Source organism: Coregonus clupeaformis, chromosome 12 (assembly GCF_020615455.1).
Source record: "Coregonus clupeaformis isolate EN_2021a chromosome 12, ASM2061545v1, whole genome shotgun sequence".
NCBI lineage: Eukaryota > Metazoa > Chordata > Actinopteri > Salmoniformes > Salmonidae > Coregonus > Coregonus clupeaformis.
The window spans coordinates 45,149,609-45,293,787 of NC_059203.1; the positions used below are offsets into that span (position 1 = coordinate 45,149,609).

General features: G+C 43.8%; 2 protein-coding genes across 3 annotated transcripts; one reads left to right on the forward strand and one right to left on the reverse strand.

Annotated features, from left to right (window-relative positions):
• Positions 1-11,719: 11,719 nt before the first annotated feature.
• Positions 11,720-95,530, reverse strand: LOC121578280 (contactin-3). Its single transcript, XM_041892537.2, has 23 exons — positions 95,003-95,530; positions 84,769-84,905; positions 67,019-67,154; positions 54,768-54,943; positions 52,052-52,150; positions 49,733-49,936; positions 49,117-49,219; positions 38,425-38,609; positions 37,983-38,119; positions 37,353-37,482; positions 36,582-36,732; positions 35,948-36,075; positions 34,638-34,813; positions 32,245-32,362; positions 27,675-27,833; positions 27,431-27,580; positions 26,646-26,716; positions 26,020-26,254; positions 24,912-25,021; positions 13,993-14,179; positions 13,723-13,835; positions 13,096-13,261; positions 11,720-12,581 (listed from the first exon to the last, which is right to left on the reverse strand). The coding sequence occupies exons 2-23, from the start codon at positions 84,821-84,823 to the stop codon at positions 12,475-12,477; spliced, it is 3,096 nt and encodes a 1,031-aa protein (XP_041748471.2). The 5' UTR covers positions 84,824-84,905; positions 95,003-95,530; the 3' UTR covers positions 11,720-12,474.
• LOC121578283 lies at positions 60,010-65,215 on the forward strand. 2 transcript variants are annotated; one of them, XM_045223886.1, is made up of 10 exons: positions 60,010-60,069; positions 60,322-60,468; positions 60,589-60,734; positions 60,843-60,980; positions 61,105-61,189; positions 61,280-61,391; positions 61,480-61,703; positions 61,795-61,966; positions 62,101-62,228; positions 62,355-65,215. In XM_045223886.1, exon 10 carries the CDS (start codon positions 62,686-62,688, stop codon positions 63,655-63,657), a length of 972 nt encoding a protein of 323 aa, XP_045079821.1. In that variant the 5' UTR covers positions 60,010-60,069; positions 60,322-60,468; positions 60,589-60,734; positions 60,843-60,980; positions 61,105-61,189; positions 61,280-61,391; positions 61,480-61,703; positions 61,795-61,966; positions 62,101-62,228; positions 62,355-62,685; the 3' UTR covers positions 63,658-65,215. The 2 variants fall into 2 exon arrangements, with proteins under 2 accessions (XP_045079821.1, XP_045079820.1); XM_045223885.1 differs by lacking the exons at positions 60,010-60,069; positions 60,322-60,468; positions 60,589-60,734 and having other exon boundaries at positions 62,355-63,643.
• Positions 95,531-144,179: the final 48,649 nt, after the last annotated feature.

Genomic DNA, 144,179 nt, shown 5'->3' on the forward strand with positions numbered 1-144,179 from the left:
TCCCACTTTGTAACACAACAAAATGTGAAGAAGAAAAATCAAGAGGGGTCAAAACGTATTGATACCCACTGTATAGGCATCTGTGAAGGTTCCTGTCAAAATGCCACTCAACCTAGTCACAAGGACAAACAGAGAAAAAGCCTGGGCTTACAAGAGACATGGATAAGATCACTGAGCCACAGTTATTGCAAAGAACTACATAAAATGAGCAGTCTGCTAGAATCATTTGGTTCCATCAGGTCTGCAGAGCAATGAGGTATTCAGTACCTTCCACACTTATTCACCTTAGACATGTCTTTGGACTGTTTGATTGAGTTAGGTCTTTGCATGTCATTGTTAAGGACAGGAGATTCAAGATAATCCACTTTCAAAGTGCAGTGAAATGCTTCTTTCCTCTGCCACCAAGCTACAGACGGTTCAGATCAAGACAAATATTTGTTTATTTTCTTTAAGATTATAATTTTGCAATGTCCTTGTTTCCTCTCTGCTTAAAAATATATGTAAATATATGTATAAAAGTGTTGCATGCTGTATAACTGCCCCATTGCCTTTATCCATTGAGTATCGCACTTAGAACATCATATTTTCAGAACATTAATTAAGGACTGGCACATATTCACATAAGGACACAGTCACATAAATAACTAACGTTAGATCATTAAATAATAATTTGAATGTCAGATTTGACCCCTGTTAAGTTTTAATCTATTTGGATATGTGTGAAATAACTGTAAAACAAAATTGTATAATAATTTTTGCAGTAATTCTCAACCTCATCGATGTAGCCTAGTTATGGTGAAGGAAATTCATACTGCATTATATTGATTTATTAGTGCCTGGATGCTGTAAGCGGGAAAGGGAATCAGGAGTCTTGTGGAAGGCAATCTCAGATATAATTATCCTGTTAGGAAGTCACACCGTTCTCACTATGTTAAACTGCCTACACACGTCAATAGAAATCACAAGCTTATGCACAGAAAAAGTGTTCACTGAAAGAGGATGATGGTATTCAACTAGGGACACACATTATTATTTTATACATCGGAATCAAACTACTGGCTGTGGAACTGTTTTACTTGTTGTAATTGTATTACCATTACCTGCCACTGCAGCGTGAAGATTGATACCTTTACATATAAAATGTATGTCATTCAAATCAACCTCATTGTCTTTAATATGTCTTACATAAATGCTTTATTGTACTTTATCTGTGCTTTATCGGTCTTAGGCATACCTAACTGAGGCATACCTAATTGAGATCCATAACTGGGTTCCATGTTTATTCCATTCTTCATTTCCCACAAATAAAGATGGTTTCCAAAAGCCGGGCCCAATTGATGTCTACAGTTTAGCCAGTGATTGATGGAGCTAGCCTCTGATAGTTCACGTCTCATATTGTTGTCTGGCGATACGGAGCACATTCCCTATTAGTAAACCTGTGTGATTAATTGCAAAACCTCCCTCCTGTCTCCCCTCCCTTGTCATGTGTTGAAAAGGTGCCCTCCTAATTAGTAAAGCCTGATGGAGTGTCCATCCTCCCAGGGTCAAAACCAAGGATTCATATTCAGCCATTTGTGTCAGGAAAATTGGCTATTCATACTAGAGGAGAAATGCAGTGAACTCAGAAGCCACACTGAAATAGAGGATGAAGATATTCAGTAATGAGGCTGTCCTTGCACATGGAGTCCCACAGGTTGGATGATTTCATATGTGGAGGGATCATAGCATTTCTTCATCATCTACGGTATGACTAGCTAGGGGTGTTGGAAAATGGAATAATTCCATGTTCACTGAGACTACATTCTCAATCATGCATGAACCAGATTTGTAATTTAGCTAGTTTAAGTTATAACTAAATAATATCTCCTAGCTAGTGTTTTAACAACCTATCTACAGTACATGGCAATATGCTGGGAAAGTCCCGCCAACTTCCTGGATCATGTCTCGTATGACTTTTGAATGGGCTTCGAGATTATATAATCAAATTGAAAACGCGGTCATTTGAGATATATGTGAAATTCTATTCATATTTGTGGATTATTTGACTATACCTGATGTCTTTCATGAAGGTTTCTGATTGTGTTGTCTTTTTCATAATCGAAAACCTTAATAAAGGCATTGGGTGGAAGTAAATTAATCCATGAATGTGAATATCATTTTACATATGTCTTTAAAAGGACTTTCCCAGCATATTACTCTTAGATAATGTAAGCAGACTTGTGATCTATGAGAACATTTTAGATACATGATGCTAAAAATGCTAGCTAGTTAGCTAAGTTAAGTTAGTCAGCTAGATAACAAAGTTGGCTCCAAATCAGGATTTTTTTTTTAAATGACTCAATTTAGCAAGACAAAACTACTTTATAGTCACTTTCTCAAACAGCTCTCCAATTCTTAGTTCTTTAGTTGACAGTTCCTCCATTGCACAATCATGTCTATTGGCACCAAAATCAAAACAATCTTTGAAATTCGAGCCCCCTCAGACAGTGTGTGATGACATCACAGCTCCATCACTATTGGTCGATAGACCAATCAATCAATAAAAAATGTTTGAAATAGACAAAACAATCAAGCACTATCCACACATGTGCCCTAAAAAGTACCAAACAGTACCATGAGAGATTCTATGTGTACCTCAGAAGGTACTACATTATGTATACCTTTTACATTTTCATACCCCCTGGAACAGTCCTGTGTCCTAACTGTACCCTTATTTTTTGAGAGAGTAGGAGCAAACAATTTCAGCCTTTTCGGTGTAACTTTTAGATATTATTTCAAGACCAAATGAGTATCAATCAAGACTTAAGTTAGTTTTTTTTCCAACACTAAATGTTGTGCTTTTCATTAATCTAAATGCATAACATTATGCTAAAACAGAATAATTCTAAATAAATTGCTTATGCAATAAGCGAAAGCTAAAGTTAAAGCCGTGAACATGTACTGTATGTCTGAAGAAACGAGATGCCCACTTTACTTTACTGACAGTGCTTACCAATAGAAGCAGTGGTTGGCATTCAGATGCTGCGTTGGCCACTATCTGACGAGCTTGGCATTTCTACTTAATTAGGAAAATGCACAGTGCCTACCCCTAATTACACAGTATTGAGAGGAAGCACAGGCTGCCAATATTAATGACCTGATTCCAAGCCCAGTTCAAAATCGTCTGGAATCTCCCAAAGCCCTCGAAATGTCACAGGGAAAACAATGCACCAAATTCAATTATTCTCAATCGCGTACAAGCATTTTTTGGAACTGTGGTTAAATGTACCTACAGTATATCAGAACAGCAATGACCAAATACCTAAATACATTTTCAGAATGTCAGATCAATTTCTAACCTTTGTACATCTATTGCATATATTAGACCCACTATTAAGACATGTTAAATACAATTGTCATCAATGAATACCAAATTCACTCACTGTAAAGTGTTTTGTTCACAGAATATCAACACGTTGATCTAATCAGAAGAGAAAATACTGAAAATATGTTCACTGTTTCCGGCAATCAGTAAATACAACTGCACAAAATTGCAAATGGCTTCATCAGGTACAACATAGGGAAAGATCTAGGCAACCGGAACTGTCCATTTTTTTTTCATTTAAATGTTTACATTGCGGACATTCAGAGATTCAGAGAATGAAGTTGAATTACTTCTAAGTAACTTTGGTTGCTCCTAAGTCATCATCTCAACAATTTTGAGTTTCCATTACAGAGCATTGCTTTGGTGTGGATTGAGGTCTATAGAGTACATTCATTTCAGTTACAGTTGAAGTCGGAAGTTTACATACACTTAGGGTCGAGTCATTAAAACTAGTTTTTCAACCACTCCACAAATGTCTTGTGAACAAACTATAGTTTTGGCAAGTCGGTTAGGACATCTACTTTGTGCATGACACAAGTAATTGTTTACAGACAGATAATTTCACTTATAATTCACTGTATCACAATTCCAGTGGGTCAGAAGTTTACATACACTATGTTGACTTTGCCTTTAAACAGCTTGGAAAATTCCAGAAAATGATGTCATGGCTTTAGAAGCTTCTGATAGGCTAATTGACATAATTTGAGTCAATTGGAGGTGTACCTGTGGATGTCAAGGCCTACCTTCAAACTCAATGCCTCTTTGCTTGACATCATGGGAAAATCAAAAGAAATCAGCCAAGACCTCAGATTAATAAAACTGTAGACCTCCACAAGTCTGGTTCATCCTTGGGAGCAATTTCCAAACGCCTGAAGGTACCACGTTCATCTGTACAAACAATAGTTCGCAAGTATAAACACCATGGGACCACGCAGCCGTCATACCGCTCAGGAAGGAGACGCGTTCTGCCTCCTAGAGATTAACGTACTTTGGTACGAAAAGTGCAAATCAACCCCAGAACAACAGCAAAGGACCTTGTGAAGATTCTGGAGGAAACAGGTACAAAAGTATCTATATCCACAGTAAAACGAGTCCTATATCGACATAACCTGAAAGGCCGCTCAGCAAGGAAGAAGCCACTGCTACAAAACCGCCATAAAATAGCCAGACTACGGTTTGCAACTGCACATGGGGACTAAGATCATACTTTTTGGAGAAATGTCCTCTGGTCTGATGAAACAAAAATAGAACTGTTTGGCCATGATGACCATTGTTATGGAGGAAAAAGGGGTCCTTGCAAGCCGAAGAACACCATCCCAACCGTGAAGCACGGGGTGGCAGCATCATGCTGTGGGGGTGCTTTGCTGCAGGAGGGACTGGTGCACTTCACAAAATAGATGGCATCATGAGGAAGGAAAATTATGTGGATATATTGAAGCAACATCTCAAGACATCAGTCAGGAAGTTAAAGCTTTGTCGCAAATAGGCCTTCCAAATGGACAATGACCCCAAGCATACTTCCAAAGTTGTGGCAAAATGGCTTAAGGACAACAAAGTAGAGGTATTGGAGTGGCCATCACAAAGCCCTGACCTCAATCCTATAGAACATTTGTGGGCAGAACTGAAAAAGCGTGTGCGAGCAAGGAGGCCTACAAACCTGACTCAGGAATGGGCCAAAATTCACCCAACTTATTGTGGTAAGCTTGTGGTAGGCTACCCGAAACGTTTGACCCAAGTTAAACAATTTAAAGGCAATGTTACCAAATACTAATTGAGTGTATGTAAACTTCTGACCCACTGGGAATGTGATGAAAGAAATAAAAGCTGAAATAAATCATTCTCTCTATTATTATTTTTACATTTCACATTCTTAAAATAAAGTGGTGATCATAACTGACCTAAGACAGGGAATTGTTACTAGGATTAAATGTCAGGAATTGTGAAAAACTGAGTTTAAATGTATTTGGCTAAGGCGTATGTAAACTTCCGACTTCAACTGTATGTTCCTCCACTGTATGTATTCACCTTTCCTTATTTCTATTGGGGATTGTGTTTCTGCTTGCCGATGGAAAGTCTACTAACCTCTGACCAGACCAGCCTTTATATTGAATACATGGAATTACATTGTGATGATAGCGATGAATGCATCCTGCACACAATGTGCTTATTTCCATTTTCTTTTTGATTTGATGTATATGAAATTGTCTGGTGACATTTGCATAAAAGGAGGATATTTCCCACAATTCTGCACCTTTGATAGTTGTATTTCATCATAATTTAGGGACTGCAAAGAAAATATATTGATCTACTGGAATTTACAAAATAAAGACTGACTTTCTGTTTTGTCAGCTTAGACTATGTTTGTATTCATCTTTTTGCAGTGTTCTTTTGATGAATATATTTGCAATTTTGACAGTATCATTTAGTATTGATGAATGTATTTATGTTTTGAAGACAAATGCATTTACTGTTTTGCAAAAGGCCACAGAGTTCTGTGTTAAGAACACTGTTTTGAAAATCGACAACATTGTTCCAAGAAATGCTTGTACGCGATTGAGAAAAACTGATGATGTTCAGCGTCCATTTGTTGAGTGTTTTTCTTTTGTGGTTTAGATGGAGACCAACAAGGAAATATGTAATCACGTGAAGAGATTAAAACGTAATGACATATACTGTATATAGCTAGTTTGCATTCCACTTGCTTGTATCTCATTTTACATTACATTTAAGTCATTTAGCAGACGCTCTTATCCAGAGTGACTTACAGTTAAGTGAGGGCATACATTTTCATACTGGCCCCCCGTGGGAATCGAACCCACAACCCTGGCGTTGCAAACACCATGCTCTACCAACTGAGCTACATCCCTGCCGGCCATTCCATCCCCTACCCTGGACGACGCTGGCTAATTGTGCGCTGTCCCATGGGTCTCCCGGTCGCGGCCAGCTACGACAGAGTCTGGATTCTAACCAAGATCTCTAGTGGCACAGCTAGCACTGCAATGCAGTGCCTCACACCACTGCCCCACTCTGGAGACTATCTCCACGCTATGTCCATTAGGTTAGGATAATCGAACAAAGAAAATTGATAATGCATACAGTGTCTGGTGAATTGCATTGGTTCATATTTATAATTAAGAGATTAAGGAATATATTGGGCATGTGTGTGTGTGTGTGGTGAGCTAGTTAATATGGCAGCAATGAAAGCTATTGAACACTGTACTCCCTCTCTGATGGTGAAAAGTGATTACATTCAAAAGCACTACTTTGTTCTACAAACTGCTATGGCAAAAGTAATCCTACTTGGATCCCACTGACTAAAAAGCCTTGCTTATCACTGATGTGTGAATCCCTGGAGCACAGCTTCCCCAAGATGTATTGAATTTTGCAATCCCTGAATTAGATTACATGAGGGAACTGCCTTCGACCCAATTAGGCATTACTATGTGTTACCCATGCATGTAAAGAAAAACACTGCATAACACAGCACTTACATATCGGTAATTCTATCACCCATCTGAAATTGTGCCAAGATATCAAATTGATTTACAATGGCTATGTTAACAGCACTGAGTGGGGCTGCTGAAGACGATCAAAGCTCAAATGGGTGCCAAATAATAAATCCCTGCTGTTTTCATACTAAACGTCCCTTATGATGAATATTAAAAGGTCAAATAGTGCTGGAAAACCATTAATTGTCTTATGTGGAAGTTGAAAAGACCATACTCTAAGTCACATGTGTAGTGCTTTAAAGAAAGAAGGGGATCTTGAATGCAAACAACTTGCTGCAGTAAACATTTGAACAGTTTATTAAGTTACAATTTTAGAAAATTCAACACAAACTCACAAAACAATGATTCACATGCACAATTTTAGTATAGAAGACAAAACAGTTCGTTTTCAATATGAAAACGCAGTTCTATAGGTCAGTTATCTCATGGAGATCATGGATTAAATGTCAGTATTAAAATCAAGGGCCACAAGTTGTATAAAATATCAGCAGGTTGTCTTTATAGGCCAGCTTTAAAAATATATATGCAAGCTATTTACATTAGACCAAGTACATTTGTCAGAACTAAAGCAAATATTTGAGTAACCAAAATCAAGTTGAATCATTTTAAATCAAACTCAGGTTGACCTGATGGCTAACATAATGTTCTTAGATTGCATTTAGTAATAATGAACAAAGTACAAGGCCAAAAAAGGTACAGCATTTTCCCTCTATTTTACAGTCAGCAGGGCGTAACAAGGAACAAGTACTTAGAACTATAGCTACGTAAATTATAGGATAGTCTGGCCAAGTTTGATAAAGGACTAATTTGTAAATCCACATACTCTAGCAATGCGTGAGGGATGTTTACTGGTAAGTATACACTATTCTACTAACCAGCATACATAAATAATGATCAGGTGATGGGTACAGGAATGAGGATAAGCTCTACGAGTTACACTATTTGAATTATACACTGTGTTAGGTTTTATCCTTGAAATGAATTGACAATGCACTGTACTTTTTTTTACAGTAGTATTATAACACAGGCTTAGTCCACAGACAGTTTGACACCTAAAAAGCCATTGTTCATCATTTGGAGAAAAAGAAAAGGCTATCACTGCTATATCGATGCATCTCTTCAGCGTAGGATGGGAGTTTTCAAAAAAGAGCTGAAGAGTCAAAAATACAAAGGAAAATGACAACATCCCTTTCTTAACCAACACATGACCTTTAAACCTGGAATCCATAATGATGAAACTGCCACGTCCGTTTGCTATATTACAAGAACAAAGTTACTTCAAACAACGAACACAGTTTTTTCATTGCACCTCATTGCACGCGCAATAGAACAGCAGAGTATGTGTAGCGATATATTTTTTTACCACGATGCTGGATGCTCCTCTCCTCCGTTTCAACAACAAAACAATAACAAATGTAATGGGGGCGAACAGGGGTGCTGATCATTTTCATATGAATGTCAGTAAGGGAATTGGAGCAGTTTGAATCCGTTAAAAGTACTTAGTAGCGGGATGTTACCTAAAACAACAGTTTCTCATAGTAGCTCTTGTAAAAAAACATGTACTATATATTACATTGTGTTCTTATGATTTTGACTTTGAGTGGGGAAGGACATCGCCAACATCTCCAACTGTACCCAACAAAAACATGCGCAACAGGAAGCCCCGGCATCAGTCAATCAAGCAGCTGAATTGTGACAGCTGCAATAACGGGGCAGGAAAATCAATATCCTATTGACTGGGCTGCAGCAGTCTAATCAAAGAGCACAGGCCTTTATGAAACCACTGAAGGAGCAGATAGGACAGGCTGATTGTGTCCGCTGTTTGGGCTTTACGGGCCTCTGGGGCCTGCACACCTGTTCTGGTGGCTGAGCAGAGACACAGTCACACAGTCACCTTGGATCACTTCCTTGTGCTTTCATTCGACTTTGGGAAATGAGTGCAAACGCAGACGACGGGGAAAGTCTCACAACAACGTAATCATAGCTCAGCCAGCCCTAATCAGTCCCAAGTTCAGTGAAGGCACGGTTCTTTATAGCAGTAGTCGAGTGTTTACTACAAGTCCAAACTTACACCAGTGGCCTCAGAATGATGGCTTATGATGGAGGACCCATCGGACAACATGAACAGGAACCAGTTTCTCACTCAGCATCAGGCTAATAGAAGTACTTTAATATAGTATTTTAGCAGTCACTGTATCTAGTCTAGCAGCTCAGGATGTACTTTATTGTGCGCAGAGAGGGACATTATGACAGCAGCCAATCTTTTCCTCTATTTCCAGTCAAAGCTCCTTTAACATGACATCATTTATTTAGATGCTTTAGTAGCTGCTAAATTGTGCTGCAGATCCAATCATACATTTATTATTCCCAGGATCTCTCCGGACCATAAACATATATAGACCAAACATCCACACTTCATACAGTCTGACCCATCCCTAGTTCTGTAAAGCTTTCAACCCTTTTTTTAATTTATATCAGGTGTTCCAGTATACCATTAAAATTGGAATCATCAACTTATTTCCATTAATGGGGTTCACATTCACACCACTCAGTTACTCAGTTTCTTCCCCTCTGCTAATTAATTTCCAAAAACTGATCCAGAAAGAATGGATATGTCCCTCAATTTGTAATAGGGCCCCGTGTAGCTCAGTTGGTAGAGCATGGTGCTTGCAACACCAGGGTTGTGGGTTTGTTTCCCACGGGGGGCCAGTATGAAATTGTATGCACTCACTAACTGTAAGTCGCTCTGGATAAGAGCATCTGCTAAATGACTAAAAAAGGTAACATGAAAGATATGCATGTGCAGTGAAGGCACTCATATGTCCTGTACTCAAACATGTATACTTTATATATATTTTGCAGACTGGTGATCTGAATTCTGGATAATGGGTAAGGTCATAAATTATGGACTTATTTAGCATTTAGAGGTCATTTGAATGCAGAAAATTACAAGTGGGATTTGCTTGACACAGCAACACCACATGATTCTATTCCTCTGGAACCTTAACATTTCACAGAATTCAGTGTGATTTTCATCAATTATTTAGAGGAGCTTGAGATACAGACAAAAATGCCAAGTCCCATCAGCTTGTTGTAGAGAAGGGGTCTAAAGCTCAATAGCCAACAGCTCTGTAAGATGCCTAATACCATTTCACTATGCAGAGATGAGTGGGCTAGAGGCACAGGTAACCAATAAGGTATCCAGCCCTGGTCCTGATGAGTTAACGCAGCTCAAACACAAAGCATACAAGGTACTGTTCTAGCTTCAGTCACAAAATCACTTAATAAAATATTACAGTGAGGGAAAAAAGTATTTGATCCCCTGCTGATTTTGTATGTTTGCCCACTGACAAAGACATGATCAGTCTATAATTTTAATGGTAGGTTTATTTGAACAGTGAGAGACAGAATAACAACAACAAAATTCAGAAAAACGCATGTCAAAAATGTTATAAATTGATTTGCATTTTAATGAGGGAAATAAGTATTTGACCCCTCTGCAAAACATGACTTAGTACTTGGTGGCAAAACCCTTGTTGGCAATCACAGAGGTCAGACGTTTCTTGTAGTTGGCCACCAGGTTTGCACACATCTCAGGAGGGGATTTTGTTCCACTCCTCTTTGCAGATCTTCTCCAAGTCATTAAGGTTTCGAGGCTGACGTTGGCAACTCGAACCTTCAGCTCCCTCCACAGATTTTCTATGGGATTAAGGTCTGGAGACTGGCTAGGCCACTCCAGGACCTTAATGTGCTTCTTCTTGAGCCACTCCTTTGTTGCCTTGGCCGTGTGTTTTGGGTCATTGTCATGCTGGAATACCCATCCACGACCCATTTTCAATGCCCTGGCTGAGGGAAGGAGGTTCTCACCCAAGATTTGACGGTACATGGCCCCGTCCATCGTCCCTTTGATGCAGTGAAGTTGTCCTGTCCCTTTAGCAGAAAAACACCCCCAAAGCATAATGTTTCCACCTCCATGTTTGACGGTGGGGATGGTGTTCTTGGGGTCATAGGCAGCATTCCTCCTCCTCCAAACACGGCGAATTGAGTTGATGCCAAAGAGCTCGATTTTGGTCTCATCTGACCACAACACGTTCACCCAGTTCTCCTCTGAATCATTCAGATGTTCATTGGCAAACTTCAGATGGCCCTGTATATGTGCTTTCTTGAGCAGGGGGACCTTGCGGGCGCTGCAGGATTTCAGTCCTTCACGGCGTAGTGTGTTACCAATTGTTTTCTTGGTGACTATGGTCCCAGCTGCCTTGAGATCATTGACAAGATCCTCCCGTGTAGTTCTGGGCTGATTCCTCACCGTTCTCATGATCATTGCAACTCCACGAGGTGAGATCTTGCATGGAGTCCAGGCCGAGGGAGATTGACAGTTATTTTGTGTTTCTTCCATTTGCGAATAATCACACCAACTGTTGTCACCTTCTCACCAAGCTGCTTGGCGATGGTCTTGTAGCCCATTCCAGCCTTGTGTAGGTCTACAATCTTGTCCCTGACATCCTTGGAGAGCTCGTTGGTCTTGGCCATGGTGGAGAGTTTGGAATTTGATTGATTGATTGCTTCTGTGGACAGGTGTCTTTTATACAGGTAACAAGCTGAGATTAGGAGCACTCCCTTTAAGAGTGTGCTCCTAATCACAGCTCGTTACCTGTATAAAAGACACCTGGGAGCCAGAAATCTTTCTGATTGAGAGGGGGTCAAATACTTATTTCCCTCATTAAAGTGCAAATCAATTTATAATTGTTTTTCTGGATTTTTTTGTTGTTATTCTGTCTCTCACTGTTCAAATAAACCTACCATTAAAATCATAGACTGATCATTTCTTTGTCAGTGGGCAAACGTACAAAATCAGCAGGGGATCAAATACTTTTTTCCCTCACTGTATATGATACGGCCCACCATGTAAAACTGGTTTAATCTGCTATAGTGGCCAATTTACAGTAAGTCTGGGAATGTTGTCAGTTACATAACTTAGTTAGTATTTTTTTTACCTAACTAATAATATAATAATAATCCAAGATGCCATCTACAGTTAGCTACTATATTAAAGGACATCTGACCCATATAAACCAAAACACATCTCTCCATTGAGCAGCTCTACAATTACAAATGTATGTGAACATACCATACCTCCACCTGGTAAAAAAAATTTTAAACCTCAGATTACCTCTGAAAACCCAATAAATGAATGAAATAAATATAATGAAACCTTTTTTTGTCAACTACTTTGGTATCTACATGGATTTAAGGCATTCGTATTCTTCAAGGATCAGTGTCAAACATATAGAATGTAGACATCACTACTCCCAAATGGAAGTATATTCCGTTGGCAAAACAATAACACTTACAGCATGACGGCACTTGAGACATGAGAGGAAAAACGGTCAAATATAATGCACACAAATTCATGTTGTCTATTAGTCCATCATTGAAATCCTCAATGCATGGCCCATTTCAAATTCCTGTTCTGTCCAGCACTGCCACAGAGGGTTTCACCCGTTGCCCCTTCCAACTGAGGGTGAATGCAGGAGCAGGCTCCTAGAGGAGAAGGAGAGAGAGAAGGGCCGGTAGGAGGGCTGTAACTGTGACCAGACATCACCAGGAGGAGCTGAGAAGGACGAGAGCACTGACGAGGACTGCAGAGAGATGAGACAGCGACAGCAGACTAAGCCGAGACGCTCCCGAGCCCTGTGCGCCCATGCCTGAAACCACAAACCACCAGTCAGAGAAGCTCTACAAGAACTTAAAATTCCACTTTTCAAAAAAAGCAAAAAGCGGGGCATTTTCTGTCTCTATCTGCAAAATATGCTGACAAGTCGTCGTAAATCAAAGGGTAACTGTGAATTACATAGTGCTTTCCATATCTCCATTATTAATGACTTTCAACAGGATAGGCCATTAAAGTATACAGAGATGATAAGGCTTATATCACATTAGAGAGCAGATCTCTTTAGAGAAAACTGAACCGCGTTTCAATTTTGCACAGCAGAGGGGGGGCATTCTACTATTTTACACGCAGCCGAGCTGTGCAGTCAACAAGGAATAATAACCCAATGGCAGAGATGGATTGCACCATACATGCATTTTTTAAAAAGATTGCATTTCTTGCACCCGAAATAAGTCTATTACACATGGTTCTGTTTGGCTGATTGAATCATCACTAAAACTTTATCAATGGACACAGGAAAGAGCAGAGAGAGGAAATGGTAAGCTTACTTAATTTGTGGATGTGGATGGGTTCGCTGCCCACACCTTCACCGCCATCACTCAGGGCCTTGATCTGGATCAGGTAGTTGTCGTTGGGAGACAGTGTCAGCTCCATCCTGGTTTTGTTTGTTATGATGCTGTTTACCTCATTATACCGGTGTCTTCTCAACATCACCTAGAAACAGCAATGCAAAACCCAAAATACAAAAATGTAGTAGAAACACAGTAACTTTGCAAAACACACAACCTCAAAATGAAAGATTGGCTAAAATGAGTGGTGAGGAGTGGGGGAATTCAAACTAGGAGAGTGACTAGATTTTGCTGATTGGATGATAAGATGGATCCTAATGCTTTGTGACAGTACAGTGCGGCTGGCTGATTGAAGCTGTGGATATTCTGTCCCTGTGGACAACCCTACAAATATGAGCCACTAATTATCAATATGGCTGAGTTGACCAGAGGTGATGGTATTGAATACACTTCCTTCATTACACACCCCACCAACCTCCTACTTCCTGCTTCTTCCTTTTTTCAAATCAAACAACCCACACAAAGCAGCACTAATTGAAAGATTGCGTTTGAAATGGTTGTGTTGTATTGGACAAAAGAATAGAGTCACAGTGACATGAGACGTACAAGATAACCGATGACCTCTGCCTCCGTCTCCATGGCTATGACAGGATCCCAGTGCAGAGTGAGCAGAGAGCCAATCATGGTCCACTCTACGTTCAGAGGAGGCTGGCCAGGTGCTGAGAGAGCAAAGTGATGAGGAAAGAGAGAGTAAAAGAGAGATGTTCCTATACAGTAATATGTGTATACTTGAAAAAAGAAAAAGAGTTTCTGTTCTGCTTACATTTTGAAGTTAAATCTACAATAGATACAAAACCTCTGACGAGATCCACTCACGTGGCTTCTTGGTGGTGGCATTGATGGGTGTAGACTGTGGCCCTGTCCCAGCAGTGTTAAAGGTACTCACAGCCAGGTAATACTGTGTGTTGGCTTTCAGTCCAGTCATGTTGACTGCTGAGTAGTTAGCAGAGATTCTCACTTTGCCCACTGTGTCAGGCTTGGTGTCATCTTCCCAATACACCACCTGTTTACCAATGGAAAGAAAACAACAAGAGATTGAGACATCAGACAGGAACAATTAAATCCTAGCCATGGGGACTTTTATTAACTCGCACAAGTGATTCATTTCATCACATTATTAGAACTCGCTCCTCCTCATCTAATCTGTAATTCCATTTGGTGTGCAGTAGGGGACTGGCTTCCCACTGAATAATAAATTTTTCAATATCTAGGTCCTCAATTGCTGATACACCATCCTCTCTACCGTATGGTCATTCTACAAAGGCAACAATAGTAACCCAAAAAGTAGACTATGATAAAGTATAGGGACATTCTGTCAATAATATGTTTTGGATCCACTCTTTTTGGTTCAAGAAAATGTATTCCCCTCACGAATTTGTACTTTCAATGATTAAAATACAGTTTCTGTACTTAGAAATTAACACATCCAGCGACAGTATGGATAAATATTGTATTCTCTTTAACACGAGGCACAGTGCTTAATTACTTCCCTTGAGGGTATTAACTTTCAATTAACGGTGCAGGTGAAGAGATATTTGATTAAGCAAATGAAATAATCCAATGCTAGTTTAGGGTCATATACAGTGGGGAGAACAAGTATTTGATACACTGCTGATTTTGCAGGTTTTCCTACTTACAAAGCATGTAGAGGTCTGTAATTTTTATCATAGGTACACTTCAACTGTGAGAGACGGAATCTAAAACAAAAATCCAGAAAATAACATTGTATGATTTTTAAGCAATAATTTGCATTTTATTGCATGACATAAGTATTTGATCACCTACCAACCAGTAAGAATTTCGGCTCTGCCAATTTCGGCTCTCAGTTTGCCAATGACCATCTGGATGATCCAAAGGAGGAATGGGAGAAGGTCATGTGGTCTGATGAGACAAAAATAGAGCTTTTTGGTCTAAACTCCACTCGCCGTGTTTGAAGGAAGAAGAAGGATGAGTACAACCCCAAGAACACCATCCCAACCGTGAAGCATGGAGGTGGAAACATCATTCTTTGGGGATGCTTTTCTGCAAAGGGGACAGGACCACTGCACCGTATTGAGGGGAGGATGGATGGGGCCATGTATCGCGAGATCTTGGCCAACAACCTCCTTCCCTCAGTAAGAGCATTGAAGATGGGTCGTGGCTGGGTCTTTCAGCATGACAACAACCCGAAACACACAGCCAGGGCAACTAAGGAGTGGCTCCGTAAGAAGCATCTCAAGGTCCTGGAGTGGCCTAGCCAGTCTCCAGACCTGAACCCAATAGAACATCTTTGGAGGGAGCTGAAAGTCCGTATTGCCCAGCGACAGCCCCGAAACCTGAAGGATCTGGAGAAGGTCTGTATGGAGGAGTGGGCCAAAATCCCTGCTGCAGTGTGTGCAAACCTGGTCAAGACCTACAGGAAACGTGTGATCTCTGTAATTGCAAACAAAGGTTTCTGTACCAAATATTAAGTTCTGCTTTTCTGATGTATTAAATACTTATGTCATGCAATAAAATGCAAATTAATTACTTAAAAATCATACAATGTGATTTTCTGGATTTTTGTTTTAGATTCCGTCTCTCACAGTTGAAGTGTACCTATGATAAAAATTACAGACCTCTACATGCTTTGTAAGTAGGAAAACCTGCAAAATCGGCAGTGTATCAAATACTTGTTCTCCCCACTGTACAATATTAAAGTTTCTGGTATTAAGTGACATAACAGTTAAGTCAATACATAATTAGAGAGAAAATGTGAAGTCTGCCGTTGGGACACACAATCCTATATTCCTGGTATTAGCTATGAAACTAAATGAAGCTATTAGATACTATTTTTCACCCCAAAACAATACACTGTTCTGGAGTTAAAAACTAGCTCCATACTGTAGATGATGGGCCTATTATTGTGGCTATCAGTTTAGACCTATCCTGCCTGTTTGGCTACTAAAACAAACACTAATGCATCTGTCTGTGGTATCTTTCAGAATCCTATGACATCCACTGTACCCAACGCCTAAGGTTGAAGATGCATAACAACAGCTTTCCTCCTTAAAAGCCCCTCTCTCTCAAATCCTTTTTGGTGACATGATAGCACTATTGCATCTACACAATATAGCCATCGCCATGGCAACCACGGGTTTTGTGCCGAGGGGCAGGGGTGAGAGTGATTGAAAGAGCACTGGGAAAAATGTATTCTTAAATGGATGGATGATAGCTTTCCTCATCAGGTTTCAGAAGCTGCTGGTGGTGGTCTTTAGAGCAGCAGTGTCTAAAGCGTAAATCATAGTCCGCAGACGCTGAGACGCGATAGTCCGGTGTCCCATTGTGACATAGCTAAGCGGCTCTGACACCACCTTCCGAGGGAGACGCACAGCTGAACGGGCACCTCCCCACAATTCCCAACCAACGCGGCTCTGGTACGCATCCTCTATTCATTTGAATGTGTTGACACTAGTTGGAGAAACTGCTTGAGTTGAGTTGAGAATTCGAAAAGTATGAAAGCCAACAGTCCAATATTCTAGAACACTGCTGTGTGTACGCATACTTGTTTTGGACTATGATAAACCCTTAAGCAACACCCACTCTCCAAGGGTGTCTCAGGGGGAGTGGGATATACAAAAAAACACTTTCCCTTTCACCACACACAGTACAGGTTACACACATGTACATTTGTGAAACAAGACAAATATAACCTTTAACCAAAGTAATATATATGTACAGGTAACTGCCAAAATAAAGGAAACACCAACATAAAGCTTCTTAATAGGGTGTTGGGCCACCATGAGCCAGAACAGCTTCAATGCACCTTGGCATAGATTCTACAAGTGTCTGGAACTCTATTGGAGGAGTGCGACACCAGAAATTCCATAATTTGGTGTTTTGTTGATGGTGGTGGAAAAAGCTGTCTTAGGCGCCGCTCCAGAATCTCCCATAAGTGTTCAATTGGGTTGAGATCTGGTGAGAGACGGCCATGGCATATGGTTTACATTGTTTTCATGCTCATCAAATAATTCAGTGACTACTCATGCCCTGTGGATGGGGGCATTGTCATCCTATGAGGGCATAGCCATGGCCTGCCCAGCATTTTTATTCATGACCCTATGCATGATGTGACGCTAATTCCTTAATTAACTCAGGAACCACACCTGTGTGGAAGCACCTGCTGTCAATATACTTTGTATCCCTCATACACTCAAGTGTTTACATTACTTTGGCAGTTACGTGTAGGTACAGGTACAGGAGTCAACATAATATTATTTACAAGATGTTGTCAATGTTACAGAACTGTCACGGATCCTCCTCCTTGCTCGGCAGGCTTCAGCGTTCGTCGTCACCGGAGTACTAGCTGCTACCGATCTATGTTTCTGTGTTCTACTTGTTTTGTCTTCATTGTACACACCTGGTTCCCATTATGTCTATGATTTGTTCCCTATTTAACCCTCTGGCTCCCACTGTGTTGTGTGCGTGTTTGTTCATTGTTTGGTGTTATCGACTGGTGAGCGGGATTGTCCTCCCTGCGTGGAGTTTATGTTCACTTGTTATTTACGAGTAAAGTACGTTGTCTACTAGCTCTGGGCCCTGCGCCTGACTCCGTCCTACCGCTACACACTGACGCCTGACAGAAACACGCACCTCAAATGGAGTCAACAGGTACATTAATTCCTTCCGGATCAGTGGAGGAAAGCATCCAACAGCAGGCGACCATGATACAGACTCTCGGCACAGCAATGGAGCGCGTGTTGAACACCATGGAGCGATGGGAGAGAGGGGGTTTTCCTACACCTCCTCCAACTACACAGCAACCCACACCGCTGTCCAACCCTTCGTCACCTGGGTCCAGTGGGATTCGGCTCTCGCTCCTGAGGGCATATGATGGTACAGCTGCCGGGTGCTAGGGTTTTCTGCTCCAGGTAGAGCTCTACCTGGCTACCATCCACCCGGCTCCCTCGGGATACGAGAGTGTGTCCGCCCTCATCTCCTGTCTGTCGGAGAGCGCTCGAGTGGGACAACGCCGAGTGGGGAGGAATAGACGCGGCGTCTGTGCGCTATGAAGATTTCACCCGCCGCTTCCGGGCGGTATTCGATCATCTACCGGAGGGGAGAGCGGCGGGGGAACGTCTGTTCCACCTCAGACAGGGGAAGAGGAGCGCACAGGACTTCGCACTGGACTTCAGGACCCTGGCTGCCAGCGCGGGATGGAATGAGAGGGCCCTGATTGACCACTACCGATGCAGCCTACGGGAGGACGTTCGTCGGGAGCTGGCCTGCAGGGACACCACCCTTAACCTGGACCAGCTGGTGGATATGTCGATAAGGCTGGATAACCTGTTGGCGACCCGCGGACGTCCGGATCAGGGTCCATCCATTCCATCCTCCAGCACCTCCGACCCTACACCGATGGAGCTCAGAGGTGCTGCTCTCAGGGAGACCGGAAGGGGGGCCGTCGCCTGCACCAACTGTGGCCGGAGAGTACACACTGGTGGTCGGTGCTGGGGAGGGTCCTCAGGGAGTCGAGGCAGCAGGCAGAGCACTGTTGGACCGTCCCAGGTGAGCAGGCACCCGACTCACCCAGAGCTCCCTGTTGCGCACTTGTGTATTGACATCGAATTTCCGGAGTTTTCCCCGCATTCCCAGCATAAGGCGCTCGTAGATTCAGGCGCAGCTGGGAACTTTATTGATCGTAAGTTTTCCCGTAGTTTAGGGATTCCTATTGTTCCTGTTGATGTGCCCTTCCCTGTACATGCCTTAGATAGTCGCCCTTTAGGGTCAGGCCTGATTAGGGAGGTCACAGCTCCACTCTGGATGAAAAGGAGGGTCATGAGGAGAGAATTAGTCTCTTTCTGATTGATTCTCCTGCGTTTCCAGTAGTGTTGGGGCTTCCCTGGTTAACCTCTCATGACCCCACGATTTCATGGCAACAGAGGGCTCTCAAGGGATGGTCACGTCAGTGCTCGGGGAGGTGTGTAGGTGTTTCCATAGGTGCAACTACGGTGGAAAGTCCAAACCAGGTCTCCACTATGCACATTCCCCCCGAATATGCCGATTTGGCTCTCGCCTTCTGTAAAAAGAAGGCGACTCAATTACCACCCCATCGACAGGGGGATTGTGCGATAAATCTCCAGGTAGGCGCTGCACTTCCCCGGAGTCACGTGTATCCTCTGTCACAGGAAGAGACGGTTGCTATGGAAACATATGTCTCAGAATCTCTGGGACAGGGATACATTCGGCCTTCCACTTCACCTGTCTCCTCAAGTTTATTTTTTGTGAAGAAGAAGGATGGAGGTTTACGCCCTTGCATTGACTACCGTGGTCTCAATCAGATCACTGTTAAGTACAGTTATCCACTACCTCTCATTGCTAGTATGACGGAGTCATTGCACGGGGCGCGCTTCTTCACTAAATTGGATCTCAGGAGCGCATACAACCTGGTGCGTATCTGGGAGGGAGATGAGTGGAAGACGGCATTTAGTACCACATCTGGGCACTATGAGTACCTCGTCATGCCGTACGGATTGTTGAATGCTCCATCAGTCTTCCAATCCTTTGTTGATGAGATTTTCAGGGACCTGCACGGACAGGGTGTAGTGGTGTATATAGATGACATTCTCATATACTCCGCTACACGAGCCGAGCATGTGTCCCTGGTGCGCAAGGTGCTTGGTCGACTGTTGGAACATGACCTGTATGTCAAGACGGAGAAATGTCTGTTCTTTCAAAAGTCTGTCTCCTTCCTAGGGCACCACCTGTCCGCGTCAGGGGTGGAGATGGAGATTGACCGCATTTTGGCCGTGTGTAATTGGCCGACTCCAACCACGGTTAAGGAGGTGCAGCAATTCTTAGGGTTTGCCAACTACTACCGGAGGTTTATCCGGGGCTTTGGTCAGGTAGCGGCTCCCATTACCTCCTTGCTGAAGGGGGGACCGGTGCGAATGCAGTGGTCAGCTGAGGCGGACAGGGCTTTTGGTCACCTGAAGGACCTGTTTACCTCGGCTCCAGTGCTGGCTCATCCGGATCCCTCCTTGGCATTCACAGTAGAGGTGGACGCGTCCCAGGCTGGGATAGGAGCTGTACTGTCTCAGCGCTCGGGTACACCACCAAAGCTCCGCCCCTGTGCTTTCTTTTCGAAGAAGCTCAGCCCGGCGGAGCGCAACTATGATGTGGGGGACCGGGAGCTGTTAGCTGTGGTTAAGGCTCTGAAAGCGTGGAGGCATTGGCTTGAGGGGGCTAAACACCCTTTCCTCATTTTGACTGACCACCGCAATCTCGAGTACATCCGGGCGGCGAGGAGACTGAACCCTCGCCAGGCAAGGTGGGCCATGTTTTTCACCCGTTTTGTGTTCACCCTTTCTTACAGACCAGGTTCCCATAACGCTAAGGCAGACGCTCTGTCCCGACTGTATGACACAGAGGAGAGGTCGATGGAGCCCACTCCCATATTTCCGGCTTCGTGTCTGGTGGCACCGGTGGTGTGGGAGGTTGATGCGGACATCGAGCGGGCATTACATACAGAGCCCACTCCCCCCCAGTGTCCAGAGGGTCGTATGTACGCAATCGATTGATCTATTGGGCTCACACGTCACCCACCTCTGGTCATCCTGGCATCGGTCGGACAGTGCGCTGTCTTAGTGGGAAGTACTGGTGGCCCATTTTGCTAAGGACGTGAGGGTTTATGTTTCCTCCTGCTCGGTGTGCGCCCAGTGTAAGGCACCTAGACACCTGCCCAGAGGGAAATTAAAACCCCTACCCATTCCACAACAGCCGTGGTCCCACCTATCGGTGGATTTCGTTACAGACCTTCTCCCGTCACAAGGGAACACCACGATCCTGGTCGTTGTGGATCGGTTTTCTAAGTCCTGCCGTCTCATTCCTCTGCCCGGTCTCCCGGTCTCCCTACAGACTGCGGAGGCCCTATTTACACACGTCTTCCGGCACTACGGGGTACCTGAGGATATAGTGTCTGATCGGGGTTCCCAGTTCACCTCAAGGGTCTGGAGGGCGTTCATGGAACGTCTTTGGGTCTCGGTCAGCCTGACCTCAGGGTTTCACCCCGAGAGTAATGGGCAGGTGGAAAGAGTAAACCAGGATGTGGGTAGGTTTCTGCAGTCCTATTGCCAGGACCGGCCGGGGGAGTGGTCGGTTTTCATCCCCTGGGCAGAGATGGCCCAAAACGCCCTCCGCCACTCCTCCACTAACCTTTCTCCATTTCAGTGTGTATTAGTTTATCAGCCGGTCCTGGCACCATGGCATCAGAGCCAGATCGAGGCACCTGCGGTGGAGACCTGGAACGCTGCCCATGTACGCCTGCAACGGGCCATCAGGCGACAAAAGGCAAGCTCTGACCGCCACCACAGTGAGGCCCCGGTGTATGCACCGGGGACCGGGTCTGGCTCTCGACCCGAAACCTGCCCCTTCGCCTGCCCTGCCGGAAGCTGGGGTCGGCGGTTTGTGGGGCCATTTAAAGTCCTGAGGAGATTGAACAAGGTTTGTTATAGGTTACAGCTTCCTCCTGAGTATCGTATTAACCCCTCATTCCATGTGCCTCTCCTTAGGCCGGTGGTAGCTGGTCCACTCCAGGAGTCGGAGGTACGGGAGGTTCCTCAGCCCCCACTGGACATCGAGGGGGCACCGGCGTACTCGGTCCGTTCCATCCTGGATTCGAGGCGTCGGGTGGGGGGCCTGCAGTATCTCGTGGAGTGGGAGGGGTACAGTCCGGAGGAACGGTGCTAGGTCCCTAGGAGGGACATCCTCGATCCCTCCATGTTGAGGGATTTCCACAGTCGTCATCCGACTCGCCCTGCACCGCGTCCTCCTGGCCGTCCCCGAGGCCGATGTCGGCGCACGGCTGGAGCCGCGCGTCAAGGGGGGGTACTGTCACGGATTCAGCCAAGGCTGCTCCTCCTCCTTGCTCGTGCAGGCTTCGGCGTTCGTCGTCACCGGAGTACTAGCTGCTACTGATCTATGTTTCTGTGTTCTACTTGTTTTGTCTTCATTGTACACACCTGGTTCCCATTATGTCTATGATTTGTTCCCTATTTCACGACCCATTTGTTCCCTAGACTCCTGAGTGGCACAGTGGTCTAAGGCACTGCATCGCAGTGCTAACTGTGCCACTAGAGATCCTGGTTCGAATCCAGGCTCTGTCGCAGCCGGCCGCGACCAGGAGACTCATGGGCGGCGCACAATTGGCCCAGCGTCGTCCAGGGTAGGGGAGGGAATGGCCGGCAGGGATGTAGCTCAGTTGATAGAGCATGGCGTTTGCAACGCCAGGGTTGTGGGTTCAATTCCCACGGGGGGCCAGTATAAAAAAAATATGTATTCACTAACTGTAAGTCGCTCTGGATAAGAGTGTCTGCTAAATGACTAAAATGTAAATGTAAATGTTACCCTCTGGCTCCCACTGTGTTGTGTGCGTGTTTGTTCATTGTTTGGTGTTATCGACTGGTGAGCGGGATTGTCCTCCGTGTGGAGTTTATGTTCACTTGTTATTTACGAGTAAAGTACGTTGTCTACTAGCTCTGTGTCCTGCGCCTGACTCCGTCCTACCGCTACACACTGACGCCTGACAAGAACTTCTCTTGATATCTTATTCAGTGAGATGTTACAGTACACAGCACTCCAGGGAATATTTCAAGAACCGTGTCTTAAAATAGTTTAAATAAAACGACTGATTTACATATAAACACTAGAAATGGCATCAGAATGTGTCTGGTCGTGTCCGAAATCTGTCTTGCCTACTACTTACTAAAACTACATACAGTGAGGGAAAAAAGTATTTGATCCCCTGCTGATTTTGTACGTTTTCCCACTGACAAAGACATGATCAGTCTATAATTTTAATGGTAGGTTTATTTGAACAGTGAGAGACAGAATAACAACAAAAAAATCCAGAAAAACGCATGTCAAAAATGTTATGAATTGATTTGCATTTTAATGAGGGAAATAAGTATTTGACCCCTCTGCAAAACATGACTTAGTACTTGGTGGCAAAACCCTTGTTGGCAATCACAGAGGTCAGACGTTTCTTGTAGTTGGCCACCAGGTTTGCACACATCTCAGGAGGGATTTTGTTCCACTCCTCTTTGCAGATCTTCTCCAAGTCATTAAGGTTTCGAGGCTGACGTTTGGCAACTCGAATCTTCAGCTCCCTCCACAGATTTTCTATGGGATTAAGGTCTGGAGACTGGCTAGGCCACTCCAGGACCTTAATGTGCTTCTTCTTGAGCCACTCCTTTGTTGCCTTGGCCGTGTGTTTTGGGTCATTGTCATGCTGGAATACCCATCCACGACCCATTTTCAATGCCCTGGCTGAGGGAAGGAGGTTCTCACCCAAGATTTGACGGTACATGGCCCCGTCCATCGTCCCTTTGATGCGCTGAAGTTGTCCTGTCCCCTTAGCAGAAAAACACCCCCAAAGCATAATGTTTCCACCTCCATGTTTGACGGTGGGGATGGTGTTCTTGGGGTCATAGGCAGCATTCCTCCTCCTCCAAACACGGCGAGTTGAGTTGATGCCAAAGAGCTCCATTTTGGTCTCATCTGACCACAACACTTTCACCCAGTTCTCCTCTGAATCATTCAGATGTTCATTGACAAACTTCAGACGGCCCTGTATATGTGCTTTCTTGAGCAGGGGGACCTTGCGGGCGCTGCAGGATTTGAGTCCTTCACGGCGTAGTGTGTTACCAATTGTTTTCTTGGTGACTATGGTCCCAGCTGCCTTGAGATCATTGACAAGATCCTCCCGTGTAGTTTTGGGCTGATTCCTCACCGTTCTCATGATCATTGCAACTCCACGAGGTGAGATCTTGCATGGAGCCCCAGGCCGAGGGAGATTGACAGTTCTTTTTTGTTTCTTCCATTTGCGAATAATCACACCAACTGTTGTCACCTTCTCACCAAGCTGCTTGGCGATGGTCTTGTAGCCCATTCCAGCCTTGTGTAGGTCTACAATCTTGTCCCTGACATCCTTGGAGAGCTCTTTGGTCTTGGCCATGGTGGAGAGTTTGGAATCTGATTGATTGATTGCTTCTGTGGACAGGTGTCTTTTATACAGGTAACAAGATGAGATTAGGAGCACTCCCTTTAAGAGTGTGCTCCTAATCTCAGCTTGTTACCTGTATAAAAGACACCTGGGAGCCAGAAATCTTTCTGATTGAGAGGGGTCAAATAGTTATTTCCCTCATTAAAATGCAAATCAATTTATAACATTTTTGACATGCGTTTTTCTGGATTTTTTTGTTGTTATTCTGTCTCTCACTGTTCAAATAAACCTACCATTAAAATTATAGACTGATCATTTCTTTGTCAGTGGGCAAACGTACAAAATCAGCAGGGGATAAAATACATTTTTCCCTCACTGTACTGTGTACTATTCATACTACATACTATTTAGAACATACTGTTTCGTAAAAACAAATGCAGTAAGCAACAAATATCAACATACAAGGCTCATCCCGAGAATACGTCTTTTAATTTCCACCATTTGTTAATTTGGTATAGTGCGTCATCTTATCTCATTATCAGCTGTTGAGTCTGGAAAGACGATTCTCTTCCTCAAAAGTGTGCAGCAAATTCTACTAAATGAAAAGCCAAAATGAGTATAACCTGGCATTTAAAGCATACTTGATTATCGGAATAAATATAATTTAAACCATTTTATTTTCGCATACCTTAAATGCCTACTAATTAGAATGCAAGAATGGTTATTCGGACACGGCCTATGTGTTGTTTTATTGAGCAAATTGAGAGAATCCTACCTCATAACCAAGCACTCTTTCAGGGGTGGCGGGGAGGGCTTCCCAGATCACTTCAATTTGAGCTGCAGACACACTCCTGCCCCAAACCCTCTTAGGAGCCTCACTTGGGACTGTAGAGATAGAGAGCAGGTGAGAACCTCTCACGCAACACCATCAAACACACTAATAGGAAGCAGAAGCAGGCAGAGAATAGACCTGTAGTTTCACTGGAGAGAGCTATATTGCTTGGGCTTGGTTTTTAATGGGATCTGTGACTGACATAAGGGAAGACTATCTTCACGGCAAATTCAATTAACACAGTCCCTCACTGACAGCCCAGTGTAGTAAGTGTCAGCTAGGATTTCCTGTAATCTACCTCTGCAATAACAATAACTAATATCAAGTTGAAACTCCCAGCTTGAGAGGGGGAAAAGTGTCTGAACCAACTTATTTCATGATTACTATTCAAGGTCGTGCCTCCAGAATAAAAAAGATTGAGATTCTTCTTTGCCTTGATGACAGCTTTAGCTACCTGCAGATTCATACTACAGCTATGACAATGTTTGTATTGCTAGTAGTATAAATTGGGATTATGCAGGTTCATTGTTTAGCTAGCTAGCTATCTAGCTACATGTCTAAATAAAAGACTCCACTACACCTGATGATTACATGACTAATCAAGTTAGCCAGGTGTGTCTGGGGGTGATCTATTGTATTTCATGAACATTTGTACATGTCTAGACAATAGCAACCCATCCACTTAGCTAGATGTGGCTGGGGGGTGGTTATAGCATTTATTTCACATGACCCATCAATTTATACAAGTGTGTCTGGGTAAGCGTCATTTAATAATTATACTTTCTGTTTTTGATATTGCTACTATGCAAGTAACCATTTCACTGTACTGTTTACACCTTCTGTATCCTGTGCATGTGACAAATACATTTTATTTGATATAGTGTGTGTTTACCATAGAAGGAAACTAATATCAAGTTGAAACTCCCAGCTTGAGAGGGGGAAAAGTGTCTGAACCAACTTATTTCATGATTACTATTCAAGGTCATGCCACCAGAATAAAAAAGATGAAGGGCTGTTTGAGCGTGATTCCCCTGGCTGCCATCGCCTTTACCTTCCTCTGCGGAGAACACTGTGGCTATGGAACTGAAGGGCCCCTCCCCGCGGTTGTTGTATGCCCCAACCTTCACATCGAACGGCGAGAAGGCCGGGATGGTGTCGTTGCGGAAGACGTATCGGGCCACCCCAGGCGTGGAGATGACCGCTCGCGTCCAAGTGACAGCACCCAGCGGCCGGAAGGCGATGATGTAACCAAAGCCCTCTCCATTCTGCAGTTCCTCAGGCACGGGCTGGGAGCGAAACACAAAACTATAGTGATATTAAAACGCATACAGACAAAGACACTGACACCCCTGCCTTTGTCCTCAAGCACCCGCCAAAGACGGCTTCAACATGAGCTGCAATGATTAGATGCAGTGTTTTCCCCCCTACACCACAACCCACAGATCCTTTTCTCCCTGCATTGGTACATCATTGTGGATGAAGTGGGCTTCAAAGAAACAATCTCTTTCCCTGAGTTGAATCACGTTGGGATGGAGAAATGGCACTCCGAGGCCAGACCCCAGAAGGGAGGGGCTGGCTCTAGTGTAGATCATAAAATTGCTCCATTCAATTCTGCACAATTAAGCAAAACCATTACCAGGCTATGGAGAGAACAGTAAAACCTGACGGATGACTTACCTCCCAAGTTATCACTAATTCAGATTTTGTGCCGCCTCCGCCTCCAACATCAGTGGGAGCTGCATCAGGCACTGTAAGACAAAGCCCAAAGGAGAACAATTATAAGGAGGTTGTTAAATAAAGTTTTAAAAAATACAATAAAAAAAAAATAAGGCAGTTAACATAGCTGAACTACAGGTTTATAAGTCTAGCCTCATGACACAGTTTTAAAATGCATTCACAATATTGTTTTTTATTTTACACTCCACAACTTATTTGTTATTTTTATTTCATATTCTTTTATATTGTATTTGTTTGTGATTTCTTTTGGTATTCTTTCTTAAAACGACATTGTTGCTTAAGGGCTTGTAAGTAAGCATTTTACTGTAAGGTCTACACCTGTTGTATACGGCGCATGTGACAAATAAAATGTGATTTGATTCTCCCTTGATACTAGCGACCCGACATGTTTTGGAGTATATCGTCCTACTCAAATACCAAGTGTCACAATGAATAAACAACTTATTTTTTTATTTAGCTGTTAAGTTTAATAGTCAGAAAACACAATTTTACTTGACAACTGTTTTGTGCATAGCACTGCACAAAAGATTTGCGGACCACTCATGTGCATCCTGATGTGTATTTACCCAAAGTAAATGGTCCATCACATTTAATCTGTCACATCAGCAACTGGTTCAAGCAGCATTTAATGTTAGATGTCAGGGGTCTGTGTATTTCACTTTGTGTGTGTGTTTGTGTGTGTGTCTGCATATGTATTCTAGAGAGAGTAGAGGAGTGAAACTCACTGGCATCCTCTGTCCTGGTCTTGGCTGAGGCTGGACTAGGCTCTCCCATGCCCACACTGTTGCGGGCCACCACCCGGAACTCATACTCCACCCAGGCATTCAGACCCACTACAGTGGCTGTCAACGTGTTGCCATTGATCTCCTCAGGAACTGGAAGTGGAAAGGAGAGCGTTCAACATTACCATATACATAAGCATGGCTAAGGTGTGCTCTGTTCGTACTGTATGCTAGGTGTATTAGCTACCTGTGTCCACAGCTTGCCAGCCCACAGTGAAGGGTGTCCTGACCTGGATGATGTAGCCGGTGATAGGGCTGCCGTTGTCCCTACCAGGTTTCCAGGAGAGCTGGGCCGTGCTATCTGTGATCTCCTCCACCACTACAGTGTCCGGGGGCCCGGGGGGACCTGACTCAATCAGACAATTAGCAAAGTGAGCCTCCACAACACCCTCACACCACCACCCCCCCATTCCCAACTCATTATGCTCTTGCCTTTACTGCTGTCCCATTACATATCAAGGCCATCACACTCCATCTAATTAAGGGCTGTGTCCTTGGTCCGGCTTCACAGAAGCCTTTAATTCAGACGTGTGATATGTGAGGCTGAGAAGTGATTAAGAACACAGGATCACTAACACCGAACAGGGACATGGGAGGGGACAATTTGTGAAGAGAGAAAGCGCAAGAGAAAGAGAGATAGAGATTGAGAGAGAGATAGTTAGTGAGTGACACATAGATACAGTGAGTGAGACAGAGAGATATTGAGTGAGCGATAGACAGTGAGTGAGAGAGAGACAGTGAGTGAGAGAGATACAGCATGATTGAGAAGCACAGAATATATGTGACTCGTTTCAGGAAGCTAGGCATTTGTCGCACGTCACTACTTCACATGAGAGGCATTTGAACACATACAGTACCAGTCAAAAGTTTGGACACACCTACTCATTCAAGGGTTTTTCTTTATTTTTACTATTTCTTACATTGTAGAATAATAGTGAAGACATCAAAACTATGAAATAACACACATGGAATCATGGAGTAACCAAAAAGGTCTTAAACAAATCAAAATATATTTTATATTTGAGATTCTTCAAATAGCCACACTTTGCCTTGATGACAGCTTTAGCTACCTGCAGATTCATACTACAGCTATGACAATGTTTGTATTGCTAGTAGTATAATTTGGGATTATGCAGGTTCATTGTTTATCTAGCTAGCTATCTAGCTACATGTAAAAAAAAAAAAGACTCCACTACACCTGATGATTACATGACTGATCAAGTTAGCCAGGTGTGTCTGGGGGTGATCTATTGTATTTCATGAACATGTGTACATGTCTAGACAATAGTGACCCATCCACTTAGCTAGATGTAGCTGGGGGGTGGTTATATTATTTATTTCACATGACCTATCAATTTATACAAGTGTGTCTGGGTAAGCGTTATTTAATAATTATACTTTCTGCTTTTGATATTGCTACTATGCAAGTAACCATTTCACTGTACCGTTTACACCTTCTGTATCCTGTGCATGTGAAAAATACATTTTATTTGATACAGTGAGGGAAAAAAGTTATTTAATCCCCTGCAGATTTTGTACGTTTGCCCACTGACAAAGACATGACCAGTCTATAATTTTAATGGTAGGTTTATTTGAACAGTGAGAGACAGAATAACAACAAAAAAATCCAGAAAAATGCATGTCAAAAATGTTATAAATTGATTTGCATTTTAATGAGGGAAATAAGTATTTGACCCCTCTGCAAAACATGACTTAGTACTTGGTGGCAAAACCCTTGTTGGCAATCAGAGAGGTCTCCAGGTTTGCACACATCTCAGGAGGGATTTTGTCCCACTCCTCTTTGCAGATCTTCTCCACGTCATTAAGGTTTTGAGGCTGACGTTTGGCAACTCGAACCTTCAGCTCCCTCCACAGATTTTCTATGGGATTAAGGTCTGGAGACTGGCTAGGCCACTCCAGGACCTTAATGTGCTTCTTCTTGAGCCACTCCTTTGTTGCCTTGGCCGTGTATTTTGGGTCATTGTCATGCTGGAATACCCATCCACGACCCATGTTCAATGCCCTGGCTGAGGGAAGGAGGTTCTCACCCAATATTTGACGGTACATGGCCCCGTCCATCGTCCCTTTGATGCGGTGAAGTTGTCCTGTCCCCTTAGCAGAAAAACACCCCCAAAGCATAATGTTTCCACCTCCATGTTTGACGGTGGGGATGGAGTTCTTGGGGTCATAGGCAGCATTCCTCCTCCTCCAAACATGGCGAGTTGAGTTGATGGCAAAGAGCTCGATTTTGGTCTCATCTGACCACAACACTTTCACCCAGTTCTCCTCTGAATCATTCAGATGTTCATTGGCAAGCTTCAGACGGGCCTGTATATGTGCTTTCTTGAGCAGGGGGACCTTGCGGGCGCTGCAGGATTTCAGTCCTTCACGGCGTAGTGTGTTACCAATTGTTTTCTTGGTGATTATGGTCCCAGCTGCCTTGAGATCATTGACAAGATCCTCCCTTGTAGATCTGGGCTGATTCCTCACCATTCTCATGATCATTGCAACTCCACGAGGTGAGATCTTGCATGGAGCCCCAGGCCGAGGGAGATTGACAGTTATTTTGTGTTTCTTCCATTTGCGAATAATCGCACCAACTGTTGTCACCTTCTCACCAAGCTGCTTGGCGATGGTCTTGAAGCCTATTCCAGCCTTGTGTAGGTCTACAATCTTGTCCCTGACATCCTTGGAGAGCTCTTTGGTCTTGGCCATGGTGGAGAGTTTGGAATCTGATTGATTGATTGCTTCTGTGGACAGGTGTCTTTTATACAGGTAACAAATTGAGATTAGGAGCACTCCCTTTAAGAGTGTGCTCCTAATCTCAGCTCGTTACCTGTATAAAAGACACCTGGGAGCCAGAAATCTTTCTGATTGAGAGGGGGTCAAATACTTATTTCCCTCAATAAAATGCAAATCAATTTATAAAAAATTTTTACATGCATTTTTCTGGATTTTTTTGTTGTTATTCTGTCTCTCACTGTTCAAATAAACCTATCATTAAAATTATAGACTGTTCATGTCTTTGTCAGTGGTCAAACGTACAAAATCAGCAGGGGATCAAATACTTTTTTCCCTCACTGTATAGTGTGTGTTTACCATAGAAGGCAATGTGAAGAACAACATGACCTGCACCAAAGTCAGATTAGGATATAGGCCAAGTACTAGTTAGTGTATTTTTACCTGGAGTTTCCTTATTGTAGGCTACTACTTTCACCACTTTTAGTCTTGAAATCTTCGGTTGTTTACTACACTACTCACTCTGTTTAGCATATGCCCTCACATGTGAATCCTTAAAGAGATAGGTGGGGCTAAGGCTTAAGAGGGTGTGAATGATGTTGAATGGGTGTAGACAAAGAAGAACTCTCCAGTAGGTGTATAAAGAAATTAATGGGCCATTTTCTCAAAAGTGTGGTTACAAGTTTATCCACTTTCAAAGCAGAATTACTTTCACATTGTTCTGTAACTGCAGTTTATGATATAACATTTTCGAGCTCTGAGTGTCTACTTTTATCCAATGTAAAAAATATCATTAAAAATGTTGCTACATAGGACCAAATCCAGGTGGTGGGTCACATATATGCTCCAAAGATGATGTTGTTCGCTCTACTGTTTCATTATACAGATGCTTCTATGTTTTTTGTCAATGTGTAAATGAGTCAATTAAAACCATTCTCTGTAACAAACAATGGCTTTCCAAAACACCCGGGACAGCTATTACAGGGTGTTATGGGCATGCAATGTATGCCAATGTAAATCACTAGAGATATGCTACAATGATGAGATATGATACACTGCGCCTAACACATATCAACTACCGCTGTGGAAGCTGCAGTCACAAATGTACCAGTGTCACATTGCGTGCCATTTTTTAATTTAGCAATGCCAAATATTGTCTTTCAAAAACATGTCATAAAAATGCAATGTTCTCATTACACCAACACCTTCCATTGTTACATTTGTATACCATGTCATGTCATGAAATGTAAAAACAATATGTGTAAGATCATTATGTCTGCAGAGTTCTCACCAAACTGAATACATCGTCCTATTTGGCATTATGGTTATATTTGACATTTAGCAGATGCTCTTATCCAGAGTGACTTACAGGAGCAATTAGGGTTAAGTGCCTTGCTCAAGGGTACATCGACATATTTTTCACCTAGTCGGCTCGGGATTCGCACCAGCGACCTTTCGGTTACTGGCCCAATGCTCTTAACCGCTAGGCTACCTGCCGCCACATAGGTAGCTTGGCAGCAAGTTTTATTAACCATTATTACTCACATAGGCCTATAAAATTATAGTCTGGTTGCCAGTCTGTTTAGATTACATTCCACTGCTTGTACTCCATGCATGGCATGTGCCACATTTTGAGCACATGACATGGAGTACAATGACTGGAATGTAAGCTAAACAGACTGGTACCCAGACTAATAACATTAAGTATGCCATCTAGATTGCAATTTCAGCACCAATTTATTGCATTAATTTTAATTCTGTCAAAGTGCTTACAATACTTTATATTGCAAGCTCTAAGATCAAACATTCACAGCCAGAACTATATTGTATTTTGACACTCAAACTTTTCTAAAGAAGCTAAAATGTAATCACTTCTGAGAAATAAGTCCCTGTACAAATGTGAATCTCATAGCCTGCTAAATGGCATATTATTATTATTATCATCATTCATAGCCAGAGTGAACTGAACATGAATTCCATAGAGGCACCCTTACAACCTTAACAGTTGGTTCTCTTACCTTTCACAACCAAGATGGCTGAAGCAGACAAGCTTTCCACGTCGGTGTTGATAACACAGACATACTTTCCCCCGTGATTCAGCTGGATGTTACGAATCATCATATCTCCTGAGATGCTCTACAAGGGAAAACAATAACACACAAGAAAAGCTGGTGTAAGATCAAGAAATAAAAAGGAAATACACTCTGAACTGTTTCATAATTCTCTCTGAGCAACTGCATGTGTGATCCTACTGTAGGTTGATTAATAAATACATGTATTACATTGGAGCAATAGCATGTGCAACTACCTTCTTTTTCTTTCCAAGTGTGACTGTAGCTTTAAAATTGAGAAAGCTCTGTGCATGGAGCTGCATGTGGTCCCCTCAGGTCACAGAGTCTTGTGACACACGGAAACCAGCAAGAACGTGAGCTGTGTTCTAAACAAACAGTCCTGTTGGCTATCCTTCAGGCACTGCATGCTCCCCTACTCAGCCTCGCACAGGACCACCAAAACAAACACACAACGGCTAATTGGCAAGATGATCCTAATTATTCAAGAATTACATAAGCAGGGATGAGAAATTAGTACGACTTACAGACTAAGAGCTAATATTGTTCTAAATAAAACAGTATGCTCTTTCACGCCATGGGGAAACTAAAGCTGATAAACTATTGAAAAACCTAAAGAGGAGTGAGGGGATGAAATAGCTTCAGTTAATCTTCCCATCTGCCATGGAGGCTTAAGTACAGTTACAGAAGTCAATGTGGAAGAGCTATCACATTTAAATGTCTTCATATTTTAAAGTGAGTGATATGGGAACATCTTTATATGCAGTTAACTATTAGGCACATAGCAATGCTACCCATCACTCTATCCGGGGAGTGGGACTCATATTCTAAAAATCCAGAGCCAATGTTCACTTAGTGAAGTGGTCTGTCACACATACATGGCATGTCATCCTTCAGGACTCCTTTTAAAATAGAGTGTGTTTGTCTGGAGAGGATTCACCTAAGGGCTAAGCAGGTTAGACACACTCAAGCTACGCCAAATTTCATCAACTCACTGGGCAGTGACCACAGCTCGGCTAGGCTCGGTTGCAATTGGGCATGAACGCCCCGAGGATCCTCACCTCTCGGGGGCAAAGACAAAGCAGAGCAGAGCGGCACTTATGTGTGGCTGAGGGACGGCATGGCACTCCTCTCTTCTGACAGGCTAACATGCTCATGCCATGTCTGCCTCTGACATGCCAGCCAGCAGCTGTCTGACTGGAGAGCGAGGGGTTAAATTCCATGCCTTGCCAGGCAGGAAGCTATGAGGCAGATCTGGCTTAATTATGTTAATTAATTCATCAGACGCTGTTGAGAGGAGCTGGTAATCTCCCTGGGCATGGGGATATGGAATATGTGAAAACTGTATCTCATTATTTGTGTGTCCACATGTCAATGTCATTTGTAATTGCCATTTGTCTATCCACGCAGGAGTGAACTTAGCATGACCACAACGTGGGAGGGGTTCAACTCTGATATCAACGTAAACTTTGATCCATGAATTTAGTTTATTCAGCTATATCCGTACAATGAACCATGGGTGAATAATGGATCCATAAAACAGTGATAAATGATTCTCTAAAACAATTTGGCAGAGACGAGCGCAGAACAAATGACTGTGCTCGTCTATCAAAAGGAACACATATTTTAGACAAAGAGTAGTCTCTTATCGTTAATTGAAGGCATGAGGAATTCAAATGAACATTTTACTGGTGCCAAGGCTTGCCCTTGGTTAATGCCAGCCAACTCATTACAAATTATTTCAGGGCACAAGACTCATAAATAGGTATGCAAATTCAATTACGGCAAAGAGAGATGATAACAAAATGATCTCCCTTGAGGTGGAGAAATTAGAAGTTTGAGGGATGAAAAGTATAAAGACTTTTAATTCATCAGGCTTCTTCTACCATTGAAACAGCTTAAAGATTAGTAGGATCTCCTATGAAATACTGTGGCTTTCACCTTTATATTGTCTTACGAATAAGATCGCAATTCTTATGGGCTGTCCGATAGACAGGGAGTTAAAAGGTAAATGGAAGAGTCATTGAAAAATAGGAAATATAACTTCAAGCAATGGAAGTTAAATACAGCCTATTGAAGCTTCGCTTCAATGCTAAAACTGCTGCTAAGATTTGATCCCAACACATGCTTCATTAGTACTTTTCTTGTATACACGTTTAATAAAGTAGCCTACAGTGTGAAGGTAGGGCTTTTAGAGGTTTTTAGGAAGTAGCTAACCTATTACACAGAGATTATACAGAGTTTCCAAACGAAGCATATTATTTTGCAGTCTGCCACACTGTGTGAAACAATTAATCCTAGAATAGCCTCACAGCAGTTGTCCACTGCTCCTGATGACTCACCCCTCCTACTCTGTCGAAATGGTCAGCGTCCCCGTGGAAGTCTATGAGCTGCCCGTTGAAGGCCCAGGAGAAAGAGACATCCAGGGCTGGATCGCTGGCTGTCTGGCAGGGCAGCACAATACTCTCGCCAACAATGATCTCCATGTTAGCAGGCCTCTGGGTGATTCTGGTGGGCTCTGTCCAGACAATGACAGCTTAGTATGCATCTTAATACTCTCTGGGTGGGAACCATTACGCTCAAACAACCCTAGTGTTTAGATTATAACTATATCATACTATCACTACGACAAGGATCATCATAGCTACATGTGTCTTGGTTCTAGCACTTAACTTTAAAAAAAAATCTGGTTGACACTTCGTATTTGCATGGTCAACTTGGGGGGAAATGTTTGAAGTAGGATTATGCAAGCAGAATGCATTCCCAATGGTGGCTGTAGAGAATTGGATGCAGTGGAGTATGGGAGCCTTGTAAGAGAAAGGTCAGGATAATTAAATTCCATTAGATTAAAGGGATCAGCTGTTGGCGTAAAACTTTAAATTAGCGATTGAGAAAAACAAGGGAGGTGGAGACAGACGTTTACAACACATGTACCAGATAACTGCATCAACACGTTAAGTCTCCGCATCCATAAGTAATTACCTTTACTTAATTGCAGTACAATAACTTCTTGCCTATTTAAGCACCATTTCAATTGCTTTAATTAGAAAATAACAACCTTGACCGTGTTAAGTTGTACAGACAAAATAGTAACGATCACTTTCATTAGGTGTTAGGCTGGAATTATTAGTACGATTATCAGCACAAGTAAGTACATACAAATATCAGACAGTACACTCAAAAAAATGCTGGGTTGTTTGGATGACCCAACTACTGGGTTGCAGGCATTGGGCCACTTAATTAGGTTGTTTTCTTTAAGAAGAGTAAGATTGGGTTGTTGATGCTGGGTTAATAATGCTGGGTAATTGAGATATGACCCAGTGGGTCAGATCAGAAAACTGGAGGCGTGGCTTAGTAGGGGTGTGGGTTTCAGATAGTTATTTTTGCCCACCTGTGAAAGTAAATGTAATTCATGTTAATCTGTTCTGTTGTATTGTTGTCACGTTAAGGTTGAATACTGACAGTTTTGTAGCTTCATTGAAGCTTTTTGAAGTGTGGGCTGCAGGTAGCCTAGTGGTTAGAGCATTAGGCCAGTATCCGAAATGTTGCTGGTTTGAATACCCGAGCCTGCAAGATGAAAAATCTGTCGATATACCCTAGTTTTGGGGCGATGGCTCAGGGCTTATTGGGAGAATATGTTATGATAGCTCACCTGTGATGAACAGCCTTCCAGTGGTGCTTGCAGTCCCAAACTGATTCTTAGCGATGCACGTGTAGCTTCCCGCATCCCTCCTGGTCACATTAGCAATCTTCAGTGTCCCGTTGGGAAGCAGAGTAATCCTGGGGGATGAGTAACAGAGATTCAGAGCTTTTGCTTGGGTAGAGAACAGAAGTGCCGTGTCTAAATCCAGTCCAAGTGCTAGGATGCATCATCACCTTCATTTCAACACCATTTACATGTTTCCTTCTATTCCAACAGAGGAAAGCCCAACTGTAATTTTAGAAAATGGACTTTGCATTTTTCCATTTCCTATGAAGATTGGTGTCCTAATGTCAATCATTCCACCCAGGCTTGTCATTCAAGCGATTGTTATCTGCATGTGCATTTTTGTATTTGAACATAATAAGACTGAATGACTGAAATGTAAGTCTTCGCATATACTAACCATTCAATATGCACAAACGCTGCATACTACATTGACTATCTACTGTATATATACATTTTTGCAGGGCTTTGTTTTCTTCTCATTTGCCTGTCCTCCTATTCATCCACACATGCAAATATTATAATAACACATAACTACACTTTGTGAATGGAAGAGAATTCATCCTGGGTTCCATACTACCTTTCGTTTCTCTGCAGGATCTCATTGCCTTTCTTCCACAGGCTAATTGCCCGGGGCGAGGCTTGGGGCTTGCACTCCAAAGCCACGTTACTGCCTGAGCAAGCTTTTAGCAGGGCCTTCAGTGGATTCTTGGAGAAACTGGGAGGTGATGCTAGAGAAGACACAGGGGGTGAAAAACGTGAAGAAGACAACTTGAACCAACTCCCAGATCAACTGTGCTGAGCTGAGCTGAGATTGACTCTCATTCCCTCCCTCCTTCCCCTACCCTCTGGCATAAAAGCCACGATCTCCATAGGATCTGCTCCAAGGCTTCAGCAATGAAGCCATAGCCCCCCTAAAGACCAGTCCTCACTACACAGTATGGGATTCTCTAAACTTTGGGCTTCATCTGTCATCATCACATTTGTCAGCCATCATCGGAGACCCCCAGTGTCATTAAATATCAAGACAGAATTGGATTTCTCATCCAGTAGGTCAGATAGAACTCATCAAAGCTCTCCAAATAAATCGATATGTAATCTACATGAGAAAGCCCTCTGATGCCACTATGCAACGTATTTGTAGTATCAAAATCAATATAATGATTGAAACTAAAATGAGACACTCCATCAGATTCATATTTTCTTCTTTGGAGCCGAAGTGGCATTAAATGAGGCAGCAGAGTGATTTTTGAAAAGGGCAATCGCAGGATGCTAGTTTTACCTTTAAGAATATGATCAAACAGACAGCAAGATAGACACACATAAAAAGCGGAGAGGAAAGCAATCTTACCTAACACCATTAGCTCAGCGCTGGAATAAATAATGCCATGTTTGTTTTCCGCCACACACTGATACATCCCGGTGTCTGACAGGTTTAATGCTGCTATGGAGAGAGCCCCGTTTTCAATTTGTACCCGGCCCTGTGGATGAGAAAGCAGACAGATCTGCATACGTATTGCTGGAGCAGTCGAATATGTCCACAGGCGTAAATGCAATTACTTGTACACTATGAAGAGACGAAGAGAGCAAGAGACGAGAAGAAAATACATTTTATAGCCCTCTGTTGCAGTATGTATGCTCAGATTGGGGCTAACAAATGCTGACCTGCAGCTTCAATGAAAATAAAAAAAGCAATGTTGACAATACCAGTAGAACACTAATAAGCAATTTATTTTCCATGGCCATCCAGTTGGAAAAGCCACTAAGACAGGTCTGATTTTTTTTGCTGATGTCTTGCTCAGCCTGAATTTTAACCCCATCAGCTGTTCAGAGAGCCTGTACCACGGCACACTATGGTGGAGATGTTGATGTGATGTGTCTGTGGGACAGGTCCCTCAGATCGGATCCATCACAGTGCTGTGAAGGGGGGAGGAACGCTCTGCATGCTCAGAGCTGGTGGTTGCCAGGGCTCCATACATACCTCTGCCATTAGGTTGTCTCCATTCTTCAGCCAGCTGTAGGAGGGCTTGGGCTTCCCGTTAGCCTTACACTCCCAGAACAGGTTCTCCTCAATGGACAGGGCCCCGTCGATCATTGTCTGGAGCCAATGGGGTTTCGCTATGAAAAGAGGGAATATGCAAATGTCAGGGACATAATGACAATAAAAAAGCCAACTGAGTCAAGACTGAAAATGAATTGTTATCATGGACCACTGAAATAATATCAGCATTGAATGAATATTCCATCTTTTCACACAATTACTATGCTAATCTCACTGAGCGTTCTAAACTGCCAGGTTTTCTATCAGACGACCAAGGCCACAGCCAGTATTCCGACTCCAAGCCTACATTAAAAAATGTGGATATCTATTACAACAGCACATTGACTCATAAGTCTCTCTGGACTTTAAACGGATCACTTACCATGGAAGGAGATACGACCTCGTGCAGCGTTTTTGCCTCTGCTATTTTCTGCCACACACTCGTACGTCCCTGTGTCTTCCTGCTGGAAATTTGGAATTTCAAGGACTGCGTTGGAGTTCTTCATCTTAACCTTACTGGGAAATGGGACGCCACTGGTTCTCCTCCAACTTATTTCTGGGACTGGGCTGCAACATTAGGAAAGAAAAAAAGCCCTAATGACGACGACTGTCTGAGGTGGAAAAAATTTGATTAACTGTACAGAAGCTTTAACTGTGTAATGGAATTCCATTCTTCTCTAAGGAGGAGGCTGCCAAAGCCTTTAGAATTACTGTAACCATACAAATCTGTCTCTCATCCACTTTCACTGTCTCAAATTTCTGTGGCTTTGCTTTCCTGGGAGATATATGAAAGGACGTTTGATTTTCACATCCTTACGATGTGATATTGCTTTCTGTAGCCCCTTGGGAATCTGTGATATTTGTTTGTTTATCCCCATTAGCTTTTGCAGAGGCAGCACCTATTCTTCCTGGGGTCCACAAAAAAACACAAAACATGACAAGTAACGAAACACTGATAAACTGACAGACAAGAGCAGTCACACACATTTTAAATACAATGATATACAAACAATTCAAAAAGACAAAACAAAAAAATGTGTGTGTTAGATTGTGTCTGTGTGTGCGTGTGTTTGTGTGTCACCTCACAGTCCCCGCCATTCCATTAGATGTTGTCACACCCTGGCTCTGGGTCTCTAGATGTTGAGCCAGGGTGTGTTCATTCTGTTGTGTTTATTTCTATGTTGGCTAGAGTGACTCCCAATCAGAGGCAACGAGTGTCAGCTGTCGTTGGTTGTCTCTGATTGGGAGCCATATTTAAACTGTCTGTTTTCCCTTTGTGTTTGTGGGTTTTTGTTCCGTGTTCGGTCATTGTTACCGTGGACTTCACGAGTCATTTCTTGTTTTGTTGATTGTGTTCTATTATCACTAAAGATAATAAAGTTAAACATGTTCGTTCATCACGCTGCGCCTTGGTCTGTTCAATACGACGATCGTGACAGAAGAACCCACCATACAAGGACCAAGCAGCGTGTCCAGGAGCAGGCAGCCTGGACATGGGAGGAGATATTGGACGGGAAAGGATCCTGGACTTGGAAGGAGATACAGGCCGGGATGGATCGGCGTCCGTGGGAAGAGACGGTGGAGGCGCGCCGTAGAGAGGAGCAGCGGCGCCAAAGGTGTCAACGTCGGACAGGCGAGAGGCAACCCCAGAAAATGTTTAGGGGGGGGGCACACGGCATGGACGACGGGGCTGACGGAGGCAGAAAAGGGGCGGATTCAGAAGGCCACCAGGTTACGGGTACACCGCCCTGTACGTCCTGTGCGGATGCCTCACACAGAGTGTGTGAGGGTAGGCATTCAGCCAGGACGGGTTGTGGCCGCTCTTCCTCCAGGTCTCCTATCCGTCTCCACAGCCCGGTTCGGCCTGTCCCTGCTCCACGCACCGAAGCCTACGGGGTGCGTCGCCAGCCCAGTCCGGCCTGTCCCTGCTCCACGCACCAAGTCTACGGTGCGCGTCGCCAGCCCGGCCCGGCCTGTCCCTGCTCCACGCACCAAGTCTACGGTGCGCGTCGCCAGCCCGGCCCGGCCTGTCCCTGCTCCACGCACCAAGTCTACGGTGCGCGTCGCCAGCCCGGCCCGGCCTGTTCCTGCCACTCGCACCAAGTATACGGTGCGCGTCGCCAGCCCGGCCCGGCCTGGTTCCTGCCACTCGCACCAAGTATACGGTGCGCGTCGCCGAGCCCGGCCCGGCCTGTTCCTGCCACTCGCACCAAGTATATCTGGTGCGCGTCACCAGCCGGCCCGGCCTGTTCCTGCCACTCGCACCAAGTATACGGTGCGGCGTCGCCAGCCGGCCCGGCCTGTTCTGCCACTCGCACCAAGTCTACGGTGCGCGTCGCCAGCCCGGCCCGGCCTGTTCCTGCCACTGCACTAAGCCAGGTGCGAGACGTCCAGCCTGGTAAGGCCCGTTCCTCCTCCACGCACCAAGCCGGGGTGCGAGCGTCAGCCTGGTAAGGCCCGTCCCTCCTCCATGCACAAGCCAGGGGTAACGAGTCGTCAGCCTGGTAAGGCCCGTTCCTCCTCCACGCACCAAGCCAGGGGTGCGAGTCGTCAGCCTGGTAAGGCCCGTTCCTCCTCACGCACCAGGCCAGGTGCGCGTCGTCAGCCTGGTAAGGCCCGTTCCTCCTCCACGCACCAGGCCAGGGGGTGCGCGTCGTCAGTCCAGCACAACCTGTGCCTGGGTCACCGGTGCCTGGTAAGGTACCGGTCAACTCTCCACTATGGAGCTGAAGCTAACCGCTCCTGCTGTCCAGTTCAGCTCCAGCCAGCGGGGCCAGACTGGACCAGGCGCTATGGGGGTTTATTGGAGGGTGGTGGGCAAGGCCGGAGCCAGAACCGCCGCCGAGGAGGTATGCCCACCCAGCCCTCCCTGTTTTGTTGCAAGTTGAGGCGCGGTCGCAGTCCCGCGCCTTTAGGGGGGGGGGTACTGTCACACCCTGGCTCTGGGACTCTAGATGTTGAGCCAGGGTGTGTTCATTCTGTTGTGTTTATTTCTATGTTGGCTAGAGTGACTCCCAATTAGAGGCAACGAGTGTCAGCTGTCGTTGGTTGTCTCTGATTGGGAGCCATATTTAAACTGTCTGTTTTCCCTTTGTGTTTGTGGGTTTTTGTTCCGTGTTCGGTCATTGTTACCGTGGACTTCACGAGTCGTTTCTTGTTTTGTTGATTGTGTTCTATTATCACTAAAGATAATAAAGTTAAACATGTTCGTTCATCACGCTGCGCCTTGGTCTGTTCAATACGACGATCGTGACAGATGTTGTTTAATATTTTTTTAAAGGTAATTTTGCTGTTTGCTTGAGTAATTGGAGATGGGAGTTCCATGCGATCATGGCTCTGTATAATACTGTGCGTTGCCGTGAATTCCTGGTGGCATGTCTTGTGGGTGTTTGAGCTGAATGTTATTTGATTATGCAGACAATCTGGAATTTTCATTAAAGTAATACTTCTCATAAAAACTAGGAGAAGCAGTTAATCTCTCGTCAACCCTCAACCAGGAAAGACTGGCATGCATGCTGTTGATGTTAGTTCTGTATGTGCAGTTATGGGAAAGCTATGTTGCTGCTCAGTTTTGAGCCAGCTGCAGCTTTGTTAGGTCTTTCTTTGCTGCACCTGACCATATTACCAGACAGTAATCAAGATGGGACAAGATCAGAGCCTGAACAACTTGTACAGTTGATCTTTGTGTCAAAAACGCAGAACATCTTTTTATAACAGACATACCCCTCCCCATCTTCACAACAACTTGGTCAATTTGACTTGACCATGATAATTAACCATCCAATATTATACCTAGGAGTTTAGCTTCCTCAACTTGCTCAATGGTCACACCCTTTGTACACAACTCCAGTTGAGGTTTAGGTCTTAGAGAATGTTTTGAACCAAATACAATGGTTTTAGTTTTAGATGTAGTTAAGACCAGTTTATTATTAAATCACCCATTCTGATACTGACTGTAACTCCTTATTTAGAATTTCAGTGAGCTCACTGGCTTCGGGTGCTGACATGTAGAGTGTGGAATCATCCGCATACATAGTCATTCTAGCTTCATGTAAGACCAGTGGCAAATCATTTGTAAAAATAGAGAAGAGTTACAGCCCAAGGCAACTGCCCTGAGGGACTCCGCACTGTACTTATCTGATGTTAGAGAAGCTTCCATTGAAGAACACTCTCTGGGCTCTATTGGATACATAACTCTGCAACCATGTGATGGCAGGTGATGTAAAGCTATAGCAAGTGAGTTTCTTCAATAACAATTTATTATCAATAACATCAAAGGCTGCACTGAAATCTAACAATACAGCTCCAACTATCATCTTTTTATCCATTTCTTTTAAACAATCATCTGTCATCTGAGTCAGTGCAGTACAAGTTGAGTGCCCTTCTCTATATGCATGCTGAAAGTCAGTAGTTAACTTGTTCTCTGAAAAATAGCATTGTATTTGGTCAAACACAATTCTCTCAATCAGTTTACTAAGAGCAGGCAGCAAACTGATTGGACGGCTGTTAAAGACATCAAAGGGTTAGGCAGTGGAATTACTTTAGCTTCCTTCCACACCTGTGGACACACACTCCTTTAGGCTTTGGTTAAAGATATAGCAAATAGCGGTGGCAATACAGTCTGCTACCATTCTCAATAGTTTCCCATCAAGGTTGTCTATATCTGGTGGCTTTTCATTATTGATGGATAACAATAGTTTTTCCATCTCTCCCACACTAAATTGACCAAATTCAAAACAGCAATCCTTCTCTTTCGTTATTAGATATTTTATAGAAAAATATGATGGTTCACTGTTCAATGTTGTCATTTCACTTCTGAGTTTTTCCACTTTACTAGTGAAATAGTCATTGAAATTATTGGCAACATCGAATGTTTTTAAAAATAAATAAATGACCCATCAACTTCAATGAACGATGGAGATTAATTGGGTTTTCCGCCAATGATATAATTTAAGGTATTCCAAAGTTTTTTTCCATTGTGTTTTATGTCATTTATCTTGGTTTGGTAATATAGTTTCTTATTCTTTTTGTTTAGTTTAGTCACAAAATGTCTCAATTTACAGTATGTCAACCAATCAACTGAGTAGCCTGACTTATTTGCCACCTCTTTCGCATAATTTCAAATCAAATCAAATCGTATTTCTCACATGCGCCGAATACAACAGGTCTAGACCTTACTGTGAAATGCTCACAAGTCCTTAACCAACAATGCAGTTCAAGAAAGAGTTAAGAAAATATTTACTAAATAAACTATAGTAAAAAATAAAATATCAATAAAAAGTAACACCATAAAATAACAATAACAAGGCAATATACAGGGGGTACCGGTACCGAGTCAATGTGCGGCAGTACAGGTCAGTCGAGGTAATTTGTACATGTAGGTAGGGGTAAAGTGACTATGCATAGATAATAAACAGCGAGTAGCAGCAGTGTAAAAACAAAGGGAGGGGGAAGGTGTCAATGTAAATAGTCCGGGTGGCCATTTGATTAATTGTTCAGCAGTCTTATGGCTTGGGGGTAGAAGTTGATAAGGAGCCTTTTAGTTCTAGACTTGGCGCTCCGGTACTGCTTGCCGTGCGATAGCAGAGAGAACAGTCTATGACTTGGGTGACTGGAGTCTTTGACAATTATTTTCTCTGACACAGTCTAGTATATAGGTCCTGGATGGCAGGAAGCTTGGCCCCAGTGATGTATTGAGACGTATGCACTACCCTCTGTAGCGCCTTATGGTCAGATGCCGAGCAGTTGCCATACAAGGCGGTGATGCAACCGGTCAGGATGCTCTCAATGGTGCAGCTGTATAACGTTTTGAGGATCTGGGGACCCATGCCAAATCTTTTCAGGCTCCTGAGGGGGAATAGGTGTTGTTGTGCCCTCTTCACGACTGTCTTGGTGTGTTTGACCATGATCGTTTGTTGGTGATGTGGACACCAAGGAACTTGAAACTCTCAACCTGCTCCACTACAGCCCCGTTGATGTTAATAGGGGGGCTGTTCGGCCCGCCTTTTCCTGTAGTCCACGATCAGCTCCTTTGTCTTGATCACATTGAGGGAGAGGTTGTTGTCCTGGCACCACACTGCCATGTCTCTGACCTCCACCCACACTACCAGGTCTCATCGTTGTCGGTGATCAGGCCTACCACTGTTGTGTCGTCAGCAAACTTAATGATGGTGTTGGAGCCGTGTTTGGCCACGCGGTCGTGGGTGAACAGGGAGTACAGGAGTGGACTAAGCACACACCCCTAAGGGGCCCCAGTGTTGAGGATCAGCGTGGCAGATGTGTTGTTGCCTTTCCTTAGCACCTGGGGGCGGCCCGTCAGGAAGTCCAGGATCCAGTTGCAGAGGGAGGTGTTTAGTCCCAGGGTCCTTAGCTTAGTGATGAGCTTTGTGGGCACTATGGTGTTGAACGCTGAGCTGAAGTCAATGAACAGCTTTCTCACATAGGTGTTCCTTTTGTCGAGATGGGAGAGGGCAGTGTGGAGTGCGATTGAAATTGCGACATCTGTGGATCTGTTGGGGCGGTGTGCGAATTGGAGTGGGTCTAGGGTTTCTGGGATGATGGTGTTGATGTGAGCCATGACCAGCCTTTCAAAGCACTTCATGGCTACCGACGTGAGTACTACGGGGCGGTAATAATTTAGGCAGGTTACTTTTGCTTCCTTGGGCACAGGGACTATGGTGGTCGCTTGGAACATGTAGGTATTACAGACTCGGTGATGGAGAGTTTTAAAATGTCAGTGAAGACACTTGCCAGTTGGTCCGCGTATGCTTTGAGTACACGTCCTGGTAATCCGTCTGGCCCCACGGCTTTGTGAATGTTGACCTGTTTAAAGGTCTTGTTCACATCGGCTATCGAGAGCGTGATCACACAGTCGTCCGGAACAGCTGGTGCTCTCACGCATACATAACATTTCCATAATATTTTTCAATTAATCATCAATCCAGAGGGTTCTTACAGTTCTCACAGTTAATTTCTTAATAGGCGCATTAATCATTTTACAAACACTTCCAGTGCTGCATCTGGATTCACTTCCTCATACACATCAGACCAACATACATGTTTTACATCTTAAACAAAATAGTCCTGAGAAAACATTTTGTATGATCTCTTACAAATTACTTTAGGCCCAACCTAAAAGCTCTGCAGCATGAGTGACGATATGATCAAAACAAGTGGTATGCACTCTAATTGGTTCAGTGATACCCTGGGTCATATTATAGGCATTAGTCACAGTTAGAAGCTTCCTCTTGAGAGGACAGCTAGATGCTAACCAGTCAATGGTCAGGTCACCCAGAAAATAGACCTCAGAAAATAGACCTCTCTGTTAACATCCACACGCTATCAAGCAATGCACACATATTATCCAAATACTGACTGTTATTTCCGTGTATTGCTACTGCTGTATCATCAAAGGAATTATGAATTTCAGAGATGGCCAGTATTTGAATGTTATCCGATGTTAGCAAGTTCTTGATTTCATGAACCTTATTTCTAAGGCTACATGTATTAATATAGGCTATTCTTAGCCCTTTCCTGGGTAGCTTATCAGAGATAGACATAATATGGAGAAATAAATTAAAGTAGGGGTGTGGAACAGAAAACCAGTCAGTATCTGGTGTGACCATTTGCCTCATGCAGCGCGACACATCTCCTTCGCATAGAGTTGATCAGGCTGTTGATTGTGGCCTGTGGAATGTTGTCCCACTGCTCTTCCATGGCTTTGCAAAGTTGATGGTTATTGGCGGGAACTGGAACACACTGTTGTACACGAAAATCCAGAGCATCCCAAACAGGCTTCCAGGAATTGTGTACAGATCCTTGTGACGTGGGGCCGTGCATTATCATGCTGAAACATGAGATGATGGCGGTGGATGAATGGCACGACAATGGGCCTCAGGATCTTGTCATGGTATCTCTGTGCATTCAAATTGCCACTGATAAAATGCAATCGTCTTCGTTGTCTATAGCTTATTCCTGCCCATACCATAACCCCACCTCCACCATGGGGCACTCTGTTCACAACGTTGACCTCAGCAAACCGCTCACCCACACAACGCCATACACGTGGTCTGCGGTTGTGAAGCCGTTTGGACGTACTGCCAAATTCTCTGAGGGAGCATGCCAATTGCACACTCACTCAAAACTTGAGACATCAGTAGTATTGTGTTGTGTGACAAAACTGCACATTTTAGAGTGGCCTTTTATTGTCCCCAGCACAAGATGCACTTGTGTAATGAGCATGATGTTTAATCAGCTTCTTGATATGCCACACCTGTCAGGTGGATGGATTATCTTGGCAAAGAAGACATGTTCACTAACAGGGATGTAAACTAATTTGTGCACAACATTTGAGAGAAATAAGCTTTTTGTGCATATGGAACATTTCTGGGATATTTTATTTCAGCTCATGAAACATGGGACCAAAACTTTACATGTTGAGTTTATATTTTCAGTATATACACTACCGTTCAAAAGTTTTAGAACACCTACTCATTCAAGGGTTTTTCTTTATTTTTTACTATTTTCTACATTGTAGAATAATGAAATGAAATAACACATATGGAATCATGTAGTAACCAAAAACATATGTTAAACAAATCAAAATATATTTTATTTTTGAGATTCTTCAAATAGCCACCCTTTGCCTTGATGACAAATTTGCACACTCTTGGCATTCTCTCAACCAGCTTCATGAGGTAGTCACCTGGAATGCATTTAAATTAAGAGGTGTGCCTTCTTAAGTTAATTTAACATCAAGCGCTATGATGAAACTGGCTCTCATGAGGACCGGCACAGGAATGGAAGACCCAGAGTTACCTCTGCTGCAGAGGATAAGTTTATTAGAGTTACCAGCCTCAGAAATTGCATCCCAAATAAATGCTTCACAGAGTTCAAGTAACAGACACATCTCAACATCAACTGTTCAGAGGAGACTGTGAGAATCAGGCCTTCATGGTCGAATTACTACTACTAATGGACACCAATAAGAAGAAGAGACTTGCTTGAGCCCAGGAAACACGAGAAATTGACATTAGACCGGTGGAAATGTATCCTTTGGTCTGGAGTCCAAATTTGAGGTTTTTTGGTTCCAACCGCCATGTCTTTGTGAGACGTGGTGTGGGTGAACGGATGATCTCCGCATGTGTAGTTCCCACCGTAAAGCATGGAGGAGGAGGTGTTACGGAGTGGGGGTGCTTTGCTGATGACACTGTCTGTGATTTATTTAGAATTCAAAGCACACTTAACCAGCATGGCTAACACAGCATTCTGCAGCGATACGCCATCCCATCTGGTTTGGGCTTAGTGGGACTATAATTTGTTTTTCAACAGGACAATGACCCAACATACCTCCAGGCTGTGTAAGGGCTATTTTACCAAGAAGAAGAGTGATGGAGTGCTGCATCAGTTGACCTGGCCTCCACAATCCCCCGACCTCAACCAAATTGAGATGGTTTGGGATGAGTCGGACCGCAGAGTAAAGGAAAAGCAGCCAACAAGTGCTCAGCATATGTGGGAACTCCATCAAGACTGTTGGAAAAGCATTCCAGGTGAAGCTGGTTGAGAGAATGCCAAGAGTGTGCAAAGCTGTCATCAAGGAAAACGGTGGCTATTTGAAGAATCTCAAATCTCAAATATATTTTGATTTGTTTAACACTTTCTTGGTTACTACATGATTCCATATGTGTTATTTCATAGTTTTGATGTGTTCACTATTATTCTACAATGTAGAAAATTGTAGAAATAAAGAAAAACTCTTGAATGAGTAGGTGTTCTCAAACTTTTGACCAGTAGTGTATAAAACATTGTTTAGCTAATAGTAAGTCAATCAGGCGCTTGTGAGTGTCAGTTGTTGTATGTGTGCGTGTGTATATGTGATGTTGGGCTGAAGTTACTGAAGCCAAGGGGGTGCGCGTCGTCAACGCCTGATCCAGCCTGGTTCCTGCTACTCGCACCAAGCCAGGGTCATGAACGTCAGCCTGTTCAGCCCAAGTTCCTGCTACTTCCGGCACCTGGCCAAGGGCAAGGTCTGTCAGCCTGGTTCAGCTCGTCCCTGCTACTCGCATCCAAGCCAAGGGTGCGAGCCGTCAGCCTGATCCCAGCCCATTCCTGTATCGCACTTTAAGCCAGGGATGCGAAGTCGGTCAGCCTGGGAGGCCCGTTCGGCTCACGCATCAAGCCTGAGGTGCGTATCGTCAGCCAGGTCCGGTCCGTTCCTGCCTCACGCGCCAAACCAGGGGTGCGCGTCGTCAGTCAGATCCTACCAGCTGGGTCAGATCGGACTGGGGGCGCTCTGGGGGATTGAAGAAGGGTGGTGGGTCAAGCCCGAGCCGAGCCGCCTCCGAGGAGTAATGCCCACCCAGCCCTCCCCTGTTTGGGGTTTTGAGGCGCGGTCGCAGTCCCGCCTTTAGGAAGTACTGTCATGTACTTCCGTTGTTTTGTTTTGTTCGTTTCACTGTATTTCGCTTGGCCTCGGATGACCCGGAAGCTTGGCTCTCTCACTCCTCACAGGATTTTGGGAGTGAGGGTGGACAATGAGCTTGTAGTAGCAGATGTAGGCAATATCCCCACGCTCTCTGGCAGCTTCCGTAGCTGGAATAAGTTATTTCTGCCTCTGGCACACAGCTTAAGAGAAGTCCTTGTTGAGGAAGATGTTGGTTCCTCTCAAATTCTTGGCTCTCTCCAGAACAGCCATCTTGTCCTTGAACCTTAGGAACTTGACTTTAAACAGCCACAACCCCGGGACTATATGCTGCCCCAGCCACACGGGCTAGTAGCGGTCCCAGCAACTGAGGCTAACTGCGTCGCGGGATCCAAATTAAAACCCATTTCAGAAACGTTCAAAAACAACAAACCAAGTTCTCTCTCATTCCACTTTCAGCATGCGTCGCGCTCTGTTGACGTCACGGTGTAATGTGAGTTGGTTGCAGGATAATGTTGTGTTTTGTGATACTTGACTTCAAGACTTTAGGTGATATCACTAATATTCCAGCATCCTAAAAACAGCAACCTCATAATTACAATGATCTGTGTGACTTATGCACATGCACAAACTTGCACATTCACTCCAACTTACTTTCCCAGAGCGAAACATTCCAGTTTCACTGTGGATCCCTTCGCAGCTGGAACAGTGTCAGGGAAATGAACTTCTATTTTGGGTTCGTATTCACCCATTGCTCCTACGAAAGGGAGACAATACACAAACCAAATTTTGGCATTAATGATTAATGGCGCACACGCTTTACACCCTGGAAAACAAGGTACAACAATAACATGCGCCCAGAAACACAAAGGTCTTTGTGTGTGGAACAGAAGCGATCACTGAGAGGTTGTTAAGATGGAGAGAAATGGAAAACGTTTGTAAAAGGTTCAAAGAAGAACACACCTGGGTGAAGGCATGGTAGGGATTAATCTCCTTCTTTTCAGACTGAATCTTATATTCAAGCTGCTAGGAGGACAACAGCTTCACCCTTTGACTTTACCTTTTGAGGGTATAAGATTACTCTTTCTCTTTGACCACTTATAATCAGCATTACAGAATATCTGGATAGAATGGTCTATTGTAGACTGTGTATAGTCTGCCAATGCTTTACGAATTGTGGCTTAATCTTGGCAGCTTTTAAAAATGTGGGCAGCTTTTTGTTTGTGCTGTCTGATCAGTGTGTCTGTTTATATAAAGGATGGGATCTTACCATCATTCCTCAGGACCAGCGGTGTAGGAGAGCTGAGGACTTTGCCCTTAGTGATGCTGTTGTTGACCACACAGGTATAGTTTCCCACATCAGAAGGCTCCACTTTAGCGATGTACAGACTTCCTGTCTCCTGAGAGATGAATCGACGACTGTCTTGCTGGACAAAGTAGGGGTACTCATTGAAGATCCATGCAAATGTCAGCTCTAGGAGGGAGAGGAATATGACAGTCGTAAATACAATACACCAGTATTAATATGTTACAACACAGTAATGTGTTTGTAGGCGTAGTAGTCTACATTGAAAAATTCCCTTTTGAAAATATAATTTAGCATGTATGCTAAATATTTCACAGTGTATGTATTGCCCATTGATTAAATACTGTATTAGAAAACAAAATAAAAACAGATTGTAAGCAGATCATGTTAGCATTCCACACAATTTCCTTATTTCAGTTTCCTGAAAGAAGATACCAGGGCAAATACAGTAGAACAGTTATTGGTGCACAAGAAAGAGCGTCCAAAGGAAAGAGAGCGAAACAAAACGGATTACAGCGCTTCACTGGCACTCTCATGACACATGCCCTGTCCTCTACCCTGAGTGACTGGGGACAGGGCTTTTTTCCAGGCTTGACTCACGCATGCCACACTTCTCCTCAGCCAACAGGCCTATCTAAAGAACACAGAGCGCTGCCACACAGCAATACTGGGTCATCTTGAAAAGAGCCAGTGCACAGATTCATAGGAGCGAGGTACTGTAGCGAAAGCCTATCTACCGTGGCATGGAAGTGAGAGCGTGTACGGACCTACAAGGTGTGTATCCAGCGTATCCACTCATCTCCTGTCCCCCTGGGAGGAGAACGCCTCGCAAACCTTGGCTCCTGGGATCACGTCTTGGCAGTCGGTTCAGTGAAGCCAAAACCAATTCATTCTGATGAAGCAAAGCAAGACCGGGGATCCCTGACTCTGAGCTATGTGGCCGTAATGAACAGTGATAGCATTTGTCAAGAAAATACAAGTCAAGAGGAAAATGAAAATATAGTGCAACAACCTCTTTTCTTATTGAACACAATGGCTATTTATGTAACAAGCACAACGTTACAAACATGCAATAGCTATGACACAAAAAGAAACCGTCCCATAATTGAGCCCTGGAGAATACACCCATATATATGATGGAGCAGAGCCCTAATGCAGTCACTTTTGCTAGAAACAATATTTCATTTGTGGCCATGTCGATGTAACATGAGATATAATGTGTGATTTGAGAGAACATCTATTCCAGCAATTGAAGCCGCTGAGGCAGAGTTTAAACCTGCAGGGATGTCTTACAGTCAGTGAATAGCGATGGGTCCACCGAGTTCAAGGTTGTGTGTGACATTCATGCTTCACAATGCAATGAGCACAGTGCCACACTTACTTGGCCTTATTCACTTGTTCAAGTAGGGAAACCAAAGAAAACACAATACTGCTATGGTAACAACAACACGCCTGGCACAAGCTCATTTTTGAGTGAGAGGCTGTCGCATTGTGTTTCACACTGGCTACCCCAGGCCATTATCGCCCCCTGTACAGGCCTGTATACACACACACACACACCTACTGTAGGCACACTTTGTACAATACATTAGAGAGTAACCAGCCACTTTAAAGTGTCACATTAAAAGTGAGTGGTCCTGCAACAGGGTCAGCCTGTATGTATGCAAAGTCCATTATTCAATACTAAGCAAACTGGAATTGAGTAGTGTTGCGATTACACACACTTCAATAGCCATCTCACATGTGCAGAGTCATTTTGTCTGTACAAGTTGAAAATTGCATGAAAGCTAAATAAGATATTCGAGAAAGTGATATGATTTGTTTTCCCTCTAGGGTGTAGAGTAAATTAGTTTGCAAAATCCCTTTGAATTCTGCATTCCATTACTATTGATGATCTAATCCAGGATTGATTAAAAGCACTTTCCTCAAGACTGCATTGACTAATGATTTGGTTAAGACTCCAATTTGAGGAATATCTTTTCATTTGCCACCAGATTTGGCAATAGAGTTCAGAATGAAAAATAAATAAAGGAAAGCTAAGCATAGCTTTATTCTGCAAACATCTGTGTGAAATAAGTTTCATTTGAGGCTGCTAGCAAGAATGCATGCCTTGAGGCTCTAACAAATAAGGTTTTATGAAAGAAGTGATTAGGTTAGGAATATCAGCACACCAAATAGCACCAGTATATTCACTCATATACTGCATCAAAGATTTTAATGGGATACAGAGGAGTGGAATCTTCTCAGGTATTCATAAATATCTCCAATAAGGAAAAAACCTACCTCCAGAATGCATGGGTGGTCCACATAACAAAACCACTCCTTGGCCCTCTCGGACACTGACAGCACTCCGTGTCGTTTGGGTCTTGAAGTTATCTAGGTCTTATCAACACAAAAATCAAGGGTAAGCTTTAGTGTTATTACAGAAGACAGGTTGGGTAAATATAAAGCACATTTGACATAAAGCACTAACCTTAGAATTACTGTATGTCTAAATGCAGCTGATAACTCAATCAGTATCAGCTAATGTCTTTCCCAGTTTGGTTAAAGTTTCATCAACACATGCATCAGTTATATTGGTTTCTTTAAAGCCCTAAAATCCATGTACTGTAGGAAAACCATTTACAGGTACAGTAATGGATTGCTTTAGAACACACCCAATGCTTTCCAATACTTAGAAAGGCAACTGTAACATTAAATATTATTGTTGGACTTATGGTATGGTATGTGATGGATACTTCACAACACACAGTTGTTATGATAGCAGCAGGAGATTAAATTGCAAAGGGATAAAAAGGGGGAGGAAGTTGGAGGGACTGCACAAACACGGAGCACATGACGAATAACAGGATTCAGTGCCAAGAGCAATAACCAACATCATTATTAAATGCAGTGTAATCTCACCCTTAAAAGCACTAGCTTCCCTATCAATACTCTGGGCGCAATTCATCCCTGCAAATGAAAGAGGAAAAGCTGCCTGACTGAGCTTGTACCTGGGTGATGAAATGTTCCTCTATTTTAGTGAGTGATGGGTGAACTACTGTACCCCTGTCCCTACTGATTCTGCACCCTCGGGCGGGCAGCCCTACAGTCAGGCCCCGAACACAAACAAAATAAAGTCAATGTGACCGATAAACGAAATTGGGAAAAGAGGAGGATTACAGAGGGGAGTGGGAGAGCGAATGGAAGATTAATGAGCCAGTCTCCGATGACCGTGGTGAAATCCAACACAGCCAAGTCATAGCAGGATTCTTTCCAGGCCACACATTGTGTCACCATCTTCTAATAGAGCCATAGAGAACTAGCTAGAACTCGCAACCATGGTGCTGATTCTAAAGCACTGGAGGAGTTAGGCTAGGCTATCTAGATGAGGGAAAGGTGGTGCATGCTGGTTGGAAAGCAGATCCAAACAGCAGCTGATTATTATGATAATATTCCTTTTGTAACAGTGGGAGGTGGGAATCAGTTACGGTAGGGAGCGAGGCCTTCCTCTACTCCTCTCTCCCTCACACAGAAAGGCTCAGTGTAACGGAGAGACAGTAGGGACTGCTAAAACACAGCACTCTATAAGCTGGCTCTGCCCTGTCTATAGCAGAACGAGGGCTTTCTGTGTAATATGTCTCCTCTACACAGACTCCAACTCTGAGAGGCAATAAGAATGTGTCGGGAGGGAAGCCAGGAAAAACATATAAAGGTATCCTCTCTAACACCTTGCAAGCTCTTCATTCTATTTTTTACCACAAATGAATAGCAACTCAAGTCACAAGTACAGAGGGAATGTCATTTTGAATTTATTTCATTCTCTCTCCCTGGTGTGTATTATACCAGTGTTTGTACATTTGTACTACACTTGTGTTACAGTTGTTCAGAAATTCAATGTAAAGTAGGATGAAATTGATGGCCATAACACATCACAAAAAAAAACAATTGAAATGAGTAGAATTGTGTAGACAGGAAATGGGTGAGGTAAGCCATCCTTGTCTATGGAAGAGTCGTCATTACGTGGAAAACATAGCAGCGTATGCGGCAATCCCCATCTATCTCCAAGACCTCCTCTGTGCATTCAAATAGACAATACATGTCAAGCAGTTCCCTCCTCACCCAGGCCCCACAAGTGAGATTCATTATCCAGCCCATAAGGGTAATGACAGTCCATCTCTTAAGAGGAAGGCAAGGCTATCTATCCCTGGGACGTGATCGATAGTGAGACGGCATGATCAGTGAGAGGGGAAAGGTGTCTCTCTACACTGTCTATCGGTCTGCTCTCTATATGGTAGAGACCCACACTAAAGCTTCATATTTACCAGTGGAGGCTGCTGTGGGAAGGACGGCTCATAATAACGTCTGGAACGGAGCGAATGGAATGGCATCTAACCATGTGTTTGATGTATTTGATACCATTCCACCTATTCCGCTCCAGCCATTAACCACAAGCCCGTCCTCCCCAATTAAGGTGCCACCAACCTCCTGTGATATTCACATACCCCTCTCTAAAATACCAGACAGGCTGTTCAACCAAGTCTAATCTATCTGCAGCGACACAAATTACACAGTAAAAAATGATTGTGTCTGGTTTGCAAAGTTTAAGCTTTATTTGTGTAGGTTCAGTCCAGATCGCAGAGGCTTGCATAGATTGGCAAACTATCAGTCAATACCGAGGTTGCACAGACGCTGTCAAAGCTGGAAACACAGAGACTAATGAGAATCAATGGAGTTCAGAGGCAGTCAGAAGCTGCCTCACCCACTGTGGTTGTTGCATCTGACATTTCATTCGATTACCATTTCCCTTTAAAAAATCTATTTGAAGCATACCGAACAAGAAATCGGAATGCTAAAGACACAGAGGCCACAGAAACACACTCACAGACACACAACACAAGTGCACACACTTACACAAACATGCATGCACAATTGCAAGCATGCAGGAGCACAAACACACAGACACACACATACATACACCCCTCCCCCATAACGTGCTAGGGATAGCCCGATCACTTACATGCAAATTGTAAAGTGGCTCTGCGGCTGAGGATAGTCCCCCATGTGTTGAAGGCAGTGCACTGGTATATCCCTGTGTCTTCATCCCTGTCCAGACTGTTAATGATCAGGTTGCCCCCAGACATGTGACGCCGGTAGTCACTCCCCAGATCAATGAGTGTTCCGTTTAGCGACCATCTGGAAAGACGTAAACACAATCAGCAGCCAGGCCTCTGGAGACACACGCTCACAAACATTTATCACATGGATCGATTTGATAAAGACGATTGAATCAAATGAAGATATCGGATAAAATAACGCTGTAGTTGCTGATATTTTGAGCATTAAACTTTTCATTGTGTATTGGGTTAGCTAGTTGCCTTGGCATTTGAAAGACTGTGTGGTCTATTTGTTTACATTGTACATAATTGTATTATGTAAAAAAATATCACATCTATTTCATATTACTGATCTAAAATACTTTGTATGTGAAGTTATAGGTTGAGCATAATAAATCCTATTTCTAACTTCTTTAAAAACATCAATCACCAGCTAAGTTAAATTCCCAGATAGCATGAGGTCAAAGAATGCACAACATACAAATGTTTTGGACTACTTACTGTTCTAATGATTTGTTGCAAAAAACAATTTACAAAATGGGGAAATTATTTTAGTTTTTCCAAAGTTAACAAAGCTGAGAGGCATGATAAGTATGGATTATTTTCCTCATCAGAATGCAAGAAATTATGCATGATTAGGATGAGACTTTGAGCCAGCTAGCTTGAGCAATGCAATTCAGGACTGTGAAATGACAATTCAATGATGAGGGAAAAAAACTTTCAGCAAACTAACGAGCAGAAAAAATTGTGCTTCACACAGCCTTAAAACCAGCCATAACTTTCCCCAGACTCCCGTCTGACAGACTACAAAAGATATAGCTGTCTTTCCTGTTGTTGCCTGCATTATTCATCTATCTCAGTGCGGCTTTCACTTAATCAAACTTATTTTGTCACCATTCCAGATACCAATTTTTTATTTTTTTATGTTTGAAGTTATGTGATGAAACCTATGTTTCCTGGGCACACAAATACAAACATTTCAAACAAGGGAGTTTGATGCCATATTCAATCTCAACTGCCTTTAAAAGAGCATATTGTTTATGCATGTTCCCAATGGCTCAGCTGATATGATCCATCATGTTATCGTATGTATACCAGTGTTTCCCCTAGGATTTTTTTCAGCAGAGGTGACACTGCGTGTACAGCCTAGCTGGAGGATCTGACATGTGTAATATAATAATGGAGAGCGGGAGAGAGGGGGTTGGGTGGCTATTCGCAGCCACCCCAGCATATCTGAACTTAATGGGAGAGGACGGTAGGCAGGCTGAGCAGATCAGACACCCCTGGAGCAGATGGCTGGGCTCTGCCTCGGCTGGGTGTGAAGGTGTCTACGCACGACACAGCCAGCCATACCATCTAGCAGCAGAGGCAGCAGCAACACCTCAAACAGCAAGCCTTCGCTCCATTTGAACAGTGGGACAAGCTGTCAGAGACACCCCGCACCTACCAACACTAAGTAGCCACCAGAAAAGGCCTGGTATGAAACCCCCCTGAGGATGAAGGCTAGGTGATAGAGCATCAAACTACCATCACATACACAGCACCCATTCCATGAGAGTAGGAATAAACAACGACGGTAGACCACAGTGCTGCTGCTAGTGTCATTTCACCCATAAGCAGATGTGGAGTTATTCAGCCTGAACCAATGTAACTGATATTCCACATTGTCCTCATAATAAATGATCACGCCACCAATTAAAGCCCATGCGGACATAACTATCCTTTACTATCGACTATGCAAACTATAATTATCCATGGGAGCATAGTCGTATTGTATTTGAGTCATCACCATCATCATCATCACCATCATCGTCATATGCAGTGATGTGTATCCATCTCTCTAACAGTCAGTAAAATGGTTCTTACCAGCTGTGAGGTAGTGAACAAAACCTCAAATATGGTGGCAAAAACATCAAATAAGACAGCTGGCGCCAATTATATTTTACTGTGAGAGTATATGATTGTTGCAAACTGCATGCTCTGACCTGTATAGCAGTCTGTGCCCTCAAACCTGTTGCCAGCACAGGACTAATGAGGAACTAAATGAGCAGTCCAACACCATGGAAATCTTTATGCATTCTAAACAGTAGTGGTCTCATCTCCTCTTCATTGCCCCCTCAGGTCTTAACTCATCCACAGATGAAGACTCCAACTGAAGTGCTTCACAAAAAAGGCAAAACAGCACTTTTATCTGGGGCCATAGCATTAGTGGAGTGAATAGAGGAAATTTAACACACCAGACAGTAGGGTTCCTAAAAAACAACAAAGACTAACGGCTCCCTTATTTGCTCTGGCTGTCCTAGCCTGTTCCAGCCTCCAGGCCATGGGCTGCTCATGGCATGGTGTGGATGAACTCTGAACGACCTTGAGGTTCACATCAATGTTGCATGAGGCCTCTTCATCAAATACAGGCAGGGAATGGTGCTGCGCTCAGCGCTGTCTCCAGCCACGCATCTCACCTGTTTTTACCTGAGGACACACACACACACACACACACACAGCTAATATTGGCCCTTAAAAACCACACTGCTGACCACCAGGAGACAGAGGGCCCTTGGTCTCAACCCAGAAGGTTGGCAGAGAATCAGATATTACTGAATATCATCATTGAACATGGTTGTACTTGAAATGGAATAATTAATATTTCAGTAGTCTGAGACTTTGTCAGGGCAGGAGATGCAAAGTTCTCTCCTCAGGCTCCATGCTGTGATAGCTTCCACACTAAATGAGAAACTCAAATTGCCTACATAAAGTAAGAGACGGTGACAACATCTCCAGATGTCACATTAGGGGACAGGGAACATCACAAATAAATGATTGTTGTCCATTGGCCACTATGCCCTTGGTTCTACAGTACATTACAATAAGTTCATAACACACTGCCCAATGTAGTGTTCATTATGGGTCACTGATAAGGACTAAAATCAATTGTGATAACCATATTGAGAACAACTACCCCTACTGTAACAGATCACGTACTAATATCTTTAACATGCGGTGTGGTATGGAGTGTGACGTGTGGAGTTGTGTGGCACTGGTTATGAAAGATAAAGAAAAAAGAGAGTAGTAAAGAGCATTGTTTCAGTGGTATGAGATGGTTACTTTGGCATGAATTGGAAAATGTGAAGGTCTTGAAAAAATTGAAAACTTGTGATTCCAGTATAATTTCACTAGAAACTGAGTGAGGTTAGTTGATGCCTTCCTGCAGAATTGTGGGAGATCAAAGCTTGTCCCTTTGCAGCTCTGAGGGACAGCTAGGGCAGCTCATTGGGGGCATTTGAGGTCCTGAGTTTTTCTGCGTTAGGGAAATGTATTGCTAAACATTTCTGTTTCACTTTTAATCATCAAGACAAAAGTCTTCTCCTTGCCGGAGGGGACACAAGTCAAGAACAGTCAGTGTCAAACATACACTCTGGTGCAACCCAAATAAAGCCACAAATGATCCCTTCACTTGCAGTGAGTCCAAGGACTAAACGATGCAGTGTCTTTAAAAGTATTCCCATAAACGTCAATCCCCTGCCATGGGAGTTTGTTTCAATAAAGTGATTCACTTCGATTCTATTCAGATCTGTGCTCTGTATTCTTTTGGTTTTAATACAAATACCTTACGTAAAATGGGTGCTTGAGGTCCTACTTTTTAATTGATCGACTTGGTTCTATCCATTTCACAATGAAAGCTTGGATTGTCTTTAATTTGTCTTAGATTGGACTTTACAAATAACATTAATTGTGTGAAATAGCTCATTAGACACACTTAACTCAAGAGTTATTAGCCTGCATGAAAACAATCATAATATTTGGAATTGCTTATGATGACTAATGTTTTATCCGTTCCAACACATCAAATATTAATCCAGGGAAAACATATCACTGTTACTTTACTAATGTACACAGTAAAAAATGGGGTGTTAATATTTCAGAGTAAAGTTATTTTAACCCAGATAGAGTATTTTCAACATTTTTGAGAGTAAAGTTGCTCTATCAGTGGAGTTAAAAGTGAGTGTAAAAATCTGCAGATACGCAGTGACAATTTCAACTCTACAGCAGTGATGAATACCCGCCACTCTGCTTTGCTGAAGTTTGGCACGTACGTTGGTGGAGGAAGATTGCGAAGGAGTAGCTAGGCCACAGATATTGCTAGGTAAGTTACATCCCCGTTTTTTCAACACCAAACCGGTATTTTTTAACTTTACATAATTTTAGAGTTGTGCTGATGTCAAGGTCATATTTTAAGTTACGAGTTCCATGCGGCGGTCCCCCTTGCAGTGACCTCGTCATCAGCCAGCTAAATTAGCTTGTAAGTTCAGATGGTTGACAGTAATAACTGTTATATGATATACCCATGGAATATGTTTGATATTTTTGTGAATGGCTTGCTGTTTCATATGGCTAAAAATAGGTAACGTTAACTTAGCTAATCAGTTCGTTTGAAGGACACCACCGTTTGGCATGAGCGCAGATTGTGCTTGTCATGCGGTTAGCTAGCTTGCAATCAGTATCGGTAACTGTCTTTCTTTGTGTTGCAATATTTTCACGAATGAAGTTTGTCAGAATGGTAAATACGTAAAATAACGTTCGCTAACAACAAAACATTTATACAGATAGTATTGTTAGCTAACGTTATTGTATAGCTTCCCAGGCTTCCTTACACTAACGTTAACTGTTTTTATAAAGCTATATATAACGGTAATGTTAGCATGCTTCTGATAGTTAGCCAGCTAATGTTGGTGTTATAAAACGATAACTTAGATCACTGATTTGCATGACGGGTTTGTTTAACATTGCTTAACCATTTTAATGGTTAGCTACTGTTCGAACTAAAATGGCTAATGAGCTAGCTAACTTTGACACATAGCTAGTTATTTGGTAGCTAATGGGACAATGTGCCTCTAAACTTGAACTAGCCTACACCCATTTGCTGCAGAAAATGGCAGCTTAACGTTATATTCAACCAGCACAACTTTGTCTACTTCAGCCTTTGTAATTGCAGTGTAACGTCTAAGTAATGCATAGTGCATTGCGTAGCTAGTACTACTGAGATAAATGGATAGTTAGCTAACGCTTAGTTGAACCAGCACTAAATGATGATTTTGAATATATATTTTCTTTGTTAACAGAGGCAAAATGCTGTTGCGTGTTCAGCTCGGGAAGAGCAGAAATACGTCAAGCTGTCTGAGCTGACATTCAATGCTTTCTTGAAAGAAGGTAGGTATAATAGGTTAAAGCAATACATATCACCCTAATGACAAAATAATACAGCATTAAGCTATTATCTTATGATATCTATTTAGGTCTATAGTCATTTCTGCTGTGCTTTATATTTTCAGTAACATAAAATCAGGTGCAGATCCTTGTCTTTCATCATTTTGTGAACACATGAGGCAACCTTAAGTATGAACTTGGATTCTTGTGAGAAGGGAATGCATGTTTTTCTTTTTTTCTTCTTTTTTTTAACAGTGTGTCTAAAATTCAACATACCAGAAAGCAGAAAGCCAGACATTAAGGTGTATGACCAGTCTGACACAGAAGTTGACTCAGATGTTTTTGAAGAATTAGTAAAGGAGTCACCTGGAACTTTCAGAATCATGCTGGGCAATGGACTTGGTATTCATTCATTCAATTAGTTTTTTAGTTTAAAGGCCAGAATGAGAACCTTTATTGTCTTAAAAATAACAGTTTATTGTAATATGTTTCTATGTTTTGCACAAATTTCATAATGAACAGATACCTCTCATTCATCATCATGCTCGGGTACATCTGATGACACCATCATTCTGAATTTCACTGTGTGTGACGATGTTGAAGAAGTAGCGGCTGGCGAAGGAAGCCAGCCTAAAAGGCCATGCCACATAAACTATGAGGCAAAAGCAGTAAGTGGTGAACATTGCTGTTAAGTCCAATCTGAATGTTGTTTCATCATGTGACAGCATTACATATTGTTTTACAATTACGGAAAGCACATTTCTTTCCACATATAGCTGATTGAAAAAAATCCTAACATCAAAGCCTGGTGGTGAACGCATTATGCAAGAGTATGGAAAAACCAAATCTCTGACAGATGCCACCAGAAGACAGATGATCAACATACTTGCTGCTGAGATGACAGAAACACATGGGTAAGCATTAAGCATATAGATGGGCTGTAAAGAAACATTGTTATTATTTTCCGGTTATTAATTATGTAAAATGTGTTGTGCAATATCAATTCAGTGTGATGTTAACTTTGAATTCATATGCTAGGACATCCCCCCCCAAAAGTGTCAGAGCACAGGGGATAGTAGCTTTGTTTCCCTATCTAGAAGACCCATACTCACAACATGGATATGTAAGTAAATGGGTTATTGCAACATTATGCACATATTCACTCTATGGAATGGGAATAGTACTCCTTTATAATTTATTTATAATAATATAGGATCATTACTACGATCCGGAGAGTGGTTCCGGATACCTTGCATGGCGATTGAAGACCATACAAAGAAAAACAGCAGAGGAAAGAGGTGCCTCAGTCAGCAAATCTCCTAAAGGTATGTTTTCTGATCAGTGACATGTAATTATAATGGTGACCTGTGAATTGTACAGAAAGGATTTCTTAACACTGTATTTTGTCTTAAGTTGGTGGGCCAGGCCGTGATCGTCAGCCCTTCACCTATGACAGAGAGCCATCTGATGAGGATGTGGAAGCAGCTATTGCTGTTTTGAGACACTCTGCTGATGAAAACACTGTCCGTGAGAAGATGAAAATGACCTTCATATATCGGCAAGCAATGGTCAACGATGAAGCCAAATCATCAGATGTCTTCTCGGTCTTCCCAAGATTTCTGGACACACCAGGACTGGTATGACAACTTAATTCACTGCATCACCAAAAATATCCAATGAAGAATAAGGTAACACTCATTATTTCTGTCTTTGTGTGTTACATTGCAGATAGAACAAGATTTCAGACTTCTGTTTGGTGAGGCCACAGCCAACAAATTCTTGGAGAAGTGGCCAACCACTTTCAAAGCAAAAGTAATAAAGGAAAGCCATGGACTTGTATCCACCACAGAACTCTTGGATTTGATGCGCAATGCTGAGTCAGCTGCTGAAGTTGAGAATGGTATGAATGAACTGTTTTACTTTTTTATGTGGATAATGTAGGTGTGCATTATATGTCCATAATGGTGCAAGTTGTGAATAAGAATGTTATGCTACGGCACAATGTTAACCAGGTTTTTATTTACTTATTTGTAGGCTGGGACAGTGACATGTCTGCCATCTTGCTGCTGCTACATTTGCTACCACCATCTGCACAAGGTAGAAAGAGGCCGGGAAAGATGTCTGCATATCAAGCTGTAGATCAGCTCATCAGATTTCAAAAGGTATGCTTAACAGTTGTTTAAAATATATATTCCATCATCTCAATCTTGTGCACAGTTTGAGGTGATCTTATCTATTGTCAGAGGTTAGTCACCAAAACAATTCTGTTGAATGTGTTTTTTTTGTAGGTTGGAACCAGTGTGCAGCAGCATCTTGACAACATCACCCAAAGCAGTCAGCCCTACCTTCTCGCCCAGGGATCCACACAGAGCAGCATTCACTCCTACTTCATTGTGGTTGACAAGCATGCTCTTCCATGCAAGGCAACAGGTTCAGTAGGAGCTTTTGACGAAGTCTTTAAAGCCCATTACGTATTTGGTACGTCATACAGTTCTTCCTTGAGCAGCTTTTTCACTTTTGTGCAAACAACCATCTATAACATCGACATGGGGGAAACAAAGGAGACTCCTAGAGTTGCTGAGTTGCGAGCAAGAATGGTGCGTTAGTTGAGATAAAACTATGAAGTGTTTTCTTTGCAAAAGTGACCATGGAAGTCCAAACAACCTTGTTAAGCACCTTAAGATAATTCATGGGCTATGTACAGGCAGGACTCTTTTTCTGAAATGTGGTCAAGAAGGATGCTCACGTTCTTTTGGTAGCTTTTCTGGTTTTAGAAAACATCTTAACAAGTGCCACGGAGAAAGTTTAGTAGATTCTATAGAAGATGATCTTTCAGACCCTCAAAGTACCGTCAACACCAGTAATATTTCTCATGTTGAAGTGTCGACTGAATGTTTAGAGGCTGAGTCAGAGTTATCTTCGCTATACATTGTAAATAGTTGTGCAGCTGTTATTTCTGATCTAAAGGCAGCAGGTGTTGGTCAAAGTACAGTAAATACTGTAGTGATTTCCATGGAAGAGATTGTTCAAGATATTCATCAGCATGCTAAAGAAACAGTGATAAAGCATGTATTTAGTAATGGAAGAGAAACAGAAATGTGCAAGAAAGTTGAGGCGTGTTTTGAGGGGTTAGAGAATCCTTTCACAGTTCTAAATTCGGAATACAAGCGATCAAAATTTATGACTGCCAAGTGGGAAATAGTAGAACCAGTTGAATGTGTGATTGGTTCAAGATTTGACACAAGACGAAATAAAAAGACTGGAACATATGATCAGGTAGTAGTTCAAGATAAATTCATGTATATTCCAATTTTATCTACACTGCAGTCAATATTTAAAAGTCAGTATTTTGCAGAAATGTTGCAAAGCTCAGCTACCAGCAACTCTAGACTGAGAGATATTTGTGATGGATCTTTTTTTAAAAGTCACCCCCTGTTCTCAACTGAGAAGCAGACAATACAGGTCCAGATGTTCTATGATGATTTTGAGGTCGCCAACCCATTGGGTTCCAAGCGAGGTATTCATAAATTGGGTGGAGTATATTTTACTTTAAGAAACTTCTATCCAAAATGGAATTCTTTTTTTGGCTAACATACACCTGTGCGCCTTATTTCATACTCAAGATGTTAAACGATATGGTTTTAGTGAAATTTTTGCTCCCATTGTTCGAGACATTAAAGTGTTAGAGAGCGATGGTATTGAGATTCCATTATACAGTGGTTATGTACGTGGCACTGTAGTACAGGTAACAGGTGATAATTTGGGTTTGCATAGTTTGTTTGGTCTGGTGGAGTCTTTCAGTGCAAGGTACTGTTGCAGGTTCTGTTTAGCAGAAAAGGAGGACTTTCAAACAGAATTCTCTGAAGATTCTTCCAAAATAGTTTTACGCACCAAAGATATGCATACTGCTCACTGTCAAGAAATGGCTTGTAATCCATCCCTTCCGTATGTTTTTGGTGTGAAAAGGTCATGCATATTAAATTCATTGAGGTATTTTCACACAACTGAGAACTTCTCAGTTGATGTGATGCATGATGTGTTAGAAGGGGTTGGCCAGTACGAATTGAAGTTATTATTTCTGTATTTGAATGAAAAACATGTTACATCAGGAGAAATACATTCAAGAATACAAAGTTTTGATTATGGTTTCACAGAGAGAAATAACAGGCCTGTGACTGTTAATTTAAGTGAAGGATCTAATGATCTGGGACTGAATGCAATTCAGTCCTGGTGCTTACTTAGGAATGTTCCTCTTATCTTTGGAGATTTGGTAACTTCTACTGACCAACACTGGGGCCTGCTTCTTTTATTATTGCAAATAATTAACATTATATTCTCGCCCATGTTATCTCAAGGTCTATGTGTATATTTAAAACATTTGATTGTTGATCACCATACACTGTTTAAGAAGTTGTATCCTCAGAAAAAACTTTTACCAAAGCACCATTTTCTTATCCACTATCCCCGCTGCATCCAGAAAATAGGGCCTGTACTTCATAGTTGGTGTATGAGGTATGAAGGCAAACATAATTTTTTCAAAAAACAGCTTAAATCGTTTAAAAATATTACCAAAACGCTGGCAAAAAAAGCATCAGAATCATATGGCATATAGTTGGCGAAGATCAACAACTTTTAGTCGGTTAGATATTGGTCCAGGAAAAATGGTGGCTTTAAATATGGTAAAAGGAGGTTCTGAAATTGCTTTGGCAATGCAAGTGCCCAGTAGCATTCAGGTTATGAAGGTTAATTGGGCTAAACATAATGGGTATGTTTATCGCCCACACTTGGTTATCTGTGGCGAAGTTGACTCTGAAGTGCCCTTGTTTTATCAGATTGAGTCAGTTCTGATAATGTGTGAAAAACTGTTACTACTCACAGTGCCTTTAGTTACAGTAACTTTTCAAGAACATTTCCATGCATATGAGGTGATCAGATCAAAGCATGATTTAGTTTTTTTTCATGTCGACAACCTGCACTACCCTAGACCTTTTGACATACAAAGGTCATATGGAGGAAATGACACAGCTCTCCTTGTTGTGCCATATTGCTTTCTCTGGTGAACATTTTTATGATGTTATACTTCTGTCATAGACAAGGCAATGGGTGTACAATGTAAATTCACGGACATTGAAATTATACTTATTTTTTTCAATAAATGTGGGTGCTCTCATCTTGTATTATTGTGCTTTGTTTTATTTGATAGTATTGATATTTCTATAATTCAGTAACACTACATCATATGATTTAAATAAAAAAATAAAAAACACTGTAGAGAAATGAAAAGTAAATATCATTACACTTTCAAGTGTCATTTTTTGAAGTAAAATTGTAGTTGACTTAACTCTATACAGTGTAATCATATTACTCTCAACAGTGTGATTAAACTACAGTGTTAAATATTTTGACACATTTCATTGTTATTTTTTACACAATATGGAGTAGAATTAACTCTAAAAGTTTTACACTGACCAAAGAGTACATTTTACACTGATTTTGAGTGGGACCAAATGTTATCTGAAACAGAGTTAAATTCAACTCGATAGGAGTTAAATTAACACTTCTGTTTTTACTGTGTAGGAAACTTTTGCGCAGCGCTTAAATATCTTAAGAGGCTTCTACTTACAGCATTTGAGGGTTATTCCAATGTGTGGCACAGATGACTACACCACATTTTATCACACATAATCATAACCCACGATCTATTATTGTCCCTGTACACTTAAGTTAAAAAAAGAATAATCCTAATTGTTTAGTTTGATGGTGAGAACACGTCCACTCGACTTCTTTTTCAAGTAGTGCAAGTTGTGATGGTTCAGCTCATCCTTGGATTGCTCAGATTGCACAACACGTATAATGATACCCCCTGCTGCTGCTCTAAGACCCATGTTTTAAGCACATACACATTAGAGGAAATGTAAGCATTTAACAGAATGTCACTCACAAGGTTATTACCTCTCTCAACTGCTTGCTGTGCATTTACATGATGCTGACCAAGCTACGAAACACAATCTACCACCAAACCAATGCGGGCTGCCATTTTCAGGTAGCCTCACCACCGGGGAATAACCGGAGGGATATCAGAGAATCTAGAGTAGAATTAGTAACTGAAATCTCCCTACATTCCTAATGATTTCCTGCAGTGCAGCACATTATAAAACATTAGCTTCAATCCTAGAGCAACCTAAATCAAATCTGTAATAAAGATAACTAGACTCACATCTCTGAAGTATTTATAAGTTAATGGTTGGCTGACTTCCCGTCTAAATCTAAATCATAGCTCAAAGCCTACATTAGTTTACAGCTTTTTTTTTTTTTTGGAATGAGCATGCCATATAAATACGTTTCTCTGTCTGGTTAAATGTCTGCGCAGCCCTTTCCTGCAGTCAAATGACCTAGTGGCCTCATGGGTGTAATGTTATTAATATTTGTCATAATTTCATAATAAATAAACATATTATTATTTTTTCCGCAGAAAATCTGGTGTTTATATGTCAAACAGTTTTGTTTTATTTCAGTCTTCTGTGATGTATATAACGTGTAATATTGGGATGCAAACTCAAAATGTAATACATTTCAACTCTATATCTGACATGGTACAGGTGTCTTCTTTTTTTAGGCCCATAACCATGTGTGTGAGGTGTAAACTTTTGTTTCAAAGTAGATTTGTTAAAGACTACCAAGAAACGCTATATATGACCCTGATTTAGCCAACTGCAGTAAAAGGTTAATCTTGTTTCTTGGATGTTACAGTATCTCTACTGCTATTATGGTCAGCCCAATGTTTATCTCTCTCCGCCAAATCAATACCAATCAATGCTGTTAGTATCCTGATTTGATTGCCTTGAGAGAGAGAGAGACTGAAGATTTTGTTAAACGTCCATGTTAAATGGCAGCTAATGGCAGTTCCACACTGAATTGTGGAATTATAGTGTAGATTGATGGAATCCTTTACCTGTACTGTGGGGAGGGGTTCCCCTCTGCCTCACATCTAATGGTAGTTTCCTGGTAAGGGGAGTTGATGGGTAGAATGAGGTCACTGGGCTCCGTCCTCCATCTTGGCCCTTGGAACAGGAAATCTTGTGCATGAGCTGGAGAACATAAGCAACACAGGCTGTAATACTCAGGCCTTTAACAATTGGCATTCGTCAATGTGTGACATTTCAGTAATCTAACAAGGATGTAACAAATGAGTCTGAACAAACAGGTAGAGGGTGAAAACTTGTGAATCTTGACATGCCAGCACTCGCCAACAGAGGTGACAAAAACTGGTGACAGTTATGACATTTTAAAAATCATGTCTATAATTGCAACATGGTAACTACGATTGTGACAGGGCCATTAAAATATTTGATTTGGAATAGACATAAGGAAACCATTATTTGATTAAATAGTGTGCTACTAACCCAAATAATTATAATAGCTTATCCATGAAAAACCTCAATGTTGGCATAACTATTCAATGTTGGCACAAATCTGAGCACTGCAAAAAGCATGGTGACGTTGAAACGTTAGTCACATGAATGCACCTGTGTGAATCCATCTGGTAGCAGGGCAATTTATGATAACCATCTGGTAGCAGGGCAATTTATGATAACCAACTACCCAGCAAACCAGGAACATTCCCAGGACATTAGCTAAGATATGCCCATTAAGTTCTAATTAGGGTTTGAGCTAAAATTAGGATGATAACGTCCCAAAAATATTCAAACAATATTTTTGATCACCAAATATTTTTTCCCAAAAAATGTTTGAAATGAAATATCATTGGAATGTTCTGCTAACATTCACTAAAATATTGTTCAAAACATCTGTAAAAACTACCACAGAACATTCCCCTAAGGTTAATGTAATAACACAATGTTCCAGTAATGTTCTTAGAACATACTGCCGCAACAAAATGTGGGAGCAATTGACCCTTCGCTATGTCCCGCCCCCCTTGGTTACTGTTGCAACCTTGGACAAAACATTTTCAGGAAGCCCAATTCCCCATTCAACCATTGGCGAAATCCCCTCACAATGATCTTAAACTGTGTTTCTTTCTTATGAGACCCTAGAAACTGTTTTTGAACAAACAATGAAATTAAACACTTGGGTATGTTGTGGTGGACTGTCATTACAATTGCTTAATGTGAACCTGGTAAAATGATGTTTGTAGTGTAGCTAGCCACTGAATGGCTCTGAGCTCACTGTCAGCATGCAGTCAAAGCTATAACCACTTTTGGACCTAACTATTGCACTCAAATCGTATCCTGATGTCGACAGCAGATGGGAGTTTCATAACATTCTTAACTTTGCTAGCTAACATACATTTTGAGAAAACAAGCTATATTAAGTGGCTAGCTAGTTAGCTTGCGTTAGCAACATTTGGTGGTCAGAGACTGAGAGCTAGCTAACCAGCTGAGCTGGCAAACAATGTAACAAAAGTATAATTTCGGAATAAAAAAAATACTCCATCAACAGGCTATGCATCTCAGGAATCACAGTAGCAATTACACCTGGTGCATTGTTCAACTATTCAGCCATTTAAACATAACTTTTTTAAAGAAAACTCTCAGTTTTTGCCATAGCCTTCATTGGCCTTCATGCGATTTAAACGTGAGCTTGTCAGAGGTGTCGGACTCGACGACAGTTGCTAAAACATTACAGGAACGTTCTGCTAATGTTCATGCGACATCATCCAAAGCATTCAAAACAACATGCAGGGAACATGTCCGCATAACTCTCATATAGTTATAGTGTGATGTTATTTACATTTACATTTTAGTCATTTAGCAGACACTCTTATCCAGAGCGACATACAGCTAATGAGTGCATACATTTTTCATACTGGCCATTTTAGGGGCCATTACGGCCACACAAGGGGGATACCATCAAGAAATTCAAGGCCCGGTGAGAATATTATCAAGTGCTTGTCAAATTGTGAATTAGAGACTGATGAAGTGTGTGCAGCCTGAGCAAGAAACAAAGCAGAGCTCATGCCTTTCATGCAACTTTTTTCAAATCATCTTTAGAGTCACATCATGCAGCCTTAGAATGTATTAAAAATCAAACTTATAGCCCAATGTTTGTATCACAACAAAGGTTGCCAAAATAACTAAATTAAGCATATAGGAGGACCTGTTTCTTTGTTAACCGCTCAACACAGAATAGCCTCATGTGTGCACTCACTCAGAAATCGTTTGGAGAAAATATCCTTTCTATTTTATTCAGCTATGTTCAATGATTGTTCCAATAACGTTCCCTGAACATACTTGAGCAATAAAATGTTGGAGCAATAGAAGTTGTTTTGAGAACAATTCTTAGAATATTCAGCTAATGTTGATGGAGATATCAATACACTAATACCTACACTACATGACCAAAAGATGCTCGTCGACCATCTCATTCCAAAATCATGGGCATTAATATGGAGTTGGTCCACCCTTTGCTGCTATAACAGCCTCCACTCTTCTGGCCACTCTTCTGGAAAGGCTTTCCACTAGATGTTAGAACATTGCTGCGGTGACTTGCTTCCATTCAGCCACAAGAGCAGTAGTGAGGTCAGGCACTGATGTTGGGCGATTAGGCTTGGCTCTCAGTCGGCATTCCAATTCATCCCAAAGGTGTTCGATGGGGTTGAGGTCAGGGCCCTGTTGCAGGCCAGTCAAGTTCTTCTACACCGATCTCGATAAACCATTTCTGAATGGACCTCTCTTTGGGCACGGGGGCATTGTCATGTTGAAACAGGAAAGTTGGAAGCACAGAATCGTCTATATTGTTATTGTATGCTGTAGCGTTAAGATTTCCCTTCACTGGAACTAAGGGGCCTAGCCCGAACGATGAAAAACTGCCCCAGACCATTATTCTTCCTCCACCAAACTTTACAGTTGGCACTATGCATTCGGACAGGTAGAGTTCTCCTGGCATCCACCAAACCTAGATTTGTCCGTTGGACTGCCAGATGGTGAAGCGTGAATCATCACTCCAGAGAACACATTTCCAATGCCCCAGAGTCCAATTGCGGCGAGCTTTACACCACTCCAGCCAACGCTTGGCATTTCGCATGGTGATCTTAGGTTTGTGTGCGGCTGCTCGGCCATGGAAACCCATTTCATGAAGCTCCCGACTAACAGTTATTTTGCTGACGTTGCTTCCAGAGGGAGTTTGGAACTCGGTAGTGAGTGTTGCAACCAAGGACAGACAATTTTTACGCGCTACACGCTTCAGCACTCGCCGGTCCCGTTCTGTGAGCTTGTGTAGCCTACAACTTCACGGCTGAGCTGTTGTTGCTCCTAGACATTTCCACTTCACAATAAAAGCACTTACAGTTGACCGGGGCATTACTAGCAGGGCTGAAATTTGACGAACTGACTTGTTGGAAAGGTGGCATCCTACATTGAAAGTCACTGAGGTCTTCAGTAAGGACATTCTACTGCCAATGTTTGTCTATGAAGATTGCATGTCTGTGTGCTCGATTTTATACACCTGTCAGCAACGGGTGTGGCTGGAATAGCCGAATCCACTAATTTCAAGGGGTGTCCACATACTTTTGTATAGATAGTGCATAATAACAAACAACAAACATATAAAGTTATAAAGTTATTTTGTAATGTTATGACATGATGTTCCAATAATGTTCTAAAAACATACTTTAACAATAATGGAAGTAGTTCTGAAAACATTGCTGCAATGTTCCGCTAATATTAATGTGCAGTATTATACAAAGATGCCAAACTTTTAAACAAATGTCAATCATGATATTTTATTATGGTATTGTTCAAACATAGTTATAGCTTTTTTAAAGAAAGGTCATCAAGTAAATCTGAACCTGTGATCTGCCAAAGGATTCCCTTTGCACTTAAGTCCTTAAACTATGATTCAAACTATGGCTTCATGTCTTTGTACATACTGTATGCAAATTTATGTACGTACACCTCACCACAATCTGTCAGGCAATAATTTTACATGACTTCTGAAATCAGGTTCATAGTGAAAATAAAGGTAAAAACATCCCAATTTTACAGTATATAAAAAGGATTGGTAGATTAAGAAATAATAGAGGAAACGTATTTTTCTAGATTTAGTTATCCTCTCTTTTGTATATTAGTGTTAGTCCCATCCCAGTGGCACAGTGGATTAATTCCAGGGATAACACTCCAAAGCTCCCAGGTTGCAACTAACAACAAAATAAGTAAATCAATGTCTAATCAACTGTCATTTGATTGCAAAAAACTGCAACATGCATTTCTACATAAAATATTGTACAAACAAATTCCTCAACAGTAACATAGCACTAACACATACACTAAACCTCCACGGACTGTTCAAAACTGTTTTGAATACTTATGTGTTGATTGTTGAGCCCCTTAAAGCCTACACATTCTGTATACTATATGTAAATTCAAAGTCCGCTTTGCTGTGGTTGTCTTTCAGTGGAGGAGAGAGAGAGAGAGAGAGAGAGAGAGAGAGAGAGAGAGAGAGAGTATGCATTTCTGTCCCAATCCCAGGTGACCACAAGGGCATAACGAGCCAGTGTGGCAAGAGGTTTGTGCTAAAATGCAGGCGCAGTTTTATCCCAAGGATCCTGATAATGATCTCTGACATGTCAAACACAGGAATAGGAATGGAATCGCAGATGTCCCTGGAGGCGCAAATGCAGTAGGCTGCTCGAGGGATGGTTGAAGGGCAACAGGGGAAGTAGCCTACCGTATATGAAAAACTCAATTTTAATCAATTTAACCTTGTCACTATGAAATATAATATGGTTGGTTGCAAATACTGTGTAGGTGTCTCTATCAGTTTCTTATCAACAGCAAAAGAGAAGATTAGATCTAGGCTAATGCAATGTAATGCAATACAGATTCTGTAGAATTGTGTAGTCAGTGCACAGTATGGTTCATTTCAGTTCATAGCGTCAAGCACAATCTAGAGAATGCCCAAAGCACTTTAAAATTATGTAGGCGACCCTGTAAGCATGAGATCTCCTACATTTCCATATGAGACCAAAGAGACAACATAGGGCACACACATCAGTGTCATACTGTCGACTTCAAACTAGTGCTCTATTGAGAGGTATTGCAGTACCGTTGCCAAAAAGGTATACCACCCAGCAAACCGGGAACATTCCCAGAACATTAGCTAAGATTCCCATTAAGTTCTAGTTAGGGTTTTATCTAACATTAGGATGATAACATCCCAAAAACATCCAGATAATGTTTTTCATAACTAAATCTTTCAATTAATATATTTATTTATTTATTAAATATCCTTGGAATGTTCTCCTAACATTCAGTGAAATGTTTTGCAGATCATCTGCAACAACCACCACAGAACATTCCCCAAAAGTTCTCATTAGGTTTCCAGCTAATGTAATAACACAATGTACCAGTAACGTTTTCCCAGCAAACCAAAAATGGTTCTGTGAAAGTTCCCGGAACATTCGTTAGGTCACGTCAAATGTTCTCATAACATGTATAAAACATTTGTCTGATGTTGCAAGAACGTTCCTATAACACATTTAATCTGTTCTTTAAAGGTTCCCAGAATGTTTCATTAGGTTGTGGTGAGCAGTTTGGTGAGATCGCTGTGGGGACATCACAAAATATATGCTCCCATAAAACAAAAAACTGTCCATGATTCTATAACGTTTCTTTTAGAGTGCATAAAACATTCACCTGATGTTACAATAACATTTTAATAACTCAAATTGTGTTCTGTGTCCTTATTGACCATATTTGACAGGCCACAGTTATCACCTGGTGGTGCAGTGGGTTAATGATTTGGCTGCAGATCTGAAGATTGCAGGTTCAATCCAAGATATTCTTTAACCATGTTTCTTTTGAAAGAAAATGTGAAATTGAGGCTCAGATATAGTCTACTAAAAGAGAGGATGCCTTTATTTCGTCCAGATTTATAAATCCAGAATGCAGAATTTAGACAAACTGTAAAAAATTAAACATTGAGTAGAAATTGACTGTTCAACTTTTTAAAAACGCACCCGATATAATTCCTACTTTGAAATGCTTGATATGGTTCCCCCTGGCTTATTTTTCATGATCTGACAAGCAAAAGTGATCCTAGATCAGCACTCATAGTCTAAATATGGGCCCAGGGGTACGCAGCATATAAAGAGCATGGGTGAAGTGATGGTGAATAACCCAGTTACCAGTATTTCCCTGGGTTAGTTATGTCTAAGAAGGCTAAAAAGACAGCATGGAACTCCTGTGTGACCATACTGCCATGGCTATATATTGTCAACATATGAAGTGTAAAAAATATGGTTGTGATTAAATGCTGTTCAAATGTCCTATGAATGAAATTAAAATGCCATGTGTCTCTATCATCTACAATTTGGTCTTCAAAAGCGAATTACCATTACATCTGTAGAGAAACATAATTGGGATGTATTCCAATCTGCTTTCTTATGCTTTAATTTGCATGCTGAGAATGTTGTGGTAATATCAGGTAAAACTTAAATATAACATTTTCTAAGTGTTCTTGTAATGTTCTGAGTGTTATGATTTCTATTCTATTCCTTTAAACATTGAACCGCTGTGGTTCACAACAATTCTGATTTCCAAAGGCGGAAGTTGGGAGAGTTTTTGTTCGGGTGGTTCAGTGAAACAATTTTAGTTTCTGAGGTAGAGGTTTTTGGTGAGGGAGGCCCTGCTCTCTCCGCTCCCAGATGCTTAGTCCATTTCATTCCGATCTCCTCTGCATTTTTGTAGCCATTTGCTACAGCCTGTCAACTATGCCTCTGCCTATCCCTGTTCTCTCCTCTCTGCACAGGCTACACAAACGCACCACACCGCGTGGCTGCTGCCTCTCCAACCTGGTGGTCCCTGCACGCACCACCCACGTGGAGTTCCAGGTCGCAGGCAGCCTCTGGAACTGCCGTTCTGCTGCCAACAAAGCTGACTTCATCCCAGCCTATGCCAACCTCCAGTCCCTCGACTTCCTGGCGCTGACGGAAACATGGATCACCACTGAAAACACCGCTACTCCTACTGCTCTCTCCTCGTCTGACCATGTGTTCTCGCATACCCCGAGAGCATCTGGTCAGAGGGGTGGTGGTACAGGAATCCTCATCTCTCCCAAGTGGACATTCTCAATTTTTCCCCTAACCCATCTGTCTATCTCCTCATTTGAATTCCATGCTGTCACAGTCACTAGCCCATTTAAGCTTAATATCCTTGTCATCTATCGCCCTCCAGGTTCCCTTGGAGAGTTCATCAATGAGCTCGACGCCTTGATAAGTTCCTTCCCTGAGGATGGCTCACCCCTCACAGTTTTGGGGGATTTCAACCTCCCTATGTCCACATTTGACTCATTTCTCTCTGCCTCCTTCTTTCCACTCCTCTCCTCTTTTGACCTCACCCTCTCACCGTCCCCCCTACTCACAAGGCAGGCAATACGCTTGACCTCATCTTCACTAGATGCTGCTCCTCTACTAATCTCACTGCAACTCCCCTCCATTTCTCCGACCACTACTTTGTTTCCTTTTCTCTCTCGCTCTCCTCCCACACTACTCACTCTGCCCCTACACAGATGGTAATGCGCCGCCGCAACCTTCGCTCTCTCTCTCCCTACTCTCTCCTCTTCCATCCTATCATCTCTCCCCTCTGCTCAATCCTTCTCCCTCCAATCTCCTGATTCTGCCTCCTCAACCCTCCTCTCCTCCCTTTCTGCATCCTTTGACTCTCTGTGTCCCCTATCCTCCCGGCCGGCTCGGTCCTCCCCTCCAGCTCCGTGGCTTGATGACTCATTGCGAGCTCACAGAACAGAGCTCCGGGCAGCGGAGCGGAAATGGAAGAAAACTAAACTCCCTGCCGACCTGGCATCTTTTCACTCCCTCCTCTCTACATTTTCTTCATCTGTTTCTGCTGCTAAGGCCACCTTCTACCACTCTAAATTCCAAGCATCTGCCTCTAACCCTAGGGAAGCTCTTTGCCACATTTTCCTCCCTCCTGAATCCTCCCCCCCTCCTCTCTCTCTGTGGATGACTTCGTCAACCACTTTGAAAAAGAAGGTTGACGACATCCGATCCTCGTTTGTTAAGTCTAATAACACTGCTGGTCCTGCTCACACTGCCCTACCCTATGCTTTGACTTCTTTCTCCCCTCTCTCTCCAGATAAAATCCTGCGACTTGTGACTGCAGGCCGCCCAACAACCTGCCCGCTTGACCCCATCCCCTCCTCCCTTCTCCAGACCATCTCCGGTGACCTTCTCCCCTACCTCACCTCGCTGATCAACTCATCCTTGACCGCTGGCCATGTCCCTTCCGTCTTCAAGAGAGCGAGAGTTGCTCCCCTTCTCAAAAAACCAACACTCGACCCCACTGATGTCAACAACTACAGACCAGTATCCCTTCTTTCTTTTCTTTCCAAAACTATTGAGCGTGCCGTCTTTAGCCAACTCTCTTGCTATCTCTCTCAGAATGACCTTCTTGATCCAAACCAATCAGGTTTCAGGACTGGTCATTCAACTGAGACTGCTCTTCTCTGTGTCACGGAGACTCTCCGCACTGCTAAAGCTAACTCTCTCTCCTCTGCTCTTGTCCTTCTAGACCTGTCTGCTGCCTTTGATACTGTGAACCATCAGATCCTCCTCTCCACCCTCTCCGAGATGGGCATCTCCGGCGCGGCTCACTCCTGGATTGCGTCCTACCTGACCGGTCGCTCCTACCAAGTGGCGTGGCGGGAAGCTGTCTCCGCACCACGTGCTCTCACCACTGGTGTCCCCCAGGGATCGGTTCTGGGCCCTCTCCTTTTCTCCCTATACACCAAGTCACTTGGCTCTGTCATATCCTCACATGGTCTCTCCTATCATTGCTACGCTGACGATACACAACTAATCTTCTCCTTTCCCCCTTCTGATAACCAGGTGGCGAATCGCATCTCTGCATGTCTGGCAGACATATCAGTATGGATGACGGATCACCACCTCAAGCTGAACCCTGGCAAGACGGAGCTGCTCTTCCTCCCGGGGAAGGACTGCCCGTTCCATGATCTCGCCATCACGGTTGACAACTCCGCTGTGTCCTCCTCCCAGAGTGCGAAGAGCCTAGGCGTGACCCTGGACAACACCCTGTCGTTCTCCGCCAACATCAAGGCGGTGACCCGCTCCTGCAGGTTCATGCTCTACAACATTCGGAGAGTGCGTCCCTGCCTTACACAGGAAGCGGCGCAGGTCCTGGTCCAGGCACTTGTCATCTCCCGTCTGGACTACTGCAACTCGCTGTTGGCTGGGCTCCCTGCCTGTGCCATTAAACCCCTACAACTCATCCAGAATGCCGCAGCCCGTCTGGTGTTCAACCTTCCCAAGTTCTCTCACGTCACCCCCCTCCTCCGCACACTCCACTGGCTTCCAGTTGAAGCTCGCATCCGCTACAAGACCATGGTGCTTGCCTATGGAGCAGTGAGGGGAACGGCACCTCTGTACCTTCAGGCTCTGATCAGTCCCTACACCCAAACGAGGACATTGCGTTCATCCACCTCTGGCCTGCTGGCTCCTTCCTCTGCGGAAGCATAGCTCCCGCTCAGCCCAGTCAAAACTGTTCGCTGCTCTGGCACCCCAATGGTGGAACAAGCTCCCTCACGACGCCAGGACAGCGGAGTCACTCACCACCTTCCGGAGACATTTGAAACCCCACCTCTTTAAGGAATACCTGGGATAGGATAAAGTATTCCTTCTAACCCCCCCCAAATTGTAAAGTGGTTATCCCACTGGCTATAGGGTGAACGCACCAATTTGTGAGTCGCTCTGGCTAAGAGCGTCTGCTAAATGACGTTAATGTGCCCCTGAGCAAGGCACTTAACCCTAATTGCTCCTGTAAGTCGCTCTGGTTAAGAGCGTCTGCTAAATGACTAAAATGTAAATGTAAATGTAATGATTTAACTGGATAAGAACCCAAATGCAGACAAGTACACCAAGCCAGAGAAGTTTTAACAGGTTTATTTACAATGTACAAAGTCCAGGTTTCCAAATATATGGGAAGAGCAAGTCCAGGTACAGGGAGGGTAACAGATCCAGATCAGGGCAGGTGTGGTACCGTAATGTCCTAGTGTCCGTGGTGAGTCCAAAAGAGAGGTCCGGTAATGGAGAGCAGGATGGTGGTGGCAGGAGTGAAGCGGAGGCAGGAGTCAGGTTCCAAATATCTGTGGCACAGGAGAAAAAGTAAATAGAACAGACCAAAAACACAAAGAGCAAAAATAACCAGGTTGAGTCGGCAGCGAGACTAACATGGTCGTCTTGACTATGATCTGACGATGAGTGGTAAGTTTGACCGGGTCTTAAAGGCTGAGGTGATATGGTGAATGAGCTGCAGCTGGAACCCTGACTCCCGCACACCAGACTTCACTCCTGCAATCAAGGACAGACAGAGGGGAGGGAGAGAGCAGAGAGAGCTACCTATCAGCAGTAGGCCTAACAGTACCCCCCCTCTACGGACGCCACCTGGCGGCCGACGGGGTTTATCGGGATGTAACCTATGAAACTCTCGGACCAGATCAGGATCCACAATGAAGCTCCTGGGCACCCAGGAACGTTCCTCGGGACCATAACCCTCCCAATCCACCAGGTACTGGAAACCACGACCTCGGCGGCGAACATCCAGAAGTCGCCGGACAGTGTAGACCGGACCCCCACCCACGATCTTGGGCGGAGGAGGGGGACGAGAGGGCGGGCACAAAGGGCTAACCGACACAGGCTTAATCTGGGAAACATGAAAGGTGGAATGAACCCGTAGGGAGGCAGGAAGCTGTAGCTTAACCGCGCAGGGGTTAACAATAGACAGTATCTTGAACGGTCCTATAAAACGAGGCGCCATCTTCTTAGACTCCACCTTCAATGGAAGGTCCCGTGACTTCAGCCATACCTCTTGACCAGGAGAGTAACCGGGAGCCTGGGACCGGTGACGGTTGGCTTGCCTCTGCATGTACGCCGAAGCTCGGGACAGAGCTACCCTGGCCTTCCTCCAGACCTTGAAGCAGCGGCGCATGTGGGACTGCACCGAGGGTACCGCAAGTTCCCTCTCTTGGGAAGGGAACAGGGGAGGTTGATAACCCAGAGCACACAGAAAAGGAGACAAACCAGAGGAAGCGTTAGTCAAGGTGTTATGAGCATATTCCACCCAGGGGAGCATGGAGCTCCATGACCCAGGGTTAGACCCAGTGACACAGCGAAGTGCGGTCTCCATCTCCTGGTTCGCTCTCTCGGCTTGCCCGTTGGTCTGGGGGTGATATCCAGAGGACAGGCTGGATGTAATGCCCAAAGCTTTACAGAAAGCTTTCCACACCTGGGAGACAAACTGGGGACCCCTGTCAGAGACAATATCCGTGGGTAGACCATGAGAGCGGAACACATGTTCAACCAAAATATCAGCCGTCTCTCTGGCAGTGGGCAGTTTAGGTAGGGCCAAAAAATGAGCGAACTTAGAAAAACGATCAATCACCGTAAGAATGACAGTCTTACCAGATGAGGGGGGAAGTCCAGTGACAAAATCCATAGCGATATGCGACCAGGGCCGGCTGGGTATAGGTAGAGGTCGTAGATGACCAGCGCTGGCCTGGGTGGAGTTCTTACTTCGTGCACATACCGTACAAGCAGCAATGAAGGCTCGAGTGTCCGCCTCCATCGTGGCCCACCAGAACTTCCGTCGCACAAAGTCAAGGGTCCGCGAAACTCCAGGGTGACAGGTAAGGGGAGACGAGTGAGCCCACTGAAGTACCTGGGAGCGAGCAGACTCAGGGACAAACATCCGGTTAGGAGGACCCCTCCCAGGGTCAGCTTGATGATGTTGAGCCTGTCTAACAATCCCCTCGATGTCACATGTGATGACTGCAATACTGCAGGTAGGAGGCAAAATGGGTTCAGGGTTACTACCAGTATCAACAGCCGAATGAACACGAGACAGGGCGTCAGGCTTGACGTTGCGTGACCCAGGACGGTAAGACAGAGAAAAATTGAATCTCCCAAAAATAGTGCCCACCTGGCTTGACGGGGGTTGAGCTGCTTTGCTGACTGGAGGTAAGCCAGATTCTTATGATCCGTCCAAACGATGAAGGGTTGTTCCGCCCCCTCCAACCAATGTCGCCACTCCTCGAGAGCCAGCTTAACGGCGAGCAGTTCACGATTTCCAACATCATAATTCCTCTCTGCCTGAGAAAGTTTCCTTGAGAGAAAAGCACAGGGATGCAGTTTGTTATCTTCAGGAGAACGTTGTGACAACACTGCACCTACCCCAGTGTCGGATGCATCCACCTCCACGACAAACTGGCGGTCGGGGTCCGGCTGCATCAGAATGGGAGCCGAGGCGAAGCGATGTTTCAGTTCTTCGAACGCTGATTCGGCCCCTTCATTCCAAGCGAACGGTCGTGAGATGGAGGTGAGAGCGGTGAGTGGCGCCGCAATGCGGCTGTAGTCCTTGATGAACCTCCTATAGAAGTTCGCAAACCCCAGGAATCGTTGAAGTTGTTTGCGGGTAGAGGGAGCTGGCCAGTCCGTGACAGCAGAGATCTTAGCTGGGTCCATCCGCAGCTCCCCCTGAGCTATGATGTAACCCAAAAAAGAGGTCTCAGACACATGAAATTCACATTTCTCCATCTTCACAAACAGTTTGTTCTCCAACAACCTTTGCAACACCTGGCGCACATGCAGTTCATGTTCCTGGGAGGACTGAGAAAATCAAGATATCATCCAGATAGACAAAAACAAACCGATTCAACATGTCCCGAAGGACATCATTGACTAGTGCCTGAAAAACAGCAGGGGCATTAGACAACCCAAAAGGCATAACCCGATACTCAAAATGTCCCAAGGGTGTGTTGAAGGCAGTCTTCCATTCATCACCCTTACGAATGCGCACCAGGTGATACGCATTTCGTAGATCCAGTTTCGTAAAGATGGTAGCACCATGAAGGAGGGGAAAAGCAGAATTAATCAAAGGCAGAGAATACTTGTTCTTAATGGTGATGTTGTTAAGTCCACGGTAATCAATACAGGGTCTGAGGGTCTTATCCTTCTTAGCAACAAAAAAGAATCCCGCTCCTACAGGTGACGAGGAAGGACGCATAATACCTGCCGCCAAGGAGTCCCGAATGTAGTTCTCCATAGCCTCCGTCTCCGGCCGGGAGAGATTGTACAGGCGACTGCTGGGGAGCGGGGCTCCTGGCTGGAGGTCAATGGTGCAGTCGTAAGGCCGGTGAGGAGGAAGAGAAGTAGCTCTGTGTTTGCAGAAAACGGATGCCAGGTCATGATACACGTCAGGAACAGCAGAAAGATCCATGGACTCCAGTGGAGGTTGAGGCACAGTACTGGCAGGAGTCTGAGCAGAACACAAACAATTCACATGACAAAATGTGCTCCATGAAACAATGCTACCTGTCACCCAATCAATGTGTGGATTGTGTTTTATGAGCCAGGGGATACCAAGGACCAGGGGAGTCTGTGGGCAGTCGATAATATGGAATTGAATGTTCTCCTGATGATTTCCCGACACTCTAAGACAAACAGGAACAGTCTGATGGGTAATGCGGGTCAACAATTGTCCATTTAGACCCTTAGCCTGCAGCGGACAGTCCATAGGAACAGTCTCCAAATCCATTTGTTGAGCCCACTCTCTATCCAAAAAGCTTTCGTCGGCACCAGAGTCAATCAGCGCACTAACAGAGAAATTCTGGGACTGCCACTGGAGGGATGCCTGGAGCAGAATGCGGGGAGAAGAGGAAGAATCCGCTGCTCGGCTCACCAAAACTTCTCCCATTAATGATGAGCCGGCCCTTTTCCCCGGACCGAACTGGGCAGGAAGGAACGAAATGACCAGCTTCTCCACAACACAGGCAGACCCGAGCCTGAATACGACGTGCACGCTCCTCTGAGGACAACCGTGCACGCACCCACCTCCATGGCTTCGGGTTCAGTGCTCCTCGTATCGACTCGGGAAGACACGGCTCTCTCCGTAGGGACGATGCAGGGAGGAGTTTGTTGATGACAGACAGGTTGCTTGGAACTAACACTCCTCTCCCGGCGGCGCTCCCGAATCCGATTATCCAACCTGATAGTGAGTGAAATAAGATTATCCAGCGTAGGCGATTCATCATATGACACCAATTCATCTTTTAAGGTCTCAGACAAAGCATTGATGAACACTCCTTGTAATGCCTCGTCATTCCAACCACTCACTGCTGCTAAAGTCCGAAACTCCACTGCCATCTCCGCCACACTACGAGCCCCCTGCCGAAGAGAAAACAGCCGTTTCGCAGCCTCCTTGCCTCGTACGGGGTGGTCAAAAACCTTCCTCATCTCCGTGGTGAAGGCAACGTAAGCGTTGCAAATGTCCGACTGACTCTCCCAGACCGCGGATCCCCAGGCACGAGCGGAACCGCTAGTAGAGTTGATAAGGTAGGCAATACGGGCTCTTTCTGAGGCGTAGGTGAGGGGCTGTTGTTCAAACACTAACGAGCATTGAGTCAAAAAATCGCCACAGGTTCCCATGTTCCCGTCATAGCGCTCCGGAGCAGGAACAAAAGGCTCTCTGATCTGGGCTGAAGGGGTAGTAAGGGCAGATACTTGATTGGAGAGTAATTGAACCTGATTAAGCAGCACCTGACTGTCCTCAGCAATCGTTTTAAACAGGGTATCATGTTGGCCAAGTAAAATGCCCTGATTGGCTATGGCAGTCCAAATTTGAGTGCACTCTGGGGTGGTATCCGAGCTACTGTCTGCTGGGTTCATGTTGGTCAGATCATACTGTTATGATTTAACTGGATAAGAACCCAAATGCAGACAAGTACACCAAGCCAGAGAAGTTTTAACAGGTTTATTTACAATGTACAAAGTCCAGGTTTCCAAATATATGGGAAGAGCAAGTCCAGGTACAGGGAGGGTAACAGATCCAGATCAGGGCAGGTGTGGTACCGTAATGTCCTAGTGTCCGTGGTGAGTCCAAAAGAGAGGTCCGGTAATGGAGAGCAGGATGGTGGTGGCAGGAGTGAAGCGGAGGCAGGAGTCAGGTTCCAAATATCTGTGGCACAGGAGAAAAAGTAAATAGAACAGACCAAAAACACAAAGAGCAAAAATAACCAGGTTGAGTCGGCAGCGAGACTAACATGGTCGTCTTGACTATGATCTGACGATGAGTGGTAAGTTTGACCGGGTCTTAAAGGCTGAGGTGATATGGTGAATGAGCTGCAGCTGGAACCCTGACTCCCGCACACCAGACTTCACTCCTGCAATCAAGGACAGACAGAGGGGAGGGAGAGAGCAGAGAGAGCTACCTATCAGCAGTAGGCCTAACACTGAGGACCTCCAAGACAAGGTCAAATGTATATTGCGTGAACATCAATGGAATATTATGTTAAACCTAAAACAAATATGTTATGAACGTCATAAAAACTGACTTATTGAATTCTTACAAAATTAAGGGAATGTCCTGTACAACCTAACTTAAACATTGTATGAATGTCATCACAACTGAGCATATTTTGTGTTTTGGAAACCTATCTTTTGTAATGTACCCACACTTTCCATACACAACCTAATTACATGTTCTGGGAACCTTTAAAGAACTCAGGAAGGCTGTTCTGTCAACATTCTTGCAACATCAAAGTAATGTTTTCTGCACCCCGAAATAACATTATGTGAATGTCAGCACAACCCGACAGTTTTTGTGTTTTGGGAAAAAATCTCTTGTCATGTACCCACAATGTTACCACATTCTTGTACTATCAGGTAAATGTTTTGCACCCTAAAATAATTAAGTGATAATGCCCGAGAAGCCGGTGTTTGGACGATATATTGGCACGGGTGTTGTTAGACCCGCGATGAAGTGGAGGGCCGGTAACCATGTCAATATATTCTAAACTCCGGCTTCGAGGGCATGATCACTTTTATACAATGGGTTACCAACATATTCAAATAATGATTGACATATTTCATTAAAAACGTTAAGTCCCGACACAAGTCTAGGGTTGCTACCCAAGCAGGCTGGTCGTTCATTCTATTGGTTCGGTTGCCAGAGACGCGACCCACTCTTTCAGTCTTTTTGTTCTGTATCTATGGACACGACCCAGTCGTTCGTTCTAAATGTTCCATTGCCATATTGGCTGGCAACGTTCTTATCCCTTGCTTGCTTGCTACCTAGCCAACTACGGCTAACTTACAGTCACGTCAAACAGTGCAGCCAGAATAACAACAGTAGTGGCATTTGCATTTGTTTAAGCTGTTTTCTAGTGACATTTATTTGGACACATCCATAACAATGAGCAAATGAGGCGCGATTTCGCCTGGCATAGAAAATGTGCTCTCGTCAGGACACTGTTGTTCAGAGGAGCTAGCCAACAACACAGCTAACACAATCTTTTCAAACTGAAGCTGGAAATACTGCAAACTAGCTGCACTTCGTTTCATTTGACATTTTTTCAATTGACATTTCTTTGTATATATCCATAAAAATGATTCCAGCTGATTCATGACTTCGACTGGCTGAGAAACGCTGCCTGCCTGTCTGTCTCGTCCCGACTCCCGACACGTTCATTACAATGGGACAGCAGGAGATCAAATTTGAATATTGAAACAATGTTGCAAATGTCGGAGAGACAGACTGCAAGGTTTATAAAAATCTCCGCTGTTGAAAACTAAATGTTAGTCTAAAAGAAATGTGAGATAATGTCTAGATGCTTTTTATAGTGGAGATCAAGTTTATAAAGTGCCTGGCTGGGCTGATGAGACAGTGGATTGCACAGTCAAATGGAACAGAGTAAATAGGCATTTTAACATCATAGATTTACCTGGTGGTAACTTGTGGAATAGACACCGGCTGGAATGCGGTTTTAACCAATCAGCATTCAGGATTAGACCCACCTGTTAAACATTGTATAATCACCCACGCAACTGGACAGTTTTTGTGTTTTGGAACAGATCTTTTGTGATGTCCCCACAATGTTCCCACCAGACAGTTCCCACAACCTAATGAAACATTCTGGGAACCTTTAAAGAACAGACAAAATGTTTTCTGGGAACATTCTTGTAACATCAGTTGAACGTTTTTGCACCCTAAAAAAAACCATTGAACAATCCTCCATGCAATTAGACAGTTTTTGTGTTTTGGGAACATATATTTTGTGATGTCCCTACATTGTTCTCAACAGACTTTACCCCCAACCTAATTAAACATTCTGGGAAACTTTAAAGAACAGATTAAATCTGTTTTAGTAACGTTCTTGCAACATCAGCTGAATGTTTTATAGGTCCAAAAGGCTCCTTAACAGCTTCTACCCCCAAGCCAAACAATTAATCAAATTAATCAAATGGCCACCCGGACTATTGACAAATATTTTCTTAACTCTATTTCTTGAACTGCATTGTTGGTTAAGGCCTTGTAAGTAAGCATTTCACGGTGCATGTGACAAATACAATGTAATTTGATTTGATTTGTATACAAACATTCTACAATCATCACCACAACTGGACAGTTTTTGTGTAATGAGAACATTTGCAGCGACCTACCCTAACGAATGTTATGGGAACTTTCACAGAACCAATTTTGGTTTGCTGGGCAGTTTCTTGTTTGTAACAAAGAGAGCAATTAGGCCTACTAACATTGTGCAAGTAACAATGTTAACGTAAACATAAATCATCCTTCGAATTAAAAATCATATAGGAGCTTGTAGAATTATAATAGTAAATACCTCTTCCAGAATAAAATGTGTAGTAAAACGTCTTACCTGCAAGGCAACCAATGATTGATAGCAGCACAAGTTGTTTCCATAGTAACATCATCTTCAGTTGCCAAGGGCAAATAAGACTCTCATCCAATTGCTTGTGAATGGAATGTTCTCCCTTGAATATGAGAATCTTTGATCTGAGGGGAAGGTAATTAAACAAATAAGTAAAATAAGACATTTTGAGCCAAATATTACAAGCATTCAACATCAGTATGATGATTACAGTATTGCAAAGTTGCACTATTCATGTTCTTTCACAGTTTTTAGAAGACTTGAAAAAAACAAAAAAAAACTGTGAAAGCATTCACCAGACAACACATGCATATGATTTAAGCCATTATGGTTGATTAATTATTTTATTAATTACACTGTATGCCTTTTGATGACTGCATTATGACTAAATGTAATGGAAAATACAGCTGTTGACACATTGGGGGTAAGTAAGGACATATACAGTGCATATAAAAAATGTAATATACACCCAAAACATTTCAATACCAGGTATAGATGCAAAGCCAGTGATCACAATTCCATCGTCTGTGACAATGTCAAATGTTCACCATTAAAGCCTGGTCCAGACAAACTCTTACATTTACATTTTAGTCATACAGAGCGACTTACAGTTAGTGAGTGCATACATTTTCATACTGCCCCCCGTGGGAAACGAACCCACGGGGGGGCAGATACCAAATATCAAACATTGAAGAAGTTTGAATATGATTCAGCTGCAATGAATCGCAGGTTCACAACAGCACCTATTCTGTGGAACTACAGTATATTTTGGACAATGTTATGGAATAGTGACACAGAGAACTGCTAAGTGAGCTTGTTTTTACATTACCAAAGCATCATAGTGCATTTCTTGTCAACCTGAGCAACAAGCACAAATCTGCTACATCGGAGGAAAGAGGGGGTGGAAATAATTGACCTCAAAAGCTACTTTCCCCAGCCTATTAATAGGAACAGGCAGACAACCTAAATACATTTAGCGGTATACTAATATACAGTTGAAGTTGGAAGTTTACATACACCTTAGCCAAATACATTTAAACTCAGTTTTTCACAATTCCTGACATTTAATCCTACTAAAAATGCCCTGTTTTAGGTCAGATAGGATCACCACTTTATTTTAAGAATGTGAAATGTCAGAATAATAATGGAGAGATTTATTTATTTCAGCTTTTATTTCTTTCATCACATTCCCAGTGGGTCAGAAGTTTACATACACTCAATTATTATTTGGTAGCATTGCCTTTAAATTGTTTAACTTGGGTCAAACGTTTCGGTAGCCTTCCACAAGCTTCCCACAATAAGTTGGGTGAATTTTGGTCCATTCCTCCTGACAGAGCTGGTGTAACTGAGTGAGGTTTGTAGGCCTCCTTGCTCACGCACGCTTTTTCAGTTCTGCCCACAAATATTCTATAAGATTGAGGTCAGGGCTTTGTGATGGCCACTCCAATACCTTTACTTTGTTGTCCTTAAGCCATTTTGCCACAACTTTGGAAGTATGCTTGGGGTCATTGTCCATTTGGAAGACCCATTTGAAACCAAGCTTTAACTTCCTGACTGATGTCTTGAGATGTTGCTTCAATATATCCACATACTTTTCCTTCCTCATGATGCTATCTATTTTGTGAAGTGCACCAGTCCCTCCTGCAGCAAAGCACCCCCACAGCATGATGCTGCCACCCCTGTGCTTCACGGTTGGGATGGTGTTCTTCGGCTTGCAAGCCACCCCCTTTTCCCTCCAAACATAACGATGGTCATTATGGCCAAACGTTTCTATTTTTGTTTCATCAGACCAGAGGACATTTCTCAAAAAAGTATGATATTTGTCCCCATGTGCAGTTGCATACCGTAGTCTGGCTTTTTTATGGCGGTTTTGGAGCAGTGGCTTCTTCCTTGCTGAGTGGCCTTTCAGGTTAAGTCGATATAGGACTCGTTTTACTGGGGATATAGATACTTTTGTACCTGTTTCCTCCAGCATCTTCACAAGGTCCTTTGCTGTTGTTCTGGGATTGATTTGCACTTTTCGCACCAAAGTACGTTAATCTCTAGGAGACAGAACGTGTCTCCTTCCTGAGTGGTATGACGGCTGCTTGGTCCCATGGTGTTTATACTTGCGTACTATTGTTTGTACAGATGAACGTGGTACCTTCAGGCGTTTGGAAATTGCGCCCAAGGATGAACCAGACTTGTGGAGGTCTACACATTTTTTTCTGAGGTGTTGGCTGATTTCTTTAGATTTTGCCATGATGTCAAGCAAAGAGGCACTGAGTTTGAAGGTAGGCCTTGAAATACATCCACAGGTACACCTTCAATTGACTCAAATTATGTCAATTAGCCTATCAGAAGCTTCTAAAGCCATGACATCATTTTCTGGAATTTTCCAAGCTGTTTAAAGGCACAGTCAACTTAAAGTATGTAAACTTCTGTCCCACTGGAATTGTGATACAGTGAATTATAAGTTAAATAATCTGTCACAAACAATTGTTGGAGAAATTACTTGTGTCATGCACAAAGTAGATGTCCTAACCGACTATAGATTGTTAACAAGAAATTTGTGGAGTGGTTGAAGAACGAGTTTTAATGACTCCAACCTAAGTGTATGTAAACTTCTGACTTCAACTGTATAGCCTACTATGCAGCACAATGCCCATACAACATACAACGAGAAAAGCTTAAAGTGCCTTCAGAAAGTATTCATGCCCCTTGACTGGGTAAGTCTCTAAGAGCTTTCCACACCTGGATTGTGCAATATTTTCCCATTATTATTTTCAAAATTCTTCGAGCTCTGTCAAATTGGTTGTTGATCATTGCTATACAACAATTTTTAGGTCTTGCTGTAGAATATAATGTAGATTTAAGTCAAAATTGTAACTCGGCCACTCAGGAATATTCACTGTCTTCTTGGTAAGCGACTCCAGTGTAGATATGGCCTTCTGTTTTAGGTTATTGTCCTGCTGAAAGGTGGAATTGTCTCCCAGTGTCTGGTGGAAAGCAGACTGAACCAGGTTTTCCTCTAGGATTTTGCCTGTGCTTAGCTCCATTCTGTTGATTTTTTATCCTAAAGAAACTCCCCAGTCCTTAACGATTACAAGCATACCCATAACATGATGCAGCCACCACTATGCTTGAAAATATGGAGAGTGGAACTCAGTAATGTTGTTGTATTGGATTTGTCCCAAACATAACACTTTGTACTCTGGACAAAAAGTTAATTGCTTTGCCAAATTCTTTGCAGTATTACTTTAGTGCCTTGTTGCAAACAGGATGCATGTTTTGGAGAATTTGTATTCTGTACAGGCTTCTTTCTTTTCCCTCTGCCAATTAGGTTAGTATTGTGGAGTAACTACAATGTTGTTGATCCATCCTCCAGGCTCTGTCGCAGCGGCCAGCGGCACAGCTATCACTGCCCCAACACATACATTCTAAGTGATTTCAATGGGTCTTTCTCCATTCTGATTGTTTTATACCATTCAATTCAACTTTAACAAAAAGAAAAAGCTTTTTAATCAATTTCTGCATTTCCTGTACTCATTTGAGATCATTTCCACACTGCCACATAGGGATATATGATATGGGCAAACAATCTAGGCCTTATTCTTTACCAAATGTTGCAATTGTGATTTGACTTGCGATTTAGAGCAAAACACTTGGGTGAACTGTTGGAATCATGCAAATAGAATGATTATTCTAATTCTATAGTTATAATATAATAGTGGGCACTTTGAATACAGTGTTGTTTGACATGACAACGAATCAAAATGCCAGGGAAGAGTTATTGTGACAGGGAAGGAACCAAAGTGTTTCATAGGGGACTCTATAATCTTTGGCTACATTGAATGTTTTCTCTTAGCTACTTCATGTAGCTAACATATTTTCATTTATCTGTTATTTTACCAGGTAAGTTCACATGCTCATTTACAGCAACAACCTGGGGAATAGTTACAGGGGAAAGGATGAGCCAATTGGAAGCTGGGGATGATTAGCTGGCATGAGGGCCAGATTGAGAACTGGGGTTAACACCCCTACTCTTACAATAAGTGCCATGGGATCTGCAGTGACCACAGAGAGTCAGGTCACCCATTTAACATCCCATCTGAAAGACAGCACCCTATACAGGGCAATGACCCCAATCACTGCCCTTGGATATTTCTTTAGACCAGAGGAAAGAGTGCCTCCTACTGGCCCTCCAACACCACTTCCAGCAGCATCAGGTCACCCATCCAGGGACCAACCAGAACCAACCCTGCTTAGCTTCAGAGGCAAGCCAGCAGTGGGATGCAGGGTGGTATGCTGCTAGCAGAAAAACAACACATTCATGCTTCACGTATTCCTCTTTGATTTAGAAGATACTGTTGCACAAACAACATGCTGATTTAGGTCTACACCATCACCATCAGGCTGTATAGCTAGTTGCATTTGCTCTGACTCAGTACATTTATTAGCTAGCTAGCCAGCTAACTAGAGATTAGCATTAACACGATTTTGGCCCAACTTGCTAAGAAAAGACAAACTAGCCGTTTGTAGATGTAAGAAACACAAACTAATAGTGTAATTATAGAACACTAGTGGATTAATATTAAGAAGCAAAGTGAAAACAGCATTGTTGCATGTGCTGCATTGACCATATAGACTGAACGCAAGTGTCTCGTGGTCAAGGAACAACAAATGCGCTCCTTGAGTGACAGGGGGCGGGGCTAGGTCTGTGTGTGGAACACACGGTGTATCACATTTAACAAACCAAACATTCAAATACCATTATAGAAGGTAAAGTAAAAACCAAAACCGGTCTGTGCATCAATACCTGTATATCGTAAAATACGGTATACCGCCCAGCCCTAGGTACAGAGATGAAGTAGCCATTCAAAAATCATGTTAAACACTATTATTGTACACAGAGTGAGTCCATGCAACTTATTATAACTTGTTAAGCACATTTTTACTCCTGAACCTATTTAGGCTTGCCATAACAAAAGGGTTGAATACTTATTGACTCAAGACATTTCAGCTTTTTATTTATAATTAATTTCTAAACATTCTGATAAACATAATTCCACTTTGACATTACGGGGTATTGTGTGTAGGCCAGTGACTAAAATTGTTTTATTTAATCAATTTTAAATTCAGGCTGTAATACAACAAAATGTGGAAAAGGTCAAGGGGTGTGAATACTTTTTGAAGGCACTGTAGGTGGTCATCCAACTTTGTGAAGAATGAAGATCAATACGTTTTCATTTCTGTATATTTCTGAAAAAACTTTATACTCCCATTATAGATCCATTTTTGCAGAGATGGTATATTTCTTGTCGTTTTACCTTGCAATCCATTGAAATTATACATGACATTAATGAACTTGCTTAGATATGTGTGGTACGTATGTCTCTATAGCATATGGTTACAAAGCTTTGAAAGCCTGGTTCTACAGCCAGTAGTTTGAGTGGCATTTTTCCTTTGAGCCTGTGCCATACTTGCAAAGTCTGTGAACTGAATTCACAATGCATGATACATAATATTGTCTGACAAGTAATGTAATGGGCCTTTAAAAAAAATCTGATCTGGAACTGGTGCCTATTGTTATAAAATTCCAATTCTAGCATTATTTCAATGGTAAAAGCTTTCTTTCCTAATGCTTTGATCTACATCACTGTTACCACTGGTAACTGATATGCCTCTCAGGATTAAGATTCCTAACCCTTCTCCACATTCTTAGAACTTTAAATTTTTGTGGATTAACCCAGTAGGCTACTATCTTTGGCATTCTTAATATAGTAGTAAAATTACATATAAAACTATTGTTTCATCGTCTTAAAAATGTTTACAAAACAAAACATGTAGTCATTTCAATAGCTACAGAATTGTGTATGTGTAGTTTGAAGGGGAGGAATATAGCTTTTATTCCATAGCCATTGTTATGAGTCACATTCTGTGAGCACCAGCCTCCTGCAGCTACCTACTGTTGCCCAGAACACACTCTTCAGGGGGGTGATCTCATTTGGTTATAGATTACATAATCTTCTGGCCAGTGCTGTCTTAGCACCATGCTCCTGGTGCCAGCAATGGTTCCTCATCTGCTGTAATTGTGAGACACAGTGTGTCTCAGAGTGGATTTCCTGGTGTCTTTCAAGTTTTAGGGGGCATTTTGCCACTGTAAATCGTGTCACATTGGATTACACACTTTGAGATCATAGTGGGTAGAAATGTGTGCAACATTCCTCAGTTTGTCTGGTTTGCTCTGCTCCATCCCAGGCATCCTATCCTTCCCAGTCTAATGCAGGGACCCATAAATGACAGACTGTATTTATAATGCATACCTAGAGTATTTTCAAGATGAGCTCTTTATTTTGACAAACTCAGTGGAGACATTGCTTGATATGTTGGATCCCCAGCTTGTGAGAGAAGTCAAGTTGGGCAGCCAACATGTCAAGCAAAATGTCTCCACTGAGTTTATCAAAAATGAAGAGCTCATACTGGAAATAGGCATGCATTACCATTACAGTCTGTCTTCTATTTGGCCGTATACTGTAGTGGTAAGGGTGGCTGGATATCGTTATGCACTGGTGGAGGTGAAGTGAAATGATGAACACGAGATTGCTCTGCCAAATGTAATGATGCGGCACAGTTTCACCTCCACAATAGCTAAGCCTAATGAAAGTCGTTGGCTAAACGTATCCCCGAGTAAATTAGATTACTTCTTGGTTAGAGGGGCTGTTGTTTGGTGCATAATTGATAGAAGAGGTGGTTAAAGGCATCTGTTGTCCCCTGAAGGGACGCATAATTGCAAAGAAACTAATAAGGGTGGGAGTAAAGGAGAGAGGTTCCATCACAACATGAGAAAGAGGGTGAGCTGTTTTCAGATGCAACATTACATCATTTACATTTTAGTCATTTAGCAGACGCTCTTATCCAGAGCGACTTACAGTTAGTGAGTGTATACAGTATTTTATTACTGGAATCAAACCCACAACCCTGGCGTTGCAAACGCCATGCTCTACCAACTGAGCTACATCCCTCCCCTACCCTGGGCCAATTGTGCGCCGCCTCATGTGTCTCCCGGTCGCGGCCGGCTACGACAGAGCCTGGATTCGAACCAGGATCTCTAGTGGCACAGCTTAGACTACTGCGCCACTCGGGAGACCCAACAACACCTATGGCAAACAACGCTGGACCAGCGAGGAGTGTACTGTACAGCTCAAAAGGAGACACTGTTACACAGTAAGTTAGAAAAACAGATAATAGGTAGGCCAGTGTTTCCCCTGTACGCAAAATCATTGCTGATAAATCATGGCTGCCACTGCACTGTTAGATGTGTAGATGTATGCCCCAGGAAGACCCGATCGCACCCCCACCCCCGCCACTGCTTCTGAAATAAATCTTAAGGGAAACACTGGGTAGGCTATTCACCATATGACAAGACAGCAGCATCTAAAACCTCATTCATATTGAAGATAATCTCTAATTCAAGAAAGGATACATATAATTACTGTAATCACTATTATTGCCCTCCACTAGAAAGTCTCTAAGGCCAGTATCAACAAGAAAAATGATTTAAGTTCTAACTTCCACCATGAGCTGTGATTTACCCAAGAAAGATAATTAGCACATCTCATCTGTAGGCCTCACTATTTACTTTGTCCAGCGATCCAGCTGCTGAGTAGACTTAATTTCACATGGGCCAACGAGGATGCATAAATGTTAGTATATCTAAGTTAGGTATTAAAGACTTCGAACAAGGGCATTGAAAGAAGTCTGAGATTGTTTCACAATGAAGGTCTAAATGCTCTGTGCTGAGAAACTGAATGATGTTTGTCCAAGACCAATTAAGTGTATTGACTTGGAATACTTTTTGTAATCTCTGCCCCCTTTCCTTTCCTCGCAGCTTTGTACCATTTTCATCCAATTAAAGAATGGTTTTACATATTCATATGAATACCTCTCCTGAGATGTCTCTGTCTGCTGTTTCAAGTGCGGCTGCCATGGAAGCACATCACATAACACAGAACACTGAGTCACTCCATAAAGGTGTCTGATTGGCATGTTGTTACATACATGCGTGCATAAGATAAATGTGATTAGGACTGACAAACTGGCTGTGACTAAGACCAAAAATGCACAGCACGCAACGATGACTAACATAGACTGAGCTCTAAGACAAGGGAAATGTTATTACGTTTCTCACTTCTGTCACTCAGAGGAACATCATAGGAAAATTGAGTCACAATTGTTTTATGTAGTCTACAGTACATTACAGTATAGCAGATACTGTACATGATGAACTGAAAACAAAAAAGTAAGGCCAAACCTCAAAACTGAAAATGATTTGAAAGATGACCACTTTTATCAACAATCTTGCATTTCAAGACACAATCAATGTCACAAATGTTATCTATTAAACAACATTTCATGGAGCAAGATACTTTCATGGGGAGATATGAAATGTTTTCACACAGTAAGTGAGAGAGTTTGTTTAACACCCAAATAACAGCTGTGCACAAAGGGTGAGATGATTGATAATTATTGGGTCGAAAACATTTCACCCAAAGAGGGAAGGTTCTTATAACTAAGAAAACAGGAGAATTCACTGTTCAAAAGACAACAGGATGCTCCAGTGATTCCCTCAGATGTTAACCAAGGGGCCAATGCATTGGTGAACCCCACAGCTGCTGCAAACCATGGGGCCAGAAAAGTAAGTGCACTTAACAGAGAGTGAGACAGGGAGCAGTGATCCATTCCACAACCCCATCATCGTGGTGGCATATCCCCAGACCCCGATCCCAATAGCCACAGATACATCACTGGGTTGGAGGTGTGGGATGAAGAGAGGGTCAGATGCTTTCTAGATTAGAGCTGTGCATCCATTTACAGCACTATATTCAAACCTCCGAGATTTTTCCAAACAGAAATGCACTTTTTGTACCAAGATTGCCACTCTGATGTTCTTCAGAAGGGATTTCAAAACCAATTGAGCTAAAATAAAAGGGCCACAGTCCTTTCCTCTGTAGCAATGTCAGGGGCATATTGCAGTGTTTAGGAATAATTCAGCACCATAGCTGCTTATGATGTTTTCACCTCTCATTTGGCTGTGCTTGTTAGCCACAAAATGAGATGAGCAAAGCATGCTAGAGAAATCTATAAATAAACATGAATAGAGGAGAGAGGGATCAAATTCCCCAATGAATAGCACATACTTTGAAGATGTATATTGGCTGAGCATGTGCAATTCTGCTGCAGCTGGTGTTCTGTCTTTTTTAAGGGGTCCAAAATATGGTCCAACCAGAAGAGTTTTGAGACATTCATATATGTATTTATCTAAAGGAAATAGAACAAAGGAGAGACCGTTTTGGTCACAAAGGTCCCCCAGAGGGCAGCCAACTGGGATGCAGACAATAATTTGACACAGTCAGAGGAGTCAACGAAAAATACAATAGCGCCAGCAACATAATTAAAAGCATAATTTAATTATGTTGGATGATTAATCACAGTTTAAAATGAAAAAGCTAGAGAGCAAAAGATCCATAAGGTGCACCTGACTGAATTGTATGTGGGGGGAAAAAGGGGCTCTATTGCAACCAACCTCAGCATTAGGCTATCTGCAGTCAGAGCTATGAAGGCTACCTTCTCTGACTGCACGGCACAAAGCAAAGCAGCCCCATGTGGACTTGTGCCCTAGATGAGGAAAAATGATGCCTGAGCAGCAAGATAAATCCCAGTAGCCTGGAGCAGCCATTCAAGGCTCCTGGTGGAGTACTATATCAGCATTATGCATGAGATGATCATGCACAACCATTATCTCCCTAAATATCTGCTACACACTTCCTTTTTTGAGAGGAAATAGCTTTTTCTACAATTCAAAAGATAGAAAGTTGAATAAGTGCTTGAATCAGGCTGTTAAAATTGTTCACCCTCGCCACTGCCCATATTGGTAAATGGGAACAAACAAGAAAATCCAACTATAACCCTGGCCATATAGGCTATAGGCACCGTGTGAATTGCACTGTAGTTGCCATAACATGCTCAGTTATCAAATAATTTTTATATTTCACACTGCCTTTTCGATTATTGAAACTTCTCAGCATGTCGAAAAATACTAGTAGGCTATAGCCTATGAAAGATTGTGGAATTGATAGACACTCGGACTCGCATGCAACGTAACCACTATTATGAGAGACATTTAAAATAGATGTTTACTTTATGTAGAAGCTTATCAAATCAACGTCAAATAAACACTTACCGAGTTATTAAACAGAAGGCTGTTTTTCCTCTTCATGGAATTGGATGATCAGAGAAAATAGTAGGCTAGTCTATTTCATTGATTCCATTGTCCAAATGATATTATCAATGGTATTTATCGATTGTCTCTACGCCCTTTCCTAAAGAAGAACCATTTTCATAAGAGCTGTGGCTCTCTTATTCAGGATCCCAACGAGAGTTTGCAAGTAAAGGCTGGTCCACTGAATCGCAGCACCACACTTCTCGTAAAGAGCCCCGTAAGTCCGTCTCTCCTCTTCGCTTGGAGGAGATGCTCCTCGTTGTAATCCCTGAAGCACCCACGCAATTAGCTCAGGAGTCACAGGGCTCCAGCTCCGACGTCGGGATACCAACTGTACTCAATCACAGATCCTTTGGTTTAGTCTTTCAACACCTAAGACACTCCGGGAAATGCTGCCAGTCTGAACGAAGACTGAGACAGAGAGACCTCAGAGCTGAGATTTACATTATGCGCATCCCCGTGCTCCAGCCCCGTTGTGAAGCGCTCACTGTTGACACGTGAAAACACGCGCGCAAATGAAATGCACCACTTGTCGGGAGCTCAATACTCATCCTGCATGCTCTAATTTCCACGCATTCAAAGCCAAAAAGATGATCTGAAGTATTTTTTAAATAACATGGCACCCGGTAATTTATAGGCTATACGTTGCCCATTTGGAATTAGTCACAGCCATCCAGATAGAGGGAGTTACAGCAGTATTTTCCTTTCATGACTGTCAGGGTAATTTGAATACCCCGTGGTAATTGCACAGGGAATGTTATGAACATCATACTGTCACTGATATGATTATGCAATTAAGACCAGTATTCAAGTCAATAGGCCCAATTCAAATGTATTCCACAGTAGGGCTATTAGCCTGTATCTATTTACAAGGAGGTATATACGCAATAGTCTACTCAAATATATCACAAATTGTGTTGATCTCTCAACGGTTTATAAAACTAGACTAATCTAGCCTACATGCAACAAATACAGTCCTGTCTAGTCAGTGCACAAACTACCTGTGACAAAACAGCACTCCCTACCGTTGGATCTATCTTTGTTCCTCCAATATTATCATGAGGGGGTGTCAAGCAAACGTATGTTGGTGGTATCTAACACACCATTGGTTGATCAATGTCACGGCGCATTGCTCGATTGCATTTGCCTGGGGTGCGTTCAGTACAACATAACTGTGTTCAACGTTTAATTAAACAGAAACGGTACTGTACTGAACGACCAGTTGAAAAATGTTGTGATTATGGTGACCCAGAGGACGATTGTCTATGGTGTGCTGCACCAGGACTCTCTGTTATCACCTGAACTCTGGTGAAGTCGTCGGCAGTTACTGCACTTGTACTGCAGTTTGAAGATGGCAATCTTTTTTGTAAGGGTTTCCTAATCGCAGTCTGCTCTGATGAGCTCCCAAACCATGTTTGCAAAATCAATGAGATGTAATCAGACATTGGTGGAAACAACACTGCGAACACCTAAAAAACTACGATTTTAGTCAATAAGTCATTATTTTAGTCAAAGTATGATATACACTGAACAAAAATATAAACGCAACATGTAAAGCGTTGGTCCCATGTTTCATAAGCTAAAATAGAAAATCCCAGAAATGTTCCATACAAAAAGCTTATTTCTCTCAAATGTTGTTATTGAGCATTTTTCCTTTGCCAAGATAAGCTATCCACCTGACAGGTGTGGCATATCAAGAAGCTGATTAAACAGCGTGATCATTATTACACAGGTGCACCTTGTGCTAGGGACAATAAAAGGCCCCTCTAAAATGTGCAGTTTTGTCACAGAACACAATGCCACAGATGTCTGAAGTTTTTAGTGAGCGTGCAATTGGCATGCTGACTGCTGGAATGTCCACCAGAGCTGTTGCCAGAGAATTGAATGTTCATTTCTCAGGCCCCCGGAGTGGCGCAGCGGTCTAAGTCACTGCATCGCTGTGTTGCGGCGTCACTACAGCCTGGGGTTCGATCCCAGGCTGTGTCACAACCGGCCATGACCGGGAGTCCCACAGGGCAGCGCACAATTGACCCAGCATTGTTACTTGACTCATCGTGCTCTAGCGACTCCTTGTGGCAGGCTGGGTGCCTGCTGACTTCGATCGTCAGTTCGATCGTCAGTTTCCTCTGACACATTGGGGCAGCTGTCTTCCGGGTTAAGTGAGTGGGTTTTACGTAGCGCGACTTAGCGGGTCATGTTTCGGAGGATGTGTTACTTGACCTTCGCCTCTCCTCAGCCTGTTGGGGAGTTGCAGCGATGAGACAGGATTGTAATCATGAAATTGGGGAGAAAATAGAATTAAAATAAATATAAAAATGTTAATTTCTCAACCATAAACTGCCTCCAATGTCATTTTAGAGAATTTGGCAGTACGTCCAACCGGCCTCACAACTGCAGTCGTGTGTCGTGTGGGCGAGCGGTTTGCTGATGTCAACGTTGTGAACAGAGTGCCCCATGGTTGCGTTGGGGTTATGGTATGGGCAGGCATAAACTATGGACAACGAACACAATTGCATTTTATCAGTGGCAATTTGAATGCACAGAGATACAGTGACGAGATCCCGAGGCCCATTGCCGTACCATTAATCTGCCATCACCTCATGCTTCAGCATGATAAAGCATGGCCCCATGTCACAAGGATCTGTACACAATTCCTGGAAGCTGAAAATGTCCCAGTTCTTCCATGGCCTGCATACTAATCAGACATGTCACCCATTGAGTATGTTTGGGATGCTCTGGATCGACACGTACGACAGAGTGTTCCAATTCCCACCAATATCCACTTTGCAAAGCCATTGAAGAGAAGTGGGACAACATTCCACAGGCCACAATCAACAGCCTGATCAACTCTATGCGAAGGAGATGTGTCACGCTGCATGAGGCAAATGGTGGTCACACCAGATACTGACTAGTTTTCTGATCCACGCCCCTACTTTGTTTTTTAAAGGCATCTGTGACCAACAGATGCATATCTGTATTCCCGGTCATGTGAAACCCATAGATTAGGGCCTAATGAATTTATTTCAATTGACTGATTTCCTTTTATGAACTGTAACTCAGTAAAATCTTTGAAATTGTTGCACGTTGCGTTTATATTTTTGTTCTGTGTATTTGGGCTTGAAGTGACAAATCTGAACTGCCCACTTCGTGCAAATCCGTGTGAATGCAATGTCTTTTCCTATGATATGACGTACAAATTATTTTCAATGGCGTTTCAGGGCTGGGTTTTATTTTAATGTTACCACCCACCAGCATGGCATTGTCAGAAACAGCTGCAAAGTTATTCCTCTTCCTGACTGAGATGAGCAAACAACCTTGTGTCCATTTGGCTGTCTGAGCCAAGCTTACGTTTTTGCATCTCCACTTTTTATATAATTTGTCAATTTTCACTTATTTTTTAGCTAGTTTGTATAAAAAAATATATATGACCATTTTATAAATGGTATAATTGCGTGATATGACAGCATATCCTTTTGCTTCACTACACTTGATTCGTGTAACGTTGGCTAGAAACCACAAGTCTCTATCCAGATAATGATAAGCCACCCGCAAAAGAAAATTCAAGGAACTTATAGTTAGTTATGTGACATTTGCGGCATACATTATTATGAGCAAAGTCATTGTAGCCTGGGGTTGACATCCATACAAGCATTCTACTCAGACGTTTACCCCAAAATAGTGTGAAACACACAGCCTAAATGTAGGCAGATTTTGATGGGGGACAATGAGGAGCGGGCTGCAGGCTTGCCCTCCAGCTGGGAATGGAATGTTCAAAATGTGACTTTATTGATAACAACCTATAGAACGGACAACCAGTCGGCTTGGAACGTTCTTATTGTTATGATGATGACAACTGTGCGAAACCCTTTCCTCAGTACGCTTTAAAAGCTAGCAAGTACCAGATACTTTTGGGGACCAGACTGGTGCGCTCTTGGCCAGCATGAACTGATCCGTACTTCATGCAAATGTATTAGAAAAATGGTATGGTAAGGTTCAGTACCCAGGTGGAAAAACCCTTTAATTCAGGTGGAAAGCCAACATCTAAAGTAAATCCCCATGTGATGATCACGTGCAGACTGTGACTGTAACACCATTTCCCCTACCTAAAATGTACTGTAGGGCTGCAGTCCAAACATGTTATTTTCCCCCCTCAGCCCTTGCGCTAGCCACTTTCCCTCGGGGGAATCCCAGTCGAAACCGGATGCAGTTTGATTGCCATCTTATATGGAGGTCCAATTCACAAACGTTGCCCCCTCAGCCCTCGATTTAGCTCAAGGGAGCGAGTGAAGAACTTTAGTCACTTGCGGGGTTGATATGACCCACAATTCAATGCAAACTGTAGTCACATGTCAAACTTTGGTGGCCGCGAAGTGTCAAATTTAATCAACAAGGATGCATTTTCGGCATGTCAGAAAAAAGTATGAAGCTAGCTTGCTAAAAATGTTTACAGTCGTGGTCAAAAGTTTTGAGAATGACACAAGTATTGGTCTCCACAAAGTTTGCTGCTTCAGTGTTCTTAGATCTTTATGTCAGTAGTTACTATGGTACACTGAAGTATAATTACAAGTATTCCCTAAGTGTCAAAGGCTTTCATTGACAATGACATTCAGTTTATGCAAAGAGTCAATATTTGCAGTGTTGACCCTTCTTTTTCAAGACCTCTGCAATCCGCCCTGGCATGCTATCAATTAACTTACATTTACATTTACATTTTAGTCATTTAGCAGACGCTCTTATCTTGAGGATCGACCACAAATTCTCAATGGGATTAAGGTCTGGGGAGTTTCCTGGCCATGGACCCAAAATGTCGATGTTTTGTTCCCTGAGCCACTTAGTTATCACTTTTGCCTTATGGCAAGGTGCTCCATCATGCTGGAAAAGGCATTGGTCGTCACCAAACTGTTCTTGGATGGTTGGGAGAAGTTGCTCTCGGAGGATGTGTTGGTACCATTCTTTATTCATGGCTGTGTTCTTAGGCAAAATTGTGAGTGAGCCCACTCCCTTGGCTGAGAAGCAACCCCACACATGAATGGTCTCAGGATGCTTTACTGTTGGCATGACACAGGACTGATGGTAGCGCTCACCTTGTCTTCTCCGGACAAGGTGTTTTCCGGATGGCCCAAACAATCGGAAAGGGGATTCATCAGAGAAAATGACTTTACCCCAGTCCTCAGTAGTCCAATCCCTGTACCTTTTGCAGAATATCAGTCTGTCCCTGATGTTTTTCCTGGAGAGAAGTGGCTTCTTTGCTGCCCTTCTTGACACCAGGCCATCCTCCAAAAGTCTTCGCCTCACTGTGCATGCAGATGCACTCACACCTGCCTGCTGCCATTCCTGAGCAAGCTCTGCACTGGTGGTGCCCCGATCCTGCAGCTGAATCAACTTTAGGAGACGGTCCTGGCGCTTGCTGGACTTTCTTGGGCACCCTGACGCCTTCTTCACAACAATTGAACCTCTCTCCTTGAAGTTCTTGATGATCCGATAAATGGTTGATTTAGGTGCAATCTTACTAGCAGCAATATCCTTGCCTGTGAAGCCCTTTTTGTGCAAAGCAATGATGACGGCATATGTTTCCTTGCAGGTAACCATGGTTGACAGAGGAAGAACAATGATTTCAAGCACCACCCTCATTTTAAAGCTTCCAGTCTGTTATTTTGTCTCAATCAGCATGACAGAGTGATCTCCAGCCTTGTCCTCGTCAACACTCTCACCTGTGTTAACGAGACAATCACTGACATGATGGCAGCTGGTCCTTTTGTGGCAGGGCTGAAATGCAGTGGAAATGTTTTTGGGGGATTAAGTTCATTTTCATGGCAAAGAGGGACTTTACAATTAATTGCAATTCATCTGATCACTCTTCATGACATTCTGGAGAATATGCAAATTGCCATCATCAACACTGAGACAGCAAACTTTGTGGAGACCAATACTTGTGTCATTCTCAAAACTTTTGACCACAACTGTATATAGACGATATTCAGTGTTGTAACCAAATAAAATATGAGTATTAATAATTTACATCAAATACACTTTAATTTCAGTTATGTGCATTAACATAAACAATGAAAACACTGTTGGAGTTTGTGTTGCAGAGGTGCACTTGGAAAGTAAAGGAAGAAATACACAAGATGGGTTCAATAAATATATTATATTTTAGACATTTTATTTTTTTGAACAAATAAATAATTTCATATGAACACAAACAAAACAATTAAATCTCGACCTCCATCCCTATATTGTCACAAAAATCACAATAAAAATCCAGCTCCACCGCTACCTCTTGATCCCACTGCACACACCTGCAGTGGAACCAGTGCTGGCAAAAGTCACAGCACACCCATGGCACCTCGGATCTACACTCCTGAGAGGAGCTTGCAGGCGGATCACGCTCCCCGCAGCGAGCACAGCAGGTGGTGTCTTCTTTTATAAAAAATAAAAGAATACAAATTGATTAATATGGTTTTGCAAAATGTAGAAGTTCTTCAACAACAATAGTAATTGATACAACTGAGAGAGCGTGAAAAACAGATTATGAAGTACCTGAGAGTGGTGCCATGGGTGGTGTGACAGATGTGACCGGTGTAGCTTTTCTCTTCCTTTTCTGTGCTGCAGTTTGAGAAAAACTTGTTAGACAGAGCATGTTGCATGAAAACCCTTTTCAACTTTTTTACATCAATACCTCTGGAGGAAGCTGCAGAGGTTTTGGAGGAGGTGGAGATGACTTGAGGGCTGGTGCTATGTACTGTAGATATGTAAAGATATATATACAGTGGGGAGAACAAGTATTTGATACACTGCCGATTTTGTAGGTTTTCCTACTTACAAAGCATGTAGAGGTCTGTAATTTTTATCATAGGTACACTTCAACTATGAGAGACGGAATCTAAAACAAAAATCCAGTAAATCACATTGTATGATTTTTAAGTAATTAATTTGCATTTTATTGCATGACATAAGTATTTGATACATCAGAAAAGCAGAACTTAATATTTGGTACAGAAACCTTTGTTTGCAATTACAGAGATCATACGTTTCCTGTAGGTCTTGACCAGGTTTGCACACACTGCAGCAGGGATTTTGGCCCACTCCTCCATACAGACCTTCTCCAGATCCTTCAGGTTTCGGGGCTGTCGCTGGGCAATACGGACTTTCAGCTCCCTCCAAAGATTTTCTATTGGGTTCAGGTCTGGAGACTGGCTAGGCTACTCCAGGACCTTGAGATGCTTCTTACGGAGCCACTCCTTAATGCTCTTACTGAGGGAAGGAGGTTGTTGGCCAAGATCTCGCGATACATGGCCCCATCCATCCAGTCGTCCTGTCCCCTTTGCAGAAAAGCATCCCCAAAGAATGATGTTTCCACCTCCATGCTTCACGGTTGGGATGGTGTTCTTGGGCTTGTACTCATCCTTCTTCTTCCTCCAAACACAGCGAGTGGAGTTTAGACCAAAAAGCTCTATTTTTGTCTCATCAGACCACATGACGTTCTCCCATTCTTCCTCTGGATCATCCAGATGGTCATTGGCAAACTTCAGACAGGCCTGGACATGCGCTGGCTTGAGCAGGGGGACCTTGCGTGCGCTGCAGGATTTTAATCCATGACGGCGTAGTGTGTTACTAATGGTTTTCTTTGAGACTGTGGTCCCAGCTCTCTTCAGGTCATTGACCAGGTCCTGCCGTGTAGTTCTGGGCTGATCCCTCACCTTCCTCATGATCATTGATGACCCACGAGGTGAGATCTTGCATGGAGCCCCAGACCGAGGGTGATTGACCGTCATCTTGAACTTCTTCCATTTACTAATAATTGCGCCAACAGTTGTTGCCTTCTCACCAAGCTGCTTGCCTATTGTCCTGTAGCCCATCCCAGCCTTGTGCAGGTCTACAATTTTATCCCTGATGTCCTTACACAGCTCTCTGGTCTTGGCCATTGTGGAGAGGTTGGAGTCTGTTTGATTGAGTGTGTGGACAGGTGTCTTTTATTCAGGTAACAAGTTCAAACAGGTGCAGTTAATATAGGTAATGAGTGGAGAACAGCAGGGCTTCTTAAAGAAAAACTAACAGGTCTGTGAGAGCCGAAATTCTTACTGGTTGGTAGGTGATCAAATACTTATGTCATGCAATAAAATGCAAATTAATTACTTAAAAATCATACAATGTGATTTTCTGGATTAGATTCCGTCTCTCACAGTTGAAGTGTACCTATGATAAAAATGTCAGACCTCTACATGCTTTGTAAGTAGGAAAACCTGCAAAATCGTCAGTGTATGAAATACTTGTTCTCCCCACTGTATATATTTTTTTACATTGCTGTTTTATAAAACAGATAACAAACAGTCATTTTTTCGTAATTTAACATGTGTTTACCTGTGGAGGTGGTGGTATTCAAATTGCAGGGGGCAGGGACACCAGACGAGGCTGCTATGGTGGTGTGACCAGGGGAGACGGAGGAGGCGGTTGGTCCAGAGGAGGCCGTGTTGGTGGTGACAGACATGGGGGGTGGTGTGCATTGGGGTGGTGGTGGACAAAACCGCAGCCGATGGCTTGGAGGAGCTGGTGTTTGTAATGGTGGGGTTGAGGGGCCGACGATGGTGTGGCCGGGAGAGTAGGCATGTGGCCTTCTTCTGCAGCTGGGGACTCCGGCGGCTCCTACAGGTGTTGCACACTGGGAGGCACTGGCAGTGGTGATGCAGCTGTCAGGAGTGGTTCCAGCAGGGGGTCCAGCAGAGGCGATGGCGTCAATGGTCTCATCCATGGCAGCCCTCTCCTGTGCCCTCTGTGTTCTGAGGGCTGCCCGACGCTCTTTCTCCTCTTGCCTCAGCCCTCTCCTTCTCACCCCTCTCCTGCCACTAGCGCGTGTATTCCTCCCCGGTGAGGCATGTGGCGACCACAGGGAGTCTTCTGTATCGGTCCAGCCGATACTTCAGGACAGTAAGGATGTGCCCCAGGTCCTTCGCTATCAGCCCCCCCTCTATTAGGGGGTGCTCTTCTAGAGCTAGGGATGGGACTGGAGCAGCGGCTGGGACTGGAGAAGGGGCTGAGGGTCCGCCTGTGGTCGCTGGGGAGGAGGTGCTGATGGATGGCACAGTGTTGCTGGTTCCAGTAGAGGCGGTGTTGGGACCCGGTAGGGTCCGAGACGGCATTAAACGGGACCCTTCCACCACATAGCGCATGTCCTTGCATCGCTGGTACGGGTAGCGGAATACTCTGGCAAATTCTGATTTGTTTACCATGTAGGAGTGGTCAAAATGGCTAAGATCTCCAGCTACCTTGGAGAACTCAGCCTTTAAAGGGCCAAAGTATGCCACGTCCAGCGGCTGCAGGACATGGGTGCAGTGTGGTGGAAGACAAAGAAGTATAACCCCTTCCCTTAGTGCTGCCGCGAGCACTTCCGGGTCCATGTGGCTCTTGTGCCCATCGAAGAGGAGAAGGAGAGGGCGCTCTTTCACTGCATGCTTAATGAAGTGCTGAAACCACTTCCTGAACAGATCCCCGTCAATGTAGCCACTGCTTGACCCTCCATACAAGGCTTGGGGGGGGCCTTCCAGTGTGTAGTGGCCACCGGGGAAACACTTGGGGTAGATGATAAATGGGGGACGTCCTCCCCAGTTGCGTTGAAGCAGGCCAGCACTGTGATGTGCTCCTTGGTCCCCGGAGCCTGCTGGTACACGTGTTTTGTGCACCGGGGAGCCAGCACTTTGTGCCTGCTCTGGTCGCTACGAAACCCAGACTCATCGCAGTTATAGATTTGTCTGGGTTTCTCCCTCAACCCACTCTCCTCCAAGTGCTTCTCAAAAGAAGTGAAGAAGATGTCCATCGTCGGACGTGTGGCACACTCAGCTCTCCCCCTATCCAGGGTGTCCGGCCTCCTCATGCTTAGGTTCTTGTGCCTCCTCCTGAACATTTCCCACCACCTCTTCCCCAGTGGTGGGATTGTTTCCCCTGGGTGCCGAAACCTACAATAGAATAGAATATATAATTGTCCATCCAGGATGAAAATGTTTATTTTGGCATCACCATACACATCCACATTTACATCACACACATTGAGAACAGTCAGTCCACCAATCTACATACATAAACACATAGAACACAAAATACCTGCGTGTTTTGTCGGCGTATTTCATCAGCCTCTGTCTGGTGAAGGGGAACCCATGGCTGGCGCAGTAGATACAGTACTGCACCAGAGACTTTTCATTCTCTGGTGCAAGCAATGTGGGTGGTCCACTGCGACAACCATGGGTCACCCGGCTGCTCAGCCTGTCCGCCAGGGTCTGCCGAGGTATACCATGCACCTTGGTAGATAAGAAAAGAAAACTGTTACTAGCAGATACAATTCACATACACATGGTCATCTCCTAAAAACAAAAGATGCCTAACCTTGGCAGCCTGGCGGATAGCCATCCCTGCCCCGCAGTCCTCCATGGCATGGAACATGTCCACCTCACTCCACTGCTTCCTCTTGACTTTCTCCATGCTGCAGTGGTAAATACATGTAGCTAAATAACTTGGCATACTATACACATTTTAGAAAGATAACTCAATCTGAATATGTATAAACATTTACATTTCAAAGCTAAGGCATTGAAAGGTGATGAAAGTTTTCACAATAACTGAAAGTGTACACACGTTTTTTGTTTGATGTTATCTGTAATTAAAATTAGTGTCCCAATTAGTGTAATATTGATGCATACATTGTACCATTTGACTAAATACTGCCTCTATGTAGCTGTTGTAAGATGAAACATAGCCAACAGTGATAGGTGTCAAAAAGTTAATGGTTCAAAGTTCCAAATACATTTTTGCAGATTGTGCAAAACGCCTCCGTCAGAGGACTCCAATTTTGATGCTGTAAAGCTTGACAACATGCAGCTGTTTTCGTGATATGTATTATCTAACACTTACAATTTCTTTCCTTTTTGCTTACTTAGCAGTTCTATCAACATTTAGCAACTAAGATAGCAACATTAGAAAATCCGTTAGCTATATTTCAGAGGTAAAAAATTGGATATTAAATTACGTGTGGTCTGTCGCGCAGTCGAATTTTACAATATGCAGCGTGTTCCACAAAATGTGTACATCTAACTTTTTTGAAAACTCTCAAAACCTAACTTAACTTACATAAATTGCACTGAAAATCGGTGGTCAGCTAGCTAAAAGGGTGTCGTTAGTCACAAAACTATATTTTAAAACGTTATTTTCCAGTCCATTTAAATGTTGAGCTCGAGGTGATTCAGTCCTCCAACCGCTAGAGAGTGTCCGAGGTTAGGGGGTGTCTGATGTTTGGGGAAAATTAGCTACATGCCGAATGGGATAGGCTACCCTCACATAGCCTATCTGAAATTATGTTTAATGATCATGGAAAGCATGCAGTTACTTGCTGTGTAACTATGATATTGAGCTAAATGTGCTCAATTGTTTTTCATGGAACAGTCGCTCTTCAAAAGGTGATCACATTACAACCAAATAATTGTAACATTTATTTGGCAATCGTTTGCAATGGTTTTAGCGGAGCTGGTGGTCCCTTGCCCCCCAGCAGGCAAATCGAACGTTCTGCACCTAATTGTGACGTTTATTGATAACAACCTATTGGCAGGTTACTATGACAAACAAAAATGGTTGCTAGGCAGGCTCTTCTCCCTTGCTAGATAGCCAACTACACAGTAATCACTTACATTTACATTTTAGTCATTTAGCAGACGCTCTTATCCAGAGCGACTTACAGTTAGTGAGTGCATACATTTTCATACATTCTCTTCACTTCAAACTGAAGATGGAAAGACAGCATGCTAGGTGCATTTTGTTTCCTTTTACCTGTTTTCTATTGACATTTCTTTGCATATACCCATAAAAAATTATGCTGATCTTGATATCGCCTGGCTCAAAAAAGCTGTCTAGATTGTCCAGACACGTTCATTCTCTAGATGATGGTGGAGATCGCTTTTCAAAATTAAAATAACGTTGCAGAGGTCGGAAAGACAGACCAGACCGCAAGGTTTATACAAATCCCTGCTGTTGCAAACCAAATGCTAGGTTAAAAGCAAGGGGAAATCTTTTCTAAATGCCTTTTTACAGCGTAGATCAAGTTTAAACTTGCTAGGCGGATGGGACAGTGGATGCACAGTGATTTCTCAGATAGAACAGCTGGAACGCAGTTTTAACCAATCAGCATCCATGATTATTTAAAAATGTAATAAATGTGACTTGCTCCATAATCTTCTCTAGCATTGACCCCACGTTGAGCGCAGCAGAGCTAGTTACAACAGAAGTATCCCTGATCAGCTGTTTAGTTTTCAGCGCTGCGCTGTTTTCATTCTGCATGTCGCAATGCAAATGTCACTGTAGAATACATTTGTCTGTTATTTGTCATAACTTATAGCTTGCTTGCTGCTCATTTAACAGTTTCACAAGATAATGTGTGGTTAATATGTTTAAAATGAGTTTGTGGGTGTGCTAGAAAGCTAAACAGCTAGCTAGCTAGCTTTTTAGTTGATTGTTAATGAATTACTCATTTTGAAATGTGGATCTTATCATCGGAGGCTTTTAAAGTGTGCCCACTGCAGTAAAAGGTTAAACTCAGAAAACGTGCACAGCAAATGTACACAGAACACATCATAAGCCATGGCAAATGTTTAGAATTACATTAAATTAGCTTTAAAACTACAACATTTCTCTTAGACTCATGACAAAATGTAAATATTTGGAAATTAGTTATACAATGGCAAATTTTTCTCTCTGGCCCATGGTAAAATGTGTAGAATTGCAGGAAATTAGCTTTAAAACAGCAACATTTTCTATCAGCCTAATGGCAAAATGTGTAAATAGCATGACATTATCTTCACATTTTTCTCTGCCCCATGGCAAAATGTGTAGAAATGCAGGAAGTTAGCTGTTTTCCTCCCCAAAAAACGTTTTCTAAAAATGAAAATGTAAGAGCACTGAATTTAAGGGCATAAAGTTCACACAGATGCTACAGTTAAGAATGTACTGATGAATTTAGGGCAGCATTGTGGTTTGAGCGTACAATTCCATTTAGTTGGACACAGCTTCAATGAGCTTTAAAGGCCCGAGGGTAGGCTATCCTTTAATCTCATGTCATAGCAAGAGAGCAGGCTAGATAAGAGATGCACCATGTTTGTGAAAGGGGGCAGTGGGTTGGTAAAAACAGGGTGGCCAATACCATGGCACATTTGGCAGCCCTTACACCATGTGCACTCAACTCTGCAGTATCTGTATGTCCTGGGGTGCTGTCTTGTTATCCAGCAAAGATGTTGCTTTCCAGGTCAACAATAAGTCTGTGAGCACTGCAATGCAATTTCTACTGTGTACATGGTTGCTGCTTTCATATATGATATTATTAAATCTATAAACATTCTATCAGAATTACTAACATACCAACTAGATACTAAAGAAAATAGCATGAATGATTAGGATTCATATGTAGCCTACTGTTCAATAATGATTCAGTAATAATTGTTATTACCATGTTATTACAATGTTGTTTTTACAATGTTACCAGTTCACATTCAAACTAGCCTCATGGATTGTGAGCACTGAATTTAAAATGTGTGACCCATTAAAACAGATGGCTTGATGACATGAGTTGAACCTGAATGTGGTGTCATAGTTTCAGCTGCAGGTCATAAGCAGGTGCATGGGTGGAGAGGAATACTGCAAGCTTAGTTATGTGCTAGTCAGTGGCCCATCACAAAAACATGTCAGTGCATTGTTTTATGTTGCAATGCAGTGGTAGACGGCATCAAACAGAATTTGATCCCTCATTTGGGGGATTTCCTATTGGGATTTCTCACATCAAAGGCAGGCAGGTGTGGAAGATCCATATGGTTTATCTGCTGCTCCAGGAGACCTTTCTGAAATTAATGGCAATGCCATATTCTAATTTGCCATAGCATATCTGTGTCACTTGATTATTTGTATAATTCCTAATGTGTGTTTGATTCATAGTACACTACCGGTCAAAAGTTTTAGAACACCTACTCATTCAAGGGTTTTTCTTTATTTTTACTATTTTCTATATTGTAGAATAATAGTGAAGACATCAACACTATGAAATAAAACATATGGAATCATGTAGTAACCAAAAAAGTGTTAAACAAATCAAAATATATTTTATATTTGAGATTCTTCAAATAGCCACCCTTTGCCTTGATGACAGCTTTGCACAGGCATTCTCTCAACCAGCTTCACCTGGAATACTTTTTCAACAGTCTTGAAGGAGTTCCCACATATGCTGAGCACTTGTTGGCTTCTTTTCCTTCACTCTGCCGTCCGACTCATCCCAAACCTTCTCAATTAGGTTGAGGTCGGGGAATTGTGGAGAACAGGTCATCTGATGCAGCACTCCATCACTCTCCTTGGTAAAATAGCCCTTATACAGCCTGGAGGTGTGTTAGGTCATTGTCCTGTTGAAAAACAAATGATAGTCCCACTAAGCCCAAACCAGATGGGACGGCATATCGCTGCAGAAAGCTGTGATAGTCATGCTGGTTAAGTGTGCCTTGAATTCTAAATTAATCACAGACAGTGTCACCATAAAGCACCCCCACACCATAACACCTCCTCCTCCATGCTTTACGGTGGGAAATACACATACGGAGATCATCCATTCATCCACACCGCGTCTCACAAAGACACAGCGGTTGGAACCAAAAATCTCCAATTAGGACTCCAGACAAATTTCCACCGGTCTAATGTCCATTACTCGTGTTTCTTGGCCCAAGCAAGTCTCTTCTTCTTATTGGTGTCCTTTGGTAGTGGTTTCTTCAGCAATTCGACCATGAAGGCCTGATTCACACAGTCATCTAAAAAGTTGATGTTGAGATGTGTCTGTTACTTGAACTCTGTGAAGCATTTATTTAGGCTGCAACTTCTGAGGCTGGTAACTCTAATGAACTTATCCTCTGCAGCAGAGGTAACTCTGGGTCTTCCATTCCTGTGGCGGTCCTCATGAGAGCCAGTTTCATCATAGCGCTTGATGGGTTTTGCAACTGCACTTGAAGAAACTTTGAAAGTTCTTGAAATGTTCCGTATTGACTGACCTTCATGTCTTAAAGTAATGATGGACTGTCGTTTCTCTTTGCTTATTTGAGCTGTTCTTGGCATAATATGGACTTGGTCTTTTACCAAATAGGGCTATTCTCTGTATACCACCCCTACCTTGTCACAACACAACTGATAGGCTCAAACACATTAAGAAGGAAAGAAATTCCACAAATTAACTTTTAAGAAGGCACACCTGTTAATTGAAAGGCATTACAGGTGACTACCACATGAAGCTCGTTGAGAGAATGCCAAGAGTGTGCAAAGCTAGCTGTTATCAAGGCAAAGGGTGTCTATTTGAAGAATCTCAAAATATAAAATATATTTTGATTTGTTTAACACTTTTGTTGGTTACTACATGATTCCATATGTGTTATTTCATAGTTTTGATGTCTTCACTATTATTCTACAATTTAGACAATAGTAAAAATAAAGAAAATCCCTTGAATGAGTAGGTGTTCTAAAACTTTTGACCGGTAGTGTATGTATCATTAATAACGATTCTCCAAACAGATTAGCAAATCTGAGCTGAGCATGGTCCTTCACTCCCTTTGCTGATAGTCAAGTGCTTAGTTGCTGATTTGTTAACATTGTAAAGACACAATTGACAATTTTCCCTTTTCTAAGCTCTGTTAATTGTATTGAGAGCCATGCTTTTGAAAATAACAGACGGTTTTGCCTAGAAAACCCAGTGAAGTAGCCTAGCACTTCTTCCTCAGTTCTTCTCAAGCATCATTAATGGCTCTTCATTCAGCCGTAATTGATAGAACATTACTGTGGAAATGTATTCATGCAATTTTAACAGATCCACTTCGAGAGGAAATGCTGCCTCTAGGATCCAGATATCCCGACCATGGGCGTTCGACGGGACGGCGGCGCTCCAGAGTGGCACTGTCGCTGTCGTCCTCCGCTCTCTCGGACTGCGGCTCCACCCAGTTGCATCAGCTCGGGATCCGAGTCATCCGGGGTGGAAATGGACAGACCCCTACCCGGACGTCCTCTGTCTGCCAGCAAGTTGTCCAACCTCCCCATAGTTCTCCAACGCGGCTCCTCCTTCGTTCCAAACCGCGTTGGCCCACTCCAGGGCTTTCCCCGAGATGCAGGAAACGAAGACGGACACCTTCTCCTGCTCCGATGGGGCCGGCCTGATGCTGGAGAAGTAGAGCTCCAGTTGGAGGAGGAATCCTTAGCAGAGCGCCGCCGTCCCGTCGAACGCCCATGGTCGGGATATCTGGATCCTAGAGGCAGCATTTCCTCTCGAAGTGGATCTGTTAAAATTGCATGAATACATTTCCACCGAGAGGGGAAGATCAGTCAAAAAATCAACACTTAGGTGAGGCCATGGTCGTTGTGGAACTGGTAAAGGTTGTAACTTACCCGCTGGGAGGTGCCTAGGTGCCTTATTCTGGGCGCACACCGAGCAGGAGGAGACGTACACCCTCACGTCCTTAGCCAATGTAGGCCATCAGAGGAGGGTGACGTGTGTGCCCAGTAGATCAGACGATCACGGATAAGAGCAGGCACGTACCGCAGCCCAGCTGGACACTGAGGTGGAGATGGATCTGTGCGTAATGCCTGCTCTATATCCGCATCCATCGCCCATACTACCGTTGCCACAATGCAGGAGGCCGGGAGTATGGGGGTGTTGTCTCTGGGCCTCTCCTCTGTGTCATACAGCCGGGACAGTGCGTCTACCTTCACGTTCTTCGTACCCGTAATGTATGACAGTGTAAAATCAAACCGGGTGAAGAATAGGGCCCACCTGGCCTGGCAAAGATTCAGCCTCCTCGCTGCCCGGATGTACTCCAGGTTACGGTGGTCCGTCCAGACGAGGAAACTGTGTTTTGCCCCTTCGAGCCAATGCCTCCATACGGTCAAAGCTCGGACAACAGCCAACAGCTCCCGATCACCAACGTCGTAGTTCTGCTCCGCCGGGCTGAGATTCTTAGAGAAGAAGGCACAGGGGCAGAGCTTGGGTGGCGTGCCCGAGCATTGAGATAGGACAGCCTATCCCTACCTCGGACACATCCTCCTCCACTACGAATGGTAGTGATGGATCGGGGTGGCCCAGTACCGGGGCTGAGGTGAACAGACCCCGCAGTCTACTGAAGGCCAGGTCAGCCTCAGCAGACCAGCGGAGCCGGGACAGCCCACCCTTCAACAGGGATGTAATGGGAGCTGCGACCTTGCCAAAGCCCCAGATAAACCTTTGATAGTAGTTGGCGAAGCCAAGGAAGCACTGCACCTCCTTAACCGTGGTTGGAGTTGGCCAATTACGCACGGCTGAAATGCGATCTCCCTCCATCTCCACCCCTGAGGTGGAAATGCGGTATCCGAGGAAGGAGACGGACTGCTGGAAAAACATACACTTCTCTGCCTTGGCATAAAGGTCATTTTCCAACAGTCATGCCAGCACTTTGTGAACCAGGGACACCTGCTCGGCGCACGTGGCGGAATACACCAGGATGTCATCGATGTAGACCACCACACCGCGACCAAGCATCTCCCGAAACACCTCGTTCACAAAGGACTGGAAGATGGATGGAGCATTCATCAAACCGTAGGGCATCACCAGGTATTCATAATGCCCGTGGTTGTGCTGAATGCTGTCTTACACTCATCCCCCTCCCGAACACGCACCAGGTTGTATGCACTCCTGAGATCTAATTTGGTGAAGAAGCGCGCCCCATGCATTGACTAAATCACTGAAGGAATGAGGGGGAGAGGATAACTAAATCTTTTCGTCTCCTTGTTCAGTGATCGATAATCAATACATGGGCGCAGACCGCCGTCTTTCTTCTTCACAAAGAAGAAACTTGAGGAGTCAGGTGAAGTGGAGGGATGTATATACCCCTGGCCCAGGGACTCGGTGACGTATGTTTCCAAAGCCACCATTTCAGCATGCGACAGGGGGTACACATGACTCCTGGGAGGTACAGCGTCTACCCGAAGATTTATCGCGCAATCCCCCGCCCGATGAGGTGGTAATTTTGTCGCCTGCATCTTAGAAAACGTGTGCGCCAGATCAAGGTATTCGGGGGGAATGCGCATGGTGGAGGTACTGTCTGGACTTTCCACCGTGGTTGCACCAACGGAAACACCTAGACACCTACCCTGACACTCTCGCGACCACCCCGTGAGAACCCTCTGTGGCCATGAGAAGGTGGGGTTGTGGAGTGCTAGCCAAGGGATACCTAATACCACAGGGAAAGCAGGAGACTCAATAACAGAAAAAGTAACCTGCTCACATTGAGTCTCCTGGTGATCATGGTGACTGGTACAGTAACTTCCTTAACAAACCCGGACCCTAATGGTCGACTATCAAGTGCTCTGATGGGGAGTGGAATGGATAGGGGAACCAATGAAATGCCTTGACGGCATGAGAATGCCCTGTCCATAAAGTTCCCAGCTGCGCCTGAATTGACTAGCGCCTTACACTGGGGAACTACCATGTGATCGGGAAAGTAGATAGGTAGGGTACAGTGCGCAGCAGAGGGCTCTGAGCGAGTGTGGGTGTTCGATACCTGGGGTGATGCGAGAGTGCCCTGCCTGCCGCCTCCAGACGCAAAAGAGCGTTGACGACCACGTGCGGTGTACTGTTCCTTCGTGCCACCAGAGTGGCACTGTCGCTGTCGTCCTCCGCTCTCTCGGACTGCGGCTCCACCCAGCTGCATCAGCTCGGGATCCGAGTCATCCGGGGTGGAAATGGACAGACCCCTACCCGGACGTCCTCTGTCTGCCAGCAGGTTGTCCAACCTCCCCATAGTTCTCCAACGCGGCTCCTCCTTCGTTCCAAACCGCGTTGGCCTACTCCAGGGCTTTCCCCGAGACGCAGGAAACGAAGACGGACACCTTCTCCTGCTCCGATGGGGCCGGCCTGATGCTGGAGAAGTAGAGCTCCAGTTGGAGGAGGAATCCTTGGCAGAGCGCCGCCGTCCCGTCGAACGCCCATGGTCGGGATATCTGGATCCCTCCGGGTGCTGGGGTGTAGGTGGCTGGATCCGGTTGGCCAGCTGGTCTCGACAGATCGGGTCCTCTCCTCTCCAGGCGTTGGATGACCTGAAGAACCCGATCCATCGCTACACCCAAGCTGGCCAGCATCGTGGAATGCTTCTGGACCCGTGCCACGACTCCAGGCATGCACTCCTCTCCCGCTGACTCCATATCAGGTGGGTGATTCTGTGATGAGTGCGATAGAAGGAGTCAGGCGCAGGAGGGTAAATCAAGGAATACAGAGTTTATTCCGTCGTACACAATTGCGCTAGATAGCGACACACGAAAACAGGAACAGGTGAAACTATCTACCCTGGCAATACACGGTACGGGATACTCCAACAATATACAGGCACAGGTGAAATATCTACCCTGGCAGTAAAATGTGCAAGTAGCTCCACCGAGCTACACTACTCTCACAATAAACAATCACCCACAAGGAGAAGGGGGGCAGAGGGAACACAGACTAATGAGGGGGATAAGAACCAGGTGTGTGTAATTGACAAGACAAGACAAATGGAATGATGATATATGGAGCGGCAGTGGCTAGTAAGCTGGTGACGACGAACACCGAAGCCTGCCCGAACAAGTTCCAATAAAGTGCACAATTTCATAATCATATCATCTAAAGACAATTATCAGCAGCAATAAAATAGTATTAGGTGCGTGTGAAGATGCAGGACAATCTGAATGAAAGTTGACTTTTAATACCTACATTAAACTATTTATGAGCTCAGTTTTTCCATTTTCCCTTAGACGTTCAGCAATTACAGTAGCTACTCTAGGTACATCCCCCAAAGATGCAGAGAAAAAATCCAGAAAGCATCTGAGGAGAGGTTAGAAAGGGATAAAGACACGAGCTACAAATAAAATACCAACAAATTAGACTGCCTTGGAAATATTAGCCATTAGACACCTCCAGCAGAGTCTAACAAACTAATTCACTGCAGGTACCCATCAGAGATAGAAGGAGGAAAATGCATGGATGGAAAGCCCAGACAAAACTCCCTTTAAAGTCAGGAAATTAGCTTAGATGTTTGTTTAGAGAGGTGTGGAAGATGGCCCACTAGACATTCCCCATAACCTCCATGGGCATCTCAATAAATATTCATGCTTGCAAGGACAACACTTGTACTTGGAACTTTTGCCCATACCGATACATTCAATTAATAATAATTCCACTAACGATTCCACAAGATGCAATGAGTTTGCTTAATTTCTGATAGCCATGTCTCCTTGTTTTATCGTAACAATCCTGATGCAGTGAATGACAATATATGCCATGTTGCATCGACTTCGCCGAAGATGATCTACAGTTGAAGTCGGAAGTTTACATAAACTTAGGTTGGAGTCATTAAAACTCGTTGTTCAACCACTCCACAAATTTCATGTTAACAAACTATAGTTTTGGCAAGTTGGCTGTGCCTTTAAACAGCTTGGAAAATTCCAGAAAATGATGGCATGGCTTTAGAAGCTTCTGATAGGCTAATTGACATCATTTGAGTCAATTGGAGGTGTACCTGTGGATGTATTTCAAGGCCTACCTTCAAACTCAGTGCCTCTTTACTTGACATCATGGGAAAATCAAAAGAAATCGGGTTTATCCTTGGGAGCAATTTCCAAACGCTTGAAGGTACCACGTTCATCTGTACAAACAATAGTACGCAAGTATAAACACCATGGGACCACGCAGCCGTCATACCGCTCAGGAAGGAGAGGCGTTCTGTCTCCTAGAGATGAACGTACTTTGGTGTGAAAAGTGCAAATCAATCCCAGAAGAATAGCAAAGGACCTTGTGAAGATGCTGGAGGAAACAGGCACAAAATTATCTATATCCACAGTAAAACAAGACCTATATCGACATAATCTGAAAGGCCGCTCAGCAAGAAAGAAGCCTCTGCTCCAAAACCGCCTTGAAAAAAACTGACTACGGTTTGCAACTGCACATGGGGACAAATATCATAATTTTTTGAGAAATATACTCTGGTCTGATGAAACAAAAATAGAACTGTTTGGCCATGATGACCATCATTATGTTTGGAGGAAAAGGGGGAACGCTTGCAAGCCGAAGAACACCATCCCAACCGAGAAGTACGGGGGTGGCAGCGTCATGCTGTGGGGGTGCTTTGCTGCAGGAGGGACTGGTGCACTTCACAAAATAGATGGCATCACGAGGAAGAAAAAGTATGTGGATATATTGAAGCAACATCTCAAGACATCAGTCAGGAAGTTAAAGCTTGTTCGCAAATGGGTCTTCCAAATAGACAATGACCCAAGCATACTTCAAAAGTTGTGGCAAAATGGCTTAAGGACAACCAAGTCAACTTATTGGAGTGGCCATCACAAAGCCCTGACCTCAATCCTATAGAACATTTGTGGGCAGAACTGAAAAAGCGTGTGCGAGCAAAGAGGCCTACAAACCTGAGTCAGTTACACAAGCTCTGTCAGGAGGAATGAGCCAAAATTCACACAACTTATTGTGGGAAGCTTGTGGAAGGCTACCCAAAACGTTTGACCCAAATTTAACAATTTAAAGGCAATGCTACCAAATACTAATTGAGTGTATGTAAACTTCTGACCCACTGGGAATGTGATGAAAGAAATAAAAGCTGAAATAAATCATTCTCTCCAATATTATTCTGACATTTCACATTCTTGAAATAATGTGGTGATCCTAACTGACCTAAGACAGGGAATTTTTACTAGGATTAAATGTCAGGAATTGTGAAAAACTGAGTTTAAAGTTATTTGGCTAAGGTGTATGTAAACCTCCGACTTCAACTGTATATACTGACGAGTAATGGGACTGACAGCACTAACAATGGGAATACATATCCACAAAGGCAGAAGGCAGGCAGGGGGAGGCGGGATCAGGTGGGAACATTCTAGCCAATGAGAGAGCAGCTATGCTTGTGAACAACAGGGATAACTCCGATATAAAATATATATTTTTAAAGTTGCCTGAATGCCACTTATATCAGTACGTTTGTGAGAACCTAAACATTACAAAACTTCTATTTGATCAAATAAGCCTCACGTGTCAAATTAGCTATTCAATTTTATGTTGACCAAATTCAACAATTTCTCATTGACCTCTATACACAAAAATCCCCACTTCATCTGTTTCTCATTGTATTTTCGCAAAGACAGATTTTGGGTCGGAGTCAAGCCTCTCGTTTTCCCTCTTGCTCTCTGACTTCACTCAACAAAGCAAATCATTTATCATATTTCTAGCTGATAGCTTGTAAAATGGATTGCAGCCCTTAAAGATGCCCTCTCAAACTTGTGTATAACTTCAGCCAGTAGTTTTGAAAGTGGTGCTCACGAGCCAAAACTGGTCCTCGTTTTTTGTGTACTATGTCATTCAATTGTGTACTACATCGTCCATTTCATGTGATATGTTACGAATTTTGCATTTGTTACAAATCCAATTTGTGCAATTATGTTACAAATTTGTTCTGCTAAAGTGCATTTTTCATGAAGAAATTATGTGATACAGTACAAAGAAGTCAGATGTCATCAGACATCCAAAATTAAACCCCACAAAGAAAGGTGCAGACTTTCATTCGTGAAAGCTCAGAGAGTCAAAATGCTGTCAAACAAAAAACTAAGAAAATGTAGAAAACAAGGAAACATGAAGTCATCAGATTCACTTCAGTGCTAAAAAACCTGCTTTAGTTTCACACCCAGTCGATTCTGAAAGCTTGCTAGTGCCTACTGAACAGTTTGCATCAACCTATACCACTCTAAAGCATCTGCCCGGTGAGAAAGACATTCTGAGTGCTCCATAACATGCATGGGTCCAAGCAAACAAAGGATTCCATTCCCTAGCTGGTGATGTGCCACACTACAATTCAATGCCAGAGTGAGGAGTAGTATCAAACCCCAGTCAGTTCAGTCTTCAGTCAGAGAGGGTAGGAAACCATCAATTCATTTTTAGGGGCTGCTGGCATGCATTTTAACCTCTGTCAGACTGACTAAAGAACATTTACTGTCAAAAGTGATGTCAATCACTTTCTGACTGCACCCCTTTTGATTTAAATGATACTTTAACATGGTAGAAGTGGTCAGAAAGTGACTTTTTGGACCTGAATGGTAAAACATTCAGGAGTTAGAGGTGCTTAAAGCTGACCCATTTTGCATACCCCACCCTACCATGAAACATTCATGTCTTCATCACTGAAAAAGATAAATGGCTGAGTTTGATTTCATTTGAATGCTTACACCCTATTTCTGACGTGTTTGTGTTGTGCCCACCATCGGTTGAGACACAGCATACTCTAGAACAGGGGTTTCCAAACTGTGGGTCGGGACCCACTTGTGGGTCGCAGCAGGGGTCCAGGTGGGTCGTGAGATAGAATTTATTGTGCATTCAACAAAAAAAGAAAATATACAGTACCAGTCAAAAGTTTCTTAGCAAAGAGCAATTTCTCAAGCATGAATTTTGCTAAAACTATCTTGGAGTGGTTTGAGTGGAGAGGGGAAAACTGAAAATGTGATGTTATTGGCAGAGAGATTTGGAACTCTCTTTCTTATTGGTCTATTTAATTATATACTGCATGGTGATTTCACCACGGAATGCCAAAACTCCCTCTGACCAAAACAGGCAGACATTTCAGGTGGTCTTTTCAAACAACTCTTAAACTAAAGGGGCATTATCATCATTTTCACAATTTCACAGTATTATTCCAACCTCATAGTGTTGAAATACAGTACCATCTGGTTTGCGCTTAGTGGGACTATCATTTGTTTTTCAACAGGACAATGACCCAACACACCTCCAGGCTGTGTAAGTGCTATTTGACCAAGAAGGACAGTGATGGAGTGTTGCATCAGATGACCTGGCCTCCACAATCCCCCGACCTCAACCTAATTGAGATGGTTTGGGATGAGTTGGACCGCAGAGTGAAGAAAAAGCAGCCAACAAGTGCTCAGCATATGTGGGAACTCCTTCAAGACTGTTGGAAAAGTATTCCAGGTGAAGCTGGTTAAGAGAATGCTAAGTGTGCAAAGCTGTCATCAAGGCAAAGGGTGGCTACTTTGAAGAATCTAAAATTTTAAATATATTTCGATTTTTTTAACACTTCTTTGGTTACTACATGATTCCATATGTGTTCTTTAATAGTTTGATGTCTTCACTGTTATTCTACAAAGTAGAAAATAGTAAAAATGAGTGAGTAGAATGAGTAGGTTTGTCCAAACTTTTGACTGGTACTGTATATACAGTGGGGAAAAAAGTATTTAGTCAGCCACCAATTGTGGAAGTTCTCCCACTTAAAAAGACCAGAGAGGCCTGTAATTTTCATCATAGGTACACGTCAACTATGACAGACAAAATGAGAAAAAAAAATCCAGAAAATCACATTGTAGGATTTTTTATGAATTAATTTGCAAATTATGGTGGAAAATAAGTATTTGGTCAATAACAAAAGTTTCTCAATACTTTGTTATATACCCTTTGTTGGCAATGACACAGGTCAAACGTTTTCTGTAAGTCTTCACAAGGTTTTCACACACTGTTGCTGGTATTTTGGCCCATTCCTCCATGCTGATCTCCTCTAGAGCAGTGATGTTTTGGGGCTGTCGCTGGGCAACACAGACTTTCAACTCCCTCCAAAGATTTTCTATGGGGTTGAGATCTGGAGACTGGCTAGGCCACTCCAGGACCTTGAAATGCTTTTTACGAAGCCACTCCTTCGTTGCCCGGGCGGTGTGTTTGGGATCATTGTCATGCTGAAAGACCCAGCCACGTTTCATCTTCAATGCCCTTGCTGATGGAAGGAGATTTTCACTCAAAATCTCACGATACATGGCCCCATTCATTCTTTCCTTTACACGGATCAGTCGTCCTGGTCCCTTTGCAGAAAAACAGCCCCAAAGCATGATGTTTCCACCCCCATGCTTCACAGTAGGTATGGTGTTCTTTGGATGCAACTCAGCATTCTTTGTCCTCCAATCATGACGAGTTGAGTTTTTACCAAAAAGTTATATTTTGGTTTCATCTGACCATATGACATTCTCCCAATCCTCTTCTGGATCATCCAAATGCACTCTAGCAAACTTCAGACGGGCCTGGACATGTACTGGCTTAAGCAGGGGGACACGTCTGGCACTGCAGGATTTGAGTCCCTGGCGGCGTAGTGTGTTACTGATGGTAGGCTTTGTTACTTTGGTCCCAGCTCTCTGCAGGTCATTCACTAGGTCCCCCCCGTGTGGTTCTGGGATTTTTGCTCACCGTTCTTGTGATCATTTTGACCCCACGGGGTGAGATCTTGCGTGGAGCCCCAGATCGAGGGAGATTATCAGTGGTCTTGTATGTCTTCCATTTCCTAATAATTGCTCCCACAGTTGATTTCTTCAAACCAAGCTGCTTACCTATTGCAGATTCAGTCTTCCCAGCCTGGTGCAGGTCTACAATTTTGTTTCTGGTGTCCTTTGACAGCTCTTTGGTCTTGGCCATAGTGGAGTTTGGAGTGTGACTGTTTGAGGTTGTGGACAGGTGTCTTTTATACTGATAACAAGTTCAAACAGGTGCCATTAATACAGGTAACGAGTGGAGGACAGAGGAGCCTCTTAAAGAAGACGTTACAGGTCTGTGAGAGCCAGAAATCTTGCTTGTTTGTAGGTGACCAAATACTTATTTTCCACCATAATTTGCAAATAAATTCATAAAAAATCCTACAATGTGATTTTCTGGATTTTTTTCTCTCAGTTTGTCTGTCATAGTTGACGTGTACCTATGATGAAAATTACAGGCCTCTCTCATCTTTTTAAGTGGGAGAACTTGCACAATTGGTGGCTGACTAAATACTTTTTTCCCCCACTGTACACCCACTCACACAGTGTAATTTCTTCCATCCTAGCCACATTTCCTAATCTGCTTGCAATGCGCCTCCCCTATATCAAGGTGTTCTGATACTTTCCTTATGCACTACGCTTTTCCATGTGATAACTTGTACTATACCACAGGTCAGTATAGTCTACCAGTCTATTAGTCTGTCCTGCCATCTATCCACCATTCATAGTGACAATAGTGGTAGGTGGATTGTTTGTCCAGATCTGCAATAAGCGAACTAGCAATCATACCACACATAAAAACATTCAAAGCTTCATACATTTTTAGATGAATCGAAAAGATCAAATAGGAATAGCTGATAGGCAGCGGAGAGGCCAGGTGCATCACTGAGCATGAAAGAACAGTCAAAAATCTCCCCTATTGATGTTCCTTAGGGACAATACAATTGTCTTACCTATGCTAGCCTACAACGCCACAATGCAATCAATATTTATGTTATTGTTTTCAAGTGAGTACAACATTCTACTCTAGGCTGCAGTGAAAATGTCATTTGAATAACGACGCAAATGTCCTTTAATTTTAATGTTTCATTTAATTTGGATCTGTTGTGAGTCTACTCTCTAGAGTTTATGAGGTCTAGAAAGGCACAGTAGCAGGCCAGTCTGGCTGTATTTTCACTTCTGATACTGAATGCGCTGTCTGTTGCAGATCATCATTTTCCCAAATCGTCCTATAATAACGTGGACACATATGCTCCCAGCAAGCCCAGTTATTCATCCAAAATATAATTCCAGCATCCTCAAAATGGCCTGACATTAACTAGGTCCATCCAACCTTTTAATGCAAGTAAAGTAGTCTACATGTCTGATAAAAATTTCACCACATTATGGGAAATCATGTAGTTTATTAGGCTACAGACAGCGGTGTAAAGTACTGAAGTAAAAATACTTGAAAGTACTGCTTAAGTCCTTTTTTGGGGTAACTGTACTTTACTATTTATATTTGTGACTACTTTTACTTTTACTTCACTACATTCCTAAAGAAAATTATGTATACATTTTCCCTGACACCCAAAAGTACTCTTATCAAGAGAACATCCCTGGTCATCCCTACTGCCTCTGATCTGGCGGACTCACTAAACACATGCTTCGTTTGTAATTTATGTTGGAGCATGCCCCTGGCTATCCGTAAATTTAAAAAACAAGAAAATGTATATAAAGAAAACCACGCCTAGTTTGCTTTATATAAGGAATTTGAAAATATTTATACTTTTACTTTTGATACTTAAGTATATTCAAAACCAAATACTTTTAGACTTTTACTCAAGTAGTATTTTACTGGGTCACTTTCACTTTTGCTTGAGTCATTTTCTATTAAGATATCTTTACTTTTACTCAAGTATGACAATTGGGTACTTTTTCCACCACTGGCTACAGATAAAATAAATTATAATTAACTTCACAGGGTGGTGAAAGTGCACAGTGATGAGGTTAATGCTCCTTTCAATAAATATGGAGGGTCTTATTCTGGTGACATGATGATCGATGCTTGGCTGCCATTTGACAAATAGAAATAATCTGGCACTTTTGTCCATAAAAATCTCATCATATAGTAGCACTGTATCTGCAAATTGTTGGCTAGAGTGCACGTGCCAATACCAGTGGGCACATTCACTATACCTATGCATCCCTTGACTATCCCTTGACTTTTTGGCCCTGACGGAGACATGGATCACCGCAGAGAACACTGCTACTCCAGCTGCTCTCTCTTCATCTAACTACGTTTTCTCTCGTAGTCCAAGAGCATCTGGTTGTCGCGATGGTGGCACATGGCTACTCATTTTTCCTAACTGGAGATTTTCTATTTTTGCACTCTCTCACCTGTCCATCTCCTCATTTGAATTACATGCTGTCACTATCCCTTGTCCACTCAAGTTTAACATTATTGTCATCTATCGCCCACCAGGTGCCAATGAAGAGTTCCTCAATGAGCTTGACACCTTGATAAACTCATTTCCTGATGATGGCTCACCGCTCTTCGTACTTGGCGACTTCATTTCTTTCCAACTCTCCCTTTCCCCTCCTTGCCTCTTTTGACCTCACCCTTTCCCTGTCCCCTCCAACTCACAAGGCAGGCAATACGCTTGACCTCATCTTTACTAGAGGCTGTTGGCCTTCTAATCTCACTGCAACCCCCCTCCAGGTCTCTGATCATTACTTGGTTTCCGTTTCTGTCTCCCTTTCCTCCAACCCTGGCCACTCAGCCCCTACCCAGATGGTCATGCGATGTCGCAATCTTCGCTCTCTCTCTCCCACTACTCTCTCCTCTTCTATCCTATCATCTCTCCCTTCTGCTAAATCCTTCTCCCTCCTGTCTCCTGATTCTGCCTCTTCGACTTTACTCTCCTCCCTTTCTACATCCTTTGACTCGTACTGTCCCCTTTCCTCCACTCACAGAGAACTACCCTATGCCTTGACCTCTTTCTCCCCTCTCTCCAGATGAAATCCTGCAACTAGTGAGGTCTGGCCGCCCGACAACCTGCCCGCTCAGCCCATCCCCTTCTACCTTCTCCAGACCATCTCTGGAGACCTTCTCCCATTCCTCACTTCCCTCAACTCATCCCTGACCACTGGCTGTGTCCCCTCTGACTTCAAATTGCTCCCCTCCTCAAGAAACCAACACTTGACTCATCTGACGTCAAAAACTATAGACTTGTATCCCTTCTTTCTTTTGTTTCCAAAACACTTCAGCGTGCTGTCTCTGATCAACTCTCTTTATCTCTCTCAGAACGATCTTCTTGACCCTAACCAGTCAGGCTTCAAGACGGGTCACTCAACTGAGACTGCTCTTCTCTGTGTCACGGAGGCTCTCCGCACTGCCAAAGCGGACTCTCTCTCCTCTGTTCTCATCCTCCTAGATCTATTCGCTGCCTTCGACACCATGAACCATCAGATCCTCCTCTCCACCCCCTCAGGACTGGGCCTCTCAGGCTCTACACACTCTTGGATTACATCCTACCTGGCAAACCGCTCCTATCAGGTGACGTGGAGAGGCCTGCCCGCTCAAAGACCGCTCCATCACGGTGTCGCCCTCCCAGAGTGCAAAGAACCTTGGCATGACCCTGGACAATACCATGTCGTTCTCTGTAAACATCAAAGCAGTGACTCACTCCTGCAGGTTCATGCTCTACGACATCCATAGAGTACGACCCCTACCTCACACAGGAAGCGGCACAGGTCCTAATCCAGGCCCTTGTCATCTCCCGTCTGGCCTACTGCAACTCGCCGTTGGCTGGGCTTCCGGCTTGTGCCATCAAACCCAAAACTCTGCAGCCTGCCTGGTTTTCAACCTTCCCAAGTTCTCCCATGTCACCCTTCTCCTCCGCACAATCCACTGGCTTCCAGTCAAAGCTCGCATCCACTACAAGACCATGGTACTTACCTACGGAGCAGCACGAGGCACTGCCCCTCCCTAACTTCAAGCTATGCTCAAACCCTACACCCCAATCCGAGCACTCTGTTCTGCCACCTCTGGTCTCTTGGTCCTTCCATTCCTACGGGAGGGCAGCTCCCGCTCAGCCCAGTCCAAGCTCTTCTATGTCCTGGCCCCCCAATGGTGGAACCAGCTTCCCCCTGAAGCTAGGACAGCAGAGTCCCTGCTTATCTTACAAAAGCATCTGAAACCCTACCTCTTCAAAGAGTATCTGAAATAATTCCCCAACTCACCTCGACCACAACCCCCCCTACACAAAACAAAATAAAATCCTGAACCAACACCTGCACTTGACCCCCCTTCCCCTTTCTAGCACTGACTTTGCTGATAGCCACATTATTGAGTAAAAGTGTACTTACTATGCCTGTGATATGTGGTTGTCCCACCTAGCTCTGCTAAATGACTAAATAAAACGTAAATATGATAATAACCTAATCTGGTAGTAGCACTGTATATGCAAGCTGTTGGCTGGAGCGCACGTGCCAATACCAGAGTGGGCACATTCGCTATACCTACGCAATTTTTTTTGTAACAAAACCGTCAGTAGGCCTAGAGTTTAAAATGTGAGGGAAACCCATTTAACTTGTATTTATATTCATGTACATGGGAATTTCACCTCAAAAGTTATTTTTATGTGCACTACGTATTCATGCACCAGGGTTTCCCTTAGCTGGTAATTGCTGGCATTTGGCTGATAAAAAATGAAGGTGACCAAGAACCCGATGGTCACTCTGACAGAGCTTTAGAGTTCCTCTGTGGAGATGGGAGAAACTTCCAGAAGGGCAACCATCTCTGCAGCACTCCACCAGTCAGGCATTTATGGTAGAGTGACCAGACGGAAGCCACTCCTCAGTAAAAGGCACATGACAGCCCACTTGGAGTTTGCCCAAATGCACCTAAAGTCTATCAGACCATGAGAAACAAGATTCTCTGGACTGATGAAACCAAGATTGAACTCTTTCCAATGGCACTGTATGTGTCAGTGGGATGACTGGTAAGCCCAGATCGGAACCCTAATCGGAAAGCCTGGTGGTCAATGGCAGCAAGTAGCTAAAAAGGGGTGGAAACCGGGTGTAAAATAGTGATTTCGAAGGTTTGGCTACGCGAGACTACCCCAGATCTGACTCCAGTCTCAGGTAACTGTCCAAGTAGCCAACAGTCCCAGGGTACAGCCTTGCACTAAACAGCTGTAGACTATTAATCTACTACATGTGTACAGTTTGCAGAAGTCTGTTGGATCCCTCTGATCTGTTGCGCTCTCTTTCACCCTCGTCAAACTGACATTCATAGCATCTGATTTTACTCATCAATTTTACATCATTATGCTTAAAGGTCCCAAACAGTGACAATCATGTTTTGGATGGTATTCGGATGAAACCAGATCAAAGTAGGGCTACCCGAGTACGAAAAATGACTGTTGCTTCTACATTGATCAAGTTTGATCATAAAGTTACTTGTCCGCTCCCCCATGTCAAACACTTGGATTCAGGAGGCGATATGGAGGCGGGATTATTATGGAACTTTTGTGACATCACAAAAAGCGCAATTTTAATAGACCAATAGTAACGTCTTATTCTCTTACCTAATTTAAATAAGTACTGCAATGTACCCAACATCGCAGAAGGCGTGTTAACAGATGGGCATGGTTTACATAGCTGGGTAGTTAGTCTACTGGTGCAACAATTTGACTGCAGCGTGTCAGGAAATATACACTGTACAAAAATATATAAATAAAGTGTTGGTCCCATGTTTCATGAACTGAAATGAAAGATCTCAGAAATGTTCCATACGCTCAAAAAGCTTATTTCTCTCAAATTTTGTTCATGAATCTGTTTACATCCCTGTTAGCGAGCATTTCTCCTTTGCCAAGATAACCCATCCCCATGACAGGTGTGGCATATCAAGAAGCTGATTAAACAGCATGATCATTACACAGGTGCACCTTGTGCTGGGGACAATAAAAGGCAAAACAACCCAATGCAACAGATGTCTCAAGTTTTGAGGGAGCGTGGAATTGGCATGCTGACTGCAGGAATGTCCACCAGAGCTGTTGCCAGAGAATTTCTCTACCATAAGCCGCCTACCACGTCGTTTTAGAGAATTTGGCAGAACGTCCAAATGACCTTACAACCGCAGACCATGTGAAACCATACCAGCCCAGGACCTCCACATCCAGTTTCTTCACCTGCGGGATTGTCTGAGACCAGCCACCCAGATAGCTGATGAAACTGGGTTTGCACAACCGAAGAATTTCTGCACAAACTGTCAGAAACCGTCTCAGGGAAGTTCATCTGCGTGCTCGTCGTCCTCACCTGGGTCTTGACCTGACTGCAGTTCGGTGTCTTAACCAACTTCAGTGGGCAAATGCTCACCTTCGATGGCCACTGGCACACTGGAGAAGTGTGCTCTTCACAGCCATTGAAGAGGAGTGGGACAACATTCCACAGGCCACAATCAACAGCCTGATCAACTCTATGCAAAGGAGATGTGTCGCGCTGCATGAGGAAAATGGTGGTCAGACCAGATACTGACTGGTTTTCTGATCCACGCCCCTACCTTTTTTTAAAGGTATCTGTGACCAACAGATGCATATCTGTATTCCCAGTCATGTGAAATCCATAGATTAGAGCCTAATTTATTTATTTCAATTGACTGATTTCCTTACATGAACTGTAACTCAGTAAAATCTTAGAAATTGTTGCATGTTGTGTTTATATTTTTGTTCTGTCTAATTCGAGGTTTCCCCTATTCATCTCATGCAAAGATACTTATAGGTTTCCACTTTCTGTGTCTGGTGTTAGCTAGTAACTGGCTAGCTAGGTCTTCAGCCAGCATGGAACAAAAGAGGGGGAAGGGTTTTCCAAAACCCAGACGCAGTTGTCGTGTCTTCAAATCAAGAGACATGCCAAATTCATACCAACATCTTGACATGAACATTGTCTGACAGTCAATATTTACATTTTAGTCATTTAGCAGACGCTCTTATCCAGAGCGACTTACAGTTAGTGAGTGCCTACATTTTCATACTGGCCCCCTGTGGGAAACGAACACACAACTCCGGCGTTGCAAGCGCCATGCTCTAGCAACTGAGCTACAGGGGACTATATATATTTACTGAAAATTACCCAGACCTCACCCTGTAAAGTTTCAACAAAAATTGTCCAAGATGAACTAGCTAGCTAGCTTGATAAACAGTGCTGACAATTCCAATTGGGCTAGCTAGCTAAATTATACAGCCAACAATTTGTCTATATTGATGCTAAACAAATCATTTGTGAAACCATGATGTGGTGTATGACAGGATTGGATGTTGCATGCAATTGCAATGTTTTTTTGTTTGTTTATTTGTGTATCAGCAAATTTGCTTGAGATAATCTCACTGCAAAACTGTGTTCATGTTGCTTGACATAGGCGTTTAAAAGAACCACCAGCCAAGGCGAGCTCCCCATCCACTCAGTCTACTAGTTCCCTGTCCACTCAGTCTACTAGTTCCCTGTCCACTCAGTCTACTAGTTCCCTGCCCACCCAGCCTACTAGTTCCCTGCCCACCCAGCCTACTAGTTCCCTGCCCACTCAGCCTACTAGTTCCCGGTCCACTCAGTCTACTAGTTCCCTGTCTACTTAGTCTACTAGTTCCCTGCCCACTCAGTCTACTAGTTCCCTGCCCACCCAGTCTACTAGTTCCCTGCCCACTCAGTCTACTAGTTCCCGGTCCACTCAGTCTACTAGTTCCCTGTCCACTCAGTCTACTAGTTCCCTGTCCACTCAGTCTACTAGTTCCCTGCCCACCCAGTCTACTAGTTCTCTGTCCACTCAGTCTACTAGTTCCCTGCCCACCCAGCCTACTAGTTCCCCGCCAACCCAGCCTACTAGTTCCCCGTCAACCCAGCCTACTAGTTCCCCGCCAACCCAGCCTACTAGTTCCCCGCCAACCCAGCCTACTAGTTCCCCGCCAACCCAGCCTACTAGTTCCCCGCCAACCCAGCCTATTAGTTCCCCGCCAACCCAGCCTACTAGTTCCCCGCAACCCAGCCTACTAGTTCCCCGCCAACCCAGCCTACTAGTTCCCTGTCCACTCAGTCTTTCTTTTCAGACTTCATGGTATTTTGGAATGAGAGAAAAAAACGTTTTCTCATTTTTTTTGTCTTTTTATCTGGAATAATATTATGGATGATGTTTTAGTCACTCCAAAGGCTATTTTACATGGGAATCAGAATGATTCTGCAGGACTTTTAATTTACAGGTATAATTTGGGATACACCAAATCCCTAATGCCTATGCTGACATACTTATCATCAAGCTCGCTAACGATCTCCCAGATGAATATAGATTGATTTGGGGCATAAGTAGCAAATACAATACTGCTCAATGTTAAACATAAGCATGCACAGTATAGGAAACAAAGATACAGTGCATTCTGAAAGTATTCAGACCCCTTGACTTTTTCCACATTTCGTAACGTTACAGCCTTATTCTAAAATGGATTAATTGAAAAATGTTCCTCATCAATCTACACACAATACCCATTAATGACAAAGCGAAAACAGGTTTAGAGAAATGTTTGCAAAAATAAAACAAAGACACGGCGGTTGGAACCAAAAATCTCACATTTGGACTCATCAGATCAAAGGACAGATTTCCACCGGTCTAGTCCATTGCTCGTGTTTCTTGGCCCAAGCAAGTCTCTTCTTCTTATTGGTGTCCTTTAGTAGTGGTTTCTTTGCAGCAATTCAACCATGAAGGCCTGATTCACACAGTCTCCTCTGAACCGTTGATGTTGAGATGTGTCTGTTACATTTATTTGGGCTGCAATCTGAGGTGCAGTTAACTCTAATGAACTTATCCTCTGCAGCAGAGGCAACTCTGGGTCTTCCTTTCCTGTGGTGGTCCTCATGAGAGCCAGTTTCATCATAGCGCTTGATGGTTTTTGCGACTGCACTTTCTTTCAAAGTTCTTGAAATGTTCCGTATTGACTGACCTTCATGTCTTAAAGTAATGATGGACTGTCGTTTCTCTTTGCTTATTTGAGCTGTTCTTGACATAATATGAACTTGGTCTTTTACCAAATAGGGCTATCTTCTGTATACCACCCCTACCTTCTCACGACTCATTGGCTCAAACGCATTAAGAAGGAAAGAAATTCCACAAATTAACTTTTAACAAAGCACACAAGTTAATTGAAATGCATTCCAGGTGACTACCTCATGAAGCTGGTTCAGACATTGCCAAGAGTGTGCAAAGCTGTCATCAAGGCAACGGGGCCTACTTTGAAGAATCTCAAATATACTTTGATTTGTTTTACAGTTTATTGTTTACTACATGATTCCATATGTGTTATTTCATAGTTTTGATGTATTCACTATTATTCTACAATGTAGAAAATAGCAAAAATAAAGAATAACCCTGGAATGAGTAGGTGTGTACAAACCTTTGACTGGTACTGCATGTAAATGTGATATTTCATAAACATTTTTTTTTTTTTTGCAACAATTTCAAAAAAACAATTTTTGCTTGGTCATTATGGGGTATTGTGTGTAGGTTTAATGAGTATTTTTTAAATATACATTTTAGAATAAGGCTATAATGTAACAAAATGTGCAAAAAGTCAAGGGGTCTGAATACAGTACATGTGGGTAACTGTTTTGACTGATCAATAAGTACTTACAATTTTTAGACAATACTAAAGAACAATTCCTAAAGTTCCAAAGCAGAGTCACTTGAACATCTTTCAACACATCATAAACATGCGTCAGGAATCAATTCAAATCAAATGTTATTGGTCACTGTGATGAGTACTGAGGATACGAAGAGGCAGGACGCAGACGCAGGAATCAACAATGTAAAGGTTTACTTAACACTGAGCAAGAGAACAACAAAGAGCGAGTACACGACAAGACACTAACAATCACACAGAACACAACACTGAACAGTCCAGGGCTATATAGGGGTGGTGATGAGAAGATGAGGTGCAGGTGCGTTGGAGGTGATTAGGGTGCGTTGGGTTTCCATTCCGGTGTTGCCGAGGTGTTGCACCCAGACCGGTGGCTCAGTAGACCGGAGAATCAGAGCGCCGGACGCGCGGCTCCCGCCACAGGACGTCGCCAGCCAAAAGGACGACCCCGAGGTCGAGGAGCGGGCAGGTCAGGGCAGCGACGGTGGAAGTCCCGAATTAGGTTGGGGTCCAGAACATCCCCAGCCGGAACCCAGCTCCTCTTCTCAGGACCATACCCCTCCCAGTCCACCAGGTAACGGAGCCATGCCCCACGGAACCTGGAGTCCAGCAGGTCCCTCACCGCATACGCCGGACTCCCGTCAATGTCCAGGGGCAGAGGGGGCGTACCCCGGGGGACGGCATCTGCCAGAGGACCAGGAACCACCGGCCTGAGGAGAGACACATGAAAAGTGGGTGAGACACGGTAGTGAGGGGGAAGGAGCAGCCGGTATGATACCTCATTTATCCGCCGGAGGACCTTAACCGGCCCCACAAACCGGGAGCTCAGTTTCTTGCAGGGCAGGTGGAGAGGGAAGTTTCTAGTGGACAGCCAGACACGATAACCAGGCTGGAACACGGGGGCCTCACTGCGTTGGCTGTCGGCTTGGTCCTTCTCTGATGAATGGCCCTCTGGAGATGGACATGGGCGGCGTCCCAGACCTGTCCGGCCCTGCAGAACCACTCGTCGACAGCAGGCGCATCGGTCTGGCTGGGTGTCCAAGGGCCCAGGGCCGGCTGGTATCCCAGGACGCACTGGAAGGGAGTGAGCCCCATGGAGGAGTGAATGAGGGAGTTCTCTGCATATTCTGCCCAGGGAAGAAACCTCACCCAGCCACCCTGCCGGTCCTGACAGTGGCAACGAATAAACCTGCACTCCACCTGCCCATTTGACTGAGGCCTATACCCGGAAGTGAGGCTGGCCGTGGCCCCGATCTTCTCCAGGAAAGCCTTCCACACTCGGGAGGTGAATTGGCGGCCACAGTCCGAGATGATGTCCTCCGGAAGTTCATAATGCCGGAAGACCTGTTGGAACAGGACATCAGCGACCTGGAGAGCAGAAGGAAGACCAGATAGTGGCAAAAAAGGGCATGATTTGGAGAACCGATCTACGACCACCAGGACTGTGGTGAAGCCGTCAGAACGTGGAAGGTCGGTGACAAAGTCTATGGACAGGTGTGACCAAGGTCGCTGAGACACTGGGAGAGGAACTAGTTTGCCTGCCGGGGCATTCCAAGGTGTCTTCGTTTGGGCACATACGGAACAGGAGTTGATATAGCGGGAGACATCAGTAGCCAAGGTGGGCCACCAGTATTTTTGTGAGAGAGAATGTAGGGTGCGCGTCATACCGGAGTGTCCTGCCGTAAGGGTGGTGTGCGCCCAGATCAGCAGGCGGTCACGGACCCTGGTGGGTACATACACGTGCCCCGGAGGGGCGTTGGCAGGCGCTGGGTCCTCCTGAGCCATCAGGCGGATGTCTTCATCCACATCCCAAACGACAGGTGCCACGATAAGAGACGGAGGTAGGATAGGACCCCCAGATCCTTCCTTTCTCCGATATGGTGCATCCTGGAGAGTGTGTCGGCTTTCACATTCTGGGATCCTGGGCGGTAGGACAGAATAAACTGAAAGCGAGTAAGAAATTGGGCCCTCCTGGCTTGACGAGAGTTCATCCGTTTTGCTGCCCGTATGTGCTCCAAATTCCGGTGGTCAGTGAGAATCCGGAATGTGTGGACTGCGCCCTCCAGCCAGTGTCTCCATTCCTCCAGAGCGAGGACCACCGCCAACAGCTCCCTGTCTCCAACTCCATAGTTCCTCTCTGCGGGGGTAAGCTTTTTCGAGAAAAAGGCACAGGGATACATTTTCTCTGGCTTACCTTGCCGCTGGGAGAGGACCCCACCCACACCCTCCTTAGAAGCATCCACCTCCAGGATGAAAGGACGTGCTGGATCTGTGGTGAACCTCTCCTTCAGCCTCTTTAAGGCAGCATCAGCCTCAGGGTTCCAGGCCAGCTTCTGAGGCCCCCCCTTAAGGAGAGAGGTGAGCGGGGTAGCTATGGAGCTGAAGGACCTGATGAAACGCCGGTAGAAATTTGCGAAGCCCAGGAAGCTCTGTAGGCCCTTGATGGTGGTGGGGACTGGCCATGACCTGACGGCGTCCGTCTTCGCTCTTTCCATGAACACCCCCTGAGGACTGATCCTGTATCCCAGGAAGGAGATGGCCTGTTGGTGGAATTCGCATTTCTCCCCCTTCAACAACAGGTTGTGTTCCCGGAGGCGGAGTAGGACAGCTCTTACGTCCCTGACGTGCTCCTCGAACATAGCCGAGTAGATCAGGATATCGTCGATGTACACCACCACCTGTCTACTCAGCATGTCTCGGAACACGTCATTGACGATGGACTGGAACACGGAAGGTGCGTTGGCGAGGCCGTAGGGCATGACACAGTATTCATAGTGGCCTGAGGTAGTGCTGAATGCCGTCTTCCACTCGTCTCCTTCCTGGATTCGGATCAGGTTGTAGGCACTCCTCAGGTCCAACTTGATAAAGTACCGGGCCCCTCGCAGTTGCTCGATGGCTGACGGAACCAGAGGGAGGGGGTACCGGTACTTGGTGGTGACTGCGTTCTGCCCCCGGTAGTCAATGCACGTCCATGTTTTTTGGCCACGAAGAAGAAGCTGGCGGATGCAGGAGAGGTAGAGCGTCTGATGAACCCCTGTTTCAGGGTCTCCACCACATACTTCTCCATGGCCTCTGTCTCCACTATGGAGAGGGAGTAAATGCGACTCTTCAGGGGGTGTTGTCCCTCCAGCAGGTCAATGGCACAGTCCCAGGGCCTGTGAGGAGGGAAACACTTAGCCTTGGAGGCAGAGAAGACATCGGAGAGATCTGCGTACTCGCGTGGAATGTTGGGCTGGAGGTCGGACTCCGGACTCTCCACTGACGTGGAACAACAAACCACCGGCAGGCACGTCATGAGGGGGACCAGGCTGTGATCCTCTTGGTGATCCAACTGATGGTGGGGTTGTGTAGTCTGAGCCAGGGCACTCCCAAGATGATCCGGTGAAGGGGTGACGTGACGATGTGGAAGGACAGCTCCTCGTGGTGCTCCGGTAGTGTGGGAATGGTGATGGTGGTCCGTGGTGGTGTACGGGGTGCTGCCCACCTCCATGGGTGAGGACTCGGAGGCAGGGCACCTTCCATAGCTCAGATGGGGTGAGCGTTGAGGCTCCGGGAGGTGTTGGGAACGCCGTCGGTCTCTCAACATGTCGTCAAGACAAATGGACGTGGCGATGAGTGTATCAAGTTTCATCTCGTCGTCCCGACATGCAAGTTCCGTCGTGATGTCCTCCCGTAAGCCTCTCCTGAAGGCCGTGCGCAGAGCACACTCATTCCAGCCGGAAGACGCCGCCACCGTGCGAAAGCTCAGGGCATACTCAAATGCAGCCCCCTCTCCCTGTTGGAGCCGAAGGAGACGCTCACCCCCGTCCTTTCCCTCCGTGGGATGATCGAACACCGCCCTGAACCGAGTGAGGGAGGTGGAGTAGGGAAGCGCCGCGGCCTCACCTCCTTCCCAGACTGCCGTGGCCCAATCCAGCGCCTTTCCCTTCAGTAGCGAAATCACCAGCGCTATCCTGGCTTGGTCCGATGGAGATGCCCCACGTTGACGCGCCAGATACAGTGAAACCTGTATCAGGAAGCATCTACATTTTGTCGTTTTCCTGTCATAGCGCTCCGGCAGGGCGATGGGTCCCTCAGATATTGGTGATAGCCTGGGAGGAGGTGGACTGGGTGCACTCGCCGCTCCCTGAGGTGGAACCGGAGCGATGGTCAGTTTATGCAGCGTTAGGAGCACTTCCTGCATGGCGGCGTTCAGCTGGGCAATCTGCTGCTGTAGCTGGTCGAGTCGCTGGGAAACTCCAGGAGGATTACCTGCTGCATCCATCTTCGTGATTGGTGTGTGATTCTGTGACGAGTACTGAGGATACGAAGAAGCAGGACGCAGATGCAGGAATCAACAATGTAAAGGTTTACTCAACACTGAGCAAGAGAACAACAAAGAGTGAGTATATGACAAGACACTAACAATCACACAGAACACAACACTGAACAGTCCAGGGCTATATAGGGGTGGTGATGAGATGATGAGGTGCAGGTGCGCTAGAGGTGATTAGGGTGCGTAGGGTTTCCATTCCGGTGTTGCCGAGGTGGTGCGCTCAGACCGTTAGCTCAGTAGACCGGCAAATCAGAGCGCCGGAGGGGAGCAACGGGAGGAGACGTGACAGTCACAAACACATATTTAGCAGATATTTAGCAGATTTTATTGCAGGTGCAGAGAAATGCTTGGAATGCATCAGCAGTTGTGTAATCTCAATATAAACTGGTCAGTGAGTTGGCAAGAATATATTGTATATGGGCATTGCACAAAAAGATAAACACAAACATTTGGCTGATGGTTGTGGATTCCTGTCGAATCAAAATGGTTGACTGAGCATTCGTCTTTCATGACTTCTCACTCAGAGGCCTTTGGCCCACTAGTATTAATTAAAAGAAGAGAGAGCCTCCCAACACAACCTTGACCTTCGACAGACTTCCCCTCCAATTAGCTGCACTACGAGAGGCTGTTTCAGAGATTTTTGAGGCAGTACAATTTTAGAGAAATAATGCGAGTCAGTGACGTTTAACAGCGTTGAGCGAGTGCATGTATTAGAACTCTCTTGTGAGGCTTTCTTTCATCTGAACTGATTCCAACCATGTGTGCTCTACTACAGTAGCAGTATGCTTTAGTTTGAAGTGAAATTAGACCTATTAAGATAATGTTTTGAATTTCATTGTTTACTATTTGGGGTCTACAGGCAGAAGGACACCCCTGCTGGTGAACGGATCCTCTGGACACCATAGCGCGGTACCTGCAGAAGGGGCAGGCCAGATATCACGTATGTGGACCATCTCAAGAGCGACACCAGACTAGAGGAGGAGGAGGTTGTGTCTGCAATGGAGGACAGACAGCTCAGGAAAACTCACTTTTCATCCCTGTGGACCCTAGACGACCAGGTGATGATGAGATAGATGATGATGGGGTGTGACAAAAGATGAATGTTGTAACATAATGATCACTCGCTACTCTCCCAGTTTGCCTGCTCATAAACATGGATATTACCAACAAAGGCAATCACCAAATGAAAACATATACAATTGTGGCAGTGACTGTGCAGCTCTGTGAGGAGTTCATGGCTTTTACTTTACAAAGTGTTTTGTTTTGCCCAGGCGTCTTAAAACTCAGTTCATTTTTAAACCTGCATTTCATTTGCTAGTTTTCTCAGAGCCTGTTTCAGTCAGCTATAACATGTTACCGTTTATACCTCCTCCTATTCCCTACATGAAAAAATACTACAGTTTAATTACTATAGAATTCTATAGTAAACTGTAGTATACTATACTACACACTGTAGTATCCCTCGATCATGTGTAGTACTTACTATAGAATGTTGTAGGAGACTGTATAATACTACAGTAAATACTACGGTATTATCCGCAAAAGAAAACACTGTAGTAAATATTACAATAATGTCAGAAAAAACACTACAGTCCGCAAAAACACTACACATTTTTTAACTATAGTAAATACTACAGTATTTAATTTGCATATATCATTCCCATTCCCCTACCCCATATCCCAATTTGTGCCACCCATAAGTGAACAATCTACATGCCAAGTATAGACCATATTGTGTTACAGTGAGGGAAAAAAGTATTTGATCCCCTGCTGATTTTGTATGTTTGCCCACTGACAAAGACATGATCAGTCTATAATTTTAATGGTAGGTTTATTTGAACAGTGAGAGACAGAATAACAACAAAAAAATCCAGAAAAACGCATGTCATAAATGTTATAAATTGATTTGCATTTTAATGAGGGAAATAAGTATTTGACCCCTCTGCAAAACATGACTTAGTACTTGGTGGCAAAACCCTTGTTGGCAATCACAGAGGTCAGACGTTTCTTGTAGTTGGCCACCAGGTTTGCACAAACTCAGGAGGGATTTTGTCCCACTTCTCTTTGCAGATCTTCTGCAAGTCATTAAGGTTTCGAGGCTGACGTTTGGCAACTCGAACCTTCAGCTCCCTCCACAGATTTTCTATGGGATTAAGGTCTGGAGACTGGCTAGGCCACTCCAGGACCTTAATGTGCTTCTTCTTGAGCCCCTCCTTTGTTGCCTTGGCCGTGTGTTTTGGGTCATTGTCATGCTGGAATACCCATCCACGACCCATTTTCAATGCCCTGGCTGAGGGAAGGAGGTTCTCACCCAAGATTTGACGGTACATGGCCCCGTCCATCGTCCCTTTGATGCGGTGAAGTTGTCCTGTCCCCTTAGCAGAAAAACGCCCCCAAAGCATAATCCACCACCATGTTTGGCTCCTGAGTGGCGCAGTGGTCTAAGGCACTGCATCGCAGTGCTAACTGTGCCACTAGAGATCCTGGTTCGAATCCAGGCTCTGTCGCAGCCGGCCGCGACCGGGAGACTCATGGGCGGCGCACAATTGGCCCAGCGTTGTCCAGGGTAGGGGAGGGAATTGCCGGCAGGGATGTAGCTCAGTTGATAGAGCATGGTGTTTGCAAGGCCAGGGTTGTGGGTTCGATTCCCACGGGGGGCCAGTATAAAAAAATATGTATTCACTAACTGTAAGTCGCTCTGGATAAGAGCGTCTGCTAAATGACTAAAATGTTTAAAAAAAATGTAAATGTAAATGTTTGACGGTGGGGATGGTGTTCTTGGGGTCATAGGCAGCATTCCTCCTCCTCTAAACACGTTGAGTTGATGCCAAAGAGCTCCATTTTGGTCTCATCTGACCACAACACTTTCACCCAGTTATCCTCTGAATCATTCAGATGTTCGTTGGCAAACTTCAGACGGGCCTGTATATGTGCTTTCTTGAGCAGGGGGACCTTGCGGGCGCTGCAGGATTTCAGTCCTTCACGGCATAGTGTGTTACCAATTGTTTTCTTGGTGACTATGGTCCCAGCTGCCTTGAGATCATTGACAATATCCTCCCGTGTAGTTCTGGGCTGATTCCTCACCGTTCTCATGATCATTGCAACTCCACGAGGTGAGATCTTGCATGGAGCCCCAGGCCGAGGGAGATTGACAGTTCTTTTGTGTTTCTTCCATTTGCGAATAATCGCACCAACTGTTGTCATCTTCTCACCAAGCTCCTTGGCGAGGGACTTGTAGCCCATTCCAGCCTTGTGTAGGTCTACAATCTTGTCCCTGACATCCTTGGAGAGCTCGTTGGTCTTGGCCATGGTGGAGAGTTTGGAATCTGATTGATTGATTGCTTCTGTGGACAGGTGTCTTTTATACAGGTAACAAACTGAGATTAGGAGCACTCCCTTTAAGAGTGTGCTCCTAATCTCAGCTCGTTACCTGTATAATAGACACCTGGGAGCCAGAAATCTTTCTGATTGAGAGGGGGTCAAATACTTATTTCCCTCATTAAAATGCAAATCAATTTATAACATTTTTTTTGTTATTCTGTCTCTCACTGTTCAAATAAACTACCATTAAAATTATAGACTGATCATTTCTTTGTCAGTGGACAAACATACAAAATCAGCAGGGGATCAAATACTTTTTTCCCTCACTGTACATACAGGTTATACAAAAGAGCAGAAGCTCTGAACTATCTGATCAGACCCCATTCCAACCTACCTACAGGTTATGGAAAATGTGCCCTTTTAGCATTTCTCCAGTAGTTTCCTGAAGGAGAAAGCCTCCACTTCTATGTCAGAAATAATAAAACAAAAACACTATAGTAATGTCTGCAAAATACTACTGTATACAACAGTCCGCAAAAACACTACAGTAAATACTACATTGTACTACAAGACGCAAAAACACTACATTAATCACTATACTGTATATACTACAGTTTTCTTTTACTACAGTATTTATACTATAATTATACTATAGTTAACTGTAAATACTACAGTATACTACAGTAAACACTACACAGAATACTACAGTAAAGTCTGCATAAACACTACATTGAATACTATAGTATTTATACCATATTATACAATATTATTTTTTCATGTTGGTGCTTACAGAAGCATTGAGAGTCTGGACAGTAATGCATCTGGGTGTGTAAGATTTACCTTCTCACCATCAGGAAGTCCATACCAAGTCTAATGAGGGGAGAGTGAAGGTATGTTGTTGTAAATCTTCTTTATGGGTCCATTTAAATGGGCCCTTTCCAAAGGAACATTTGAGAGAGGCCCATGAAAGCAACAGAACTGATCCCTCCTCTCCTATTTCTATAAGGAATCATAAGAGGGTCTGCTCTGACCCCTGTGACCTATGCTTGTGTGCATTGAATGTAGGCTACAGGACATTTTACCCATACAACATGTTTTTGTATGGATTGAAACATGCCACATTCGACACCATGTCATCATATTATCTAGAAACATACTTACATAAGCCCGGTTCAGATACAACAGCTGACATAAGGTAAAACGAGACAAAACTAGCCAGTTTTAGAATTTGGTGTTGTAGAACAGCTGCAGATGGGGCATTCAGATCAAAAAGTTAAAACCGTCTCGTCTTGGCTGTTCTATCTAAACTGGGCTATTGATGTTTCAAATCATATTTTGACGCATATTCTTTGAAATACTCTGAACTGTCAAACTGAACGAGTCCTACCTCAGTGGATAGAGCTCAGTTATAAAGGGTGCAAGCCGAGTTGTTCTAATAAATAGAGCCATTCTGACACATGCTAGCTATCTTGTGGATTTAGAGTTATCTTCCCTCACGTAAAACACTCCCACTTGCTGACAATTATAATCGCTGATTATGTTTGGCTCATTTTAGATGTCCTCCGCTCAGCGGGTTGGCCCTTTTCAGAATATTACTCCATCATCTCAGCAGAACAAAGCTTTTTCAGGCTGTTGGTTTCATACACAGGCTCATAGTAAGGGCTTCATAAAAAGGGCTGGTTCACATAGGCCTACAGTACAAATCCTTCCCTTCAGAAGCTTTGGAAATGGAAAACAATGGTTTTGCTGTTTTACATTAGTAAATGTCATGTTCATGCACAATTTGACAGACTTTTAAATTAGTTGGTGGATTAATAGAGTTTGATTGGCGGTAAGTGAACATGGGCTTCTTGCATGGCAGTGGAAAATGATATCACCTGCCATTCTGACTGTCACGCTCTGGTTCCGGGACGTTGTGAATGAACCAGGGTGTGTTTGTTTTGTTGGGTATTTGTTGTGGGGTTGGTTGTAAGGGTGTATTCGGTTGGTTGTGTGTTAATTGGGGTGTCGTGTGACTCCCAATCGGAGGTAACGAGTGTCAGCTGTCGGCTCGTTATCTCTGATTGGGAGCCATATTTATTCTGTCTGTGTTCTCATGTGGGTTGTGGGTTTTTGTTCCAAGTTTAGTCTTTGTTACTATTGGACTTCACTGAGTCGTCTTTTGTTTGTAGTTCGATAACGTTTATTTAATAAAGTCATGTTTCTTGGACACGCTGCGCCTTGGTCATACTTGGACGACATAGACGACCGTGACAGAAAAACCCACCACAAGAGGACCAAGCAGCGTAACAAGCGACAACAGGACCTGCCTACACAGGATTTATGGACGCCTCCAAAGGATTCATGGACATGGGAGGAGATACGGGCTGGAAAGGGTCCTTGGGCACAACCGGAGGAATATCACCGCCCTCGTGAAGAGCTGGAGGCAGCTAAAGCAGAGAGGAGGTGGTATGAGGAGGCAGCACGGAGGCGAGGCTGGAAGCCCGAGAGTACTACCCAAAAAATTTCTTGGGGGGGGGCTAAAAGGGAGTGTGGCGAAGTCAGGTAGGAGACCTGCGCCTACTCCCTGGACTGACCGTGGAGAGCGAGAGCACGGGCAGACACCGTGTTACGCAGTAGAGCGCATGGTGTCTCCTGTACGCAGGCATAGCCCGGTAAGGTACATTCCAGCTCCACGTATCGGCCGGGCTAGATTGAGCATTGAGCCGGAGGTCATGAAGCCGGTCCTACGCATCAAGCCACCAGTGCGTCTCCTCGGGCCGGCTTACATGGCACCTGCCTTACGCATGGTGTCCCCGGTTCGCCCACATAGCCCGGTGCGGGTTATTCCTCCTTCCCGTACTGGTCGGGCGACGGGGAGTATACAACCAGGTAAGGTTGGGCAGGCTCAGTGCTCAAGGGAGCCAGTACGCCTGCACGGTCCGGTATTTCCGGCGCCACCTCCCCGCTCCAGCCCAGTACCACCAGTGCCTACACCACGCACCAAGCCTCCTGTGTGTCCCCAGAGTCCTGTGCGTCCTGTTGCTGCTTCCCGCACTAGCCCTGAGATGCGTGTCCTCAGCCCGGTACCTCCTGTTCCGGCACCACGCACCAGGCCTACGATGCGCCTCAGACGGCCAGAGTCTGCCGTCTGCCCAACGGGGCCTGAACTGTCCGTCTGCCCAACGCCGTCTGAACTGCCCGTCTGCCCAACGGCGCCTGAACTGCCCGTCTGCCCAACGCCGTCTGAACTGTCCGTCTGCCAAGCGCCGCAGGAACTGCCCGTCTGTACCGAGCCTGCAAAGCCGCCCGTCTGCCATGAGCCTTCAGAGCCGTCCGCCAGACCCGGAGCCGCTAGAGCTCTCCGCCAGACAGGAGCAGCCAGAGCCTTCCGCCAGACAGGATCAGCCAGAGCCTTCCGCCAGACAGGAGCAGCCAGAGCCTTCCGCCAGACAGGATCAGCCAGAGCCTTCCGCCAGACAGGATCAGCCAGAGCCTTCCGCCAGACAGGATCAGCCAGAGCCTTCCACCAGACAGGATCAGCCAGAGCCTTCCGCCAGACAGGATCAGCCAGAGCCTTCTGCCAGACAGGATCAGCCAGAGCCTTCTGCCAGACAGGATCAGCCAGAGCCTTCCGCCAGCCAGGATCCGCCAGAGCCGTCCAGCCAGGATCCGCCTGAGCCAGCCAGCCAGGATCTGCCCCTCAGTCCGGTGCTGCCCCTTAGTCCGGTGCTGCCACTTAGTCAGGTGCTGTCCCTTAGTCCGGTGCTGCCTATTAAGCAGTTTGTGACTGTGGTGGGGTGGGGATCACGACCGGGGCCAGAGCCGCCACCGTGGACAGACGCCCACCCAGACCCTCCCTAGTCTTTATGTTGGTGCGTCCGGGGTTCGCACCTTTAGGGGGTACTGTCACGCTCTGGTTCCGGGGACGTTGTGAATGAACCAGGGTGTGTTTGTTTTGTTGGGTATTTGTTGTGGGGTTGGTTGTAAGGGTGTATTCGGTTGGTTGTGTGTTAATTGGGGTGTCGTGTGACTCCCAATCGGAGGTAACGAGTGTCAGCTGTCGGCTCGTTATCTCTGATTGGGAGCCATATTTATTCTGTCTGTGTTCTCATGTGGGTTGTGGGTTTTTGTTCCAAGTTTAGTCTTTGTTACTATTGGACTTCACTGAGTCGTCTTTTGTTTGTAGTTCGATAACGTTTATTTAATAAAGTCATGTTTCTTGGACACGCTGCGCCTTGGTCATACTTGGACGACATAGACGACCGTGACACTGACATGGCCTGTGGGAATTTCTTAGCAGATTTGATGTTCACAAACTCTTCAGAAGAAATTAAGGGAATACGATGTTGACTTTCAACCTGGAAGTGGTAGACCAAACCACTCAAATCGACTTCCCTTTCCAGTTTTGACCCTGCGCCTCCAAGTAAAGTTAGGTAGAAATTGAATAGACTTGGCAGATGATTTTCATCCTTGAGGCTGTCAATGCAACTTCTTTCCACCCATGACAGTCACTTTCATTGGCTTTGGTGGCTAAACCAAAATTCAACACAGAACTAGGAATGACCCAAATGTGTGTTGCCATTTGCAGAGGTCACAGGCCCTCAGGCGATAGTTATTTGGTAAATATGTTTGTGAAATATTAATGTAGTGCAAAATCAATATTCTCAGGTGTGGCATATTCTCCCCGCTGTAGTTTTTCAGCCACAGAGAGAGATTTAATGACACATCTCTGTGTACCTCTCCAGCTCTCTGAAGCTACAGCGTGCTGTTTACACTGAGGCTGATTCCACTCTGTGTGAATGAAAAGATACTGTGGTGATTCTCATATCTACACATTGACAGGTTCAACACCCACTCCTCCTGGGACACCACACCAATCATCCCTGATAGCACACCACTCGCTGCTCTCCTTATTCACCCAGGCATCCCCCCTCTCGCTGGGGCCTGCCACTCGCCTATTTATTTAAATGCGATAAATATTTAATTTGTGAACGTGTTGCAGAAGATCACACAGGCACTCACAAAGGACCCTAAGCTGAATATGCAACGCTCAGATAAATATTTCAGCATTCCATTTCACCAGCCCCCTGTTGACTCGCCATGCGCCTCTAGCTGATCCTTGCAAGAATTAAACATGTTTTGCTTGCAATATTTATTCTTAAAAAACAGTAAATGCCTTGCAGAATGATTGATTGCAAGAGGTGGCTGTGACTGGGATTGATCTGTGTGCATTTGCAGTTAAGAGCGTTGGGCTAGTAAGCGAAAGGCCGCTGGTTCAAATCCCCGAGCCGACTAGGTGAAAAATCTGTTGATGTGCCCTTGAGCAAGGCACTTAAGCCTAATTGCTCCTGTAAGTCTACATTTCCAGCTGCTGCGATGGATGCAATGACACAGGGTATCTCCCCCACACACACACCCCACCACACACACACCTCAGTGTAATTATATGCATGTCACAGTCTCTTAAGCAGCCTAATCCTCTCTCTCTGTAAGGTAATCTTTTTACTACCGCTTAAGACCTCATCAGGCTTTTTTTCAAACAATACTATACACTCTTAGAAAAAAAGGGTTCCAAAATGGTTATTTGCCTGTCCCCATAGGAGAACACTTTTTGGTTTCAGGTAGAACCACGTTCTACAATAAACTCTCTCAATGTGAATGATCAACCTATGGGACAAAAGGAAGGCAAAGTGTCATCTGAACAATTTCACTGAGGGTTTATGCTAATCCCTAATACACACTGCAATTTAGTTTCTTCAAAAGACGGTGCTTTCAGAATAAGAGCTTTGCATACATTTTCAGGGAGCAGTGAGGTAAAAACACATTTAACACTAAATGTGCAGAAAATTGTTATTCAGTGGCAGGTTGAAAATAGGATGAACATGTCCCTCCTCTCCATTATAGCAATAATTATAGGGAGAATAAAGCCTACTTTCACACTAGCTGTGTGGCTCTGTCTATTATGACTTTTAATTGACTTCACTGGCTAATGAAGCACTCATTTTCTATCTGTAAACCAATCATGTGCAATAGGCTCTCATATTAAATATGAGCTACAGTATCGGAAATGTGATACAGATATTGTTTGAACATGTACAACCTCTGATATTTAGCCTACCAGTCTATCTGAACTCTACTTCATATGTATATTTCAGTGTACAGTGCCTTCAGATAGCAATCATACCCCTTGACTTATTCCACAATGTTGTGTTACAGCCTGAATTCAAAATGGATTAAATATATATTTTTCTCAACCATTTACACAATATCCCATAATGACAAAGTGAAAACATGTTTGTAGACATTTTAGCAAATTTATTGAAAATGAAATACAGAAATATCTCATTTACACACACCCCTGAGTCAATACATGATAGAATCATCTTTGGCAGCGATTACAGCTGTGAGTCTTTTTGCGTAAGTCCCTAAGAGCTTTGCACACCTGGATTGTACAATATTTCTTCAAGCTCTGTCAAGTTGGTTGTCAATCATTGCTACACTGCCATTTTCAAGT

What these genes read in the sequence shown, in the direction of transcription:
- LOC121578283 (XM_045223885.1), top strand. Translation starts at nt 60,889, where the DNA reads ATGCAAGAGTATGGAAAAACCAAATCTCTGACAGATGCCACCAGAAGA. An exon ending in AGCTGCTGAAGTTGAGAATG is followed by an intron (nt 61,967 to 62,100) that starts GTATGAATGAAC and finishes ACTTATTTGTAG; the next exon opens with GCTGGGACAGTGACATGTCT. An exon ending in AGCTCATCAGATTTCAAAAG is followed by an intron (nt 62,229 to 62,354) that starts GTATGCTTAACA and finishes TTTTTTTTGTAG; the next exon opens with GTTGGAACCAGTGTGCAGCA.
- LOC121578280 (XM_041892537.2), bottom strand. Translation starts at nt 84,823, where the DNA reads ATGATGTTACTATGGAAACAACTTGTGCTGCTATCAATCATTGGTTGC. An exon ending in AATCATTGGTTGCCTTGCAG is followed by an intron (nt 67,155 to 84,768) that starts GTAAGACGTTTT and finishes TATGTTCTCCAG; the next exon opens with CTCATGCACAAGATTTCCTG. An exon ending in TGGAAGGCTGTTCATCACAG is followed by an intron (nt 34,814 to 35,947) that starts GTGAGCTATCAT and finishes TTGTCTGGACAG; the next exon opens with AGCCCACCAGAATCACCCAG.